The 144,179-nt window shown below is 39.0% G+C and overlaps 1 protein-coding gene across 1 annotated transcript; it reads left to right on the top strand.

Moving 5' to 3' along the window:
• The first annotated feature begins 31,184 nt into the window (after window positions 1-31,184).
• On the top strand, window positions 31,185-101,187 carry LOC150079982 (BTB/POZ domain-containing protein 6-A-like). The gene is made up of 5 exons (XM_090383302.1): window positions 31,185-31,298; window positions 36,724-36,950; window positions 57,847-58,033; window positions 89,950-90,176; window positions 101,106-101,187. Exons 2-5 carry the CDS (start codon window positions 36,730-36,732, stop codon window positions 101,185-101,187), a joined length of 717 nt encoding a protein of 238 aa, XP_090239428.1. The 5' UTR covers window positions 31,185-31,298; window positions 36,724-36,729.
• The last annotated feature ends 42,992 nt before the right edge of the window (window positions 101,188-144,179 follow it).

The raw sequence follows: 144,179 nt of genomic DNA, 5'->3' as shown, positions 1-144,179 counted from the left end.
TGTAGTTCAAACATCAGACAGCAAAAACACTGTCACGACAGTGAAAGTTTTAAACTTTTGGGATGAGCATCCGATGTAGATTCAATCTAGTGAGGTAACAATGGAATGAATCCGAGGAGATAATTCCCGCATCCAGTTTGATGAATTTTTTGATATGGCTTTTTGTCTTAAAACGAAAGCTAATTTCTTCTCTCGTGATAGTAAAAGCTTTTAGATTTTTATGGTTATTGTTATTTTGGTTTTTAGGAGCATTAGCAACTAAGGCCATATTGCTCTGGGGATATGCGGTGGTCATTCCCTGACCTTTCCGCATCCTCCGTATTTGGTTGTGACGGGCTCGAACCCCGGTCTAATCAAGAAGCGTGTGCTACGCACTGCTGCTCCTTTCCACCTGGCTACGGAGGCGCCAGATTTTTATGGAAGATGTCATCAGAATTTATTCTTTACTTAAATCGTTGTCCATATGGAAAATTAGGATTGTAGAATTTAGTTTTTTTGGCAGCCCAGCCTTAGAGAGGGAATTTAAGGAAACAATGGAGTTTAAGTCATCTTTTGAGCTCGTTTCAATGATAACTCCATTGTTTTTAATCATACGAAGTGCTTTTACTTTTACTTCATTTATGTCCTTTTTCAATGTAACTTTGTCTTTCACTTTTCTGCTAGTTGGGCATTGTGTTGCATCAGAAGCTTTAACTACAAGCAAATTTTGTTCCTTTTTCTGGATGTTTTTTTTGGTACGAACATCCGGCTGTTCGACAGGAGCGGTCTGTTCCGACGATGGGGATGGAGAATGGCAGCGTTTCTAGAAGAAAAAAAAAAAAAAAACATTTTATTAGGCCACCCGAATATTTAAATTCATCTGCCGTGCATTACGCATCATTTCTGTAAATTGCGTGTGTTCCATGGTCGATTTGCCTGTTTTGCTAGACGGACGAAAAACCCACCCGAGTTGCCGGGGTTTTATGTGTTGTGTGTGTTGTGTCACACAGAAACGATGCCAGCACCGAGTGGAAAAGACCTGGGTCCGGATCCCGTCGAAGACGCAATGAACTTTAGTTAGCTTTTTTCACTCCGTGGCTGAGTTAGTTGGTCTCAGGCGTAGCAAGGTTTTCCCTCCGGCAACTCGGGTTTTTCGTCCAGCAAAACAGACAAATCGACCATGGAACACACGCAATTTACAGACATGATGCGTAATGCACAGCAGATGAATTTAAATATTCGGGTGGCCTTTTGTTTGTTTTTTCTAGAAACGCTGCCATTACCCATCGTCGGAACAGCTCCTGTCGAACAATCGGATCTTCCTTCCAAAACAACTATCCAAAAAAGGAACTAAAGTTCATCGCGTCTTCGACGAGTTTCGAACCCAGGCCTTTTCCACCTGGTGATGGATGGCAGCGTTTCTGGGAAACTTCGTCAAAAGGTGAAATAAGACGTTTCATTCCAGACATAGGCTTCACCTACCCGGGGTCCCCCTGGTTTCCAGCAATCCTCGAAACAACATTTCTCATTATCGGATATGGACCGTTCAAGCATAAACTGGCCGCAATAGGAATCAAAACTGACCCCTTCTGCCACTGCGGCGAGGAGGAGGAAACATCTCATCACCTTATGTACGAGTGCCCCACCTACGATGACTATAGATTTTGATTTATTACTGAACTACAAGGAAACCCTCGAACTCAAAAAGGCTTCTTGCTTCAAGAGGAAATGACATACAAGGCACTGACAAATATGCACAAGCAGTTTTCACCCGACGAAGATCTAGACTTGCAGAACTCAGGGCGCTCCAAAGAAATGGGGCTCATGCCAACCCCCAGCACGCATGCGCTAACTACCACTGTCCAAATAAATACCATGTAAACAATTTAACGGTAGGATTCTTCTTGCTAGCATCTTTTGCTGAGGGATTTTGCTGCTAACCCACTAAGGATGGGATGTGCTGGGACAGTCTGGTGCAGGATTGCTGGCGCTCCCTGAAGCGTTGGATCATGGAAACTATTGCGGAATGGCGATCACACAGGGGCACCTGGCTCTGTGACTTTTATCCCCTTCTCCCACCCCTTGTTTCGTCTTATCCGGGTGGGTTAACTTCTCTATCATAAAACCCACATCTTTTTCACGCATTCTGACCAATCTTCACTATTTTTCTGTGACTATCTTAAACTTTCCCCTTTTTTTATGGACTCCGGCGACCCTGGCGGAGACCAGCCAGAGTATGATGAGTAGCGTGGCTCACTTCCCAGTGGTGGTGGCTGGTAACGAAGGATCCCTCTAGGGGCCTTGCTTGATTGTTGTATCTCTCATTGGGATGTTGTCCCAGAGTTAATCAACAGTGACCACCGTGCCATAGTTTATGGTCTTCTTCCTGGGCAGCGTGTCGATGACCTTCAACTTACTGATCTTAGGAGATTTTCCATTAAGACTATTAAATGGAACAAATTTAAAGATTTCCTCTCTGCTGTCTTTACAACCGAAATGATCGAATCCCTTAATATGTTAATGGCTGAGGAGATTGTTGATTTTGTTCAAACCCAGCTGTATCTGGCCACGGATTATGCAGCGAAGAAAAAACACAACAAGACAACTCCTGTCCCTTGGTGGAACTCAGATCTTGCAAATTTAAGATCGCAAGTTCAGAACGCAAGGAAGGACTATCAAAATCACAGACATCTGTCTCGACAGGATGTTCAAGCATACAAGGATTCTTATAGAGATCTTCGAAGGAGATACCACAAAGAAATAGCTAATGCTAAAATAGATTGTTGGCAAGGATTTGTCAAACAGGTTGGAAATTCAGAACCGTGGGGATTAGTTTACAAAATCTCCAGAAACAAATTAATCTGTGGAGAAGTGTACAATACAGTAAGAATAAACGGAGCAGAATCTGAGGACTGGAGCTCCACGGTACATGCTATAGTGTCAAGTCTGTTCCCTAAAGATATTCCAGAGTTGGATACATTGGAGCAAGGCAAGATACGTCTTGAAAACAGTATGTACACGGGTTCAACTGATATTGAGTGTTTTAATCTGTTGGAGTTGGGTTCTGCCATAGCTGGACTAAACAGCAAAAAATGCCCCGGAATTGACCTTGTGGAGAATCTTGTTATTGTCAAGTTTTTCAACTTTTACCCACAAGTACTGCTAAATCTCTTGAACAAATGCCTCCTGGAAGGATACTTTCCAAATCAGTGGAAATTGGCATTGTTCAAGATTCTTCACAAGTCAGGGAAAAATATATCCGATCCCCGTGCTTACAGACCAATTTCCTTACTTGCTAATCTGGGAAAGTTATATGAGCGTCTTCTGGCTCCCAGAATACTAAAGAAATTTGAGGAAAACCAACTATGCTCAAACTGTCAGTTTGGCTTCAAAAAAGGGAGGTCCACCGACGATGCTATTCTTACGGTGATGAACTTTATCCAGAATTCATCTTCTAAATATGTTTTGGCAATTTTTGTGGACTTTGAGGGCGCTTTCGACTCCCTCTGGTGGGAGAGTGCCCTCAGGCATTTAAGGCTGGCTAAATGTGATAATTATGTGTACAGGGTGCTGAGATCATACTTTAATGAGAGATACATCATGGTCAAGGCAAAGCATCTGTCTTACAAGGCCCAGGTTTCGAGAGGATGCCCCCAGGGGTCGGTGTTGGGGCCTCTCCTCTGGAATGCCGTACTAGATCCGTGGCTCACGAAATCACATGAGGATTGTCTAAAGGTGGCCTACGCGGATGATCTCGTGATTGCCATAGAAGGAAGGTCACGTAAGGTATTAGAGGACAAAATCAAACCCATCTTAGATGATTTGTTGGCATGGGCTGACATCAACAAGCTCAAGATATCTCCGAGTAAAACAAATTTCATGACATTTAAAAACCACTTTAATTACGGAAGACCACCAAGAATTCAACTGAATGGTTTACAGATACCTTATGTTCCTCAAAACAAATATCTTGGCATAATTCTTGATGATAAATTAACCTTTCTCCCTCATGTCACCAAACTGAAGGAAAAAATTAGAAATTTTACTGCTTCGGTCATAAGGATCTCCAAAAGAGACTGGGGTTTGAATAAAAAGACCTTGAAACTTTATTATAAAGCAATATTTCTGCCTATAGTTTCGTATGGAGCAGGTATTTGGCACCAGAACGTCGTTAAAGTGAAAATTAAAAACAAGCTACTATCAAATTCAAAGGACAATGCTTCTGGCACTAAATAATGCTCCTCGTACAGTATCAAACAATGCCCTCCAAATTCTTGGAGGAGAACTGCCTTTAGATTTATTAATCTTATACCGTGGCATGATTTATAAACATAAGAAAGGACTGCAGGTATCTATTATGGGAATTACAACCGACCCAGTTAGTAACTTAAAGACAGAACGGAAAAGATTATGGAGTGAAATGATTAGTATTTGGCAAAGTAGATGGAATGAGTCTGTGCACGGCGAAGTCACAAAGAAGTATATTGAAAATGTTGAGTTTGCTTCTACTCAACCTTCTGTTTCGTGGTTTGCACCAAGCATGTTTACGACGTATTTATTAACAGGCCATGGATCTCTGAGGGCCAAACTTTTCGACAGAGGTTTGGAGGCGGATCCTTTTTGCACCTGTGGTCAAATGGAGGACTGGATCCATGTTTTACTGTTTTGTCCGCAATATACAGACCATCGAGTATTGCTACTTAATCAGGTTCCAGGTCTAGCTGAGGACAACGTGAAAATACTAGTTGAGAACAAAACAAACTTTGAGACTTTCCAGACATTTGCAGAATCGGTCTTTAAGAAAAGACTTCAACTACGAACTCAAATCCAAAGTCGAGTATAAATCTGACAGCTGAGCAGTTAATATAAATGTTGGTATCCCATTAAATATAAATAGGATGACTTGTCAGATATGTAAATTGAATTGTATTACTAGGATTTAGAGTCAAAATTCTATTATCTTTTGTACATATGTAAATATTTACTTCGTTGTTTTTTTTTTTTTTTTTTTGCTGGTTTCCAGGTTTCGGCAACCTGGGGACGGGATTGCTGGCACCCACCGGTATTGCACTATCTCCGGTGGGTGTGGGATTTGTGCCCATGGCACTAAAGGTAATAGTAGACCCAGGCTTGGCTGCTTGTGCCTGGGGGCAGGCAGCGGCTGCCTGGGTGTTGGCTGCTCCCTGGTGGCAAGGTGGACATCCACAAGCGATAAAAAGCTTGCTGAGTTTCTGCACCACCACAGACGTGCAAGGTGGAGTTGGGCTAAGGCCTAGGAGCCACCCTTGATACAGGTAAAACACACACACATACACACACGTGTTCATATATAATATAGTACATATATAGGTATAATGAGAATGATAATGCTATTGTATATAAAATTGTATATATATCTTCTCTGTAAGTTCTTGTATATAAAATGTAAAGAATTGTGTGTATAAATAAATGGAAAAAAAAATGGAAAAAATGCCAAGCAGCCACAGACATAAAACAGAATATTACATAAACCAGAGATTACACTTTTTTTCTGGATTTCGCAGTAGTTATTTTTATTATTATCATCAGTTTATTCAACAAACACCCCTGTACAGAAATTATCTAGGAAGGTGGCTCATACAATACATCCAACTAAAATTATTAGAATGTAACATATAATGTAAAATATCAGCAAATACATAAAAGAAATAAATAGAGAGGAAAAATTACATAGCTACAGAAATCATATATACATAGAAAAATTACAAAACATAAGTATATAGAAAAATTTAAATTAGAAAATATTATACATATATAGAAAAATTACGTAGTCTTTTACTCTATGAATGATTCTGATAGTCATTCTGTTGAACAAAGAGGAATATCCTCAAATATTCTATGAGTCTTTTTAAGAAATCGTTCATTTCAGATTTTTATGAGTTCAACGGCGCTTGAAGTCTTTCCTGAATTACATTCTTCATCATATTTGTAGTTTCGTATACAAATCCGCTGCAATCAGCTTCCTCTAAGTTTTCTCATGGCAGTACCTGTCCGGGTCTATTTTGAAGTCTCCAAAGAACTCTAGAGTATTGGCAGGAAACATCCGCCTTAATTCGTCCGTGTTATGGAGAGCGCTACGGAGACAATGAGGACAGTGGAGGCAGGATCCAGGGCAGGGCCTGACCACAAGATTTTCAATTTGAGGGGCATCTAAACTCCCAGTCAAAAGTTGTGCCAGCGTGCAGATGTTACGTAATGTGACCATCAGAACCCACGGAGCTGTGTTCAAGTTTGCATACAGTATGGATTTTGAGATTGTGAAGGACTTCACGAAAATTCTATTCAACCACCGGAGCACCCAGTATTCCAGACGGAGAAATTTCCTAATATACGGTAAGTATTTGGATCAGAGGATCAAATTGTCGAAGCATATAAGGATACAGGAATGATACATCTTTGGATATATTGGGTCAGTAGTTGCTGGTTTCGAATCCCAGTTATCTCCTATCTTACAGCCCATATGGCACCAAGGGTTTTTGATCTGGTGTTCTGAATGTGTCTTTGGAAGGTAAGGCCCTCGTCCCACGTCACTCCAAGTCGGTATATGAGCTGACTTTCTTAACCTGTGCTCCATCGCAGAGTACATATGGCGCAGATGTGGGAAACCACAGGTGGCGCCTGACCCCAAATACTATGCGAGTATGACTAACTTAGTCACATTATGAAAAAGCCCCATAAAAATTCCCCACGTCATTGACGGGACTCGAACTCCGATCTTTTTTCATCTTGGTGTGAGGGCGCGATTCTACCAACACACGAAGGCACACATAAGTAGAATGAATAAATAAGGGGAAAAAATTATTTTGTTCCGATGGAGTTACTCGGATTTTTTTTTTTTTTAAAGGCCCTAGCCACTGAAATCTCGAGAAATTAGGCGGCAGGGCCTGACAGAGTAAATAACTAGAATGCTGGTGTACCTGACCTGCCTCCACGGGGCAAGCGTGGGCAACGGGGATCCTACTAGGGGACCAACGGCTAAATGGCCAGAGATACAACATACCACAACAGAACACTATCCATATACGTTTTGTAAATCTCTGGCTTTCAGAGACCTCTGTGCTACACCTACAATGCACCTGGTGCCGTTAGACATCAAATATTTTACACTATTTTAGTTAATGAACGGATGTTATTAGCTTTTTAGACAAGATCGCTGGTAATCGTCTTGATTTCTGACCTTTCTTGGAGCAAAAACATCAGCAATATTTTATTTCTTACGTATATTCTCAGTTTGAAAGAACGGACTCCATAAAATAACTACAGAAATTCGTGCAGCAAAAATTTAACATATTTTCCAGAAGTAATATTATTCGTGTTCCATATTCAAGAAAGGCTAGAAATCCTCAATGACTTTATTTAGAAACCTAAATTCTGCGGAAGATGAGATTCTTTCTTTCCAAAAGTGAAGACAGGACTTAGTTAAAATAAGAGGAATACAGTTCAGGAGATCGACATTTCAAGAATTGTTGGAGATATTTCTGAAGTTGTCGCTGTTAATGCAGAGCGGGATTTTTCAAAGTGGAAGATGAGATTTATCAGTGGAAAAACTGGAGATAGGTTTTCTCGTTAGTAGAAGAAGGTGATTAATATATAACAGGAAAAGAGAGGGAGAACAAAACCTTGTGCGATCCTGCACTAGTCGAGAATTAAGAAGACGGAGAAAATGAGAAAAATCATAAGATGAGGGAGGGCTTGGTTTTCCTGATGACTGATTTCGTTTTCAGCGCAAAATTAATTGGCAGAGGCAAATGAATTACGGATAAGAAGCAGTACATAAGAATTGTAGAAGTTCACCCGTTCGAATTAAAATTGAAGAAATAAAAAATACATGTACCAGAGTATTTAATTAATCAAATAACAATTCTTGTGTATATTTAGAGTCAATTCTTGTGTATATTTAGAGTCAATTCTTGTGTATATTTAGAGTCAATTCTTGTGTATATTTAGAGTCAATTCTTGTGTATATTTAGAGTCAATTCTTCATAAGTATATTCTATTTTCATGTTGCAATTTAAAAATATGTTAGATTATTTATGTAGAGATTTTGTGTATTTCATCTCGAGTTGAAGTGTTGTTTCATTTTCTTGCAGGTTCCTGTACACAGATTTCATTTCTTTTCCCTCGATGGAAGCCGCCATGGATGTGTGCTTCTGTGCAGACAAATATCGAATTCTGACGCTTAAATTGAAGGGTGAAGAATTTCTGATGGATTACGTGACAGTTGACAACGGGCACCTGTGCCAAGTTTTCGAATTTGCAGTACACGTGAAATTAAATGTGCTACAGCGGAAGTGTGCATTGTTCTTTGCTCACGAGGCAGAAGCCATTTTGAAGTGTCCTGATTTCTTGAATTGCCAGAAAAACACAGTACAGATGATAGCAAATAGGGATGATTTGAGAATTTCCTCAGAATATTCCCTGTTTCAGGCTATTCACGAGTGGGGTAAAAATCATCTCATAAAGGAAGGTGTTGTTCCAACTCCAGAAAAATTACGTAATCTTCTGGAAGATGTTTTCGTCCACATCAGGTTTCGTTTAATGTCTGCCCAAGAACTCTCTCTCGTTTCAGAAACAAAATTATTGAAACCTGAAGAACTTGTTTCGCTCTTCTGCCATAATGCAAATCCTGAGACTGAAATTACGAAAGCCCCTTTTATCGTAGGCCGAAACAGTTCTCCAAGGAAAAAGACTTGGAATGCAATTATGTGCTATTTTTTTATAATTGAGGAAAGATTCTTAACTGGTAGCGTTAAGTGCTCAACAAATATGGAAAGTTCTCCGAATTCCTGCAACTCTATTTCAAAACAAGGGAGCGCTGTTTCTGTTACGCTAGAAATAATAGAAGGTGCGTTAGAAGTCTCAAATATTGTGATGGAAGTGCATTTTGAAGCTTTTATACTCGTCTTGAATGAAGTTTCCCTGAAACCACTGTCTCAACATTCAAAAGAAGTGACATTTTATAGATCCAGACGTAATTCGACTGTTTTGTATCGCAAAGGAGAGAAATTTCAAATAATTGGCAATATTAAAGGGCAAAACATCGAGAGAAATTTGAACCCGGCTGCTGCTGCTGCTGCTGCTGTGAAGAAGGTGTACGAAGTGTGTGGTTGCAAATTGAGTGTTGAATTAGAAAATAAATGGAAAGTGGAAGCTATCCATGTTGGCATACATTATGACACCGATAGGCAGAGACAGATTGGAATCAATCGTAAATACTGAGAGGCGATTTATTTTATGGTAATCTCGCTGGGAGATGCCGCTTTCTTTGTCTAAGGATGGTTACTGAATACTGTATTTTCTCGTACATATCGACTCCCACTTTAAGCACTCATATCTGGCGTAGTGGTGTATTATAGCAAAATATGCATTCAAATGATTCTTTTTCTTAATTCTTGCTTTGAAAAGCTTTAATTGAACATTTTATTACGATGCAAGTAAACTGTAAATAAAGCGAGTGGTCTCTCCATTAGCTACACCTACATTTCTCATGAAATGGACGTCTCCTTTGATATCTTCGTCACCAGTTCACTCACAATAAAACACAGTTGGGTGGATATGTAGGGATAACTCAAAAACTATTATATAGGCTCACCTGGAAATTTACTTTCAAATATCCGTGTGTATTATGTCTGTAAATTCCGTGTGTTCTCTGTCGATTTGTCTGTTTTGCTGGACGAAAACCTCATTTTTGAGGGGAAAAACATTGCTATCTTCACCTGAGACTGAACAACTGAGCCACTGGGGAAGCAACCCATACGTTTCTCGCGTCATCAACGGGATATGGATCTGGACCTATTCCAGCCGGAGAGGCCGCTGATGATGTCACTCTACTACCGCACAGACTGGATACGTAGGGATGCTGTGCGTGTGTGTGTGCAGTTGGCGCGGGACTGAGCAAGATGAAACATTTAAGTGACTTTTGAACAGCAGTAGGTGCAAGGCGCACCGGTATGAACATTTCACAAACTGAAATTCTGCTGGGCATTTCTCGTAAGGCTGAGTCTCAGGTGTATTGAGATTGGTCTAAAATCCAAACAACATACAAACAGAAGCAATACTAATAAAGAAGCATTTCAGAACTCAAAACTCGTTGTACATTGTCACCGATAAGATATTACAGCCGATGGCCGAAATGGGTCGCACTCCTATCTGACAAAGACAAAATAAGTTACAGTTACTGTGGACCCAGAATCATCAACTCTGAAAAGAGGAAAAACATTGCCTGGTCTGAAGAACGCGGCTCTTGCTCTTTCGGTCTAAAGGGAGAACCAGAAAATTGGAAAAACAGTATGAGTTCTTGGATATAGTGCGTTTCCGGTGGCACTGTTAGCTTACTACCTTAAACATGAATTATGTTTATAAATAAACATGTCCTTTAAAATGGCATTTCTATCTGAAGTTCCCTGTACTGCAGTCTTGTTAATCATTCCCTCTAAATATTTTCCCTACCAGTGAAGTCTGACTAACTGGTCTGTAGTTACCGATTTCTTTATTGGAACAGCCTTTATATATTGGCGATAGGTACGCACTTCTCTAATCCAAAGGAATCTCTCTGAAGTCCAATGTTGGGCGAAGAAATAACCTCAATGGTTCGAAACACTCTCTAGTCGCCTCCCTCAAAATTACGAGTATATGCTATCAACTGCAGCAGCCTTACTTGTCTTTAGACTCGAAGGTGTTTTAAAAAACAGTAATCTGTTATTTCGAAACCATACATTTCATATGTCTCAGCCTCACTGGCACAACCTCTCCTCAGTGTGAAGGGTCTTTCGTCAGTAGAGACTGTTGCCAAGTACCTATTCAGTTCAGCAGCAACATAAGCTAGGTTTTCTCAGACTTCCCATATTCGTTTTCTTCTTCTTTGTATTCATATACATGAAAAAAGTCCTTGTCCCCAATATTTACTCTCTTATCCAGTGTTTTTCTTAGTGAGCCTTGGCCTCTCTAACCTTGTCTGTGGTACTCTTCATATGATCTTGTACCAGTTGTACCATTTCATCAGCCTATAACTTTCCCATGCTATCGTTTTCTGCTCTATTAGAATGACCAGGTCTATACTGATCCATTTTGTCATCCGCTTACTGGTTTAAGTATATTCCGTGATTTTAAAGAATTCGCCCTCCCTCTGCAATCTTCCCATTTTATGCCGCGGGATGCTTAAAAATGCAATAGTCCTCTATTCTGAAATTAAAATCTGTGCCTCTTCTTTAACTACTGCAACGTATTTCTTCATCTTCTGACTAACGAATGCGTGATCAATCCAATGCTGATAGCGTTGTAATTTAAACCCTGTGATGTCATCTGATTCGTGAGTAATGAAGAGTTAAGACCATTTTCACCCCTAGTACTTTGTCTAACGTACTGATATAAATAATTACCATCCAGTTTGTTTAAACATTTTCTGTTCCATGGTGAGTCCCCCCTCCTACTTATTATTACAAATAATTTAATGCATCTTGAAGTCACCCATTAAATGACATTCGCTCTTGCTGGCCCAATCCATATGCCCGTAGAGACTGTCATGATACTCTTCACAATCTCCTTGTTTGTAGATTACTCCCACTGTCATTTCATTTTATCTTTATACTTCATTATACCTTTGCTTCCAACTAACACACACATTCCAGGCCTGGCAGACATACTTTCAGACACAGCAAAGAGCTCTTTTCGCGCTCAGGCTGCTTTTCCAGAGATGGGATACACTTAAATAAAAGGGACACAAGAATACTTGTTGATGCTATTAAGGCAGTGATCTGTGGGTCTGAAAACTGCTAGCTTGGGGGGGGGGTTACAAAATAATGGATTAAATACAGCAGCAGGCAGTGGTGAAGGTGATTCTAGCACTACTTTTATTGGAAAATGCAACAGCCTGCAAAGCATGGTGTCGGAGATTTAATGTTCTGCTGTGGGTCATCATGGAACAACTGAACACATGGGCTGTGTAAGGGTAATTGATGTTGTTATTGTAGTTGGGTTTCAGGAGCGTCAGCGACTAAGGCAATATTGTACTACGTATATTGCTGTAAATTGTGTTTTCTGTGGCCGATTTTCTGCTTACTGTTCGAAAAACCCGAGTTTCGGCAGAAAAAAATCATGCTACCGTCGCCTGGGACCGACTAACTGAGCCACGTTGTGAAAAAGGTGCATATTCCTCCTGTCATCGACGGGATTCGAACCCAGGTCTAATCCAACTGTGTGCGGACGACGCCGTTCCTACCAATGGTGCTACCCACGAGGGCTTTAGATATAAGTGATGCTGAATTTGAATATGGGGAGAACAACGTATAGAGAAAGGACAGACAATGGCAGGAAAGGTGGCTATTGTACAAATTACAGCAAGGAGAACATTAAATCTAAGGCAGTGAATACAGTCGACATGGGCGACGAGTGCAATGCTGGGTCAGTTTAGTGCGAGATAAGCACTGAGAAAGCAAAAATAGGAGTAGGAGTCTGTTTTAGGCCTAATAACTGTGATGAGTGTACGATAAATCTCTAAAGAGAAACTGAGTGGGCCAGAAAATCAGATTATCTTATAATGGGGGATTTTAACTTTCCAGATGTTGACTGGAATTTGTGGGTTGGTCACGCATACACTTGCAATACTTTTATGGATTTCGTGGATGACTGTTTTCTACAGCAGCATGTTAGAGAGACAACAAGAGAAGGAATACTCTTGATCTGATTATCAGTAGGGATTATTCATGCATTAAGAATCTGCCGGTAAAAGACCTACTGGGTGGAAGCGATAATAGTGTACTAATATGGAATTTCATTAAAGACATAACCACTGTCACAGTTAAAGGGAAAGACGTTTGCTTTCATAAGGGTGATTACAGGGGTCTCAGACAGTTCTTAAATTGTGTGCAGCGGGACCACCTGATGATGTTACCAACACAAAATTCTAAATGGGAAGTACTCAGGGAAGTGATCAAAGAAGCTACTAGGATTTGTATACCAACAAAATATTACTATTCAAAGCTTAGTGGATGTCAGATGAACATCTGACATCTTAGAACTAAATGGATGTCATATGAACTATTCAGACATGTTTCAGAGAAGAAAAGTGCATGAGATGCATATAAATTATCAGGTGATACAGAAACCTATGGTAGATATAAGCTAGTCCGTAATTAAGACCCACAGGAGGTTAGGCCAGCTAAGGCAGATTATGAGAATTCTGTGGCGAAGGATGCTAACAAATTCAGAAAAGACCTCTACGCTTATACTAATAGTAGCAGGAAAGGGTTGAATCACATTCGGCCTCTTGATGCCGGTGGGCTAACTGTTGATTACCCTGCTCGGGTTGCAGACAAATTAAATAGATATTTTGCATCTACATTGACTCATGAGGAATTCTTTATGGGAGCGGATAACAGAAGTTTATCAAATTCGAAAGGGGAGCTAATGACTTTGTCATAACTGTAACTGAAAGAAAAGAGGAGGAGAAATTGTTGATGCTGAAGATAAAAAAGGCACCTGGGGTGGATCTGATCTATTCCATATTAAGAGATGCAGCAAAGGAGGTGAGCAAACCCTTAGCCATAATTATGAGAGCATCCTTGGATTCAGGAGAGTTCCCCATGGACTGGATTTGCGCGAATGTAACCCCAATTCATAAAGGGGATTAAAAGATGACATGAATAATTACAAACCTATTAGCTTAACATCTGTTCCAGAGAAAATAATTGAATAACTGGTTAAAGAAGTAATGCAGGACCATCTAGACAAACATTCAATTATACACAGAAATCACAGAATGGATTTGTTAAGGGGCAGTCTTGTCTAACCAGTCTGATAGGTTACTATGATGCAGTGACCACGGAACTGGATGTAAAAAATTATTTTGATTTCATGTACTTGATTTTTAGGAAGTCTTTGTTACTGTTGCACATAAAAGACTACTGTACAAATTACAGCAATATGGCATTAAGAATAAGTTACTGCTGTGAACAAAAGGATGGTTAAGTGGAAGAAGAGAAAGTGGTAACCAATGAGCACTGCTCTTCATGCACTAATGTATGAGTGGAGTTCCCCAGGGTTCAGTACTGTACCCATTGTTGTTTTCAATATTTATTAGTGACACCGATGAAGGTACATCAGGCTTAATGTACAAGTCTGCAAATAATAGATATGTTAACAGTGTGGTTAATGACAGAAATGACGGTGTGCTCCTGCAATAAGATTTAGAAAAGATAGGCAGATGGGCAGAAAAATGCCAATTGAAGTTCGACATTGACATCAGCAAAGTACTGCATGTGGGTAGCAATAACTCCAGGGTTAAATACCAACTGTGAAGTACTACACTCAGGAAAAATGAAAAAGACTTGGGATGATTGTGCAGTCAGCTATGAAATTTTCTGAGCAGTGCAGATATGCTGCCAAGAGAGCTCAGGGGATTTTGTGAATGATATACAGAAATTTTGCTGGCAGGGATAAGGAGGTGATTATCGCTTTATAATTACAAACCATCTTCAGTATACAATACTGAAGATGGTAGGTCCCATCTTCAGTATTGTATACTGGTGTGGAGGCCTCACTTTTGGAAGGATGTAGATCTGTTGGAACGAGTGTAGATAAGAGTAATCAGATTGGTGAAGGGAACAAAGGGATGATCCTACTTAGAAAGGCTTCAATTGTGCAAGTTGCAAGTTTTGGAAACTAGGCACTTTGGTGGGGGTTGAGGTATTTAAAGCCTTGAGTTTATTGAGTAAGCTGAATGTTAATGGCAGTCTTCCACTTGCTGAGATAATACACACGTGAGCGGGCATAAATTTAAGGTAAGGAAGGATTGGTTGTAGGATAGATCTGCGGAAGTTTGCCTTCAGTCAGCGGGTGGTTGATTGTTGGAACAGGCTTCCATCTGTTGTTGCGGAAAAAAGGGAGGGTATAGTGGGTGAAGTGTGTAGTGGTTTTGCTTTGGGGGGGGGAGTAACTGATGTTATATAAGCTTGCTTTCTTGCATCATTTGCTACTACTACTACTATTAGTACTATTTTTTGATAAGAAGCATTTTGATAAGAAGCATAGCCCTTCGAACTTCCGTGTCTTTTCTACATTATACATTCAGTAGTGAAACTCGTCATCCTCTTTTCTGGTGGCACCACGTTTCTGTTAGCCCTATTATCTCACTGTTAATTATCTTAATCAGGGGTTCGAATTTATCGACAACTCTCCTGACATTACTGTAGACACAGTTAAAAGTAAGCTTTCTTCCATATCTTACTACGCTGACATCCTCTTGAAGTTTGTTAGTTATTTAGGCTTGTATCCTTAGCTTTATCTTCCGGGAATTTGAAACGTTGCCACCGTCAGAACATATTTCCAACATCGGCTGTTGCAGCAACAAACAAGAATTTTTGAGATGTGTGGAAACATTACTTTGATCCATATTATCAGATAAATAGATTCTATACTACCCGTCTCCCTTAACCAGCAGTTTTCCTGAACCATTAAGGTATCTTCAATGATGCTGGAAAAAAAATCTTACATCGCCTTTATTCAAATTAATACAGTCTCTATAAAATATAGATTCCTTCTACATACTAGTGCTGGCACTTGTAGGTAAAATATCACGAGCATGAACTATTCTAATCGCATGAATGATGATTCATTGGTAGACTTACTTTTTAAGACATCTTGAATCTCTTCTTATACACTTATATGAAGGAATAACAATCCTAATAAATATTGTCAAGACTGTACAAGGAATTTCATAATCTTTGAAATGACAACCAGTTCTTAGGAGTTCAGAATACGGAAATTACTTTGTACTTCGGTTAAGATTTTTTGTCTTTATTGTCACGAGAGGTTAATTGTGCTGGTTCGGGGTTACTCCAGTCCCTTTTGCTGGTAGTTCTCTTCTAGGTAGCTCCTTGGCAGTTTGCATTGAGGCATACGCGTTAGAAGATTCTTATAACAGTTTTTAATTAAAGTATTTCCTAGCAATTAATCTCATCTGAAATAATATTATTATCGGAAGGATTACACTGAAAACAAATTGAGTTATAATTTCAATTTTTACAGTTGGTTGCCATTGCGCTGTAGTTTCATCTGGTTTGCCATGACAATCTTAATTGATGATACTGTGGACTTGTGGATTTTGAAATGAGTTAGCAGCAATCTGTAACTTGGTCTTTTCACAGTTTAATCTGTACTTTGGAACTCCCCCCCATTTTAAATAAGAACAAGACTACAAATTTCACTTTCTCAAACCGATGACGTTTTAAATTCTTTGCTGGTAATTAGTTGTACAGTTTATGTATCGGCCGGAATCCAAATTAGTTTCCTGTACACTTTCGATTTTTTGTTTTAATTGAATCCATAGTGCTAATTCTTTTCTCGCAGTTTGCATTTGATGCTTGAAATGTTCCCATAATATTACAGAAAATGGATATGTTACAAAACTCTAAATCTGTAAGTACGAAATTTAGTATCCCTGAAAGTTTTAAATTTAGACTTTTCAGCAATTATACATTTTAATTCCGAATATTCTTCTGATATTTTAGAAATTACATCTCTTTCGTTAGTTGTAATAAATCGTAAATATTTTTTTGCAAGGCGTATCACATTGAATTTCCCCAAGTCAAAATTCTTTTGCTTTCATTTGCGATAGCATTAATATCAAATACTTTCCAATCGTTTAATTCATCATCAGCAAATCTGTTATCAAAGTGATCACATGCACGTTGATAAAGCAAATTACAGCCGCAGTGTCAAGATCGCTTTGAATCTTTGATAATACTTCTTTCACATTTTCACTCCAGAAAATTTTTTTTTTCAAGATTTTGGCTTCTTAATTTGTTTATTTTAGCTTTAACATATTGATGCGCACCAATAATGTTTAAACAACTTTTTTTGTAGATATTTGCAAGCTCTCCTAATTGAGCGCAATTAATGCCACATGATATTGTGAATTTGTCAAAATTTGTAAACAGTATTTACTAACAGGATCATTACATTCGTTAACCCGCTCATTGCAATATTCGATTAATATTTCATAATTTTTTACTGAATCATCAACTGCAAAATGTCTGGATAACCATCTGACTTCATTTAATGGTCTAAAAGATACAACATCGTGTTCTGTAACCTGGACTAGTTCTTCTAATTTCCCTTTTTTTTATGCTAGACCTGCTAAACATTGTGTTCTAAGCAACGTCTCTATATATTGCATAATAGATAAATGTTTTCCCCGCGTCATCCAATCCTAAATCTTCTCGGTGTGCAACACAACTTTGTTCAGATAGATGTAATAGAATCAGATAGACGTAATCCTTCCACTAATACTCCTGTCGCCATCTAGTATACCAGCTGTGTGTGTGTGTGTGTGCACAAAGTAAAACCACCCGTGCAACTTCATCTAAATCAGTACGCGGCCGCGCACGCGCGCAGCTTAGAGGGAACCGTGCTCGTCAGTAGAAGAACGTGATTAACACACAAAAGGAAAACAGTGGGAGGTCAAAGCCTTGCGCGATTCTTGCATTAGTCGAGAAGTAAGAAGATAGAGAAAAGGACTAAAATCAATTAGATGAGTTTTGGATTGATTTTCTTGATGACTGATTTCATTTACGCACAAAATTGACTTGCCATAGCCAAAAGAATTGCAGATAGGAAACAGTACCTAAGATATATACTGACTGATCACTAAATTATGACCACCTACCTAATACTTCGTAGGTCCTCCTTTTGCCCTCAGTACAGCAGCTATCCGACATGCCATTGATTCAACAACATATCGGAAGCGTTCGGGAAGTGTGGCGAACCAAACTGCGTGTAATGCGGTCGGCAATGCAGGTATGGTTCTCCATAGCGTCCCACAAGTGCTCTAAGGGATTGATATCAGGGAAGTTCGGAGGCCAATCGATATGCTGGAAGTCAGAACTGTGTTTCTCAAACAATTCCTGCATAATTTCCAGATGGCTCAGCGCCTTGTCATCTTGGAAGACACCATCGCCATTCGGGAAAAAAGTGTAACATAGCCGGGTGTACACAGTCAGCAAGCAGTTGACGATAGGGGAGACCACTGATACGTTGTTCCACATGCACCAGGGGTACAAGTTCCTGCCAGTGAAACATGTCCCACACCATACAACCGCCTCCACTGGCCTGCACTTTTGATACCATGCATGATGGATCAAAATACTCATGTCATTGATGTCAAATCCGTACACGATCATCCATGGTGTGGAGTGAATAACGTGACTCATCCGACCAGCATACCTTCTTCCAGTCTTCTAACGTGCAACTTGCATGCGCTTTGCACCAGGCGAGTCTTTTACGACGATAATCTTGGTTAGGAGAAGATGCCGTAGGGATGGTCTGCTGGTATAGTCCATATGTGTGAGGCATGGTTATGCCAGATATTGTTCCGGGTTGGCCCATGTTGTATTGGGTAGTCAACTCTTCAACGACTCGTACCGGCTGTTCGCCGGTACGAGTCGTTGGAACGGGCCCTTACCTCTAACATCAACCTTTTGCTGGCCTCTGCAGTTTTTCCGTCGGGTCGTTGTTTGACCATTTGGACGCCCGTCATGCTACACTTTAACTACGGCGGCTCTCGAACACCCCACCAGTTCAGCCGTTTGGGAAATCGAGGCACCAGCTCGTCGAGCACCCACAATCTGTCCTTTATCGAAGTCCGACAAATCCTTCCTTTTACCCATCACGCTCAGATTTTCACTACCTACAGAACCACTGATACCTTATCTATGTAACGTAGGTAGACTAACTGCACACTCTCGTACCTCACGTGGTCAACGTGTCCCATTCAGTTTTCATATTGGCGGTCATGATTCAGTGTTCACTCAATGTACAAGTTCACTTATTTCCATAGAAAACTGAAGAAATAAGAAAAAACTAGGCTGGTGTAATTAATTAAATAAAAATTTTTAAGTGCATATTTATAATTTATAACATTTTTTTTTATAATTTGGAAATATTTATAATTTCTGAATAATTTATATTTGCATATTTATATTTATGTATATTTATAATTTATAGCCCATTCTTCGTAAATATGCTCTATTTTCATGTTGTATTTTAATAAAAATATCAGATTATTTTTTTACGAGAATTTTTTGTATTTTTCCCCGAGTGAGATTGGAGTATTTCTGCTTTCTCTTGCAGGTACCTGTACACAGATTTCATTTCAATTCGCTCGGTGGACACAGCCATGGATGTGTGCTACTGTGCAGACAAATATCAAATTCCTAAGCTTAAATTGAAGAGTGAAGAATTTCTTGTGGACTACGTGACAGTTGACAACGGGCGCGTGTGTCAAGTTTACGAATTTGCAACACTCATGAAGTTAGATGTTCTACTGTGGAAATGTGTTGTACTCTTTGCTGACGAGTCAGAAGCTATTTTGAAGTCTCCCGATTTCTTGAATTGCCAGAAAAGCACAGTAGAAACCATAGCAAGTAGGGATGATTTGAGAATTTCCTCAGAATATTCCCTGTTTAAGGCTGTTCACGAGTGGGGTAAATCTCGCCTCAGAAAGGAAAGTGTTTATCCAACGACAGAAAAATTACGTGATCTTCTGGAAGATGTTTTACTTGACATCCGGTTTGGTTTAATGTCTGCCCAAGAACTCGTTCAAGTTAGGGAAACAAAATTGTTGAAACCTGAAGAACTCGTATCTCTGTTCTGCCATAATGTAAATCCTAAGAGGGAAATTACGAATGTCCCTTTTATCGTAGATCGAAACAGTTCTCCAAGGGAAAAGACTTGGAATGTTATTGTTTCTTATTTTATTGTACACGATGAACGGTTCTTAATTGACAGAGCAAAGTGTTCAAAAAATGAGGAAAGTTCTCCGGATTCCTGCAACTGTATTTCAACACCACGCAGTGCTGTTTATGTTACGTTAGAAATAATAGAAGGTTCGTTAGCAGTTACGTGTATTTGGATGGGTGTGTTTACTAAAATATTTAGGTTCACATTAAATGACGTTTCCCTGAAATCACTTTCTGAACGTTCAGAAGAAGTGAGATATTCCAGAGACACAAAGGTGCAAAATACGACAGTATTATTTTGCAAAGGAGATAAATTTCAAATAATTGGCAATACTGAAGGAAATATGACTGAGTGCAAGGAAGGGATGTTCCAAATAAATGGCGGGATTAATGGGCTAAACGTCGAGACATATATGAACCCGGCTGCTGCTGCTGCTGTGAAGAAGGTGTACGAAGTGTGTGGTTGCAAATTGAGTATCGAATTAGAAAATAAATGTAAAGTGGAAGCTATCCATGTTGATATACATTATGACAGCGCTAGGTAGAGACAGAATTGGGGTCAATCGTGAAATCTGAGAGGCAATTTTGTTATGGTATTCTCTCTGGGAAATGCAACCTTCTTCTTATAAGAATGGTTACTGACTACCGTGTATTCAGTCATGCACGTCGACTCTCCTTTTTCAGAGTCAAATCTGCCGTAGCGACGTATTACAGTAAAATAAGCATTCAAATGACCTTGTGCGTTTTAAACTCGGTTATTTCTTGCTTTGAAAAGTTTAAATTGGACATTTAATATATAAGAAACAACACAAGTCCACATGGATATTTTATTATGATTTCATGGTAAACTGTAAATAAGCGGTAAATATTTACACCGAATAGTTTCCCTATTAGGTTTCCCTACACTTATCATGAAATGGAGTGCTCCTTTATTTTCTTCTTGACGAGTTCGCTCCTGCAATAAAACTCAGTTAGGTAGATCCATAGGATGTCGTATATGTGCCGTTTTGTGAAAGAAGAAAGTTTGAGAGACCTTGAATGTTTCATAGTAGTCGGCACAAGGCTCATCGGGATGAACATCTCAGAAACGGAAATAAATTATGCTGGGCTTTTCTCGTAAGACTGAATCTCGGGTGTACTGAGATTGTTCTAATAACCTGTCAGAAGTTTCCGATGCTGTCCGCAGGGCTCCATGCTTGGTCATTTGTTCCGGTCTATTGTCTTGAACAAGTTCCTGGGCTTGCACCTGGGGGAACTGAGCCGTTGGCCTTCGCGAACGATCTTGTACTGCTGGTGCGAGGGGGACACCAGGGGACACCAGGCGAGGGGACACCAGGCGAGGCCTATTCTACCACCTTAGGAAAGAACACCAGCCGAAATACTAAATCTCCAGCTGGATCTTGCAAATGACCCCAAAACAGAGAAGAAGCGATTTACCCAAAACCTACAAGCAATAGGTCAACAGAGCTGAGAAACCGCGCAGAAAGGAGATAACACGAGGCGATTCCTCTCAAATATAAAAGAACCCTTCCTAGATCTCATCTGATCTGCATGTGATATTTATTATCCCTGGAACATGAGTGCCTTGCCTATGGCAACAGTAGACTCAAATTCTTTACCGCAATTCAAAGGAAGCCACCTAAGCAAGAGTCCCCGCTGCTGCTTGATGTAAACACGTACAAGGCACTAACCGTGTATGCGCAGGAAATTTTCGCACTGAGGTGAGCCAAGATTGCTAAAATCAGAAAAACGTTGGATTCTGTAACCCAAGGCCAAAAAAAAACCCAAAAAATATTATATTACGCCACCCGAATATTTAAATTCATTTGCCATGCGTTATATATTATATTCTTGAATTGCTTGTGCTCTATGGTCAATTTTCCTGTTTTGCTGGACGAAAAACCCGAGTTGCTGGGGGAAAAACTTTGCTATCTATGCCTGAGACCCAAGAATTCAGCCACGGAGTGAAAAAAGCCCACGTCATGGACGGAATTAAAACCTTTTCCACCAGGTGTGAGGAGGACAGTACCCAATGCCAGGATCAGACAGGTGCGGTTTAGCTCCTTGTCTGCTAGAGGACACTATCCTCACAACTTGCTAATCCTTTAAGAGTAGGAAAACCGGACCACCACTGGCATCATTCCGGTGCTGGATTGCTGGCACTCATCGAGTGTGGGATACTTCTGCAAACCCCTTGTAGGGTAGGATCCGCTGGCACCCTTCTGGTGCAGGACTGCTGACACTCTGGAGAACACCTGAGTGTAGGATTTAGACTCCAACCCACAAGGGTTAGATACTGATATCCTTTACAAAACGCTGATGAGGCAGTAGCCTCATCAGCGTTTTGCTGTACTTGGTCGGCCACTGCTCTGGTCTGCTGCTCATTCATTTGGTGCACCACTAGGATTCCGTTATTAAATTTCTTATGGTGTATCCCCATAATTGATTCGTGACTGTATGAGAGAATGATGGGAATGAACAGGGAAATAAGACATCTAAAGAAGAGTCTAGCGAAGGCGAGTAGGGCGATGACGCCTGCAGCGATCGCAAACCAACGGACTTTTCTCCAGGTACCTGCTCGGAGATATCCGAAGAACGAAATAATATCATTAATCACACGATGGCGGAAATCCTCGGATGTGATGCATGTCCAGATGACTGTGAACATCGAAGACTTGATATGGGAACCCAAGACGGTGAGAAAAATTCAGAGAAAGATTCAGAACAGATTAATGTAGAAAGCCCGGAATGCAAGGAAACTTGGAAAAACTAGGAACATTATATGAATAAACATGAGTTCCACTTAACAGAGCTCCTCTCTCTAGGGAACATCCAAGAGGAGAACAATGAATTTAGGGAGAAAAACATTAAAATTATTAGAAGTCAAAACCTATCAGACGCATTAGAAGAAAATTTAAATACAATTTTAGCGCAATTGCAACTAATAGATAGAAGAATTGACAATGCAGTACTAGCTATAAAGGAACAGGAAAATAGTTCAGATCACAAGGATGTTGATATGACGCGGACAGGACGGCATACACAGACATCTACGTTGAAGAGTGATATGAAAAGAAAAATAATGAATGATAGGAATAACCATCAGACATCAGATAACCAGCCGCTCGATGGCAGTTATATGATACCGGCAAATCATCATGTAGAACCATTCATACCCTGCAGGACCAGGTCGCAAACCGATCCAAGAAATCATTCTCTGATCCAAAGGCCTACATATGCACAAATGCTGTTAACGAAATCCAAGGATAACTTAGAATTGGGGTTATATAATGTTTCCCATCTAGCCATTTGAGATACATGATCTGAGATTAGTTGCGATCCGACAGACAATACAGTCCCCATAAGATTACAAATGCGGCGATTCGAGGAGACCTACCAAATTAAAGCAGTGCAGACAAAAGACAAGATATTTGTATCGAGGCTTAGTCCAGCAACTAAGGCAAGTAGTATAAAGATCCTCTTTGCAAATGAGCATAAATTGGCAATTGAAGTAAGAGCGATTAAAACTCAGTATCGCACTTATGCATCTTTTATAATCACGTGTTTGCATGAATCGTCATACACAGTACTTGATCGGAAGTTGTGGCCTTATGGAACACTGGTCAAACCGTACAAATACAGGCATCAAAAGGAAACTACCAGGATCCTACCATACCAACTAACTCATTCAACAAGTGCAGCTCGTAAGAATGGTTGGTCGCCCCTTCACCTACTTCCTTCAAAACATCAGAAGCTTGTCTAATAAATTACACACGCTGCTGACCATGCTCTTCCTAAGAGAATTCGAGTTTATTTGTTTAACTGAATCTTGGCTGTCAGATGATAAAAACCATGATCTCCTTCTCCACACTGCACCCTGTAATGCTCTTAGCAATTGCAGAGCCAACAAAAGGGGTGGAAGAGTGGTTATGTTCTATGTAAACCACTGGAAATCTGCAAAATCTACTGCGAGCAAAACTGAGAATTTTGAGCCCTTATGTACCAGGATTGTACCATTCAGATAAGCCTAGCATATCACCATGAAGCACCAGGATTGTACCATTCAGATAGTCCTGGTTTACCTCCCACCTGACCACATGAATGTATCTAGGCTTGAGCTTCAATCTTGGCTGGTGACTGATCTAAATCTAGCACTCCCTACTATTCTTGGTGGTGATTTCAACATGCCACTTCCAATGCAAGCCACCGCACAACATGACTTAACTTGAACCTTAAACTCTGCAGAACTTATAAGACTTGACATGCCACCTACAAGAGATGGACAAGCTCGCGACCTCATCTTCCACAGCTTACCAGTTGCAGAAATGCAGCCTTCTCAGTTTTCCTTTACATTAGCCCATCAATCCCTCACATGTGCCATTGCTGTCTCAAAGTGGGTGAACACCTCCATAAGCTCCTAAAAAGAAGCAACTACAGAACTCTCACAACAGCTCAAACTTATTGCTACAGATGGAGCGTCAAAAGAACTAAAAATATCAGCCCATACCAAAAATTGGTTCAACAAAGACATAAAGGTGGCTTTCACAAGAAAGCAAAAATCATACAAAAGGTGGCTAAATTCAAGAATCATATAACCAGGAAACATACAAAAGGGACAACGCTCAATTCCTCAGATTAAAGACGTCAGCCCACAACAACCTTATCCTTTCCCGCATAAAACAGTCCAGAAGAATTCTTTTAGGACGAGACCACAAGTTTGTTATGGAATTGCTCACAAAGATCTCTTTACAAAGTGGGCTCAACAGGCCTTCACAGAACAACAACAATTAAAAGTTAAACCTTAAATAAACATGATTTATGTTTATAAATTGTGGGGGGGGGTGGAATTAAATAAAAATGAATATGATATTTTTATTTCTTTAATTTAATTATTTTTTTGTTTTTATTGGTTTTTTATTATTTATTATTTATTTGTTCCCTTATAAGTTGTTGTCCACCTTATTTTAATTTCCCCACTTACACATCTGACTTTACTTTACAGGAGAATTCCAAATTCGAGGGAACTTTTCAATTATTTATAATTCCCCTCGGACAGGCTGAGTGTTCAAGAATGACAAACAACACACACATTAATATATAACATAACATTTTATTTACACTTATATACACAATATAAAAAATTATCAACTGTCAAGCACATATTATTATTTCTCAAATTTGCCTATGTATTATCAGTTATATATGACAATTAAATACAGTGGTTTTACTCTAAACAAGGTTATCCACTTCAATACAACTCACTCGATATCATTACATAAACTTATTTTAGTTTCTTCTTTCTCCACACATGAACAATAATTACTTAAGAGGTTTAGTTCACACTCTTTCTCTTATGTAAATCTTATTCTTTCCTTATAAATTGATTTAGGAATTTCACTCTAAATTTCTAATTTAATTAGTGCCCCATTTTGTCTTGGGGAATATAACTTCACAACTTTCTCTAATCAAGACAGATAGCACATTTGACACCAATTTCTGGACTAATGCTGGTCCCAAGTGTTAGCTACATTCATAAGGCTATTTCTTTCTCTGTATTCTCTACCCATCCCTTCCAAAATATATTATACCTATATGTTAGACAATAACTAATAATAAATATGAAATTTCTCTCCTTTTCCTTTCTACATATGTCTAATTATACATTAATCAAAACTCAAAACTATCATCTGACTTATCTCTATATTTATGTATATATTTATATTTTTGTATATCCTTCCTTTAACATCTTTCTAAACATTATACTAATCTGATATTAGAGTTCCAACAGTCCTTTATTTGTGAGGGAGAATACTATATATATCTAGTCACTTACTTAATTTCACGAATCGGATTTCTCCGTTTTGGGGCCTTCAGCTCCTTGTCTGGGAATGGCATCATCGTTTACCAACTGCATTCATCTCAGAACTTCAAGTTTCTCCATGGCTGTAGTCTACGTCAGGATAGGGCATCATTGTGTCTTTTAGGAAATTATGGGCTCGTCTTCGATACTGCTACTTAACCTTCGGTTCAGATATTCTGGCGGACTCGGGATTACAACTTTACCTTCTCAGCTCACTTATCTGCGCCTTGCCTTTATCACTGCCTTCAGATGATGGACTAGGGTTATTTCTTTCCTTGGCCTTTATCACTGCCTTCTTATGATGGGCTAGGGTTATTTTTCTCCTTACTCTACTTATTCTCACGCTGGCCACTTTCACTACCTTCCTATTACGGACAGGTTTTTTCTTCATACACTTCAGTCGTTTGCATACGGGCTACTACCCTTGCCTTTAGACGACGGACAGGCTTATTCTCCTTACACTTCATTCATCTGCATACGGGCCACTACCCTTGCCTTCCGACGACGGACTGACTTATTTGCATACGGGCCACTACCCTTGCCTTCCGATAACGGACTACTCGACTGTTCTCTTCTATTATGAGACTCCACTGACTTTTCTTAACTTACTGACTGCACTTACTTATCTAACCCTTCACTACTCCATCTTACCTTGTCAGATCTTTCCTAATTGGCTGACAGGACAGGACTTATCTAACCCCACACAACTTATTACTCAGTTTTCCCACTAACACTGTCAAAAAACTCACGTCTGTCTTTTCTAACTCATCTCCACAAACTGCCAACAAAAGCCCAACTCTGTGTTTTTACTAACCCATTTCCACAAACACCAACGAAATCTTCTCAACTGTGTGTGTGTCCCTAACTCATCTTCACAAAAACACAAACGAAATCTCAACTGTCTGTCTCTTGTCTAACTCACATTTTCATAACCACCCACATAACGCTCAACTGAGGGAACTGACTGTTTTTCCCCCCTGCTCACTCACTTTTGTCATCTCAATCACGTACCGCCTCCTTATGTCGGGCCTTCCTTTTTTTCTCAGATTTACCCAATCTTCTCATTTTGTCAAACTTTCATCATTTCCTATTCATCCTTTAAAATTTCTCAAGCTGTATATTCAGAGCTCATTTTAATAAATTTCCAAATTTTTCCCAGGCAATCCGCTGCTTTGAAGTTCGCCGTCACCTTCGCCACCCCTCGTTAAACTTTGCAGATTTATTTTACATTGCTCCAACAACCTTGCCATCGCCGACAGTCAGACGCAAATAGATTGCTAGCCGGAGTAATTTGACCGTATTTACTACCTGGCCGACAAAGGGAGGACCCACAATGTTCAGTCTAGAGCCCTTTTGTTCTTTCTGGGCACCTGCTCGCCAGTAGTCGCTGCCATGGTGGGAACTGAAATGTATCCCTAATTGCTGATAGCTTACCGCTCCCTTCTCTAATTCAACCTTGCCTAATTTATAATCCTTGTGAGTGACCTAGAATAATGTTTGTGACTGAAAATGTTTACTGTCCTGTTTTGCTATTTTCTAAGCTTTATTTTAAATAAATTTCACTCATTTCTAAAATATTAACATGTAAGATTTTTACATCTTACAAAATAAGCATGTCCTTCAGAATGCCATTTCTATTGAATGTCCCTGGATTGTATTCTTGTTTAACATTGGCGTGACCGCGTGACAAGAGGAAAATGGAGGAAATGTTAATAGAAAATTAAATTTTAAGTAAATAATGCTGTTTTGAGAGCACAAGTAAGAATATCCGAAAACAAATAACAACATCAAGGACGTTGGAGAGGTGCAACGTCCTTGATACTCACCGCAAAAGTCCAGTCACAGGGACGCTCAAAAATGGCCAAAGGAGGAAAATAGAGCAGCAGTACAGTACAGTATTACAAATTGTGTGGAGGAACAAGTCGATCATTTCAATTTGCACAACTCAACAATTTCTTACAAGTTCAATTTTTAGGGTTGAGAATTAGTTTTTTGTTGTAATTAAATTTAAATATATTTTTTTATTTTTGTTTCGTATTTTGACAGAATAAATCCTTATTCATAATTAAACTTTCAGTATTTCAACTTTCCTTAAACATTCAACTTATTTTTGCTTAGCGCTGATTGAATTTCGAAATTGCGTGTTTTGCCTTTGCATGTCATCTTTAAGGATGATATACAAGGGCAAAATTAGATTTACAGGAAATTAAATTCTTTATCCATCCGTAAGTACATCTTAAAACGATTTTCATCTTCTTCTAAGTCCTTCAGTAAAAGATGGAATTCTCCTTTTTCTGTTCTCTTCCAATTTATGTCGTGTGTCCATTGAGTACCCTTTTCGTTTTCTCGGCTATAGGATAATTGAAGAAGAGGATGAACTGTGGCAATTCATTTCGCTTCAGCTTTCCTCAAAGAGAATGACACATATACAACGTTACAGTAGGGGTTCCAGACGTAACCCATTACCGGGTATAATACCCCTTTTTTGGAATTATAATAAATTTCTAAGATACCTCTTTTTTAAAAATTGAAAAAAAAAAGCCGAAATCATAAAACAGCCTGTTGAGGAAGAAAGAATTAACTGACGATAAAGTTGTCGTTTAAATGCACCCTTTAAAGACTCAAAGAACGATATTCTGTCCTATTTACAAAGAGGGTTACAGAATAGTTATATTATGCTTACTTTGTAACCTTTTGCATTCTACTTTACTTCTGTTTTATTACATTGTAATGGTTTAAGGCTCAGGCAACAAACTTTTTTTATTATTTAAAATTCCCAATGTTAATATCGATTTGCTGTATGAAGAATATTTTCTGTTGAAATCATTCCGTAGAAATATTGAGACAAAAGACCTCGAAAATACCACAGATGTTTCGATAAAAATTTTAAATGCATGCGAAGTACGAAATACAGAAAAAAGTTTTTTTGATTTTTATGGAAATATCTCACCATGTCTGAAAGTGACGTGGAGAGAAAGGCTTTATCTTTATCAGAGCAATATTCTGCTGACCTTAACAGTGATGATCTTGGAAAAGAAATGCAACATTTACCCTCAGTACATAAACCAAATTTTGTAAATGCACAGTTAAAGTCATTATATCTGTTGAACTTGCTTTAAAGAAATCGAGTACGGTTTTATTTTGAAAATTTACTTTCATTATTGTGAAGTGAAATATCTGGATAAAATTACAGGAAATTTATAGGGTTGGTGGCAGTAAAATCTTAAGAATTTTTCGTTGGAATGAGTTCGACCGCAGTTCAAGCAATTAAAAAGCAATCCAATCGAGATTCTTCAGACATCATTTTTCTCTCGAAAGAATCGGCGAAAGGCACACAAAAATACAGTTTTGAGGAAGGCATGAGACAATCAAATCTGAAGCCATTAAAGTCTACATCGACAAAACAATCAAGATCGGGAAGGCACCGTTTAAGGCAAGACATGATGAATTCCTTCAACAACATAATCCAATCGAATGGTTAGACTACATCACAAGATTTAAGCCAAAACCAGCGTCAGACCTAAAGAGCATTCACAACAGTTGACAACGAGATGTCCTCGCTTCCATCATCATCACAAAATGAGAGCTTATACAGGCCATCAACGATATCCCGCCAACGTCTTGCACTGGATATGATGGAGCCCCACAATTCATTCTTAAGAGCGTTAGAGAGTTTTCATCATTGATGCACTCCTAGGTATCTTTAATGGAATCCTCACAACGCAAAGTTTCCCAACAGCCTGGAATCAATATATTGTCCGACCAATCCCCAAAACACAAGGAGCGACATCAATTTCACAATTCAGGCCAATAATGAAAGCCTCTTGTCTCCTCAAAGGCATGCAGATGGCAGAACCAACCAGGTTCTGCCATCTGAATCACCATATATTCACTATGCCTTGAAACGCAGGTCCACCATTACCAACCTACTGCAAACCACCAACACTATTCTTGGGGGCTCTACAAGATAGGGCTGAGATGGCAATTGTTTATCTGAATATCCAGTCTGCATTCGACAGCATAGATATCCAGCCCCTCCTGCAACTTTGTGAGGATGGATACCAGATAAAAGGCAATATACTGGAATTCTTGGAGCCCCTACTTACGCCCAGGGTCCTTCACTTGACTGTGAATAAAAAAATCTTACACAAGGAAAGTTTGTGTAGGTGTACCCCAGGGTGGAGTTCTCTCAGGGCACCTCTTTACGGCTGCCACCCACCCATTCCTGTGTCAGCAAACAGAATTTATCAGTTATGCAGACGACTTGAAGCTCTATCGGATCAACGGGACCGCCCGATCTGATTCTGTTTCTGAAACCATTATCAACAGCTTCAAGAATCTGATTACATACTTGGCACAGTTTTCTCTTAAGATAAATCCAAAAAAATCTGCACAAATGGTATTTTCCCTCAAATCAAACCAAACGCAACTAAACCTGGAAATCCATGGAACCCCCATCACCCCAGTCATCAAGCACAAAGATCTCGGCGTTATATTCGACCCTAAACTCAGTTTCAAGCACCATGTTGCAGACATTCACAACAAGGTCTGCAGATCAAAATGGCTTACCAAACAACACCTCCTTCATGTCTGCGTGGGTAGCACAGTGATATCGTCACCGTCCTCCCCACACCGGGTGGAAAAGGCCCGGGTTCGAATCCCTTCGATAACGCGAGGAACTTTAGTGGGCTTTTTTCACTCCGTGGCTGAGTTAGTCGGTCTCAGGCGTAGATAGCAAGGTTTTTTTCCCTCAGAAACTGGGGTTTTTTTGTCCAGCAAAACAGGCAAATCGACCAGAGAACACACGCAATTTACAGACACGAATACGGGTTAATGTAATCATTTACGGGTAACCCTAATATAGTAATTTGATTTTTTTTTTTTTTAACACCTCCTTCATGTCACAGAGCCTGAGTACACGGTTTCTGCAGCCAGTCATCACCTACGGTTCAGAAATCTGGGCGTCGACAACGAAAACCACGCTAAAAACCATTGAATCTGATGAGTACTGGCTTCTTCGGTGGGTCCTCTTCAAGCATAAACTGCCACCACTCATACATACTTCAGATATCACCCAACTTCTAAATTACAGAAAAGTCTTCAAACGGATATTCGCCCTCCGCTTGCTTGTGTCAATTAAAACGATATCGGGTGAAGTCAATACGCCAAATTTTTGGCAGATGTGCAATTGGATGATTCCCCCCTCCCCGAAACCCTTAGGAGCCCAACCCTCTCTTCAGCATGGAGGCTCAGGATAGGGGATAGATTCCTGCCCATGGAGATGCTACACAACGTCCAGGAGATAGATGTGGACTACAAAAAGTTCATAGAGAACAAATGTCGTAATATATGTTTTAAGTAATTTTTCTTGTATAAGTTATTTCATGTTAAACCCCTAGCATTGTCGCTGTTGTGGGTATTAATTGCATCAGGCAATCATGTATCCAATCACTGCCTGCAATATAGATATTAATAAGTGGTCGTCATTTACGTAACCATCGACCAATGATTTCGAAGAGGAGGAGTGGCCTAATTCAGAGAAAAGTTTCGCCGTTTGGAGAAAAAAGGCAGCGATTTTCTCTGTTCAGATCGCTTCTTATCTCGCTCTGCTACTACTGGATACTGTTTTAAAATTTTTGGACTAAGAGTGGGAAGATAATAGATAAAGGAGGAGTCATATTGACTGGGTGAGTGCACACGCCAATTTTATTAAAATTTTACTGAACTCTAATCAACAAATTAGAGATTAAAATCCGGACCATCGCTACCCAAGCGTCAAGCACCAGACACGCCCTGCCCCGTTCCCCGCTAAGCCTAACGCTGTCCAAAGGTCTCAGCCGACCTTGAGTGTTATCTGTGCAACAGTTAAGAAATATTTCATCGACTTTCTCCAACCCAAAGCATTAAAATTATGGACGTCAACGTTGTCTACATGGCTCAAATACCGCCATGGAAGATTTGTGAGTACGAACTTAATTCTTGAAAAAGTCGACAACTTCCGTTTTCTTCGTTACTTACGAGGCTCATGACCTTGAAACTTTGGACTTTCGTAACAAACTTTTAAGCTGAAACTGAAAAGTGGAAGTCATATCACATCATAAAGAACCCTTTTCGTGACCTTTTAATTCAATTCTTGTCTTTCGTTATTGAAAATAATTACCAAAATTTAATAGTTTCGTTTTCCATAGAAATTCCCTCGAGAAATGGGGTTATCTCCTAAATTTGAAACTTTTTCTTGATTCTAGCGATCGATTCAAAATTAAGGAAATGGTGCAGATATACGGCTTCTACTCCTAGCCCAAACTGTGTTTGTCTGTGACGTGTAGATCCTAAATTATGCATTATTTTATACCTCTCTTAGTACGAAGTCAAAAATTCCCTCGGTCACATGACACGTGCCACTTTTTCCAGTGGGGAGGTGGCTCCACCTTTCGCTTACTTCTTGAACTGATTTAAAACCTCAAAGACGAATGAATCCTGGTGAATATTTTAGAGGACTTATTGGATACAAATAGAGCGATAGCGCAATATTTTAGTAAAATCAATGGAATTCCGAGAGTGGAACTAAAAATATTAAACATAGAAACAGAAACATTTTTTAAAAGAATCTCCAAGAATTTAAGATTCTTTGAAATATTAAATTCTTTGACATTCTTCGAAAAAGGTGTCAAATGCCTGTAGGACATTTGTAAGAAATTTTCCAATTGGTTTTTTTGGTTCCTCCACTTTTGCTGTTTAGCATGGCCACAATTCCAAATCCTGGGAACAAGAAAATTATCTTGTGGACATTTTGCTGATTGTGCGTTCATTTCACCAGAACCTAAGTGGGCGAAAAAAAAAAAAAAAAAAAAAAACCATTACGTAAACTACTAAAAAAAATTAACAGAGATGCCAAGTAGTAACAGTAATATTATTCGCCGTATATTGAAAGAAATAATAGATAAGAAAATACAAATTATATGCTTCCCTCCTTACAGAGGTAATTATCCAGTTGACCTTTGAATTTATTCAAACTGTCAGTCTCAATTAACAGAAAAGCAACTTGTTCCAGCAATCAACGACTTATTGGCTAACGCAAAACAGCTTATAATCTAATCTAATCTTATAATCTAATATAATCTAAACTTCAACCCTGTAATATGAATTTATGGCCCCTAGTACTGGAATTCTTTATAACAGGGAATTTCACCTTCGTTCATTTTACTAACCCCTCTCAGAACCTTATAAACCTCAATCAAGTCACTTCTGAGGTGCCTGGTTGTCAAGCTCGTAGCCTACATAATCGAAGTCTTTCTTCTTACGGTCGTTCTCCTGCCCATCTCTCCATTCCAGTTTCCAACCTTTAGACCCTTTCAAGAAGCTCAATGTCTTTTTTCATATGAGGTCTTCATACTTCAACATAGCATTCCAAATGTGGTCATACAATTGCCTTATACAGTGGGATTATAGCTTCTTTATTGGTCTTTGTGGGTAGAATCGCCGATAGAATTGCCGTCCTCCTCATACTAGGTGGAAAAGACCTGAATTCGAGTACCGTCAATGACGTGGGAAAATTTTTATGCAGCGTTTCATAGTGTGGCATAGTTAGTCGATCTCAGGCGATAGTAGGGTGGTTTTTTGCTCCTGGAAATTCGGGTTTTTCGTTCAGCTTACTGAAAATTGACCTCAGAGCGCGCGCAAATTACAGACAGTATAGACAGAGCAATATGGCCTTAGTCACTGATGCTCTTAAAACCCCTGCTATAAAAACAACAAAAGCCCCTTTATTTCCACAGGATAACGTTCCATTAACCTTTCATAGAACACCATGGTCTTTCCTGGCTGCCTATTTGCACTGTTCAGAAAACTTCATATCTGTCCATATTGTAACTCGCAGTTCCCTTTCCTCCTCCACTCTTTTTAATTCAACCCCACTAATTTTATAATTTATTTGTGGGTTGCTGTTTTCCTCGGGTGTAAGACCTTGCATTTAGCATAGGTGCTGCTTCTCTGACCATCCCTAAAGTCTGTTCAAATCATCCTGAAGGAGCGGTGCTTCGCACTGACCATTATCGACTCTTGCAGTTCCGAACTCACCAGAGTGTATGCAACAACACGATCGAGAAATATCCCTTTCAGTAATGTGAATTATCCTATTTCAAATATAACCATAACAGAACCACCATTGTTCATTTTTTAAATAATGCAGATTAACCTTCGTTCTCGTGCTCTAAATGAAGATCTTAGTAGTAATTCTGTGGCCCCTTATTTAGTGACTTCAATGGGCTCCAAGAACCATATCAGGATAAACGGAAGATAGGAAGGTACGCCAACCAAGAAGAGATTTTCAAATAAAGTCGTAATTGGCTGAAGTCAACAAACTCGACAAAAAATATAAAACTACTAAAAAGGTTTATGTGAAAGTGCAACTAATACAAAAAACCAAAATGAAGAACTCTCATATACTCCACAAGTAATGTCATTTCCCTCGGGAATTTTTTACAAATTAGCTAAGAAAAAATTAGCCCTTTGCGAACTTTTCAGTCATTTCGTTTGAAAAACTTTCAATCGAACAGAAACTTTAAATTGTCTAAATCTGAAAACGTTATATTGGTCAACATTTTGTCTAACGAAGATGTCGCTTCTGACACTTATTGTGACCGAATTATAAGGCAACTCAACAGTGATTATTCTTCTTCAACTTTCACCCCTTTGTTCATAGTAGAGGAGCTTTCAAATGTCCTGTTAACATACGAACAAATGTCCTGGAAAGATAATTTCTTGTATTTTTGTCTATTAAACTAATATTTTCTATATATAAATTTTATATAAAAATATTTTTATATTAATATTATTAGTGCAGTTCCCCGGGTTTCAGTGCTTGGCCCATTGTTGGTTTCAATATTTATCAACGATATTGATGAAATTATATATCACGGTTAACGTTTAGGTTTGCATGTGATACAAATGTTGGCTTGGTGGTTGAGGACAGGCATCAGGGTGAGCTACCACAACAAGATCTCGAAAAAACATTGGTCGATGGGCTGAGAAATGGCAGTTGAAGTTTAACATTAACAAATGCAAGGTACTCCATATGGGGACCTGTAAGTCCAGAATAACTTACAAACTTATGGTTAGGTTGCATTCTTGAATACTTGATACAGGTTTAGAGTCCTCACTTTATGAAGGATGTCGGTCTGTTGGAATGGGTGCAGAGAAGGGCAACCAAATTAGTGAACCAAACAAAAGGGTGCTCTTACCTAGAAAAGTTTTAGTTCTGAAAACTGCAGCGTCTGGAGACTAGTGAGCTGCCGGAGATCTTATTGAGTTGTTTAAAGCTCTGAATGGTTTGAGTAAGCTAATGGCACAATTTAACTTGCTGAGACTACCAATATATTCAAGCATAAATAAATTCAAGTTGAGGAAGGATGGTTGCAGGATAGATGCACGGAAGTTTCAATCACCTGCTGCCTTCAGTCAGCAGGTGATTGAATGGTGGAACAGGAATTCATTTGTTGTAGTGGATTGGATGAGTTGAATAAATTCAAGGGAGAACTAAATATAAACATTTGGATGGTATGATGGGTGAACTATGTAGTTTTTATTTTATTTTATTATTATTATTTTTTGCCTTATGGTGTATAAGCTTGCTTTCTTGCATCATTTTCCGTTAATACTACTACTGCTACTACCTGAAAAGCCTGCCCAGTGTTCCCAGCGCCAGGTGGATATAAGTTCACAACGCATTTACCGTTGCCTACCTCGAAAATCTCTGTTCTGCAGCTTTTACTGCCATAACAACAAAGCAAAAAACATTCCTTGTCCACTGGAGAAGGTTCTAGACCAGTGAGTACCCAGGAAAAGGTCAAAGTACAAAATTAAGTCACTTCGTTTTTATCCAAGATCAATGGTATCAGGAGATGAGAATGTTAAAACGAACCATAAAATTTAAGATAGAAAGGTGTTGTTTTCACATGACAGAAACAATCTGGACAGCATATGAGCCTATGTGCAAAATATGGTATACCAATAGAAATTATAAGGAGAGCAAAAAGTTGATAAAATTAACAAAATTTTTAACATTTGGAAGGATGTAGAGGAAGTTGGGCGAAAAACCTGACTTCGGAGGTGCACTGAAACGAGGTGTTTAAACCTTTTAGGGGAAATATTTGATGCATTTACGTAAAGAAAATTTATAAAATTATAAACAAGACTGAAGACGGAACTCAAATAGATAACAACAGCTAGCAACCAATTTATAAAAGTAATTTTATTATTCTGATAGTAATTGCCACCTTTTAAGAGAACCAGGAACTAAATAAAACTGAAACGATTGAAAGAACGTGGGAGAAGAAATAAAAACAGTTTCTTGATTCCCATAGAGACGAACCAGTCATCAAGATTCATTGGAAATGAAATTCCTCATACAGGGGACAATAAAATAAAAGATGGCTGGATTCAGAGGACTCAAATCCTATTTTCTTCACTAACTTTTTTTATTCCAATCTTAGGAATCCCTAATATCATAACTGCCAAATATTCTCCTGGAAAAGATCAGCTGCCGTCCTGTTGAAAACATTTCTGAGCTTTTCAAGATTTTGCCAACATTGTCTTAATTTAAAGAAAATCGTTTCTCGCGTATACAACGATTAACTTTTCTTCTAAGCTTTAAGAAACTTATGAAGTCTCACCATAACCTAATGCATGCTCCTGTTACAGCATAGTTACAGATTCACCTGAACCATACAGAGTGGTGAACTTTCTTGCGTTACCTGATTCTCCAACTATCTATTTCCTTATTTTGCTTCTGCTTTGCTGACACCATTTACCGCCATGGCAGAATACGACTTGCAGGAGAAGTATACCGTGAAGCACCTTTCCGGGACACCGCTGTTCCTTGATATCAAAGCGGCTATCAGACAAAAAACTTTAAACATTACAGTATTCACTCCAACGATCGCAAAATTTTACAAATTTCGCACACATACACACTCTAGCCCATTTTCAAGAGTTTGCATCATGATACAGAATGAATGAGGTGAGGAACTAACGTTCAGACGTCGCTATACATCATAATCTCTGTAAGCATGTATATTGACTGTTTGTTCATAAATATTTTTTCGAAATTTTCAGGTAATCATGAGAACAGTGAGAGAGAGGCTTTATTCCTCCCTGAAGGATTCGAAACTATGTGACGTAACTTTCGTTGTTGGAGTAGAAGAAGAACGAGTGAACGCACACAAATTCATACTTGGGATTGGAAGTCCTGTGTTTGAAGGCATGCTCTATGGCCCTTTAAAGGAAGAAGGAGATATTTTGATCCCTGACGTGACTCCCGAGGCATTCAACATTATGCTCACGTGAGTCATTTCGTGTGTTTTTGTTTCTTACTAGAGTAATGTAATCCATATTTTTTGAAATATTAAAAAAGATCCCTGGATTTTTTAAAAAATTGACTCATCAATAGCTGGATTTTTGAATGATATTTTATTTTTAATTGTATTCAGTTTTTTTTTCGGAAAGTTAAAAAGTATGGGTTCGATTACCTTGGAGTGAGGCACATTCAGGGCATTTTTTTTTTCACTCCACAATGAGGTGTGCATGACTAAGTTCCTGAAACTGGAATCAAGAAACCAGACACACACCAACCATTCCTGTGGAACGCATTTAATACCTCACGGAATCCATGTCCCGAATTCCTGAGCCGGAATTTAATGTAAACGAGGTGCTACGTGGGATTAGATTGGGATGCAATTAATAAACCTGGTACCTAATTTGACAAAATTACTTTTTGTCTGGTAATTTAGATCATATTGCCCCATATCTAATATGTCTCTCAAAATTCTTGTGTTCTGTGGGTTCTTCCCCTTGTACCATATTTCAGTAATGTTTGTTGCAATATTAGGATAACAGTTACGTCATATGCATTTGTCAAATCTATAAATAAAATCATGATGAAATTATTGTTATTTAAATAAGGTCTTTGTGCTCTTACCCTTCTGATATGAGAACCGAGACTTGATTAGCAGTCCATATTGATGAAAGTACTAGCTAATATGAGAGATCTAATTTTCTATAATCTTATTTAGTACTGACTGTATTGTTATTGGTCTATAATTGTAATAATCATTTGGTGATCCCTTTTTATATATTGGAATTACCTTAAATAAAAGTAAATTAGTCGGATGTTAGAAACAGCGATGTCTCTAACGTCCATGTTCTAAACTCCATCAAGAGTGCAGAGAACTGTTCATTATTCCTTTTAACTTCGGTTACTGTGATTCAGATTTCTTGTCCATAAGATTTCTTGTTCTTCAACTGTCTATTTTTTTCCTAACATTAGTTAATCTTATTTCTTTACATGAATATTGTTTTGAATATATCTTTCTCACAGACTAGAGAAAATTCAATTTAAATTAAATTCTTATGGTTTCGAAATCACATTGCCTTTCACCGTCGAAATTATGGAGCTCTTTGTGGTCTCTTCGGAATCATTCTTCTTCACTCTAGACGACAATTCCATGGGTCTCTTTTTGTCTACAATATCAAACTCTGTTATTGATTCTCCATCTCTTCTTGAACAAATACCTTTCGCTGTACCTCGTTTGAATTCTCGTTATAAAATTAATTCCTCACTGTCTGTTCCTCGTATTCATCACTTGCTTGGAAGTCCTCTGTTTCGTGTCCTTCAGGTATTCAATAATTACAATATTGATTTTACTCTTAATCCATCTTTATATACGAATTTACTTCTTACTCTGTTTTCTTAATGTAAATTTTGTACAAAGTCTAATTGAGTATTTGATTATTACTGTTTTGTATTTTCTGTACCTCCTAGAGTTCTCACATTTATTTAGGGTCTGTGTGCCCTGTGCGTGAGAAACGTGTATATAAATAAATAAATAAATATCTCCACTATTAGTATACACGTGTCAGCTGCTCACTTAGTCAATGGGCCTGCTGCGTTAATAATCTATCAAAATGGTCAATCGTAAGCGAAAATCATACCTGTGCTAAACTTGCGAAACACCGCCACATAAGAAAGTACTATCGAAAAGAAGAACCAATCAACAGGAAAGATAACTCAACCTAATAAATACTTCTACTATTATAGATAAACCGAAGCCTCTGTCAATAACCAACGATGCGAAGAGTTTCGTTAGTCCTGCTGTCCTATACGGCTCAGCGAGCTCCATAGCTGCCAATAAAAATGAAACTGCATTTGAGGCGCCAACCAGCTTCGAATATTCCACGTATGGTGACGCGCTATTAGGTGGAAAACATGCGTCCTAATGCAGTCGTCCGTAAATGAGAGCTATGATGCTAATGTTAATGTAAATGTTACGGCCTCCATAAAGCCAGTTGCCACCAGAACGCAACTCTATAGAAATCCTGGTAGACAGCGGCATACTAGTGATAGCATACTACATTCCAAACAGCATTATAATGAAATCCTAGCTGATGCCGTTTCTAAAAGTGGAAAGAGTATTGAAAAGGTAAATAAATATAACCAAATGCACAATAACGCGAGTCTAGATGTCCCAAGGGAAATATCCAACTCGTCTATAGAAGCTTGTCTAGGAACAAATGGAAAAGTAAAGTATCCACAAGCCGATGACCAAAAACTTGATGACATCCAAACGCCTGACGTGAGCGAAATGCAGCAAACCGTCCCAATCGACTTCCCTCCCGCATCCACTAAAATAACTGCTTCTCCCCCACACAGGAAATAATCTACCAGAATCCTCCATCTCACAACATTGATATGCTTCCTGAACAGCACAGTCTTGGACAGATGGTGAAACCAATGAAAAAGAATCTGGAAAAACTGCTTAGCGATAACTATCGACTCAAAATTCAAAGCACTGAGATTAGAGATGAACTGTTACTACTAAGAAAACAAATTAAGGACTTAACATTCCTAGTCACCGACTTAGTTAACCTTTCAGAGCTCTCTATCTAAACTTGGTGATGCCTCAGTCATTACCAACATCCTTTCGTCACACGAACTTGTCAAGCTATATAAATCCAAAGCCGATGCTAGGAGAATTCCATAAATGGAACCTCACAACGGCCTACCCTACAACATCAGAGTACAGTATGTCAAAAAAGCCCTGCCAACCAACCTATGGAGTCCAGAAAAAAACCACAGCAGCCAGATATCATACACACGGGCTCCTCCGTTTTCTCGCTCCCTCAACAAGCATTCACAAGGGGACCAATTAGGACCCCTCAGCTCTCCTTTTACAACTATCTTCCACAGTTCTTGGACCATCCTACGACTCTAACCAGAGACACAAACTCAACCACCTCCTTCGCCTCTGAGAGAACTGTACAAGAACCCCAGATTGATCTCAAAGGGCCCACTAGATCGTTTGCAAAAGCCATTCAGAGCAGCTGCCAGCACATATGCAGACCCTTTCCCTAGGAGTAGGTCTATCACAAGCAGCATGTTGAATCGAGATGGATGGAACGCAATGAAATAAATCAATAAGCGCACTCAGGGGATAGAAATTCTCCGGCTCAGGCATGTTTGTGAAACCTACAACATTACAGCTGTGAATACCCGAGTCAAGCTGTTCATCACTAGGCTGAGGACTACTATCAAGGCCACTGCTATTAAAAGCTTCTCTGCATTAAGGTAGATGTTAGAGCCACCGAAACTAAAATCCCATCAGATTCTTCTTTTGTGCTCTCTTGCCCCAGAGTGCATCTCCACGAGGTTCTGTAAGGACCCGTCCTTACATTAATTAATAAAAATTGTTAAATATTATGAGAATTTAACTGTAATACGAATAGTGGTTTTCTGATAAAAACAACATGGGTTAAGAAGCTCTGGAATTCAAAAATACCTTCCAGTCACTCCCTGTTTAGTTGTAGTTTGTTTGTATGGAAATTCTTTGACGAGTCAGTAAAAGTAAATAACCGTGACAAATCCCCATTAAGACAGAGGCAGATGCACCATAGTAAGGGCCAAGAGCACTTAAGTTGGCTCTCTTAGAAATTTCACAGTGGAACGCCATTAGAGGTGGGCGACGTCACCAGGTGTGCGCGCGTGAGGTCACGGGAAGAGCTGTGACGTTTCTCAGTTAACCTGAACTTCCGCCTCTCGTTCTAGATGGTTCTCGTATATTCTAGGCCACGGAAGTTGGGAAGAAGACCCGCCCACGGAAGATGAGAGGAGACAAATGAGAGCACAGGTAAAGGGATGCGCAGATCTCCTATTGGCCAGGAAGAAAGTGGAGGGAATTTTGAGAGGGAGATTAGGAAGAAGTTTTCGTGGCATTCAGGGAGAAGCTTTCGTGGCATTCGGAAGAAGTTTCGGGGCATTCGGAAGAAGTTTTCGGAGGAGTCGGAAGAGGTTCTCGGAGCGGTCTGGAGAATGATTTGAATGAGTTGGAGAACGATACAAAGCAGAGCAGTAGTCTAATTTGGGTGATAGCTGCAGCCCTGAGGTAGATGGAAGCAACGATAGAAATTCTGCGTATCCCGACAGCCCGTAGGAATGTTCACCTGTAAGCATGGAAGCCGTAGCAAGGAAGAATCACATCCTGAAAATTATATAGGCAAAGCCAGTCTAATGAGTGGTCGAACCATTGACCTACTAGACAACTCTATCCACGGAAGACGAAATGCTGACCGGTAAAGAATATACGACCCTGATTGATTCCAGCCACGCAGTATCCGTTAGGGAGACACCATAAATCACCGAGATCCCCAAAAGAGCGCCCCCGCATTCCAGTACCTGAATGACCGATATGAAAGGAAGCCGAGCAGAGAGGAAAGTTCCAGGCCAAACACGTAAGTCCTAGAGAGTTTACCGAAATAGGTGTACTTAATTTATTAAGGAGAGGACTTTAGGAGAAAAATGTGTATATTTAAGTAATGAATATATGAATAAACGGGTAATGTATTTAAGACGGACGCAGCCTATAATTTGAAGTGAAGCTCCTCATATTAATGCTTGCTGGAAGGAGAGATTATAATAGATAAGTGAGAATTGTTTAAAGTTGAGAAAGGTTTTTATAATATATATGAAATTAAAGGTTGAAATTTCAATTTATTATGAGTTGGTTTGTGGAGAGTATTTCTGATTTGAGTAGGGGCTAATTAAAAGTGATATATATAAAGGTATAGAGGATTAACGGTCCTGAAGGGTAATGTTAAATTGAATTGATTAATATTTCCTGTTAACCTGATTGCAGAAAGGGTGTCTAATTGAATAAATGCAATTTTTTTACAAATTGAGACACGAACTCTGAAGGTTTTTGTGAGCCAGTTCATTGGCTGGTAGTTGTTGGTTTATTATACAGACTGTTCATAAGAAGAGTGAGAAGAATCTATGTAAAGTGTATGACACGACCTATTGAAGTCCCTGTAAAGAACATGAAGAGACACCATGACATAATGAATAATAATGTGTATTAGAGTAGAATATCTGATGATGAAACAATTGAGCTTGAACAAGATATTTACACATATAAAGGTTAATGAAATAACAAGTCACCAGCTAAATATAGTTTGAATAACTGCTATTGCTAGTTTTTGTATGATATGTTAATAAACATTGTTTTATTTTATATTCATGTGTGGGAGTCTGTCATTCCGAAACTCAGCCAATCCTGTGGAGAAATACTTAAAATAATTAAGGTCCCCTACGAGTCAGGTAATCTTCTGAGAACAAACAAGTCAGATGCTAAGTGGGAGGATTGGACTACGGGGATATACATATAAAAAAGGGGATATAAGTAATAAAAAATTAAAATATTAATACAAAAGGAAGATATACAAAAAAAATAACCCCATAAGTAATAAACGTTACCCCGCCCCCCACAATTGGCGAGCGAAAGCCAGGATAATTCTGCACAACGGAAGGCTGAGTTCAGAACGACAGGAAAATAGATATACATGTATATATATGTAATCCAGTTGCTGAAACTGATAGAAAAAATTCAGCTGGCGAGCCAGAAAGCGTAAGTTAGAATTATATATGTATTACTGAGTTGATTATTGTTGAATGAATTTTAGATGGAACAGGTAAATAACGGTGGATTTTAGAGACAAGTATTGATTTAGCGTTGAACTGGAAATTATTATTTATGTACAATTGAATTAATTAGTGAGACCGGACAGGGAAACCTCAAGGATAGATAGGTAAAAATTAATAAGTTTTATAATTATTGGGTGTTGAAATTTTACTAATTGATTATTGATCAAGCAGGTAAATGTTAATGGTAAATTGAATTAGATTATCTAATATAGTTAAAGAATTGTAGAAAGATTAATCGGCAGACATATTAATTAGTTAAAGTTGATAGCTAGAGATTAATAGATATAAAATAAAAATGCCAAGAAAGGGTAGGAAACGCGGCGAGGACTGCGAAAATTTTGGGGGCCACAGTGACGAACATGAAGGCCAAGAAAAACCTGAGGTGAGAATGGTAAGCGGAGTAGCAAGGGGGTCAGGACAAATCAAATACAGCAAGTATTTGAAACCATTCAAGGGGGAATCAGGTGAAAGAGTGGAAAAATTTATTAATAAGTTAAAGTTAATTAAGGATAAGGAAGAGCTAAGCGATATGGATGTCATAACTATAGGGGAATTTAAATTAGAAGGACAGGCATTAGAAAAATACAGGCAGGCTACAGTGGCAGAAGAAATAGTAACGCTCCACAGATTCGCTGAGACATTAAGAAAATTATTTGGGAAAAAGAATGACTTGTTAACAAGCGTAGGAAAGTTGGGAGGATACACGCAAACCACTCGCGAAACAGTAAGCGAATTCCACCAGCGCCTCCTAAATTTAAAACTAAACACAGAAACATCGGAATCGGAGAAACAGGCATTCGAAAAAATACTAACTGGGCAGTTCATCACAGGGCTCAGGCACAGTTTTAAAAAAGAAGTACTAAGGAAAAACCCAGAAACATTAACAGAAGCGTACTCACACTCATTAGAGGAAGAAAGACTTGAAAACTTTAGTAGAAATACGGGGGCAAAGGAGATAAACGCGATAACCGACAGAAAGCAGCCTGAAACAGGAAAGGAATCGAGGGAGTGGGGAAGCGAAATCGAAGGGTTAGCTAAACATTTAAATAGCATCGAAAGAAAGATGGAGTGGATGATGGAAAGGCTCTCCTTAAGCAATGATGCTAGAGAAATTCAGCAACAAACGGAAGTGAAACAAAGATTGGGTATAGTTTCACGAACAAACGAGGGGGGAGACAAGGACGGCGGTCGTAAATGGTGTTATAAGTGCCAGAACTCAGACCATTGGACCCGCTACTGCAAAGTGAAACAGGGTGCTAAAGAAAGCTGGGAAAGGGAAGAGTATTGGGAACGAGACAGGTACCCACACGTAAAAAACCCCAGAAACATGGACAAGCACAGGGAGGAAAGGCATTGCGCAAAACAAGGGGGGTATCGGAATGAACGAGAGCGCATTAACAATGCCGTAGTCAAGAGACATGGATCTTTTAGACATGCCCGCTGCGGGAGGCCATCATTACACTTAAACACCGCCAAAGGAAAGGCCATATCTTTAGGTGCGGTAAGTGCTAAGGGCAGTAGAAACGACCTATTATATGTGAGGGGCAGCTTAGGAGGAGTACCAGGTAAGTTTCTGGTGGACACAGGAGCCTCGAGGTCTATTTTAATGTGGGACTACCTCATTAAATACTGCAAAAGGCCGAGTAAGGGAGATATAAGATGTTGCCGCGATTTTCTTGTGGAGGGGGTAGGTGCTGGAGAAATTCACACCGATTACATTGTCAGAGACAAGGTAAGAATACAGGGGTGTGATAACTTGGTGGCCCATTCATATTTTGTGGCAAACAGAATAAACAGTCGTCGACACGACGCAATACTAGGCACGGACCTCCTAAGGAAGTTAAGAGCCAAGATAGATGTGAGAAATGGCCGCATTACCTTCGGCAGTAATACCCAGGCGAGTCCAAAGGTAGACAGGAGGCGAAAGGCAGGCGTCAGAGCCCAGTATGAGCCAGAGAAAGGGGAAACTCCAAAGGAAGCTAGTGGGGAAGAATTAGAAGGGTGTAAGGCAAGCACAGATAATAAAGTTCTGGTTACACAAAACAAATGGAAATTAAATAAGAACACCAAAACAAATAGGAATAATGAGGGAAGGTGCCAAGAGAAGGGGAGGGTGTTACACGTAGGAATTTTGGAAACGAGAGAAAGGGTCGGTTTACATTCAGGAGAGAAAACACATGAAGGGGGAGAAAATGGCTGTGATGAGAAGGATCGCAAATTAAATGGAGCAACAGAAATTAAAGGAATCGAAGGATTGGGAAGTTACAGAACTGAAGCTTCCAGTGAGGAGAAGGCATACAAACTGAAGGAAATAAACAGGATGCAGCAAATGTATCTAGGAGCAGTATTCGACGAAAATATGGGATGGGAGTAAGTAATGAAGCTTAATATAAGTTTAAGTAATGTCTGGTATATGAGTGTAATTAGAAAGTATAGAAAGGCAATTAGAGGAGATTGGCTGTCAATTAAGTGGATCTGGGATAAAGGCATATCCGTCTGAGGAAAGAAAGAAAGAAAAAAATTTACATATGGAATATAAATTTTTTTAGGGGAAGAGGAATGCTATGTAAGGACCCGTCCTTACATTAATTAATAAAAATTGTTAAATATTATGAGAATTTAACTGTAATACGAATAGTGGTTTTCTGATAAAAACAACATGGGTTAAGAAGCTCTGGAATTCAAAAATACCTTCCAGTCACTCCCTGTTTAGTTGTAGTTTGTTTGTATGGAAATTCTTTGACGAGTCAGTAAAAGTAAATAACCGTGACAAATCCCCATTAAGACAGAGGCAGATGCACCATAGTAAGGGCCAAGAGCACTTAAGTTGGCTCTCTTAGAAATTTCACAGTGGAACGCCATTAGAGGTGGGCGACGTCACCAGGTGTGCGCGCGTGAGGTCACGGGAAGAGCTGTGACGTTTCTCAGTTAACCTGAACTTCCGCCTCTCGTTCTAGATGGTTCTCGTATATTCTAGGCCACGGAAGTTGGGAAGAAGACCCGCCCACGGAAGATGAGAGGAGACAAATGAGAGCACAGGTAAAGGGATGCGCAGATCTCCTATTGGCCAGGAAGAAAGTGGAGGGAATTTTGAGAGGGAGATTAGGAAGAAGTTTTCGTGGCATTCAGGGAGAAGCTTTCGTGGCATTCGGAAGAAGTTTCGGGGCATTCGGAAGAAGTTTTCGGAGGAGTCGGAAGAGGTTCTCGGAGCGGTCTGGAGAATGATTTGAATGAGTTGGAGAACGATACAAAGCAGAGCAGTAGTCTAATTTGGGTGATAGCTGCAGCCCTGAGGTAGATGGAAGCAACGATAGAAATTCTGCGTATCCCGACAGCCCGTAGGAATGTTCACCTGTAAGCATGGAAGCCGTAGCAAGGAAGAATCACATCCTGAAAATTATATAGGCAAAGCCAGTCTAATGAGTGGTCGAACCATTGACCTACTAGACAACTCTATCCACGGAAGACGAAATGCTGACCGGTAAAGAATATACGACCCTGATTGATTCCAGCCACGCAGTATCCGTTAGGGAGACACCATAAATCACCGAGATCCCCAAAAGAGCGCCCCCGCATTCCAGTACCTGAATGACCGATATGAAAGGAAGCCGAGCAGAGAGGAAAGTTCCAGGCCAAACACGTAAGTCCTAGAGAGTTTACCGAAATAGGTGTACTTAATTTATTAAGGAGAGGACTTTAGGAGAAAAATGTGTATATTTAAGTAATGAATATATGAATAAACGGGTAATGTATTTAAGACGGACGCAGCCTATAATTTGAAGTGAAGCTCCTCATATTAATGCTTGCTGGAAGGAGAGATTATAATAGATAAGTGAGAATTGTTTAAAGTTGAGAAAGGTTTTTATAATATATATGAAATTAAAGGTTGAAATTTCAATTTATTATGAGTTGGTTTGTGGAGAGTATTTCTGATTTGAGTAGGGGCTAATTAAAAGTGATATATATAAAGGTATAGAGGATTAACGGTCCTGAAGGGTAATGTTAAATTGAATTGATTAATATTTCCTGTTAACCTGATTGCAGAAAGGGTGTCTAATTGAATAAATGCAATTTTTTTACAAATTGAGACACGAACTCTGAAGGTTTTTGTGAGCCAGTTCATTGGCTGGTAGTTGTTGGTTTATTATACAGACTGTTCATAAGAAGAGTGAGAAGAATCTATGTAAAGTGTATGACACGACCTATTGAAGTCCCTGTAAAGAACATGAAGAGACACCATGACATAATGAATAATAATGTGTATTAGAGTAGAATATCTGATGATGAAACAATTGAGCTTGAACAAGATATTTACACATATAAAGGTTAATGAAATAACAAGTCACCAGCTAAATATAGTTTGAATAACTGCTATTGCTAGTTTTTGTATGATATGTTAATAAACATTGTTTTATTTTATATTCATGTGTGGGAGTCTGTCATTCCGAAACTCAGCCAATCCTGTGGAGAAATACTTAAAATAATTAAGGTCCCCTACGAGTCAGGTAATCTTCTGAGAACAAACAAGTCAGATGCTAAGTGGGAGGATTGGACTACGGGGATATACATATAAAAAAGGGGATATAAGTAATAAAAAATTAAAATATTAATACAAAAGGAAGATATACAAAAAAAATAACCCCATAAGTAATAAACGTTACCCCGCCCCCCACAGTTCGTAACCCAGCAGTCTGGCCGACAGATGCCTTAATTAAGCAATTTATTGAAACCAAAAATGACACCAACCACAAGGCCCATGTTATACACCAACGTCAATCAGATTTCAAGAGACAAATGGATGTTTTCCAAATGTCATTAATTTTTTTCTACAAAATATTAGGAGCCTCGCTAACAAGTTCCATACCTTGCAAGGCCTGCTTCTCCAGGAAGACATTGATTTCTTCTGCATCTCGGAAACATGGATTGATGAGGGGAAACACCTTGGTGTGCACTTTTCGTTCACTCGTTATCGCTATCTAGCAAACTCGAGAAAAGATAAGAGAGGAGGCGGTGTTGTCATCCTCTTTCAGGCAGTTACATGTTCACAGTAGTAAAACACCACACTACGAAGCAGCCATTGCAATTTTCAGGAAGAATGGTAAAAGGATCCAAATTGGCCTCATGTATCCCCCCAGAACACACCCCATCAATCAAAGACTTCTTTTCATGGATATCTTTCCATACGTGGAATATCTAACCCCGAAATCCAAACAACCGTTTTAGGGGATTTTAACATGCCTTTGCCAAGGTTCAAGGAGGCAAGGCGAGACATGGAAGATACCATGCTGACCTTGGGGCTTACACTCCTAGATACTCCACCGACCAGGGGTAATTAGCATTAGCATTAGCATTAGTAGAGGCATTTGATGCAAGAAAGCAAGCTTATGCAGCATCAGCCAAAAAAAAAAAAAAAAAAAGTAACATAAATAAATAAAAATAACCACTTCCACTTCACCCCTCTGTTCGTTCGAAATACCTGTCCAGCTGAGCCTTAAACTTATTTAGGCTATCAACTTCCACGACAAGGGATGGAAGTCTGTTCCACCCACCAACAACCCGCTGGCTAAAGGCAAATTTCCGCACATCTATCCTACATCTGTCTTTCCTCAATTTGAATTTATGCCCTCTCAGGTGATTTTTCTGAGCTAGAGGAAGAATCCCATCAGCATTGAGCATGCTCAAACCATTCAAGGCTTTGTACACCTCTATCAGATCACCCCGCTGGTGCCTAGGTCCTTGATAGTGTCTTTCACAATTTAGAGAAAACTAAAATCATCCCCTATAATTCCAAGTTCAAGTCTTTCCAATAGTTTTTGAATCTGCACAGGCATCTGTAACCCTAGTCTCATTGAGCAAATCCGCGGACCCCTGACGCACTGTGGCCATATTTGCCGATGCGCCTAATAAATCCCTAAATCAGCAACAACCGCGGACCCGGTGCGTATTGTAAATACGTTCTCAACCGACCTGACCAAGCCAAATGTTATCCTTGCTGAACTTAAAGCTTTTAGTTGGAACGACCTGTACTCCAAACCTGTGGAGGAAGCAATAAATGCCCTTCCTAATCAATTGAAACACATTGCTCTCATTGGTGCGTCGAAGGCATTTAATATCTCCTCAAAAATCAAGCGGTGGTTCAGCCCTGAAGCAAAACATGCTTTCAACCTAAAACAAAAAGCCTACAGAACATGGAAAAGGTCTGGATCCCTGCAAGACCACATCCATTTCAACAAACAAAGAGCGAATTTCCTGCGCGTAAGAAGGAGGGCCCATCTTCTGTATATCCAAAGAAGGCTCAGGCATTCTAGACGCATTGCTACTACACGTGGACGTCAGGTGATAATGGATGAAGGAAGTTTCAAACAGTGGTCACACTCAACCTTCCACCCTGATCTCGAACATCCTCCCCTCCCCTCCCTGTAGCAGCCATCACAGCAGCCAGATCCTCACTTTCGCATGTTAAGATCTCGAGAGAGATGATAATGAAAGCGATTAACAGCCTACCCAACAAAGCTACAGTTGGTCCCGACGGATTTCTACTCTTTATTCTGAAAATTTGCATTGTCTACGTGATCGTCTTTTCACATAACATCTTCAACCGCATTTTCCAGTCTTGTTTCACACCGACAACGTGGAACATCTATCATTCTCTACCAGTACCATAAACTAACAAACCGAATGTCCTAAAAGACTATAGAGCAATCGCCATGTACCGTGGGCTGTTAAAAGTTTTTTAAAAAACAATCGAACCCATCTTAGTCGAACACTGTTTCAACGGACGACCACAGCATCTTCACACTGTTATTCGTAGAAGGTCCACATTTTTTAATCTCATAATGACCAGCTGGGAAATCGAAAAAGCCCTAAATGCAACGAAACAACTAGAAATCGTATTCCTGGACATACAAGCAGTTTTTGACACACGACAGAGCTGGTAAAAATTTTGAAATATTACTTCAGAATCAAAGGAAACCTACTTGTTATTCTAAATCAACTTCTCAACAACAGGAAAATTCATATCAAATATAACCATAAATTGGAGACACCACTACGACCTCTGTCGGCATCCCACAAGGGGGCGTTCTTTCCTCGTGGTTCTTCTCCACAGCTTTAGAGCCCTTCCTTGCGGAGCACCCAAACTTCCTCTCATATGCTGATGATCTCAAGATGGTCGTCACATCAGATGATCCAGAGCAAAAGCAGATACATTCGCCTTTGAAACACAGAACATCCTGATTTTTCCCCAGGATTATCTACGGTGTCTCTGGCTAAAGTTGAATCCTCAGAAAGCAGCTCAGATGACCTTCACAAAAAGGAACACAAAGAATGAAATAACACTCAAAATCGACTGGACCGTCATTGAAAAAGTTCATTCTCACACCGATTTCGGGTTGAAGTGAGATGACAGACTGACCTTCAAAGGCCACCTTAATATGGCCAGACAGAAAACGCTCATGGCCCTCTGGGCAATCCGACAGGAGCTGATCAGTCTTAGGCTTCGATGGTTTCTCTTGGATTACGTTCAAAGAAATTTTATCCCCGTACCGCTCTATGCATCTGTGCTTTTGTCAAGGGCTGAATGGATTCACCCGACATTTAGGAAATGATGACAAACCTCGGAGTCTCGAACGAATCCGGTGCAGTGCCAATTCTTGTCTTAGATCTTCACTACAAAACCTGCAATACCTAGAATCAGTGCTTCCCCGAATACGTTCGGACCATATCAACTCCCTGGGAATTGATGCCTCAGCTTTCTGCAGCTCGAAGCGCTACGGACAGGACATCCTGAAAGAAGTGTATAAAATAAAACTATTGACTGCACCACTTTCACAGTTTTGAAACTTCAGAGTCTATTTGAGCTTACTTGTAAATACAATATGTTTTCCTTTTTTTTTTTAAATTCAATGTAATCGCCTTGAATATTTATAATATACACCCCTCTAGCCAAACCAGGCTGTTCCATCTTTTTATTTTCACATCAGTGGAAATAAAAAGATGTTAATAATAATAATAATAATAATAATCTGTGATCTGAAAATTGATTTTATAGTATGCAAAAATTAGCATACTTGAACTTTATATTTGTCATAAAGTGATCTAAACAAGAACTTAGTTCTATCACTCTCCATATTTTGCTGCTTAATAATTCCAAATAAGATGTGTTTAAACCAATAATTGTTTAAAATCGCAGAGTATCTGAATATCTGATGAATATCTGCTTACTCACAGAGATATCAAACCATTCTGGAATTTCATGAAGCATAAGAACATAACCAGTAGAAAGTTACAACTCCGTAACGCAGATGGAATTCTCTTATCTGACGAATTCAGTATTGCTCAAGAGTTTGCCAAACACTTTTCTAGAATTCAAACAAATGATACATTGAGACCTGCCTCATTTCCTGACTTCACACCTGTTAAAGATGATATCCTCATTAATCTCTTTATCACTGATGAAGATTTAAATTCGGCATTAAAAAGCATGAGAAATGACTATACTAGAGGCCCAGATGACATTCCAGGCTTATTTTGGAAAAGGACTGTCACGCCACTGCTAGACGTTGCGGAGAACTAAATAATCCACTGCGTTCAGTCCTGAACAATCTTAGTAGCCTGCAAAGATTCTTCCCATCAAATGCAGCGAGAATATTTAACTCACTACAGATAGATGCCGAAAAACTGTGTGAGGATGCAACATACCGGAAAGAGATCTTCCAGGATTCGTACAGGCTTACTGAAATATGAATCGGCTGCAAAGTACTAAAGAATTGTGAATAAAAGTGAAGCTTTCTGCTTTAAGAACAATAATCTGTTGACTGTAAAAATATACCTTCTGTAACAGTTATGTTAATATGTAAGTTATATGTGCTGTATAATGTATGTACAGAATCATTAATGTGTAAATACTGTATATATTAAACATAAAATGTGTATATAATATTTCGGGACGAGACTACGTGTTCAGTATATGTAACCCACTGCACGTAGTATCTCGTACCCTGATATGTACTTAGCACCCTCCTGGCACTTTGCCGTCCCGGGGTGGTTTCCTTATGGAAATAAACAGATAATAATAATAATAATAAAACATTGAAACCCCTCATACTGCGGATCTTCAACCTGTCTCTCAGGCTGGGGAAGTATCCTAAGCACTTTAAGCAGGTCAATATAGTTCCTATTTTCAAAAAAGGTGATAAAAATGACGTATGCGATTACAGACCCATAACCTTGCAAAACAGCCTGGCTAAACTCTTCGACACAGCAGTGCACAAACATCTCTTCGAATTCATCAAGCCTTTTATCGATCAGAATCAACATGGTTTCTGCAGTGGCAAGTCAGTAGTCACAAATTTACTTCCTTTCTGGAAATACACCTCGGAAGCTCTTGATAACCACCTAGAAGTTGATGCAGTCTACACAGACATATCCAAGGCATTTGATAAAGTCCCGCACGAACAACTTCTGGAAAAACTTAAGCTATATGGTATCCGTGACCCTTTGCTCTCATGGCTACGCAGCTATATTACGCATCGTTCCTTGAGCGTTATCATAGATCAAGTGAACTCAGACTGTTTTATACCACTAAGCGGAGTACCACAAGGCTCTCCCTTAGGTCCTCTTCTCTTCATTGTTTTCGTGAATGATCTTCCTTCTTTCATGTACACCTCAATGTTCAAGTTGCTCTCTATGCAGATGATCTTAAGATCTACTCAGCAGTGAAGGAGACTACCGATTCTCAACAGCTTCAATGTGCTCTCAATAAATTCTCTCTGTGGCTATCTCTGAATGGCTTGTCTGCTAACCCCTCGAAGTGCAAAGTAATCTCTTTCTCATCTTGCAGATCTCCACAACTAATGAATACGGAGTATAGTATTAACTCTGTGATCATCGAAAGGTGTGACCAAGTTAACGACTTGGTCGTTAACGAGTGCTAAATTCGATGCCCATGTCCTTAAAATCACCAGCAAAGCATTCAAAACACTGGGATTCATCAAACGGAACACATACAAGTTCAAAAACTACAGGTATGCGGTTATCCTTTATAAAACTATTGTTCTGCCAATCCTTGAATTCAGTTCACCCATCTGGAATCCTCACACAAAGACTTTAACTAACAAAATTGAAGCAGTCCAAAAAAACTGTCCGTTACCTTACGTACCGCAATCCTCTATTCTATCACTCAGTGTATTATGAATCGCTGTGTGATTACTTTCATCTGAGTCCTCTGTGCACTAGAAGAGTTACTGCTGACATCGCCCTTCTAGCCAAAGTAATCACTGGAATTTACGAAGCATCTGATATCCTGTGTAAAATAAACTTGAATGCTCCTTGTAGACAAGTCAGGAACCTTACACCGTTTCGCCTTGACTCTGCCAACACGGACTTAATGAAGTTCAGTCCACTGAACAGAATCAGCAAATCAGCAAATGACTCTCGCATTGACTTCTTTGACAACTCCCAATCACTGATGAACTCCATCCACAAGTTTGCCTCTTCACTTAAACTGCAAAGTGACTAGCTCACATCTAATTATTGTAGCTTTTTATTTGTTATATTATTTTTCTGTTCTCTAACGGATTAATTATTACTTGTTTTACCGGTAACTTAACTTAATACAATCCTCTTTTGTACATATGCTTTATTGTTTGAATCTATATCAATGTTTATCGTCCTGTTGGATTTCATATTATTGTTATTATGTTTATTGATCTGATCTCAGATACACTGTTAATGGTTACCTGTTGTGTATCTTGTTATTAATAAAATAAAATAAAAATAAAATAAAATTTGAGTATCAATCACATTTAATATTAATATTAAAATCTCCTCCAAATATAGTTTTATAAGCCTGTATGTCAACTCATTGCAAAATTGTGTTTTCCAATTCTATTAGGAAATTGTTAATAGATTCTGATGGTGGCCTATAAAAAAAACACAAATCATGAATGAATTATTAGGATCTTCTCCTAATAATTTCAAACAACAGTTTTCACAAGATTCAGTTAACTGGTTAACCTGTACTGCCTTGAAGCATGTTCTATAATAAATTATAATTCTTCCACCTCTCCTAGTCCTAACATATACATGTTGTCATAACCAACAAGATTTACCCCTTCACGGGGGAAGAAACCCACAAAAAAAAAAGAAAACGTTCTTTTTATAATAATAATAATCTTTATTATTACCAGTTTTGTTGAATATTTTTCGTAGATATAACTTGTTCGGCAAGTATGCTTTAATGGCGATTCATTTAAGCCTATGGGCACAATGCCCTTCCTTTGAGAAGGGGATCCTGTCATTAACTTCGATTCTTTCTATATCTTAGAGTAGAAAAAATTTATGTATGGTCAGACGAAGTCACATTCAAATTAAATGGATATTTGAATCGTCACAACAACATTGAGGACTACGCTCCTTTATCGCTTATTAAAATATGGCAATGTGTGGTCTTCATCGGTTGCCTCAATCACTGCCCATCTGAGTTCTCCTAATTATTCGCTTACAATTCCTTTCGATTCAGAAGTGGTGCTTGAGCATATATCCTTCTGATATTCCTTCAGTAATTTGCAATCTCCTCTTTTCAATCTTATCTGACTTAAAATCTCTCTACCCCATTCAGTCAAATTCATCCGTTTGCCCAAACTCCATGGACCACTTAAATCTGTTTGATTTCTTTCCTCTGAAACTAGACTTTTTCTACTTCGACTTTTTTAACAGTGAAGTAATTATCATTGGCGATTTTGTTTTCTAGTCAGATGGACCGAGCTTAGCTAGATGCTCAGGGTTTTTCAATAATTAATAACCTTCCATGGATAATTCATTTGCGTACCAGAATACCAGACAATTTTAACCACCCACCCAATACTCTTTAACTTTTCCCTCACAAGTAACCCTTCCAAGTACATGGTCGGCTTGAACGATCCTCTAAGCACTTCAGCGCACAACTTGGTGATGGTCTTGTCTCCAATGGAGATTTTTCCTCTTATAGCCATTCTCAATCGCGTGTTGTTTGGCATCACAAGAATCTATAATGCGATGATCTTACAAATATGAAGAGTTAGTTTATGGGAAGATTTTATTTTGTGAGTTGGGAATAAATTATTCTTTGACATTATAAATCTTTGATATGAAAAGGGAATTTTTGATATTTAAGAGAGGCATATATGGGAGGAATACTAGATTTAGAAATAAGCGATTATAGATGTGCAAATTGAAAAGCACTCAAATAGAAGAGAAAGCAACATATAAATGCAAATGCATGAGAAAAGAGGTGAACTGTGAGTAAACAAAAAAAGCCGCCCCATACTAGGGAAGTAGTGGTCATTAGTGAACAAGTTGGAAAGAGTTACTGGAAACAGAACAATGGGTTGGTGATCTATGCAGCATCTCGTGAGTCCCCCGATGGGCTAGCGTTTGGGTCGAAAAAGACCAGGTCACTGTGGCAGATTTTTGGTAAGTTACAAACATTTTGTAAATGTGAATAGACGAAAATGGCTATCCTGGGAGACGACGGCAGATATTAAAGGGTTGTGTTGCCCTGAGAACTAGACAATAAAATTAAGGGAACAAGCCTTGGTTTGCACACGGGGCAAAATGGTTGTGGTAAATTTTTAACTAATAGAAAAGGCGGAAAGTTAGGAGAATTCTTGGGATTGGTGGAGAGTCCTATGAGAGGAGATTTGAGCGACAGAGAAAAGTTGGGGGTGGTTAGTGTGAAGAAAGAGAGAAGTGACTAAAAGAGTGATCATGGAGACAGAGTGAAAAAAGGAAGTCGGGCAGTGCAGAAATATAGGGAGTGCAAAAAGGGCCCTAGACAGTAAGAAGGAAAATAGTTAAAAGTAGCACGTAAAGGGAAGTTCAAGTATGATAAGAAAAAAAGTTATGACAGACGGTTAAGTGAACCAGGAAAGGTAACGACCTCTTGGAGAAAGATACGAGTGACCCGGAGAAAACGAGTTGTGTATTCAGAGCAGGAAGTCCAGGAGATCCAGGATGCCAGACCTAAGTAGCCAAGAATTCCGGAAAATTATCCGAAGCAGAGTTGGGAGGAAGCAAATGAAGGAAACCAGGAAGGAAAGCCCTAGACAGCCTGGACAGCCTAAGATGAAAGCCTGTAACCTCCCTGGAGAAGAAGGAAAAAGATAGAAGTATGTGAGCGATATATTAAGTACATTCTACCTTAACAAGGACAGTTAGTAAAATAGTAGAGTAATTAATGAAAGGGGTAGAACTAGAATAAAGAAAGATTCTGAATATGTTTTAAATGATAGATAATTAAGTTATATGAGAAACTCTGAATACAGCGTTTTAATTGATGAAGATTTGTGTACAATTGGTTTATCTGAATGATTACTAACAAGGAGGGAAATTAAGATACTGAAGATTGTCTGCAAGTATATTGCAACAGTGTGGCGAGAACAAAGCTGAATGATAAATGTAGCATATTTGATTATTACTATATGAAACAGTATTGAATGCAGGAGTAAAGAAAATAGATGCAGTTAATGTTCAAGTGTTAGGAGTTAATTAGGGAATAAGGCAAGAATGAATCATGTTTTTTTCTTATATAATTGTAAAATCAGAATAACTAGTGAAGGAAAATGGAATAAGAATAACATATGCAAGGTATCTCTGAGTCAACTTTGTATATACCATGATCATATACTATCTAGTTCAAGTGTATATTATGTTGTATGTAATAAATTTCATGTTTTATTTTCACATTGAGTCCTGTTATTCTAAATAACACACGCCTTGCTTGCCTAGTTAAGTGTCTGCTCTCCCACAAATTGGCGAGAGAATCCCGGACACTGACTAAGGGGAAATAAAGGAAATTACCCTTATGATCCTCAGAATCTTCTGTGAGATATACCGTGTACAGCAGTCAGGCGGCAAAAGGTGGGGCCTTGGTAAGTGTGAGGGCATCTAAGAGAAATCTAAATAAGAGATATACAAGGAAACGTAGCAATCTTCTTTGAATTTCATTAAATAACCTTATATTATCCCCCCCACAATGTATTTTCAACAGGATGGCCCACCTCTGCATATTCATACTGCTGTCCCTGACTATATGGAGATGGAATTTTATGAACAGCAGATAAATCGCAGTGGTAATTCTTTTGATTAGTTTACATGGTCTCCCATGTTTCCCTTGCTTGACAACGACTAACTCAGCCGTGTTATGAAAAAAAAAAACAAACATAAAAATTCCTCACGTAATCGACAGGACTCGAATTCAAGTGTTTTCTATCCTTTCGGGAGGATGGCACATAAAAATAAAAGAATAAATAACGTAAATAACAAGTCTTTTTGCGTGGAGTTATTTAATGAATGGATGTTATCAGATTTCTCTACAAGTTCACTGGAAATCAGCCTGATTCCCAACGTTTCTTGGCACAAATACATTACAAATATTTCTTCTTGCATACATTTTCAGCTTGGTGAAACGGAGTCCATAAAATATCTATAAGAAATGGCGTGCAGCAAAAATTATTTAACATATCTGTGAGAAGCAACATCCTTCACGTTCCATGTTCAATTAAGGTCAAAATCAGGGTAATCCCCAATGACTTTAACTGGAAATCTGAATGCTGCCGATGATGAGATTCTTTCCAAAAATTGAGACAGCGATTAGTTACAACAAGACGGACTTTATTTTAAGAACTGTTGGAGATAGTTTTGAAGTTGAAGCCGTTAGTGCACATCAGGGTTTTTCAAAGTAGAAGGTGCAACTTATCACTGGAAAATCTAAAGAAAGGAGTTCTCGTCTGTAGAAAAAGGTCATTAACATACAACAGGAAAAGAGTGGGAGAACAAAACCATGTGTGACCCTTGCACTAGTCGAGAATTAAGAACACAAAGAAACGAAAATAACTAAAATCAATTAGATTAGGAATGGCTCTGATTTTATTGATTTCCGATTTCATTTTTTACGTAAAACTGACTTGGCAGAGCCCAATGAATTACAGATTGGAAACAGTAACTAAGAAATATACAAGTTCATCCATCTGCATTAAAATTCAAGAAATAAGAAAAAGCATGCAGGTTTAATTAATTAATTAAAAAAATTAAGTGTATATACTTCATAGCCCATTATTCATAAATATATTCCATTTTCATGATGTATTTTAATAACGTGTCAGATTATTTATGTAGATATTTTTGTTTTTCGTCCCGAGTTGAAGTGCTGCCACTTTTCCTTGCAGGTTCCTGTACACGGATTTCTTTTCAGTTCCCTCAATGGATGCAGCCATGGATGTGTGCTACTGTGCAGACAAATATCAAATTCGGATGCTTAAAATGAAGGGTGAAGAATTTCTTGTGCACCACGTGACAGCTGACAACGGGCACGTGTGCCAACTTTACGAATTTGCAACACTCATGAAGTTAGAGGTACTACTCTATAAATGTGTTTTACTGTTTGTTCACGAGGCAGAAGCCATTTTGAAGTGTCCTGATTTCTTGAATTGCCAGAAAAGCACAGTACAGATGATAGCACATAGGGATGATTTGAGAATTGACTCAGAATATTCCCTGTTTAAGGCTATTCACGAGTGGGGTAAAAATCACCTCACAATGGAAGGTATTGTTCCAGCTACAGAAAAATTACGCAATCTTCTGGAAGATGTTTTCGTCCACATCAGGTTTCGTTTATTGTCTGCTCAAGAACTCTCTCGTTTCAGAAACGAAATTATTGAAACCTGAAGAACTTGTTTCAGAGTTCTGCCATATTACAAATCCTGAGAATAAAATTACGAATGTCCCTTTTATCGTAGACCGAAACAGTTCTCCAAGGAAAAAGACTGATAATGTAATTGTTTGCAATTTTATTATATGCGATGAACGGTTCTTAATTGACTGTGTTAAGTGCTCAGAAAATGAGGAAGGGTCTCCGGTTTCATGGAACTATAGTTCAATACCAGAGGGTGTTGTTTCTGTTACGCTAGAAATAATAGAAGGTTTGTTAGCAGTTTCATGTATTAAGATGACAGTGTTTACTAAACATACTATGTTCATATCAGGTTCTGTTTCCCTAAAACCACTGAAAACTTGGTTTCCCTGAAACCACCGAAAACCACTGAAAACCGCGTTTCCCTGAAACTACTTTCTCAGCATTCAGAAGAAGTGAGATATTACAGATACCGAAAGGAGCTGAATATGACTGTATTATGTCGCAAAGGAGAAAAATTTCATATATACGATATTAAAGGAAATCGGGATTTGTACAAGGAATGGAAATTACAAAAAATTGACGGAGTGAATGGGCGTCGAGCCATATATGACCCCCGCTGCTGCTGTGAAGGTGTACGAAGTGTGTGGTTGCAAATTGAGTGTTGAATTGAAAAAGATGTGGACGGTGGAAGCTGTACATGTTGACATAATATATGACATCGATATGCAGAGATTCAGACATTGGTTGAATTCTCAGAGACAATTTTCGTTCACGTAATCTGGTTGGGAGATGCAGCTTTCTTTCTCCAAGAATAATTACTGGGTGTATTCCATCGTACATGTCGACTTCCCTTTTTCACAGTCATGTCTGGAATAGTAATGTATTACTGTAAAATCTGCATTAAAATGACCTTCTAATGTTTTAATTTGAAAAGTCTACAGTGGACATTTTATTACATAAGAAACAACACATGTCAGCACATAAGACACAACACGTCCGCATGGACATTTTATGATACAATGGTAAACTGTAAATAAGCGGTAAATATTTACACCGAATGGCTTCTCTATCAGGTAGCCCTACCCTTATCACGAAATGGACTTTAGTATCTTCATCTCGAGTTCGCTCCTGGAATAAAAACTAAAAACTTAGTGGGTTGATACTTAGGATGCCGTGTGGGTGTGCCATTTCGTACAAGATGAAACATTTAAGTGACTTTGAACGTAGCATAGTATTCGGCGCAATGCGCACCGGTATGAACAACTCAGAAACTGAAATAATTCTGCTGGGGTTTTCTCGTAAGACTCTGTCTCGGGTGTATTGAGATTGGTCTAATAACCTGTCCACAGGGCTCTGTGCTTGGCCCATTCCTCTGATCAATTGTTCTGGAGGAATTTCTGGGCTTGGACATGGGGGAAATGAGCCCTTCGCCTTCGCGGACTTCCTTGCCCTTCTGGCGCAATTATTTCCAGGGTCACTAAGGTGTCCCTTGAAAATATTGTAATTAGAGCGCTTATGAATCTCCAGACCTGGGCAGCATTCCACAATCTTACCATCCCATGAGAGAAAACAAAATCCACTCTTCTCAAAGGCTACAAATTAGAACTACAAAAAATGACTAAAAATTAAGAGGCTACCTACAATGAAATTATACTTGACTCCCATCCAACTGCTCAGGGGTTAAATGCTTACGCATTTACATTAACCCAAGTCTTTCTTTCCATCAAATATTCTAGCCACCAAAATCAGGAAGTACGCTGCCATAGGAGGGTTAGCAATGTTCACTGGGGCCTGAAGCACAAAGCTATGACCCTCATATACAAAGCGGTCTAAGTACCGATTATTTGCTACGGTGCCTCCACTTGGTACAGACAAGCTAGGTTAGCAAGAAATATACGGAAGCTGGATACAATTCAAAGGTTGGTTTATTCTGCTATCAATTCGCAGGAGGTTCCGCACCTTTAGCACCCCTGCCTCAAAAGTTTTAACAGGCTGTCAGTCACTGTACCTAGAAGTAAATCAGGCAAATTCTGTTCTACCACCATAGGAGTCTGCTCGGGTAGCACAATGGTATCGTCACTGTCTTGTCCACACTGGGTGGAAAAGGCCCGGGTTCGAATCCCGTCGATGACGCGAGGAACGTTAATGGGCTTTTTTCACTCCGTGATTGAATTAGTCTGAGACGTAGATAACATGGATTTTACCACAGTAACTGGGTTCTTTTCGTCCAGCAAAACCGGCAAATAGACCTGAGAACACACGCAATTTACAGACACAAATACGAGTTTATGTAATCAATTACGGGTAATTCTAATATAATACAATAATAATTTAATTTAAAAAAAATACCACCCGAGGAAAGGTACACCGTCCGAAATACTAAATCTCCAGCTGAATCTTTCAAATAACCCCAAGACAGAAAAGAAGCGAATCATCATCATCATCAGCCATTTTCAATCCACTGCAGGATGAAGGTCTTTCCAGTTCCTTTTTTTTTGAGCACTGGCCATCCATTTACTACCCAAAAACTCATGAATTTCATCTATCCATCTCCGCCTTTGTCTTCCAGGTTTTCTTCTAGCTCCTCTTGGGTACCATTCTGTTATTTTCTTAGTCCACCTATCATCATGTCTTCGAGCTATGTGTCCTGCCCAAGACCATTTTAGTTCTTTAGTTTGGATAACAATGTCCTTTACTTGAGTTTGCTGCCTAATCCATATGTTTCTCTTCTTATCTAACAGTCTGATTTCCAATATAATTCGTTCCATTCTTCGCTGTGTAGTTCTCAGCTTCTCTTCCATTATTTTGGTGAGTGCCCAAGTTTCACTTCCATAAGTCATGGTGGGGAGTATACATTTCAGACAAACTGGGATATTGCTCTTCAGTATGTGACTATATTTCCTGAATGCTATCCATCCAAAATTTATTCTCCTCTTGACTTCCAGCCGTTTATTATTATTACAGCTAATAACTTGTCCCAGATAAGTATATGACTCCACCTTTTCAATTACTGCTCCTTCAATCATTATTTCCCTTTCTGTGGCATACTTGTTCATCAAGCATTACTTTTGTTTTAGCCATATTCATCTTTAGTCCAAAATCCTTACTAACCGTGCATAACTGATTAAGATTTTCCTCTAATTCTTTGGGATCGTGGCCTAAGACCACAATGTCATCTGCAAATCGTAAATGGTTTAGGTACTCTCCGTTCACATTGTCTCCTTTCTGCGACCAGTCTAATCTTCTGAAAGCTTCCTCAATGGCAGCAGTAAACAGCTTCGGAGATATTGTGTCTCCTTGTCGAACTCCTTTCTCGATTTTAAATTTCCTACTGTTTTTGTCTAGTCTAATAAAGGAGGTAGCACTCTCATATATTTTCTTCAAAATCATAATATATGGGGTTTCTATGCCTTGTCTTTGCAGTGTCCGAAACATTGCCTTATGCTGTATGGAGTCAAATGCCTTTTCATAATCGACAAATGCCAGGCATAATGGTGTTTTATATTCATTTGCTTTCTCCATTAGCTGTGATATTACGTGAAGGTGATCCGTAGTTGAGAATCCTGTCCTAAAGCCAGCTTGCTCTTTCGGTTGATTCTCATCAAGTATTCTTTCTAATCTGTTAGTAATGACCCTTGTGAACAACTTGTAGATGTGGGATAACAAGCTAATTGGTCTATAATTTCCAATTTCTGATTTATCTCCTTTCTTATGCAGCAAAATTATGATTCCGTTATTCCCCTGCTTAGGCGTCACACCTTTTCTAATGCACTTTCTGAAGAGTCTTGCCAGTTTTTGTGTTATGTCTCTTCCTCCCAATTTTAACAACTCTACAGTAACTTCATCTTCTCCCGGGGCTTTCTGATTCTTAATTTTCTTCAATGCATGTTCTACCTCATCAGGAAGAATATCGGGTATGTCGTATGTGTTGCTACTTTGCAATCTATCTTCCCCACTGTTGGCATCATTCCCCTGTCCTTGTATAATTCTCTATAGTAGTCTTCTGCTATTTGAATTATGCTTTCTCTGCTGTTTATAAGTACACCATCGCTATTCTTCAGTTTCAGTATCATTTGTCTTTCTGTATTACTGCTCTTGGCTGCTGATTTAAGTCCTTTGTTTTCCCTTAATGCTTGTTCTACTTTTCTTGTGTTAAATCTTCTTATGTCCTCTCTGAGTCTCTTTCTAATGGCTTTGCATAACTCAGTATACTCAATTTTCTCCCTGTCAGTGTTTTTCTTGCTTTTCATTTGTCGTCTTCGGTTCATCATGACAAGTGTTTCTTGACTAATTTTTTTTCTTTGGATTTCTTTTTCCCTATAGGTTTCTTGGGCTTTATCACTTTCAGAAAGTTGTAATATTCCTCGTCGATATCTTGGTCCTGAGCAGTCTGCAGAAGCTCAAACTTGTTCTTAAGTTCCAGTACATACTGCTTTTTCTCCTCTTCTGTTATCTCAAAGACCTTTGTATTATTTACTCGAGTTAGGTTTTTCCTTTCCTTTCCTACATCTATATCAAGTGTACATCTTACCATTCTGTGATCACTTCCAACATTTACCTTATTCAGGACGGTAACGTCATTCTCGATATATCTTCTGTTAGTGAGGATGAAGTCGATTTCATTAGTTGTTAATCCATTTGGACTTTTCCATGTCCACTTTCTGTTTACCCTTTTCTTGAAAAAAGTGTTCATTACTGACAGTCCTTGAGATTCTACAAATTCCACAAGTCTTTCACCTCTTTTATTTCTTTCACCAATTCCAAAATTTCCTATAGTTCCTCTTTCTGCGCTGTTTTGCCTTTTTCCAACCTTAGCATTGAAGTCCCCCATAATAATAGTGTAGTGGGTTTTCTGCTCATCTAGAAGACTGTCAATTTCGGTGTACATTTCTTCAACCTCTTCATCATCATGGCTCGATGTTGGTGCATAAATCATTATAATCTTTAGCTTGTACCTCTTAGAAATCTTGAGTATTAGTCTTGACACCGTTGGTGATGTGCTTTTGAATTCTAAAATGTTGTTTTTAAAATCTTTATGGGCCAGAAACCCAACTACACCTTCACTCCTTTCTCTGTTTCCATTTGTGTACAGCAGATTTCCACTTGATAAACTTATAAGTGATTCATTTCTTCTTCTTGTTTCAGCCAAACCGATGATATTCCAATTCACATTTTCTAATTCCTTTTCCAGCTCTAATATCCTGTCTTCACCGATGAGTGATCTTACGTTATCAAATTATTATTTTAGGGTTGCCCGTAATTATATACATTAACCCGTATTTGTGTCTGTAAATTGCGTATGTTCTATGGTTGATTTGCCTGTTTTGCTGGACCAAAAAAACCCCAGTTACTGGGGAGAAAAACCTTGCTATCTACGCCTGAGACCAACTAACTCAGCCACGGAGTGAAAAAAGCCCATTAAAGTTTCTCGCGTCATCGACGGGATTCGAACTCAGGCCTTTTCCACCCGGTGTGGGGAGGACGGTGACGATACCACTTGTCTACCCGCGCAGACAAGATCTTACGTTATAACAGGCCAAGTTCAGTTTCCGTGCATGGCAGCCTGGTAGTACCCAGCGATTCTTAGCACCCTCTGCTTCCACTCTGATCCTCTCGCTGCCGTAAGAGGAAGAGTGAAAGCTGCTGGGGACTGAGAGCCATTTGTTTTGTCGTGCTGTCATATGCTGGAAGGTTTGGTCTTTTCCTCTTCACGCTGACCAGGCGTCTTGAAGAGAACCACTCTACACGTTCGTTGCCACCTAAGTGACGTAACAGGGTTTACCATCGAGAAGGTGTGCATGAGTGGATTTTAGGGATGCAGGCCAACCGGACTTCTCCTAAATCTTCTGTAATAGAGAGATATTGGATCCATCAGTGTTTTAGGCTGAGTGTCTGATAATACACAGGATACCTGTTCCTCTCTAAGCCCGGGGAGCGAATCACCCAACACCAACAAGTGATATGGCAACAGAGCTGGGAAACCGCGCAGAAAGGAGACACCACAAGATGATTCCTCCCATCCATGAACGAAACTCACCCAGCGCTCCCTCACTGGGTCTCACCTGATTTTCGCGTGACATTTATCATCACTGGAACACTGTCAGTATCTAATGGCTATATGGATTGAAAGAAACTCGCCGAGCCATTCTGGAGAAGAAGATTTGGGAGCATCTCGTGTATGAGTGCCCTGCCTCTAACAACAGTAGGCTCAAATTCTTTACCGCAATTCACAGAAACTCAAGTAACCAACAGTCCTCGCTGCTGCTGCTTGGTGAAACACGTACAAGGCAATAACCGTGTATGCGTAGGAAATCTTCGCACTGAAGCGAGCCAAGATTGCTGAAATGAGAACAACGTTGGATTATGCTCCCCAAGGCCTGAATCAGACAGGCGTGGGTTAGCTCCTTCTCTGCTAGACGACTCTGCCCTGGCAACTTGCTAACCGTTTAAGGGTAGCAAGTTGCCAGGGCACTGTTCTGATGCAGGATTGCTGGCAATCATATAGTGTGGGATACTTCTGCAAACCCCTTACAGGATAAGATCAGCTGGCTGGCACCATTCTCGTGCGGGATGCTGGCATTCCGGAGAATTCCCGAGTGGGGGATTTAGACTCCAACTCAGAAGGGTTGGATTCTGTTGGCACTGTGCAAGTGCGGGATAGAGTCCTCTGGTTGCAGTCTACTCTTCTTTCCCCCTCTTTCAGTCCCGTCTTTCCTATACCCCTGTTCTATGTTTCCTATTTTTTTTTCCTAACTTGGTCTTTGTCAGGAAGCTCAGGCGACCCTGTCGAAGGCCAGCCAGAGAATGATGTGCAGCTTGGCTCACTTCTCAGTGGTGGTGGCAGGAAAAGTGGGATTCCACTAGCTCCACTACGGCCAAGCAGCCAGAGCAACCACAGAACATAACACTACTCTGACACACAAATCAGACATTACACTTTTCTGGCTTTTACAGAGATTCTGAACTTCTTTACAAAGTACCATGGCACAGATGTGGGAAACCACAGGTGGACCCTTCCACAAAACATTACTACGCCACTACCACCTAATAACCAAATAATCCTCACACCTGCAAAAGGCACCGGTTTGAATCCTGTAGGTGATTCTAGGAACTGATGTACTTTTTTCACCCCGTGGCTGAGATAGTAGGTCTCAGGCATAGATAGCAAGAATTTTCCCCAGAAACTGGGTTTTTTCGTCCAGCAAAGTAGACAAATCGACCAGAGAACATATGCAATTTACAAACACAATACACGTGGGTAGATGTAGACATGTAGACTATCTTATGTGCGACGGCACTTGAACGAAAGTTCAACTCCGCCTTTGTACACTGTGATGATTACAGAAAACACTGTAAAAGGCCAGAAATGTGTGTAATATTATGCAGTGTGTGTGTGTGTTGTTTCTGGCGGTTTTGTCACCAGGCAGGCGATCGCCCGGAAAGACTGCCCAATGTCCGTCTACACCATGGGGACGCGGGCCACAACTACGCATGTATCGCGGCGGCCTTCCGAACCGTTTGGTTTACTAGTTCTTAGAGCAAAAAAAATAAAATAAAATAAAGAGCAAAATAAATAAAATAAAAATAATAATAACAAATAAATATATATATATATATATAGACACGGTGTCTCAAAAATACACGGAATAACTTCTGGAATGAGTTCCTCATATGTAGACAATAAAAATATTTTATATCAACATAGTTCCGGAAATGCTTGGTTTCCGAGTTTTGAAAGTCTCTCTATGACACTTAACTGTTCACATCACCTTATTGTAATTGTTCAAAATGTCCACCTCCTGCCTGAATACAAGTCTCACATCGACGTCTCATGGACTCGCGAAGACGATGCCAAATTCCTGGCATGTTTCCTATTGTCTCACAACCTGCCACAATTCGATTGCGGAGAGTTTCCATATCAGCTACAGGAGTCCAATACACAAATGACTTTAAATGGCCCCACAAGAATAAATATAGTGGGTTTAAATCAGTGAGCGTGGAGGCCAACAGTTGGTCCATCTTTACCTATCCACAGATTGCTCTTGATTTTAATACATGGTCGGAATGGAAAGCCAAAAGATTCTGTCAGTACCTTGTGATGAAGGAAATCACCTGCGGGAGATAAGACATTCTGGTTAATAACTCGGGAACCAAGCATTTCCGGAACTATGTTGATATAAAATACATGTATTTTTATTGTCTACATATGAGAAACTCATTCCTGAAGTTATGCCGTGTATTTTTGAGACACCCTGTATATATATTTTTTTATTATTTTGTTCTTTATTTTTTATTTATCTTTAATTTATCTATATATTTATTTATTTTATTTTTTATTATTTTTTAAAAATTTATTATGTATTTTTTAATTATATATATTGCTCTAATGTTAGGGCAGTAAGAGCTGGTAAACCAGAGGGTTCGGAGGGCGGCCACAATACGTGCGTACCTCTTTATAGTGGACTTTGCTGGGCCTTTTGACTGCCTGTAGTGGCCCAGCGTGCTACGTAGGTTTAGGAGGGAAAATTTCCCCAGCAACCTATATAATTGTCTGGGAACATACCTCAATAATCAAAGATTCCACGTGGTCAACAAATATCGACTGCTACACAGATACGTCCACAGAGGCTGTCCCCAGGGATCGGTCCTGGAGCCCTTTATTTGGTCCATCGTCTTGGATGAGATCCTGGGGATGGATCTGGGTGAGGTTCAGCCTCTGGCCTTTGCTGAAAATTTAGTTCTTATCGCGGGAGCGGACACTAGAGCAGCACTTGAATCATAGTTAATGCGACATTACGCAACCTACAAAACTGGGCAGCCACACACAACCTCAAAACCTCTGGAGAAAAGACAAAAGAAATATTACTGAAAGGAAAACTGCAAATCAGGAGACCACCTACAATGAAACTAAACAATAACCCAATCCGCCTGTTCCTGGAGGTTAAGAATCTGGGAATTCAAATGCACGCTGGTCCAACCTTCCATGCCCATCCAAAATACTTGTCAGGAAAAATCCAAAGATATACAGCCATGATACAACGCATAAGCAGAGCAGATTGGAGCATAAAATCCAAGGCACGCTCTCTCTTTCTCTCTCATCTATAAAGCAGTTCTGTCCCAATTGTAACCTATGGAGCCTCTGTCCGGTGCACCAAAGCGACCATGGAGAGAAATAAACTAAAACTGGATTCCATTTAATGATTCACGCTACTGTTCATCTTCAGGGGGTGCAGAACAGTCAGCATCCCTGCACTCCAAGTTATAACAGGCTCCCTCCTACTGTACCTTGAGGTAGTTAGAAGAGGGCCCTTCACTCGACTCAAGAAAGGGGATCCCAGCGCAAGTTCTTTATCTGTAACCGGACATGGCAAACAAACTGAAACGAGAAAGGAGGAGAATTACTGATCACCTCATGTATCTGTCGCAACGCTCTTGGGAAACCACAACAAAGGTAGAAATCACAAGACGCTTCCTGCCGCGTATCGACCTGACAATCCAAAAGTCCCTTCCTGGTTTACGCCTGGTCTCCATGCAACCTTTATCATTACAGGCCATGGATCATTCAAACAGAAATTAACTGCACTTGGCGTGGAAAGTGATCCCCTCTGCCACTTTGGAGAGGAAGAATCATGAAGTCACCTAGTCTACGATTGCCCTTGCTATAACAATTCCAAGCGAAAATTCCTCAAGAGGATCCAATGCAACCCCCCAGAACCAAGAATTTCTCCTAACCCAAATCGAGGATTCATATCTGACAATATTCTCACAAGAAGACTTTTTCATAAGGAAAGCCAAGATCGCCGAGCACAGAGCAACACAAGGACCGCAGCAGACCAAGACTGATGTGGGACAATACCACCACAAAGAACACGTAAAGACAAGCCTATGCCATCGCAGATAGGTTATGATCGAATTACTGACGCGGAAACGGCTGCCACTGGATTGCGGGATAAATTGCGAACCCATAAGGGTAGGATTGCTAACACCCTCAGGAGTGCGGGATCAACTTATACACCTTCAAGGGTGGGATTCAGCTGGCACCATCTGGGCGGAACTGTCGGTGCTCTCGTATCGCTACAGGCCTCCAGAGTGCCCTTGGCCTCTGACGATCTCGTGGGAACACCTCGCTCAGTGACTTTTATTCCCTTTTCCCTGTCCTTACTTCGCCTTCTCTGGGTAGCTTAACTTCCCTTTCAAGCTACCCAAATTTTCTTTTTCTTTTCTCTCTCTTTTTCTCTTCCGTCTTTTTTTTTTCTCTCTCTCTCTCTTTTTCTCTTCCGTCTTTTTTTCTCTCTCTCTTCTTTTTTTCTTTTGTTTTTTTCCCCTTCTTTCTTTTTTTCCTCTTCTTTCTTTCTTTTCTTTTTTTTCCTCTTCTTTCATTCTTTTTTTTAAATTGGCTTGGGTAACATAGGGTCCCACTAGGGGCCTTGCGGCCAAAAGCGAGAGTCACAACAACAGAACACCACATAAACCGGACATTACACTTTTTTCTGGCTTTTTCAGTTGTTCTGCCTTCCATCACAGAGTACATATCGGTGCAGATGTGGGAAACCACCGGTGGCCCCTGACCATGAATACTATGCCACTACGTAATCCACGCCAGAGACCGACTAACACATCCGTGTTTTGTAAAGTCCCAAAAAAACTCCTCACGTCATCGACTGGATTTGAACTCAGGTCTTTTCCACGCGGTGTGTGGAGGACGGTGTTCCAAACAACTGTATTATCCACCAGGGCACAAACAGGCAGAAGTAATAAATCAGGAAAAAAAATTAGTTTTTTCGCGTTGGAGTTTTTCAAAGTGGAAGGTGGAATTTATCACTCGAAACACTAGGGACTGGATTTCTCGTCAGAAGAAGAAGGTCATTAATATACAACATCAAAACAGAGGGAGAACAAAAGCTTTTGCGACTCGTCCACTAATCGAGAAATAAGATGAGAGATTTTCTGTCTCTCTTCTTAATTTCTCTCTCTCCTGGATGACTGATTTCATTTTCTGCGAAAAATTGATTTAGCAGAGCCAAATGAATTGCAGACAGGAAACTATACATAAGAATTGTATAAGTTCGCCCATTTGCATTAAAATTGAAGAAATAAAAAGTAAACATATACCAGTGTAATTAATTAATGAAAAAAAAATATTTAAGTGTATGTTTATAGTTTATAGCCCATTATTTATAAATATATTCCGTTTTCATGTTGTATTTTAAAAATATGTCAGGTTATTTTGTATCTTTCATCCCGAGTTGAAGTGCTGCCACTTTTTCTTGCAGGTTCTTGTACACAGATTTGATCTCAATTCCCTCAGTGGACTCAGCCATCGATGTGTGCTACTGTGCAGACAAATATCAAATTCCGACGCTTAAACTGAAGGGTGAAGAATTTCTGGTGGACCACGTGACAGTTGACAACGGGCGCGTGTGCCAACTTTACGAATTTGCAACACTCATGAAGTTAGATGTACTAATCTATAAATGTGTTTTACTGTTTGTTCACGAGTCAGAAGCCATTTTCAAGTCCCCCGATTTCTTGAATTGCCAGAAAAGCACAGTAGAGCGCATAGCAAGTAGGATTGATTTGAGAATTTCCTCAGAATATTCCCTGTTTGAGGCTGTTCACGAGTGGGGTAAAAATCACCTCATAAAGGAAGGTGTTGATCCAACGACTAAAAAATTACGTAATCTTCTTGAAAATGTTTTCGTCTACATTGAGTTTCGTTTAATGTCTGCTCAAGAACTCGTTCACATTTCAGAAACAAAATTATTGAAACCTGAAGAACTCGTCTCTCTGTTCTGCCATAATGCAAATCCTAAGAAGGAAATTACGAATGTCCCTTTTATCGTAGGCCGAAAGAGATCTCGAAGAGAAAAGGCTTTGAATGCAATTAATTGCTATTTTGTTATAATTGAGGATCGGTTCTTAATTGACAGTGTTAAGTGCTCAAAAAATGAGGAACAGTCTCCGATTTCGTGGAACTCTAGTTCAATACCAGAGGGCACTGTTTCTGTTACGCTGGAAATAATAGAAGGTTCGATAGCAGTCACATGTATTCGGATGGATGTGATTATTAACGGCGTTAAGCTCAAATTAAATGAAGTTTCCGTGAAATATTCAGAAGTAGTGACATTTTCCAGATTCCGACACGAGCAAAATACGACTGTGTGGTGTTGCAAAGGAGACAGATTGGAAATAATTGGCGATGTGAAAGGGCAAAACGTCGAGAGATATTTGAACCCTGCTGCTGTTGTGAAGAAGGTGTATGAAGTGTGTGGTTGCAAATTGAGTGTTGAATTAGAAAATACATGGAAGGTGGAAGCTATTCGTGTTGACATACAATATGACATCGATTAGCAGAGACAGAACAGGGTTCATTTGTCAATTCTGAAAGGCGAATCTTGTTATCGTCATCTCGGTGGAAATTGCAGCTTTCTTCTTCTAAGAATGGTTACTGAATACGGTGTATTCCATATGTCGCCTCCCCTTTTTCAGAGTCATATCTGGCGTTGTGGTGTATTACAGGAAAATCCACATTCAAGGGATTCTGTTCTTTTTATTTGATTCTTTCTAGCTATGAAAAGCTTATGTTGGACGTTTTATTACAACGCATAGTAAATGTTCCTAGTACCATCTGGCAGGAAGAAGAAGATGCAGATTGAGTGCCGCTGCTGTTTAGCTGGTGATCATAGATTACCAGCAGGCGAGGTAGACAAAAAATGGATTTACCTTGGTATTGAGTTCACTCATTCTGGCGAGGTGTACCCTAATGCTTCCCTAGACGGCATGCTGGTGAGGCTTAGAAAAGCACCACTCAAGAAGAAGAGGTTTACCTTCAGGACTTACCTCGTACCTAAGTTTAACCATCGTTTAGTTCTGGGGAGAATAACAGTAGCCAGGAATAACAGCACGGATAGCCGGTGTAGCTTGTTGTCAAGCAATGGGTGCAAAACTGATGGGAGACTTCATATCCCATCGTTAAGATGGATTATACCCTGATGAAAAATAAGCCCATTGAAGGGCTACGGGATCCATCTTTATCTTTAGTAAGATCTCTTGCAGAAATTCCATCTAGCTAGCAAGAATTACGGGGTGCTAATAAACTATTCATAGATGAAAGAATGTCTGCGCGAGTAGTACAGGGTATCGTCACTGTCCTACCCACACCGCGTGGAAAAGGCTCGGGTTCGAATCCCGCTGATGACGCGAGGAACTTTAATGGGCTTTTCTCACTCAGTAGCTGAGTTAGTCGGTCTTACACGTAGATAGCATGGCTTTTTCTACAGAAACTGGATCTTTTTGTCCATCAAAACAGACAAATCGGCCAGGAACACACGCAATTCACAGACATAATACATATATGAGTATATGTAAGAAATTACGTATGGCCCTAATATAATGGTTTGAAGTTTTGAAGATGAAAGAGAAAAAAAACAAACTTTTATTTTTATTTTTATTTTTTTAGGCCACCCGAATAATTAAATTCATCTGACGTGAGTTGTGTATTATGTCCGTAAATTGCGTGTGTTCTCTGTCGATTTGCCTGTTTTTCTGGACAAAAACCCCAAATTCTGGGGGAAAAATCCTTGCTATCTACGGCTGAGACCGACTAACTCAGCCATGGAGTGAAAAAAGAGCATTAAATTCCTCGTGTCATCGACGAGATTAGAACCGGGGCCTTTTCCAGCGGGTGGAAAAGGCCCCAATTTGAAACAGTGACGATACCACTGTGCCATTCGCGCAGACCAAGAACAGAGTTACACATATATGCTATCTGATGCAGGCCGGCACCTGAACGTCAGTTCAACTCCACCTTAGAACTCTGTAAAAGGCCAGAAATGTGTGTGTGTGTGTGTGTGTGTGTGTGTGTGTGTGTGTGTGTGTGTGTGTGTGTGTGTTGTTTCTAGCCTTTTTGTCAACAGGCAGGCGATGACCTGGAAAGCCTGTCCAATGTCCGACTGCACCACGGGGAGATGGGCTAAAACTACGCATGTACTGTGGTCGTACCTCGAATAGCTCGTAATGAATGCTCAAAACGGGTTTGGGATCATTCAAAATGAAAAAGAAAAGTAATAAATAAAATAAATAAATTATTAAAACTAATTTCTTCTATAAATAAATTATTAAAACTAACTTCTTCTTCTTCTTTGTCTTCGCCTTTTCCCGTTATATGGGGTCGGCATTCAATGTTCTCAATTCACACCTTACATCCTCTTCTCTCCTCTAGTTGGATTAACTTCCTAACCGGAACACATCTATTGATTTTGGCATAGTTTTTACGACCGAATGCCCTTCCTGACGTCAACCCTCACCATTTATCCGGGCTGCTTGGGATTTAAGCTGCCGATCTACTAAACCTGCCGCAGCCATATAAATGGAGTAGCTCTTATTCAGTGATGAAGCTTCCTCGTGATGTCACAGTTTAATAATTTTACGTAATTTATGCCGAATTTCTAGTCACCACTGAACAAGCAGGTGGCACTGCTGTAGTTGTTTTATCTCCTGGAAACATCTAAATGGCTGACTCGGTAGAATTACTGTGACATGGAAAATACCAATAACGTATAACTCAGCAACACGTGAGTATTTTTAAATACAATTTGGTATCCTGAAAATTTCTACATCAAAGCTATCAGGTAGCACAACTATTCTACTAAGAATTCCCAGTGACTGATTATAGTTCCTTAAAAATTTAATGACCTTGAAATTTCCTATATTTTCCTATGTACGAACATAATAATGATAGCAATTTTAAAAAAGTTCACAATCCGAAAAATAAAACCACCTTTAGGTCCCAAATCTTAACCTATCACTCACCCACACTTAATTTATCTAAAATATAACTTCTTTTTGAGCAACACTCCCGAAAACCGTTATTAATTAATTTTAATAGTGCATTAATTTAGCTAGCATACAGCTAGGAGCACCAGCGCCACAAACACGTTGCACGTGAGTTTGTGGCGCTGTCTATCCTAGACAGCGAGATTATTAGTTTTAATAATTTGAAACGTGTTGAATTTGAACTATATTGTTAGTTTTAATAATTTGAAATTCTCGTTTCAAATTATTAAAACTAACAAACAATTAAAATAAATAAATAATTAAAATAACAACATCCAAAGTCCATTGGTCAAGTGCAAGACTAATGGATGCCACGATCCAGTACCTCGGGAGCCCAAACCCAGGCACAAGCAAAATCCCCCCTCGGAAAGAGTTAGGCTTCACATACGTAAAGGAGGATAGGGTCTTCTCTTACACGTGCCCTTTGATGGCTCTGTCCTTTAAATACATTTTAAGGTTGAAAAATTGTGCAAGGTGCAAATAAATCGCCAGATAACGAATTTAAAAGCAATTGCAGTTGACACAAACATAAATATAAATTAGTTACAGAATACAGGATCATAAGATTAAAAGGAACATAGTAAAAATGCGTAAATTACAATAGACAATTAATATTTATTAAAATGCATCTTTCTTTTCCTTTTCGCAATCATTTTAACTCTTCATTTTCCCAATTTTTAATCACAAATTAATAAATTAATGTAAAACTCCTGGCCATGTCGCCATGATGAGAATTATTCTTCCTACTACTTGCATCGGAGTTACCAGCAATAAAGATAATTTTTTTTTATTTAAAATTTACTAAAAAGGTCATTAATTTGGTATAATTTTCAAAGCTATTAAAAAAAATCAATGATATTTTTAATAGCTTTGTATTTCTTGTATTTTATGAACAAGTAGAAGAAATATAGAAAAGAAACCAGCGTCGATTTATGAATGCAATATTTATTTAGTAAAATAGAAAAATGCGAACTTCAAATCTTGACAATGTTGGAAGTAATAAAGCAATTGAATGCGGTTATATTTTTAAATATTGCTTTAATTTTAGTGAAATGAAATGTCTGCGAAAAAATAGGGTTGGAAATTTATAGGGTTGGTGCAACGTCCTTGAGAATTTTTCCTTGGTATCGGTTTGACCGCAGTTCAAGATGATCCAATCGAGATTAATTCATTGAATTGTCTTCAGACACCATTTTGTCCCTTCAAAGAATCGGCGTAAGGCACACAAAAATACACATTTTTGAGGAAGGCATGAAACAAGTGGTCGGCATTTACATAGACAGCGACCTTCTTCATCTGAGAGAGGAAGAGTACTTTCCCCTGTTCACAATGCTTCTTATCTCGCGCTGGTACATCTGAATTTTTAAAATTTTTTCCCGATAAAAGTGGAAAGATAATAGATAAAGGAGGAGTCATATTGACTGGGTGAGTGCAGACCACAATTTTCCTAAAATTTCACTGAACTATAATAGACAAATTGGAGATTAAAATCCGGTCCATCGCTATTCAAGCGTCAAGCATTAGACACATCGTTCTCCGTTTTCTGCTCATCCTAACGCTACCCCAAAAATCTCAGCCCACCTTGAGTCGTATCTGTGTGACAATTAAGAAATATTTCATTCACTTTTTCCAATCCGAAACATTAAAAATTAAGGATGCCAATGTTGTCTACATGGCTCAAATATGGAAGATTTGTGAGTAAGAACTTAATTCTTGGAAAAAGTCGCCAACTTCCGTTCTCTTTGCCTCTTATAACCTTCAAACTTTGGACATTCGTAACAAACTTTTAACCTGAAACTAAAAAGTGGAATTCATATAAAAACATTAACATAAAGAACCCTTTTAGTGACCTTTTATCCACTTTTTGTCTTACTTTATTGAAAATAATTACCATAAGTTAATAGTTTTGGCATGGCCAGATTTAAGGTTGTTGTGACCCTTATGCTATAACATTTAAGAGGCCCCGTCTACTGAGTTAATTTTAGGTTTAACAGCGTTTCATGCTCATCAAAGAGTGCGTATAAAATGCTACATACGTAGTAATGCATACATTTTTATTAACTATTAAAAAAATAACATATATTTTTGATATTGGTAACAATAATATCAATTAAATTAATAATATAATAAAACAAAATACATTTTCATTCATTTTTGTTAAAAAAGTGAAATGAAGCAGAATTTTTTTGCTTGTAATAGATAAATAAGATAATTTTTTATTTAATGATTAATAAATAATTTTATTAACAACAAAAAATCATTGATTCAAATTATTTAAAATATTTGCTTCCTTGATTTCATTATGGCGAAAAGTGAAACGAGGTCTTCAAATTAAAGATTCCAAGGTTGTCACTTTTGATATCTAAGGTGCTCAAGGAAGAGAGTTTGTTTTGAAGCATGGTGGTACGACATTCATTTTTTACCCTCTTAAGACTGCTAAATGATCCTTCTCCAGAGCACTTAGTTATCATCAAGTTAAGAAAAATTCGAACTGTACACCGATGAGGCAAAACATTATGACCAGCGAATCGTTATGCAAATCGAAGCAACTGCAGGTGAACTAGGGCGTGCGCGGGTCAGGACACGGCATAAAAAACACCTCATACTGAGCTCTGTTACCACAAGACACATTTAGAAATCTTGTAGCGTCCATGCCTCGCCGGGTACGAGCTGTTTTGGCTGCACGTGCCGAAACAACATCATATTAGGCAGGTGGTCATAATGTTTTGGCTCATTGGTGTATGTGTCTATGCAGAGATGACGTCAGTGATGAGGTGAAAATACGCTTTTATAATGAAAACAAAAAAAAAAAAAAATGCAATTAACTGAATCTTGAAAATATCCTGTAGAGTTGAAAAGTTCCTTGATAAACAAACACGAATCTTTATTGGATTGATGTCCTACAGGTTTAAGGAATTTCATTTGGTTACGATTTGTCGTAATTGTCAAAGGTACGGGCACACTTCTAAGACATATAGAAGTGATAGCCCGGTTTGCAGTCATCGAGACGGTGTGTCGGGTCAGAAATTAAAATTCTGCAACAATAAAAACAAACCTCAGTGTTTTTCCAGCTGTAGTGCGAAATATAGGACCGCTTCTCATTCGGTTAGAGATAAGAAGGGTCCTGAATACATATTTGCACCCAGAGTTACTAAGGAAAGAACGCATTCTACGCTTTAAGGTAATGAGCAATGCACTCTTACCCATAGAAATAATATGAACAAAGAACTCAAAGTGCTCCAAGTTAATGCTCAGCGTGAAAGATCTCTAACAGATGAACTAAGATTAGTTTGTGAACGTGAAAGGATTGACATTGTTTGTATTCGAGAACCCTATTTTTAAAGGGGGCCAGCTAAGTGAATATCCCAACTCTATTAGAATTGTCTCAAAGAAGTGTGACAAACTAAAGGCTGCTATACTAGTTCTCAGCTCTGATCTGGTTTTGCCCAGAATTGATTCCTTATGTACATCGCATGCAGTCTGCGTCGGTATTGAAGCTAGTTGGGGACAATTTTTCATTACATATGTGTACTGTCAGCCTGATGCTGACTTTCATTGCTCTCTTAGCTCTTTGGAAGAGGTGTTATTCAGGTTGAAAGGCAGAAAAGTGATTATCTGTCTCGATTCAAATGCTAAAAATCTTTTATGGCATTCTGAGATCATTAATAAGCCTGGTAATGAACCTACGTTTTGAACTATTAATGGTGAGTCTAACATAGATGTCACGTTAGCCAATAGTACGGCCTTTAATTTCATATCTAATTGGAAAATTAACCAGACTCGATTAACAGCGATCACAGAGCGATTACTTTCAACTTAGGCTGTGCTAGAAGTAGATTTATAGAGCCTCATTCGTTACAACTTCGAAGACTTGTGATTAAGCAAGCTGACTGGGGTAAGTGTGACAGATTTGTTAGGACAATTTTTGGTGAAATGTCGTTAGCTGATTTGGACAGGATTAATGCATTTGATTTGGTTCAGCTATTACAACAGTAGTTATTTGATGCTTCAAGGGAATCAATGAAATTAAAGCAAAGTAAATGTGCTCGGGTGCAAATGTGGCCCTCCGATCTTACTAATCTCCGGAGGGAGATCAACAGGGCACGTAAGAAGTTTCATCATCAGATATTGTGGAATAACAAAGAATCTCCTGCTAGGTTGAAAACTGAGTATCAGCTGATGACCCGTTTAATAGCTAAAAGGAAATTTTTGATTCATGGAAAGACTTATTGAAAACAGCTGGTAATGAGGCTCCATAGGATACTGTTTATAAGTTGTGTTTCACGAAATAAGGCCATCTGGGGATGTGATAAGTTCTGTGCGCTGTGGGGACTCTGAAACTGTAGAGTGGCTCGGCAGTATTAATGTGTACTTGATCACCTAGTCAACGGATCTCACCATCGTATGGAGGAGGTGGAGCATTCTGACAGTACTGATCGGTTAGATTGTGATTGTGTTAGCGATATTCAAGAGGAACCATTTTCAATGGAAGATCTTAATTAAGCTATTAACAAAATTTTTATTAACAGATATCCTAGTATGGACCTCACTGAAGCGTTTATTAAGCGTTTCTTCAAACTGTTTCTTGGGCATCTTCTGATTTTCAACAAATGCCTGCTTGAACGAATTAATTTTTTCCTCGCCTCGGAAGGATGCTCTTCTTTAGATAATTTTGAAGTCCTCTGAAAAAACAAAAACCGAACCATCTTCTTATCGTCCAATTACGCTTCTTCCAGGTTTGGGCAAGGTCTATGAATGCATGCTTTCACAGCGGATATTGCAATATATGTTAAAAAAATTTGGCGCCTCCGTAGCCAGGTGGGTAGGAGCGGCAGCGCGTAGCACACGCTTCTTGATTAGACCGGGGTTCGAGCACGTGACCACCAAATACAGAGGATGCGGTTAGGTCAAGGAATGACCACCGCATATCCCCGGAGCAATATGGCCTTAGTTGCTAATGCTGCTAAAAACCAAATAACAACGAAAACAGCAAGAAATTTTGGGGTTCTTAAAAAAACAATATGACTTTACTCCTGGTCGTGGTACAGAGGATGCTTCAAAATCATTGGTTGAATTGTTTACAGATTCAAATGCGAAATATGTTCTTGGTATTTTCGTTGATTTTGAAGGGGCGTTTGATAATATCTCTTGGCACAGTGTGTTATTAATGCTTCGCCTCGCAAAGATGATAAAGAGATGCTGTAAAGATGATGCTCCCATAATGTTTATAGCGTCATAGCGAATTATTTTAAGGAAAGATCTTTTACGGTTAAGTCCAGTTAGAAGTCGGTAACTAGATCTGCTATTCGACGATGTCCGCATGGAGCTGTTTTTGGGCCACTAATGTGGAAATTGGCATTAGAGGATTGGTTACGAAAGGAATATAGTCATGTTCATATGACTGAACATGGGATGACGTGTTAATTTAAGTTGAAAGTTTTTCACGGCTACAAATTGCGCAACAAATTGCACAACGAAATAATAAAAGATCTGAATGCTTGGTGTAACTTCCATAAATTAAAAATATCTAGGTTAAAAACAAAAAAATATTATTGCTAAAGGTGAACATATGTTCGTAGAGAACCTTACGTACTGATTGGTTGTGAAAGTTTAAAGTCCGTGAAGAAATAAAATTATTTTGGAGTCTTCATTGACTGAAGTCTTTTAGATTTGACACCCATATCAATTTTCTATCTGAAAAGGTTGTAACATTTGTTAAAACGATACCAAGAATTACTAGGAAGGAATGGGGTATTAGAGGCAGGGTATTATCTCTTCTTTATGATTGTGTTTTCCTTCCTATTGTTTCATACGGTATCTCAGCTTGGATAGACTGTTAATTTAAAAAAATATATATACAAGAAAACTGTATTCCATTCAGAGGATGATGCTCCTGAAGATGGCTTTAGTTTGTAGAACTGTCTCCACTGTTGCGCTACAGATTGTCACAAGGAAAGTGCCAATTGACCTCTTTCTCATTTACAGAGTAATGACTTTCAACATTCGGTGTGAAACTCCTTTTATTATTCGTGGTCTTGAGTTGGATTTGGCTAATGATCCTAAGAATCAGGACGAGCGAATCTTCGATATCTTAATGACCCTTTGGAATCATAGATCGGCTAACACAAAAAAAGGTGAAATAACTCGCAGGTTCTTTCCCTCTGTTGTTGATGTTTTTCCAGAAAAATGATTTGTGCCTAATCTGCAAACTATACATATATAAACTTTATTGTATACAAAAGTGGTATATATGTTATTAATCTGTCATGACTCATTTTAGCAAAGCTGAATCAGCTTGGTGTTTTGGAAAGGTCGTAGTGTCACTGCACGGCTTTGGAGACATGGAGTCATGTTTTATATTATTGCCATGAGTACCTGGATCTCAGAAATGAATTTTTATTTGCTAGTCCCAATCTTGCTCACCTGAAGAAATTATTCCAGAGAAGATTAGTGCTGTTTGAACTTGATTAAAGAACAATAGAAGGCTTATAGACTATTGACATGAATTCTGTGTAACAGTTAAAGAGGCTGAAATAAACAGTGTAATTGGCCTGGTAGTTAATGATCGCATGTCCCTCTGTAAAAAAGGAAAATATTTTTGGAGAATTTATGTAGTTACTCGTGACCATATTGCTATTTGTGTTCACCTCATGTTGACTTAGTAAGATCAGTGGCTCCAGCCACGTTTGGTCATATTGAAGTCGTATAACTCGTTTTGTCCTGTGCTTGTCCTGTGGTTCCTTGTGCCACAATTTATATTTCTGGATTTATTTCTCAAAGGGCATTACAGTGAAGTAACAACACAAAAAATGTGAAATACCGGACATTAAGAATAAGTGAGGGATTGAGTAAACAAAAACACAAAATAAAATAATTTTAAAGGTAAAAATGGTCACCGTGCAAATAAATCGCGTGGGAACGAATTTAAAAGCAATTGCAGTTAACACAAACATAAATATAAATTAGTTAGAGAATACACGGTCATAAAGATTAAAATAAATATATTTAAAATGAGTAAATTACAACAGACAATTCATATTTATTAAAATGCATTTTCTTTTCCTTTTCCCAATTCTTTTTAATTTTTTCCAATTCTTTTTCCCAATTTTTATTCACAAATGAATAAATTAATGTAAAACTCCTGGCCATGTCACCTTGTTGGGTATAATTGTTCCTAGTGCTTGTACCGTAATTTGCAGTAATAAAGTTTATTTATTTATTTAAAATTTCCTAAAAAGGTCATTGATTTGGTATAATTTTCAAAGCTATTAAAAAATAAAGTTGCTAAACAAATAAAAGAAATTTACAAAAGAAAGAAGCTGCAATTTCTTAATTCAATTTTTATTTAGTAAAATAGAAAAATGCGAACTTGAAATCGTGTCAATATTGGAAGTAACAAGCAATCGAATCAGTTATGTTTTGAAAAATTACTTTCATTTTCGTGAAATGAAATGTGTGGATAAAATGACAGGAAATTTATAGGGTTGCTGCATAATCCGTTGGGATCAGTTGGACCGTTGGATCAATTTGAAATTTTTGACGAAAGCATGAGACAAGTGGTCGGGGTTTCCGTTGACATCAACCAATGATCTCAGAGAGGAGGGGTGGCCTAATTCAAATATAACTTTGGCTGGTTGCAGTAATCGGCCGTACTTTACCCTGTTGAGATTTGCTTCTTATCTCGCTCTAGTACGACAATGTTTTTCTTAATTTTTGCACAAAAGTAGAAAGATAATAGAAAACGAGGAATCATATTGACTGGGTGAGTGTAGACGCCAATTTTCTTAATTTTGCTGAACTTTGATGGAGAAATTAGAGATAAAAATCCGCTCCATCACTACTCAGGCGGGAAGCACGAGACACATCGCGCTCCGTTTCCGGTTAAGTCTAACGCAGCCCCAAAGTTTCAGTTGACCTTGAGTTGTATCCGTGTGATAGTTAAGAAATACAGTGGATTCCGGTTATATGGGCCACCGGTTAATCGGGGCAGCCGTTTATTTGGGGCAAATCTTAAAAAACAAAAACCAATTCGCTTAATTGGGACAAAATGCCGTTTAATCCGGGCAGGAGACCTCGGCACTGGAGATTACCCTACGATTGTCTTCGACCGTACCACGTAATTCGGTCGGATTTCTGGAGGTCACAACCATAAAACAATAAAAACAATTAGCAGTCACCTGTTTATTGGGCTTTTCTGTTAGTGCAATCTATCATAAAGGGACAGTAAACTCGATCTTATTGAATTTGCGGTAATACCGACAGCTGGAATTCTGTGGGTTATTATGGTAAAATGTGTTTACACTTCCATGGAATCTTCAATCATATAAAAATAATAATTTTCAGAATCTTCTCTTCATTCCTATTTTTAAAGCTTCCTAATTTGTTACTCCGTTCTCACTTGCGCGTGTTTTGTTACTTGCAATTTGTGTGTGCCGTGTCCTTTGTTATTGATTGCTTATCTTATTACTGTTTTAAATTTTAACCCCCACCCACAAATGTCAGAAAATCGGAAGAATATACGTGATAACCGGAATGTTATTCCGGTTATCACGTATATTCTTCCGATTTTCACGTATCATTAATTTTTTAATTGGTAAGGTAATAAAGAGTAAATCTGTGCTTAATATATCTTTACTTTTATATCCTGTGGATAATATTCCTCCTATTTTCGCTAATTAGAATCGCTGTTTAATAGAATTAAAATTCAATTCACAAACGTGATCACAATGACCGGCGCTTACAACACATCGTATAATGAACGGTACTTTACTGTGGTGAGTTCGTCCTAATGTGATTTGATTGTACAGTGAGATAATTGTAAAGGGGGGGGGGGGTAAATTGCATTTTTAACTATTTACGTGAAACTTCGGATAATTGGGCCAGCCGCTTAATCGGGCCAAAATGCACTAGTCCCGATGTGTCCCAAATAACCGGAATCGACTGTATTTCATTGGCTTTTTCCGATCAGAAACATTTAGATTAAAGCATGAATGTTGTCTACATGGTTCAAATACTGCTATGAAAGATTTGTAAGTAAGAACTTAATTCTTGGAAAAAGTCAGCAACTTCCGTTCTCTTCGCCTCTTACGAGGCTCATAACCTTGAAACTTCAAACATTCGTAGAAAACTTTTAAGCTGAAACTGAAAAGTGAAAATCATATCACATCATAAAGAACCCCTTTCGTGACCTTTTATAAGAGTGTTGTCTTAAGTTATTGAATATAAGTATCATTAAGATAATAGTTTCGGTTTCCATAAGAAATACACGAGAGAAATGGGATCATCTCCTAAATTTGAGTCTAAAACTTTTTCTTGGTTCTAGCGATGGATTGAAAATTATAGAAATGGTGCAAAAATACAGCTTCTACTCCTTCTCCAAATTGTATTTGTTTGTGCCACGTGGATCCTGAGTAATTCATTATTTTATAGCTCACTTAGTACAGATTAAAAAATTCCCTTAGTCACGTGAAAAGTATCCCCGTACTTCTGCAGTAGAGGTGGCTCCACCTGTCGCTTACGTCTTGAACTGATTTAAAACCTCAAAGATCAATCCTGTTATTTCATGTTGAATTGGTAAATATTTTGTTGGACTCACTGGATGCAAATTAGAATGATAAAGCACCATTTTATCGATAATCATTGTATTTAAACATCAACCATTTTTCTACTACATATGAAAATTCTAAAATAATAAAAATTAAACTTGATTCCATCTACTTACTGACCAACCTGTTTTATTCATATCACTACTGTATCCCATTATTAAATTGTATCACCTAATCGGGGATCACTATTTGCTCTGGATTTTAAACTGACGATTTTCCATCGCTTTTCATCTTTCTTCTGCTGAAAATGCTTAGAATCTTCACTCTGAATAAAAGTTTTCCCCTCTAAATCTGAATGGCAACCGTAATTTAATAAAATAAATGCAACTCTGAGAGTCCAACTAACAAGATTAGACGTCGACAGAGAAACAATTTCTCAAGGAATCTGCAAGAATTTAAGATTCTTTGAGATATCAAATTTTCGACATTTTGAAAAAGTCTTAAATGTCTGTAGGACATTTGTAAGGAGATTGCTTTGCCTTGCAAGAAATTTAAAAATTAAGAAATTCCTCCAGTTCGTTTATTTGGTTCCTCCAATTTTGCTGTTTGGCATGGCCACAAATCCAAATCCTGCGAACAAGAAAATTATCTCGTGGACATTGTGCAAATTGTGCGTTCATTTCAACCAAACCAAAGTAGGGAAAAAAAAAAAGAAAAACCTACTAAGCAAACTACAAAAAAAAAAAAAAAAAACAGTGATGCCAAATATTCTGTTAGAGATAGCAATAGTAATATTACTAGATCGGAATATTTCAAAGTGTACACAATAGTACGATCGAGAAATATTCCATCCAGTAATCTGAATTCTTCTATTTTAAATATAACCACAACAGAACCATTTTAAAAATAATACAGATTAACCTTGGTGCTCGTGCTCTCACGAAAGATCGTCGCATTTCCGTCGAAGGATTTAGGGACATCATTGGGTTCTAAGAACCCAATGATGTCCCTAAAAAAATCACCTATTGTCCCTTCATCATGATAAAGGGTAGATCATCATTCTTCTCTTTCTGGGTGATTCCATTCTACCTCTCTCTCTCTCTCTCTCTCTCTCAGGGTAACTCGGGAATTTTTTTTTTTTTTTTTCCGCTGGTGCAGCATAAGCCTTAGGCTTGCTTGCATCATATAGCTGATAATAATAATAAACAATAGCTGATTCATCATCCAAGAAGATATTTTCAAAAAAGAGCCGTAATTGGCCATTTGAAGTCAACAAACTCCACAAAAAATATAAAAATAGTAAAAAGGCATATGCGAAACTTATACAAAAAACCAAAATGAATTCCTGAAGAACTCTCATATACTCCTCAGGTAATGTCATAAATCAGCTAAGAAAAAATGATCCCTTTGAGAATTCTTCTTTCTTTTCAATCGAAAAACTTTCAACGGAACAGAAACTTTAAATGTCCTGATTCTGAAAACGTTATATTATACAAAATTTTGTCTACCAAAGACGTTGCTTCTGACACTTCAGTGCGACCGAATTATAAGACAACTTGTGGGGGGTGGAAATAATTGAAAAGTGATATATATTCATATAAGGCAACTACAAATTAGTATATAATTTATTTTGTTTTTATTTTTGTTTTGTTTTTATTTGTTCCCTTATAATAGTTTATCCACCTTATTTTAATTTTCCCACTTACACATCTGACTTTACAGGAGAATTCCAGATTCAAGGGAACTTTTTTAATTATTTATAACTCCCTTCGGACAGGCTGAGTGTTCAAGAATGACAAACAACACACACATTAATATATAACATAACATTTTATTTACACTTATATACACAATATAAAAATTAACAACTCTCAAGCACATATTATTATTACTCAAATTTGCCTATGTATTATAAGTTATATATGGCAATTAAATACATTGGTTTTACACTAGAAAGGTTATTTCTTTATACACAACAAACTTAATATCTTTACAAAAACTGCTATAGCTCCTTCTTCACACATGGACAATAATTACTTAAGAGGATTAGGTACACCCTTTCTCCTATTTAAATCAAATCCTTACCTTATAAATTGATTTAGGAATTTCACTCTTAACTTCCGTTTTAATTAGTGCCCCATCTTGTCTTGGGGAAAATAATTTCACAACTTTCTTTAGTCAAGACAGATAGTACATTTGACATCAATTTCTGGACTAATGCTGGTCCCAAGTGTTAGCTACATTCATAAGGCTAATTCTTTCTCTGTATTCTCTACCCTTCCCTTCCAAAATATATTATACCTATATGTTAGACAATAACTAATAACAAATATCAAATTTCCCTCCTTTGCCTTTCTACATATGTCTAATTATACATTAATCAAAACCCCTATCTGATTTATCTCTATATTTATGTATATATAATTATATTTTTGTACATCCTTCCCTTAACATCTTTCTAAACATTATACTAATCTGATATTAGAGTTCCAACAGTCCTTTATTTGTGAGGGAGAATACTATATAACTAGTCACTTACTTAATTTTATGAATCGGATTTCTCCGTTTTGGGGCCTTCAGCTCCTTGTCTGGGAATGGCATCATCGTTTTGTGGCCTTCAGCTCCTTGTCTGGGAATGGTACCATCATATGTCACGGGCATTCGTCTCAGGACATCTAGAGGAATTTTCGAGCGGGCCAAAGTTCTCGAACTCAGCTGAAATCGCTGTTCTATCTGGACTGGGCTGGCACTTAGCAGTACGATCATTCTCCGTCGTTATGGGACTGCTATCTTTCCTTTTCTATACAGCAAACAGAATATCTTAAAAAAAAACGCTATAGCTTCTTCTCAATGGGCTACTAATTCTCAGGTTTCGCTCCTGCCGCTCTAGCTAATTATTCTCCGGTTTCTGCTCCTTCTCATCGAGTTACTCATCCACCTACGACTTTGCTCCATCCTTTTTACAAAAACTCCTCTGAAGCTCACAACACTGCTTTTCCATCTTTCTCATCGAGCTACTAATTCCGAGTTTTCGCTCCTTCACGAGCTACTTATTCTGCGGATTTCGCTCCTCCATCGAGCTACTAATTCTGCAGTTTCACTCCTCCATCGAGCTACTAATTCTGCAGTTTTCGCTCTTTTTTTCTCCACCTTATTAAAACCTTTCTCAAGGAGAAAGCTCATAGGGTGCTACCCTCGCTTTTTCCGCTCCACCTATTGAAAATTCTTTCCAGAAGATTACTTCCCAGGGCGCCACCCTTCCCATTTTCCAACACGACCGAACACTCAACTGTTAACTGACACATATTTTCTACTACAACAGAACCCTCAACTGTACATGTTCTTAACACATTTTTACCTATATCGACGAAAAACCCAACTGTCTGTTCCAACTCATTTTACAACTCCGACAAGAATCTTAACTTTGTCGTTCTTAACTCGATTCCCCAAACACCCACAAGAATCTCACTTTGTCCTCCCTTAACTCATTTTAGCAAAAACCCGCATAAAGCTCAACTCGGGGTCAGTGATCCTGTCTCCCCCTGTTCACTCACTTTTTGTTACCCTGAATTTCTGTCCCGCCTACATATGTCAAAATTCCGCCCTAGTTTACAGTTAACCAATAATACTCATTTTATCCACTTTCTTTATCTCCTATTCGTGCATTTTAACTTTTCTTAAGCTGTATCTACAGAGCTCATTTTAATAAATTTCCAAATTTTCCCAGGCTTTCCGCTGCTTTGAAGTTCGCCGTCATCTTTGCCATCCCTCGTTAAACTTAGCAGATTTATTTTTCACGATCTAACAACCTTGCCAGCGCCGACAGTCAGACGCCAATGTGATTGCTAACCCAAGCAATTTGACCCGTATTAACTACCTGACGATGTCCAGGTGTCCGGTCAAAGGGATGTCCGACAATGTTCAGTCTACAGTCCTTTGTTCTGTCCTAGCCTAAATTGTTCGCACCTCCACGTCAGTAGCTATTTGCTACGTTCGGCCCGTAGTCTCCCACGCTACCTTTATTTGTTACCCTGTCTACATTTAATCCCTTCGCCTGTGACCCATTATCTAATTAGTATTTGTGACCAGTACTGTTCCGCTGCCCCATATTGCCATATCCTAATCTTTATTTTACATAAATCTCACTTTTTTTTTTTTTAAATATTAACCATGTAAGATTTTACATCTTACAAACTCAACAGTGATTATTCTTCTTACTGTCACCCCTTTGTTCATAGCAGAGGGGCTTTCAAATGTCCTGTTAACATACGAACAAATGTCCAGGAAAGATATTTTCTTCTATTATTTTTTTTCTATACTAATAGTTTCTGTATAAATACTATATAAAGATTTTTTTATACTAATATTATTAGTGGAGTTTCCCAGGATTCAATTCTGAGCACATTGTTGTTTTCAATATTTATCAACGATATTTATGAAAATATATCAGGCTTAAATTTTAACTTTTCAGATGATACAAATGTTGGCTTGGTGGTTAACCTTCATCAGGGAGTGCTACTACAAGAAGATCTAGGAAAATTTCGTCGATGGGCTGAGAATGGGAGTTGAAGTTTAATATTGAAGTTACTCTGAACTTACTGGGGACACCAGTAAATTCAGAGTAACTTATAAACTGTGTAATACTACAATAATTGTAGTGGAGAATGAAAACGACCTAGAGCAAATTGCATAGTCAGACAAAATTCTCTGAACTATGCATAATGCCATGTCATACTGCTAGGACAGCTCACGGGGTTTTGTCAATGAAATACAGAAACGTTGCTAACAGGGTATGGAGGTGGTTAACCCTTTGTATAAGGCCATAGCTAGGCCCAACTGAGTACTGGATACAGGTCTGCAAGCCTGGGTGCAAATAATTGCAACCAGATTGGAGAAGGAAACAAAAGAGTGCTCTTAATGAGAAAGGTTTTAGTTCTGCAAATTGCAGCGTCTCAAGACTAGGCACCTGCCCGGATATCTGATTGAGTTGTTTAAAGCCCTGAGTGGATTGAGTAAGCTGAATGCTAATGGCACAATTCTACTTGCTGAGAATACCCATGTGAGGGGGGAATGAATTCAAGTTCAGAAAGAATGGTTGCAGGATAGATTTGTGGAAGTTTTCTTTAAGCCAGCAGGTGTTTGATTGTTGGAATAGGCATCCATCTTTTGTAGTGGAAATTGATGGGTTGAATATAGTCAAGGGAGCTCTTGATAAATTTTTGAAGGGGATGAATGGGTGAACATTGTTTTTTTTTTATTCATGCTATATAAGTTTGTTTTCTGGCATCATTTAATGTTAATACTACTACGACTGCTACTACCTGATAAGCCTGCCCAGTGCTCGTCAGCATTAGAAGGAGATGGAGCCACAACGCATTTACCGTGACCTATCTCGAAAACCTCTATTTTGCAGCACTTACTGCCCTAACAGTTAGACAAAAAAAAAAAAAAATCCCCTACCCACTGAAAAGGATTCTGGACCAGTGAGTACCCAGCAAAAGGAACTAGTACAAAACTAAGTCATTTCATTTTTATCCAGGGTCAATAACAGCAGCAGATGAGAACGTTAAAACGAACCACAAAATTTAACCTAGAAAGGTTTTGTTCTCACATGACAGAAACAATCTGGACAGCACATGAGCATATGTACAAGATCACATTATACAAATATACCAAAAGAATTTATAAGAAAAGCAAACAGTTGAGAAAATTAACAAAATCTTTAACATTTGGAAGGGTGTAGATCTGAATGTGCACGAAAAACATGATTTGAAAGGTACACTAAAACGAAGTGTTTAAACCTTTTAGGAGAAAAAATTTGGTATATTTAAGTTACGAAAATTTATAAAATTTTAAACAGGATTGAAGACGGAACTCAAATAGATAACAATAGGTAGCAAACAATACAAAAGACAATTTTATTATGCTGATAGTAATTGCCACCTTTTAAGAGAGACAGAAACGTTGAATAGATTGAAAGAACGTTGGAGTAGAAATAAAAACAGTTTCCTGATTGCCAGAGAAACGTGTTCAGTCACCAAGATTCAGTAGAAATGAAATCCCACATTCAGGGGACAGAAAAATAGAAGATGGAAAGAATCAGAGGACACAAATCACATCCTCTCCACTGACTTTATACCGATCTTTGGAAATCCTAATATCTTAATTGTCAAATTTTCTCCTGGAAAAGATCAGCTGCCCTCCTGTTGAAAAACATTCTGAGCTCTTCAAGATTTCGCCAAGGCTGACTTTACTAAAACAAAACCGTTCCGCGTCTATACAGCTAATAACCTTTGTTCTAATTTTAATAAACTTATAAAGTCACACCATAAACTTATAAAATCACACCAGCACAGTTACAGATTCTCTTGGACCATGCTAAACAGTGACCTTTCTTGCGTTTCCTGTTTCTCCAACTACATGCTTCTGTTTTGCTGGGCAGAATACTACCTGCAAGAGGGGTATTATTATTATTATTATTTTAGGGTTTCCCGTAATTAAATGCATTAACCCGTATTTGTGTCTGTAAATTGCGTATGTTCTATGGTCGATTTGCCTGTTTTGCTGGACGAAAAAACCCCAGTTACTGGGAAGAAAAACCTTGCTATCTACGCCTGAGACCGACTAACTCAGCCACGGAGTGAAAAAAGCCCATTAAAGTTCCTCGCGTCATCGACGGGATTCGAACCCAGGCCTTTTCCACCCGGTGTGGGGAGGACGGTGACGATACCACTGTGCTGCCGCCAGACTGCGAGAGGGGTATACCTGGAGGCAGCTTTCCGGGACACCACTGTTCCTTGATAGCAAAGCAGTTATCAGACAAAACATTTTAAACATTACAGTATTCGCTGCAATATTCGCAAAACTTTACAAATTTGGTACATATACACACTCTGGTCCTTTCTGCAGAGTTTGTATCTTGACAGAGATCAAATGAGGTGAGGAACTAACGTTGAGAATGCCCTAAGCATCATAATCTACTCATGAATAATAACCTTAAGGGGCTCACATCTGGTGAGAATGATCTTGGCAAATCCAGGATTGTGAGCTGAATATCATCATTCTTCTCTTTCTTGGTAATTCCTCTCTTTATCTCTCTCTCTCTCTCTTTCTCTCTCTCTCTCTCAGGGTAATTTTTTATTTTGGCTGGTGCAGCATTAGCCTCAGGTTTTATTATTTACGCTGTTTGGTAAGGTTAGGGTAAGCATCAAATTTAGTAATGTTTATTCAAAGATATTTTTTCCCGAATTGTTTAGGTAATCATGGTGCCAGTGAGAGAGAGACTTCAGTCCTCGCTGAAGGATTCGAAATTTAGCGACGTAACTTTCATTGTTGGAGAGGAACAAGAACGAGTGAAGGCCCACAAATTCATACTTGCCATTGGAAGTCCTGTGTTTGAACGCATGTTCTACGGCCCTTTGAAAGAAGAACGAGACATTGTGATGCCTGACGTGACTCCTGAGGCATTCAACATTATGCTCACGTGAGTCATTACACATGTATTTGCTTCTTATTAGAGTAATGTAATGCGATCTATTTTGAAATACAGTATTATAAACTGTTCAATTTTTTTTAGAAATTGTTGACTCCATCAGCAACTGAATTTTTGAATGTTATTTTCTTTTTAATTATATTTATTTTTTTATGGAAAGTAAAAAAAGCATGGCTTCGGTTCCATAGGAGCGAGGCGGATTCAGGAAATTTTTTTCACACTACAGTGGGCGTTGCATGGCTTTGAATTCCAGAAATTGGAATCAAGAAACTAGAAATACCACCATTCCTATGAAACACATTTAATACCCCACGCACTCCAGGCCCCGATACTGAATGTGAAACAGGTGCTACATGGGATTAGATAGGGATGCAATTAATACACTCGGTACCTAGTTTGTCAAAATCATTTTTTCACAATTCAATGTCCAGCATAAAAGCTCATTTGCTTATCGAAAATTAGCCAATTAAGTGAAACAGAAAATATTTCGGATATTTTGACAAAGGACAGAGAATGCTTCTGAAGATATCGTTAAGAATTGAAATGTTTAGTTTACGGATTATCATAACAGGGTCAATGAGAACAACACATTGCGGAGAATGTGACACGTAATAATTTAAAAATAGCGCAGGCGCATTTAGCAGACTTAAGTTTTATCTAATTAATTGTGATAAAAAAATAATTAATAAAATAAAATATTTCTCGTTTGTAATCGATTTTTCATAACAGTACACTGGTCTGGCACCAAAAGTTATGGAACTTTCCTCGCTCCCTGATTATGAATTTGTACCTGACCTACGACGTATCCTGGCTTATACATCTGATCACATTAATCTAAACTGATTTAAAGTCGAAAATCAGTTCCAATATCCCAGAACTGAAGTCCATTGGAGTTATCTTCCCCTTTTTTATCACCCAGTGTGTGAGGACAGTGAGTATGTTGCTGTGCTACTCCCGATGTCCGAACTGGGGCACAGTACAACAACTTTCTACAAGTAATGATTGAAAATCTTTCAAGTTTCATGGAAGTAATCATTAGACCAAAAATGGTCATCCCGCTAATAATTTCTTTGCAAAAATAGGCGCTTCATCTGTGATTAGAAGGTAATCGCAGTTAGTTGCTGTTGGATTTTAGGTACATCAGCTGGTTACGTCATATTGCGCCATATGTAATATGTCTCTCGAAATTTTTGTGTTCTGTGGGTTGTTCCACTTTTACCACATTTCAGTAATTTTTGTCGCAATATTGGGACATCAATTACATCATATCCTTTGGTCAATTTTATAAATAAAATCCTGATTAAGTTATGTAGGTTTACTGTAGGTTAGAATAAATGTAGATTAAAAGAATCCACTGAATTCTCTAATAAGGTCTGTGTGTGCTTACCCTTCTGATAGGAGTATAGAGTTGTTTAGCAGTCCATACTGATGTAAGTATTTGCTAATATGAGAATGAATATAATTTTCTATAATCTTATTTAGTACGGACTGGGTTGTTATTGGTCTATAATTGTAATTATCCCTTTTTATGTATTGATGATCCCTTTTTATGTATATGTGATCCCTTTTTATATATTGGAATTACTTTAATTGAAAGCAAATTAGTTGGATAGCTCCCTTTCTCTAACTTCCGTTCTATAAGCTCCATTAAAGTGTTGCGAACTGTTCATTATTCCTTTTAACTTCAGTTAGTGTAATACAGTACAGTCCATAAGATTTCTTGTTCTTCTTTTGTTCAATAATATTAAGAATCTCTTGTATTGTGGAGTTGAGGAAGATTATCTTGTTGGTGCCATTGCACAAAACAGAAAGAACTGGAAAGTTACTGGAGTGCCCTTCTCCTTCGGTGGATTGAAAATGGCTGCTGCTGATGATGATCTTCATCACTTGTTGGTTAAAAATAAAAGTTTGGCAATAATGATTATGAAACCTATTCATATCTAAAATAGCCTTGGCAATCTTTGCAACCTCATACCATTTGTTCGTACCAGAAATCTGTTCTAATCGTGTTTTAATTTGATTTCTCTTAGATAAACTCTTCCTTGTACTTATCGGTTCAAAGTGTTTTCGGGGTGGGTCTGTCGACCCACCCCCGAAACACTTTGAACCGATTTTAGTTGCGTCGGTCGCCTCTAGGTGGCACTTCCATAGATACACTTTTAACCTAGCTGACCAAGGGCATTATTCGGCCCCCCCCCACCTCCGCACACAGATGTTGAATCTTTGATTGTGATGACATCACCAATCACGTGAATCCTTCCCATGATAATGTTATTTTTAGGCAATAAATTAATTAGTGCTATTTTGAATTGTTTTTACTTTAAAGTATTCATGAACAAATCAATGGTATTATCTGAACATAGTATTATTCATAACCAATATTTTAAAAACATGTTATTTTTAGGCAATAAATTAATTAGTGCTATTCATGAACAAATCAAAAGGTATTTTGTCAGTCGAAAGTGATTTTAAATATAACTTTTAAGGAAGACAGAATTATAATGAACGAAGTCTTTTATTGAACACTGTTATCAAAATTATTTACAAAGGAATCATTATTCTGATAAAATCTTGACACAGCTCTCTTTTCAAGAACAGTCCACAATTCTCCCATTACAAAAAGTATGAAAAGTACTATAAAAGGTAAGTATCTTCTGTTCCAGGGTTAGTGTTGTTTTACCTGCAATAAAGAGAACATGTTAGAAGATTGTTATAATCCTACTGTGGTGGGGAGCTTTGCTAGTGTTAATGCTTTACAAAAACATACAAAATTACCAAAACATACTGTGAAAGAATGGTTATCGGGACAGCCCACATATGTGGGACACAGACAGCAACGAAGAAATTTTCCTCGTAACCAGATGAAAGTTCCTGGTCTTCCCCACACATTTCAATGTGATTTAGCCAACATTGAATAAATTTGTACCTCAACTTCCTCGTGAATATTGTTGTTTGCCGTACAACGAACAGTCAAACACAATCATGGCAAGATTTCACTGGTTCTCTTTATTTCGAACACAGTTATAATTTGATTAGTGTTATTACTTGAATGCAATTAATGTGTTTTTTCATAATTATAAAGTTCGAAATTAATTTAAATTGGTTAAATTTTAAGGGGAAATTTAAAAAGTTAAAAGAAATTTCCCAAAAGTTGTGTGAAAATTACAAGCTGTATAACATTCTTACTATTCTGGTTAAAATTCGAAAATCTTCATTGCAGACACGGTTTAAACGAGCTTTTTTCGGAATTCTAAAGAGACCGCACAGGTCTTTACTACTAATAAAATCTCAATTCAGATTGCATACTGTTATGAGAACAATCCATTTTTTGTTTTTCCGTATGAAGTTTTCAAGCATAGTTCCAGAAAGTGTTCAGCATTTACAGTATGGAAAAAATTTTCGAGCTCCACAAAAATAGACCGGTGATGCTAAGTTTAAGTACTTAGCAATTAAATTTAACTTATTTACATAGTTTTCCACTCACCTAGTTTTATTAGAGTTCACATTTTGTCTTTCCAGTGAGCGAATTTTTTTTACCCACATACACAGCTGAACGAGAATGGTTTGCATTTGAAATTGTATGTTACCCAGAGCCACAATCCTTGACATGTTGTCTTCCTTTTGCTGCGAATATTTTATCAATTCTGGACATTTCTTCTCCACTTTGATAACTACAACACAAGAATCTGAATGGAAGGTTGAAAAATTCACAAAACCAACACGAGCAGTCCATTTGAAGATACAGAAATTGTAATGACACCAAACCCACGGCTAAAGGCAACTGAAATGCTATAATTATCACGTGGGAGTTTAACCAATCATAAACCAGTTTTGCACGATAACAAGCAAAAATTTAAGTTATATCCACAATATTTTTACAAAAATGTTTCCAACATTTGTGCGAAACGTAATCTGTATACTGATATGTCCATAAGCCTGAAAACGCAAGATAGGTAGAACTCTGAGAAAAAACCCCAAAACAGCAGTGCCATAAACCTCCGTTTACGTCATAATCCTTTGGTTTAATTCCAGGAACACAATTCCCAATAAAACAACATTTTTTACATAATTTACATAATTTACATGTCTCTGTAGCCAATAAAAAATAATTGCGTGTCTATATGAACGCAATAATAATTATTGTGATCCTGCGATTGTGTTTTTCCCAAAACACTAAGACGTTAGTATCTATTATCAATAGTTAAACAATTAAAACTTATTTTCTCTCTCAATAATAGTACTAAGACACATAAAATTCGCAAAAGAATAAAAACTTATTTCTCTATCAATAATAACGTTAAGGAACCACAAAGACACAGATAAAAGTTACAAAAGAATATTCTATTTTATTCTTAAAAAAACTAAAGAAAGATACAAAATACTTACAACTAAAGATTCCCTAACCTAAATAAATTAAGCTACTGTAACCACCATCTGTTGTTAAAGCATCGTTACTCCGATCATGCCAGATGATGGGCACGGTGGAAGCACCAGACGTGGAAAAACCGCTCTCGTCAAAGGCATAGGGATTCCGAGGACCACCAACATTTACATTGTCTTCTTCATACTCCCTGACAATAATGATATTCGGTGAATGAACCTCACGATCAACGTATGCCGATCCTATTGACACTTCCGATGCCGACCGTCAGGAGTTGGATGCGGATATATCACCATCGTATGACAGATGCAAACTTGCAGAGGTTGAAAATTTCGTAGACACTTCCCATGAACAGAGGCTATCATCCAGCGATAGAGATGAATCGGTGTAATCGATACAGGACTGCCCCGTACTAATGGGAGTTGAGCTCCGTGTTTTTGGAAAATATGTCGAGGCATTCCAGTCAAAGACCTCATAACGGTTAGCAACCTCCGAAAGGTCTATGTCGTCGCAGGAATCTAAGGGAGTTGAACCCCGTATTTTCGGAAAATATGTCGAGGCGTTCCAGTCAAAGGTCTCACAACAGTCAGCAACTTCCAAAAGGTCTACGTCGTTGCAGGAAACCCACGGGTCACAACACTCTGAACTTTTATCATAACAGACACCTGACCCTGAACACATGCACAAACTGTACCTACACAACATTGTAAGGACGGAAAAAACGTGAGAGTAGCATGAAGAAATAAACACAAAACTAGCCCCCTTTTAAACTCAAGCAGGTTCAAATGTTAACCCAATACAACCAATCAGATTGGTAGGGAAAGCTGAAAATTTAACCAATGAGATGCGTTCATGAACGTGAGTACGCGCCCGCGTGTACGTACGTACCGGAATAATCGTATATAATACTGTTGCTAAAAACAACTTATTAGTTAACGTGCTCCTTTTTACATAATTTGTTAACACACATTTTGTTGGATCTGTGAACTGCAAAGATTTAGAACGTATTTTTCTGATATAATTTAAAACTTCATAAATGAACGTTCTATTATGGTAATAGAAATGAGAAAATACAGATATATAAAATACAGAAAATACAGACACCTAAAAATTAACAGATTTTCTAATTTTCACAACCTATTTGTAGGTGTCAAATGTATATTTTAGCCGCTAGGGGATAGCACAGCTTGGAACTTCACAAAGTTTACGAAAGATAGCCTTTGTTTGTCCATAAGATCTTCACTGAAAATGGGGAAGTTTGAGAAAATCACATGTCACCTTTAGATATTTTGCGTGTCCAACCGGAAAATTTGTCCCGTTATATTATTTTCAATTGCTAGAATTTGTGCGAAATCGAACTTTTTGTGGCAGTTTCTCTTTCGAGATAGAGAAATTGTCCTTAAACGATTTCGCCCACCTTTCAATTAAACCCTCAGGTTTTTTATGCATTCCAACTCAAAAAATCACGCAAAACGACTGTAAAACGGTTCGCAACCGACTCGGAATTATTGAAATTATTTTTCATAATTTCAATAATTCCGACTCGTCGGAATTATTGAAATTATGAAAAATAAATATCATAAAGCTACATTGACTGGTAGTTTAAAATCAACACTTGTTGACAAGCTGATGGAGGGGAAAAAATAACATTCAATCTCAGCAACTGCGAATGGATCCAAAACAGTTAAAAGCTGAAATTTTTAATAAATTTTCAGTTATCCATCAACACTTTGTAACCTTTCCAAAACAAACGTGAAAAAATCAACTTAAAATTCTTAATTTTAAGCATTTACCGTGTACTATAAGATAAATTTGAACCTGAACAGCTCATTCGAATCATAAAAAACATCCCCAAATAGCGTAAAACTCCAACAAATACAGCCAAACCTCGGAAAATCTAAGAAAAATTATGTAAAAAATCTTAATAACATGTTTTTCAACATTTATTTAAGATTGAGACCCCCCACCCACACAAGAGGATTACGCTGTCACAGCAGATTAAAGCCTCATGATTCAAAAATATATAGAGTGTCATCACCAACTCAAGGGGATTAATAATGATTATAACGTTCTTGGGTTTTTTTTTCTCAGAATTCCAATAAGCTTACACATTAACATGAAAAAACAACGGAAACTGTGTACAAGTAATTAATGGACCCTTTAAAATTAGAGAAAATGATCAGAAAGAGAGAAAATAATCGGCTTTTTCCCATGTACCCAAGGGATGTGTTTGTGAGATTTTTAATTAAAATTTGCTTACAAATCACAACATTTTTGTGCTGTCAAAACATGAAATTCATTCATCACAGTAAAAATCAGGGTGGAAACACGCAAAACACTGTCAAGAGACAGAAATATAAGAAAATTAAGTAAAAATATCTTAAATAATACAGCTTCAACATTTAATCAACCCTCAGACCCCAGCCACAACTTCACAGGTTCTTAACAACCCCCCCCCCTCAAAACGATTATGGTGTTAAGACAAGCCTAAGGTTAAAAAATATTAACCGTTATCATTGAAATAATCACATTTTAGATCTTTTGTGTTTCCAGGAATTCCATCATCCCTCAAAATTTCAGAAATTACTCATTTGGAATCAAGGGAACATATTAGAATTAGTGAAAAATAATAGGGTTTTTTCAAATAAAATAGCTGTTTTATTTATAACAGCTATTTTAATAAAATATTTTATTAAATAAAATAAAATAGCTGTTTTGTGGTCCCACAGTGATCAGGGTTAAATGAAAATTCTTAAGCTCGTAGCAAAGGAGCATTGTTAGTGGGTGTAGTTGTTATTTCCCCGTTTTAAGGTTGTTCCTTATGCACCCCATCTTTTCACTAAATCAAACGTTTTGATTTAGTGAAATCTTTGACTTAGCTTGGTGTAGTTCGGTCTTAGCGTGTGTAAAATAGCCGGTGATATGCAGCTGTTATTTTATTTTTCAGGTTTATTTTGGTTCAATGTGAATGTGAAAATAGCATGCACAGTGTGTGTTAACCTAATTGAGTGTGGTTATTTTCAGTCGAAATAATGAAATTAAAAGTGTGACGCTTCAAATGTATACGCTTCCAGTTAAAATTATCTTAAATTTTCATGTGTTTGCTTCGAATTTTTCCTTTTTCAAATATAAAGTAAGGTGTTACATTGGTAAATGACGAATTATATAATAAACACGGTATCTGCTGATACAGATCCAAAAATTGTTAACATTTCAACTGTTCAGAGTACTTTGAAAAGTTTCTTTATTATTAAAAATATCATCTTTTTACTGTTTTGCTATGTAAAAACCAGCAAAGTTATTTGTCTGTATGTCGCACACATGCAAATTTCAACTTTTGATTGTAAATAAGAAAAAAAAAAACGCTTTTTTATTTGAAAAAACCCTATTATTTTTCACTAATTCTAATATGTTCCCTTGATTCCAAATGTGTAATTTCTGAAATTTTGAGGGATGATGGAATTCCTGGAAACACAAAAGATCTAAAATGTGATTATTTCAATGATAACGGTTAATATTTTTTAACCTTAGGCTTGTCTAAGGATATATAAAGTGCTTTAGCATCATAATACACAGCCATTTCTCAATAAACAGAAAATGTTTAAGGTTGCATCGTTTTAGGTTATATCTCATATTGTGAATACCTTCACAACGAGTTGCCATGATATTGCACTACTTCGAATAAGTAACGCTTCACCTAAGGAGAAGACTAATGTTACTTATTCTCAGATAGGTACCACCACTCAGACGGTGGTACCTATCTGAGGGCTGTTTCAGGGCTGTTTTGTATATGTGTGGGATAATAACTCTATTATCCATTTGTCCCTATTAGACTTAGAAAAGCAAAAAAGTAGAGGGAAAGTAATAGTAGGAGTGGAAGAGGAAAAGAAACGGTGTAGAAGAATGAAAGGGACAATAACTCCTTCAACTCACACCACTCAAAAAACTCCTCGAATAGGCAACGCTTCCCCAATGGAGAAGGCTGTTGTTACCTATTCTTGGAAACTCCGGACATCATCAGGCTCCCCCTGGCGGCACCGTTTTGAAAATAGTATTGGATAAAGATGTCTGTTATCCTCAATATCCCTATTAGACTGAGCAAAGAAAAAAGAGGTAGGAAAGTGACAGTAAGAGAGGGAGAGGAAAAACATGCCGTCGAAGAATGAAAGGGATTTGTAGTTGTGATTCACCTGAACTCAAAACTCCTTGCCCCGAATGGGCAATGCGTCCCCCTGACGGGGATATTTATTACCCAATCGGAGTCCTACGAGTATGGTTAAATTGATCCCCCGGTGCCGTTTCTGGCTATTTGGCCTTCATCAGTGGGTGGGTAGGCTTGTTGGTTAGACCAGACATGCTTTCCAGTCTCCAGACATTCATATGGAATTCACCATCAAGGTAAACTCCACATAAATATCCGGAAACTGGAAAACAGTCCTGCTTTGGGACTACCTGGCTGCCTGTATGGCTGAAAAAAAAAAAAAAAAAAAACTCCCTGTAATGAGCAGACAGGGACAGACACCTTTGTCCGCTCATATCTTTCCACCTCAACCCGATTGGGCTGCTCAATCTCCCACTGACACACTCCGAGGAAGGCCCAGTCCATGTGACCACCTGGTTGGCGGCCTAGAACCCATGTAGGGCAAGCCGCCTGGAGTTGGCTTGCCCTACATGGGTTCTAGGGTCATCCCCCTCTTCCACACTCCTGTTACTTCATGCAGCCTTCAAAGCTCGGCTGCCGTTCATCTGGGAGAGAGACCAAATGCCTGCAGCTGACTTGGTCCCTTTCCTCTAATTACTAAACTAATCTGTTTGGTACATACGCTTCCCTAGCCTAGACTGATCATTACCATCTAAGCTGCACATATATGTTGTCATCTACTAGCCGACATAAAGGTGTGGGGAAACACCATAATTGTAAGAAACTTTGTTTACCAAGTTGTTGTTCTAGTAGCAAAAATCTTCTTATTGCACCATGCATCATTCGAAGGGTGCATTTTGACACCTCCTGTGCAGAGCCGCCTTCCTTCCTTTTCCTGATTTTCCAAGCCTGATATTTACCTTCATTTAAGAGGTATATCAGGATGCGTGTTGCTCTGGAAATCGGGGCCGGGAACTGCAAGAATAGTACTTGTTCCCTGGTCAAGCGTGGTATTCCCATTGTTTTGTGTACACTAAGCCAGATGCGCTGAGTAACCGGACAAGAGAAGAATGCATGTTCCACTTTTTCACACGCCTTACAGAAAAAACACTCAACATTCGTGTGCCCTCGAAATTTGGCTTTGTTCTTCTCCACTGGCAGGTATCCGTGTATTATTCTCCATGCCAGGTCTTTCCGTGACTCAACCTATATGATGGTGTAGGTTGCCCAACATCTGAGTCACATCCAGTCTCAGCCAACTGCGTGGCACCGGTACTGGCAGTGTATTCATGTCGGATAACTTAAGCTTGGTTCTTAATTGGTTCTTGGTTGAAATCTTAAGCTTGGTTCCCATGTGCAAAACCCCTGCAGATAACTCTTGCAAGTGTTTGATTGCCAATTTGTAAAAGGGTGTTATTATTTCTACTGTTGGACCAGAGTACTCCTCACCTAGTAGTTTAGTAAACCTTCCCATATTGTACTTTGCTAAGGCAGCCGCTGCATGGGCTCCCCGTAGGGCAGTCCAAATGTGCTTTAACACATATGCCCACCTTAACCACTTTAGCCGTGGTACTGAATAACCTCCCTCACACTTTCTGCAGTATAGCCTCTGCTGCGTCACTTCTTGCTGTCTGCTGTTCCAGAAGAACTTAGTCTTCGAGTTAGCTTTTTCTGCACGCAGTAATTAAATGGTGTAATTGACACAGTATTCATCAGCATCGGTATCAGAATCGTCCACATGATACACACCCTTCCGGAGAAAGATAGCATCCCCAGATTCCATTCTGACAGAGCGTCCTCCCAAGAATCTAATAATTGCCGGGACGATACTACCGGATATTTCACAAAAGGAACCCCTAGGATGGTTATAGGCGCTGTCGAGAATGTGAGGCCTGCTGGCAATTGTACTGGAGCCTCAGTTCCCCACTGTTGACATTTGGTCTTGCTTTTGTTTAGACATAGGCCGCTGGATAAGCTGAAATGACTGAAGGTTTCCAGCGCTCTTTGTAGAGAACTGCTATCCGCCAAAGTTAGGATCACGTCATCTGCATGTGCTACATATTTGCAATCAGAGTGTGGGCCAGGAAGGTGAATCCCGCTAATGTTTTTAGAAATAGCTAATTGCCTTAATACGGGTTCTAATGCCAACGAGAATAGTGCAGGGCTTAGTGGGCACCCCTGTCTAACTCCCCGTTCCTGTTTTATTTTCTCCGAGCTGTAGCCATTAATCAAAAGAGTGGTTTGTGCCCCTTTGTACAGACTTATAATGGCTGTTCTTAGCAAAGAACCCATTCGGACTGTATGCAGCAGATTTTTAAGGTACTCATGGGAAAGCTTATCAAAGGCCTTTACCAAATCCAGTACAGCCACTACTACACTGTATTGTTTTTGCTTACAGTATACCTGCAAATCTTTTAGAAATGACAGATTTGCCATCACAGATCTTGTTGGAATTGCATATGTTTGATTGGGACCTATGATGTGCCCTAAATGCCTTTTGAGTCGGGCGTTTAATACTTTGGCATACAACTTATAATCTGTATTTAGTAGTGATAAGTAGTGATACTGGCCTCCATTCGCTTACTTCTTTCCCCATTTTACCCTGTTTTTTGAGAAATATGGTTTGGGCTTCTATAAATTCTTCCGGGACAGCCCCTTCCGAGAAGAATTTGGAGAAAATGACGGCCAAGACTGGCCCAATTTCCTCCCAGTACCTCTTATAAAATTCCACTGTTAGCCCATCTGGACCTGGCGGTTTACCTCCTTTCATATCTTTCAATGCTGATGATAGTTCACTCAGGGAGATAGGTTGATCCTGTTCATGTCTGTGAACTGCCAAGAACCCTGGTAATTCCCAGCTCTCTAGTAAAGCTGGTCCTTTAAATGCTGTATACGTTTCCTTGTAAACATGTGCAAAACACTTAACGATGTCACTAGTGTTCTGATATTGGTGTGGGCCTAACTGTATTTGATGGATTAAACTGCTGTCTCTGTGTGACCTGTTGAATTGTTTAAAGAAGAAAGCAGTCGATTTATCAGCTTTCCTGTAACATATTCGCATCTGGATAGCTTCGTTTTCTGCCTGCCTCTCTAATAGCGACAGGATTTCTTTTTGTATTTCCCTTTCTCCCAGATCATCCTGACAAGACTTTAGGAGTCTCCGAACTTCATAGAGGTGCCTTAGCTCTTTCCTGCTTTCCAGGTACTTTTCCCTTGTTAATTTTTGAAAAGCTGTTTTTATTGTATTTTTGTAGTGCACCCAGCTCCCTTCTGTCCAGTGATTAGGATTTCGTAAAAGCTGTGTTAGTCTTTTAATATCCTGCGGGTCACCTTGCAAGAGCACCGGTTTTAACCTCCAGGTACCCTTCCCCTGTTCTACAGTTAGGCTTAATGGAAAGTCCATTATAACTAATTTATGGTCTGTTATTGCGCGGGGTTCCGAAATGTTGATATGTCTTACCCGATTTATTTTGTCTGCTATCTTGCTTGGGACATAGAACCGGTCAATGCGGGTCCCTACTGTTCCCCTAGACTAGGTTGCTCCGTGACTTATGGGATATTTCTTTCTCCATATGTCTATCAGGTCGTGTTTTAAGCTCAAGCTGTTGAGCTCCAAGGAGCCCTCTGTGCCAGTTGTTGGATCCCCCGTACCTGTCTTATCTTTAACTGGGTCTAACACGCAATTCCAGTCTCCTCCTAGTATAATCAATCGGGCCCCCACCAAAAAAAGATGTAAACTACTAAATATCCGCCTCCGCTCTGGAGCGGTGTTTGGTGCATATATATTCATCAGTCTTATTGTGTGCGACCCTATTCTCCAGTCAATGCAGACTATTCTCCCTTCTATGTCCCTTTGAAGATTGCAGAATTTTCCTATGACTGGTGGTAAGACTATGATGCCTACCCCCTTGGAATTCCTTGAGCCAAAACTCCAGAAGCTTAGACATTTGTATCTGTTCTGGTATTTTCGCACTTGGACACTGTTAAAAAAGTGACTTTCTTGGATGAATAAAATTCTTACCCCTAATAACAACATGCTTCTCCATACATGATGCTGAGCATGCCCTTGAGCAAAGACCCTTATGTTCCAAGTACCAATGATTACCATGTAGATACTATTGTGTCAGAGATATGCTTAGAGCATACAGGGTTCTGCCTAACTCTTGCTCATGTCCTAATAACCATGAGATTCGGGAATTATTTAGCTGCTGCACTATTCCCAGTAACGTCTGTCCTGCTAAGTTTCCAAAAAATGTCTCTCCACATGAATTGGATGTTGTTTACTTTGCCTCCTTGAGCATGCTCAAACACTATTCTCGGCTTCCCTAGCCGCTGCTCCCATTCTTCTAATTTAACAGTTAATGTTTCCGATCCTACTGGCACGTATTTTTTTAAATGCTCCACCCCCAGTAATTTGTCACTATCCTCGCCTAATGTCCCTTCTGTTTCGGAGTCATCTGAACTTAGCTCATTCAGATCTTGTATTGTGTCCTTTCCTTTTTCTACAATTTGCCTCTTTCTTTTTCCTTCAACCTCTAGACTTTCTTCGTCTTTGTTGTCTCCCCTCTTCATACCTCTTGCTATTTCCACCGTTTCCATTAAAGTGGGGGTGTCTTGACTAATGTCTATAACCCCTTTTTCTTCCCCTGTTCCTGTAATTAGATTCACTGGTTCAGCTGACAGTATCTTTTTTATGACTCCCTGTGGCCTTAAAATGACCATGTTTCCCTTTTCCGAATTTTCTTCGCCTACTTTTCCTTCCCCTCCTCTGATGGCATTTGCATATGACCTAACTGGGCAGCTTCCCGCTTTGTGGCTTGTCTCCCCACATTTGTTGCATGCTTTGGGACAGTCACTACTGATATGCCCCACTTCTTTGCAATTGAAACAACGCCCTTTCGTACAATTCGCGCCTAAATGATCCAAGCTACCACATTTTAAGCACTTCTTCTCTACCCCTCTGTAATTCAGAAGTAGTCGATTCCCCATTACGTAGATGATGTTTGGAACTGGTTTTCTCATTTCCATTTGCACTGTTACTTTTCCCGTATACAGCTCTGGAAAGCCCTCCCATGTGTGCATTTCTATTCTCGAGACTTTTCCATATGCTTCTAATGAAGTTTTTAGATATGTGTTCGGCATTTCAATTGGGTAACGCTCTATGGTGATATATTTCCTGATACTACCAATCAAATGGGGGTGTATCACTTGGTTTTCAAAAGGGAAGCCCCTCAGCAATGTGTCTCTTGTCACGCAGTCTTTACAAACTACCTGGTATTTCCTCAAGGGTAGGAGGGTGAACCCCTGTAATCTGGATAAATTTACGCTTTTCGCTAAACCCTGAATTACTTGTCTCGGTTCATATTCTGCATCCAGAGTGAATTCCAAGGTTCTCTCACGTATATAAAAACTCATTTTGAAAGAAAGAAAGAAAAAAAAAAAAAAAGTAACAATGGTCGTGCCCGCAGGCACTAATCCCACCCTGGAAACTTTTGCAGGGTCAGCAAAAAAAAACTTAATATTACAACTTACGATCGAGAAGAACCTTGAAGCAGCACAACCTCGTCAGGCGATTGTTCGAAAGAACTTTATCCGGCCCTTCTTCAGTGAGTGGGTAGGTACCCAAGTGATGCAATGATGGCAAAAACGGTTATGAAGTATAACTCCACAATATGAGAGATGCCTGATGGTGTATGATGTATTTAGACTAAGGCGCATTTAGGGCTAGAGCCTCAAGCTGCGAACAAATTTGGACTATGTATATATAAAGTGCTTTAGCATCATAATTTTTGAAGAAGGGCCAAACAGCCCTGAAACGGTGCCCTCTGGGTGGTGGTACCTATCTGAGAATAAGTAACATTAGTCTTCTCCTTAGGTGAAGCGTTACTTATTCGAAGTAGTGCAATATCATGGCAACTCGTTGTGAAGGTATTCACAATATGAGATATAACCTAAAACGATGCCACCTTAAAAATTTTCTGTTTATTCAGAAATGGCTGTGTATTATGATGCTAAAGCACTTTATATATACATAGTCCAAATTTGTTCGCAGCTTGAGGCTCTAGCCCTAAATGCGCCTTAGGCTCGTCTTAACACCATAATCGTTTTGAGGGGGGGGGGGGTTGTTAAGAACCTGAAAGTGATAAAGCCCAAGAAACCTATAGGGAAAAAGAAATCCAAAGAAGAAAAAATTAGTCAAGAAACACTTGTCATGATGAACCGAAGACGACAAATGAAGAGCAAGAAAAACACTGACACGGAGAAAATTGAGTATACTGAGTTATGCAAAGCCATTAGAAAGAGACTCAGAGAGGACATAAGAAGATTTAACACAAGAAAAGTAGAAAAGCATTAAGGGAAAACAAAGGATTTAAATCAGCAGCCATGAGCAGTAATACAGAAAGACAAAGGATACTGAAACTGAAGAATAGCGATGGTGTACTTATAAACAGCAGAGAAAGCATAATTCAAATAGCAGAAGACTACTATAGAGAATTATACAAGGAGCGAGGGAATGATACCAGCAGTGGGGAAGATGGATCGCAAAGTAGCAACACATACGACATACCCGATATTCTTCCTGATGAGGTAGAACATGCGTTGAAGAAAATGAAGAATCGGAAGGCCCCGGGGGAAGATGAAGTTACTGTAGAGTTGTTAAAATTGGGAGGAAGAGACATAACACAAAAACTGGCAAGGCTCTTCACAAAGTGCATTAGAAAAGGTGTGACGCCTAAGCAGTGCAATAATGCAATCATAGTTTTGCTGCATAAGAAAGGAGATAAATCAGAAATTGGAAATTATAGACCAATTAGCTTGTTATCCCACATCTACAAGTTGTTCACAAGGGTCATTACTAACAGATTAGAAAGAATACTTGATGAGAATCAACCGAAAGAGCAAGCTGGCTTTAGGACAGGATTCTCAACTATGGATCACCTTCACGTAATATCACAGCTAATGGAGAAAGCAAATGAATATAAAACACTATTATGCCTGGCACTTGTGGATTATGAAAAGGCATTTGACTCCATACAGCATAAGGCAATGTTTCGGGCACTGGAAAGACAAGGCATAGATACCCCATATATTATGATTTTGAAGAAAATATATGAGAACGCTACCTCCTTTATTAGACTAGACAAAGACAGTAGGAAATTTAAAATCGAGAAAGGAGTTCGACAAGGAGACACAATATCTCCGAAGCTGTTTACTGCTGCCCTTGAGGAAGCTTTCAGAAGATTAGACTGGTCGCAAAAAGGAGTCAATGTGAATAGAGAGTACCTAAACCATTTACGATTTGCAGATGACATTGTGGTCATAAGCCACGATCCCAAAGAATTAGAGGAAAATCTTAATCAGTTATGCACAGTTAGTAAGGATTTTGGACTAAAGATGAATATGGCTAAAACAAAAGTAATGATGAACAAATATGCCACGGAAAGGGAAATAATGATTGAAGGAGCAGTAATTGAATAGGTGGAGTCATATACTTATCTGGGACAAGTTATTAGCTGTAATAATGATAAATGGCTGGAAGTCAAGAGAAGAATAAATTTTGGATGGGTAGCATTCAGGAAATATAGTCACATACTGAAGAGCAATATCCCAGTTTGTCTGAAACGTAAAATAATGAACCAATGTATACTCCCCACCATGACTTATGGAAGTGAAACTTGGGAACTCACCAAAAGAATGGAAAAGAAGCTGAGAACTACACAGCGAAGAATGGAGTGAATTATACTGGGAATCAAACTGTTAGATAAAAAGAGAAACACATGGATTAGGCAGCAAACTCAAGTAAAGGACATTCTTATCAAAACTAAAGAACTAAAATGGTCTTGGGCAGGACACATAGCTCGAAGACATGATGACAGATGGACTAAGAAAATAACAGAATGGTACCCAAGAGGAGCTAGAAGAAAACCTGGAAGACAAAGGCGGAGATGGATAGATGAAATTCATGAGTTTTTGGGTAGTAAATGGATGGCCAGTGCTCAAAATAGAAGGAACTGGAAAGTTGCTGGAGAGGCCTTCATCCTGCAGTGAATTGAAAATGGCTGATGATGATGATGTAAATAATTTTGTTCACAGTGTTCAATAAAAGACTTCGTTCATTATAATTCTGTGTCTTCCTTAAAAGTTAGATTTAAAATCACTTTCGACTGACAAAATACCTTTGATTTCTTCATGAATAGCACTAATTATGTTCAAATAATACCATTGATTTGTTCATGAATAGCACTAATTAATTTATTGCCTAAAAATAACATGTTGTTTAAAATATTGGTTATGAATAATACTTTATGTTCAGATAATACCATTGATTTGCTCAAGAATACTTAAAAAAATACCATCGGTTAAAGATATGGGTCATGAATACTTTATGTTCCAATAATACCATTGATTTGTTCATGAATACTTTAAAGTAAAAACAATTCAAAATAGCACTAATTAATTTATTGCCTAAAAATAACATTATCATGGGAAGGATTCACGTGATTGGTGATGTCATCACAATTAAAGATTCAACATCTGTGTGTGGGGGTGGGGAGGGCCGAATAATGCCCTTGGTCAGCTAGGTTAAAAGTGTTTCTATGGCAGTGCCACCGAGCGGCGACCGTCGCAACTAAAATCGGTTCAAAGTGTTTCGGGGGTGAGTCGACAGACCACCTGCTGTGATATTCTGTTCAAAGTGTTTTGGGGGTAGGGGAGGGGGGAAATCAACAGACCACCTGCTGTGAAATTCTGTTCAAAATGTTTCTATGGCAGCGCCACCTAGCGGTGGGTGGGGAGGGGTGGAAGACCGCTGCGCGGTGAGGGGAGGGTTGGCGAGGTGGGGAGAGGGAGTCTTGACAGACCGCCCCCCCTGATCAGTTTTTTTTTTTTTTTTTTTTTTATGAAAACCCCAAACACGAAAGGTATCAAAACCTATAGTACTTAGTACCGTGCATGGGTTTGAAGGAGAAGTATGGGGGGGGGGGTGCCGGAAACTTTGCTCTAGAGACTAAACATGGGTTTCACCACTTCAAGCCTCCAATAAGCAAAGTGGTGGTATTTCACCGGTTGATGAAAGTCATCTACCACCACCCCACTCCTACTTACTTGCAGTTTATATCTAACTGTTTTATAATTGTGATAATGTTCTACCTTTGATGGACAACTCCTATACTGCCTAAAATATTTATCCATTTGTCCCATTAATTCTTCTGTTTCCTTAGTCATCCGTGGTTTTTTAAATTCTGTCTGATTCTCCTAGAATTTAAGTTGCAAACTGAGTAATTTTCACTTCTCTGTTTATTAAATTTTCACGCTCCATCTCTTGCTACCCAGTAACTCAAAACATGGCGAGTTCAAACCAATAATTCTTTAAAATCACATAGTATTTGAGTATTACATTATCTGATTCATTATTACGTATATTAATATTAAAATCTACAAGTAGCCTTATAAGCCTGGATATCATCACATTGCAAAATTATCTTTCTAATTCTATGAGGAAATTGTTCATAGATTATTATGGAGGTCAATAAAAAGCACAAATCATGAGTGTATTATTAGGATCATATTCTAATAATTTCAAACAACAGTTTTTACAAGACTGAGTTAAGTGGTATACCTGTGCTACCTTGAATTAGAATTCCTCCCCCTCTCCTAGACTCTCACTCTCTCCACATATACACCTTGTCATAACCATATATGTCATAATGAGGAATTTCATCTTTTTTTATTTTAACCTCTCTTAAAACTATACATGAAATATATCTGAGCAGTGTAGACGGTCTGCAAGGGTAGCTCATGGCGTCTTGTCAGTGATATACAGGAATTTTTCTAGCTGGGATAAGGAGGTGATTATTCCCTTGCATAAGGCAATGGTGAGGCCACACCTAGAGTACTGTATACAGGTCTGGAGGCCTCATTTTAAGAAGGATGTCGAGCTGTGAAATTCTCTACATCTGTTGGAATGAGTACAGAGAAGGACAAGATTAGTGAATGGAACAAAGGGTTGTTCTTACGAAGAAAGGCTTACATTTTGCAAATTACAGTGTCTGGAGACTAGGCACCTGCAAGGTGATCTGATTAAGGTGTATAAAGCATTGAATGGTTTGAGCATGCTCAATGCGGATGGAATTCTTCCTCTTGCTCAGAATAATCGCCTGATTCGAAATAAATTGAAATTGAGGAAAGAAAGATGTAGGATAGATGTGCGGAAGTTTGCCTATAAACAGCGGGTGGTTGATTGCTGAAACAAGCCTCCATCTGTGGCACTGGAGGTTGACAACTTAAATAAATTCTAGGCAGAACTAGACAACCATTTGGAGAAAATTCATGGGTGAAATGGGAAGTGTTTTTTTTTTTTTGGCTGTTGCTTATTAGCTTGCTTTCTTGCATCATATGCCTCTACTAATGTTAATTCTAATATTCTTTCATTGTATTTATATATTGCAAGAAGATAAACCAATTTTTTTCTTAATGACGTGATATTTAATGTTATTATAAAGAACTGATTTTTATCAATTATAAGAGCTTTAATACTAGGATTGTTCAAAAAATGTAATGGTGAATTAAAAGAGCTGTGAAATAGCCGGTACCCCCACCAGGCATCAATCCTATGCCTCTTACCGGATTAAGATCAAAGGTCCCAATATAGAAAGATATCTAAACACAACTATCTGGCCCGCAGGTCTCTTGGTAATGCCATCGTTTGATAATCATAATCAACAACCAGCGGTATAACCGATCCCGAGACCGGAAATGGGCAGTGTGCCCCTCTCTGCGTAGCTAGGCAGCGAACCAGACTGTCCCTTCCAACTTACAATCATGCAGATCAATGCACAACACTTTAGACGAGTTGCGGATGAGATCAGGCTCATTGCAACGGAACATTTAGTTGATATTATATATGCATTCAGGAACCTCATGTCCCTAAGCACTTTTATGGGGAATCTTCCAAAGTTATGGGTATCCCATGACTTCAAGAATCGTTTAGTCCTCTGAAACAGATCCTAAATCTGCCATCATCCTATTCAACAACAAGCTGGATATCACTGCTATCTCTGGCTTGTGTAATCAAAATTCCACCTGTGTTTTAGTCTCTACATCAACTTTCTTATTCCGATTACTGTTACTATATTGATCAGCAGATATTAATTTATCACAAAGATATCTAGAACAGGTATTTGCCTTTAAATCCCACATATTTAATAATCACAACTGAGTCTAACTCAAAATCTTTCTTATGGTTTAGCAGTGTCTTGGGCAACAAAGGTAGGATTTTCGAGGAATTTTTATTCACCTACAATTTAAATCTGCACAACTTGCCCAACCAACCTTCTCGAACGTCCACTGATAATCAAACATTGATTTAACCATTTCGACGTCCGCCATTTCCTCAAAGATCTCTGATTGGACCATACGTACTGACTACACAAACAGTGACCACCGAGCAATCACTTTTGAGGTATCTCTCCTTCCAAATACTATAGGTTCCCCTCCTTCTCCTCCTCCAAAAGATCTCAAAAGATTTTCTATCAAAACCATGAAATTGCCTTTATTTATGTCTTCAATTTACCAGGATATTAACCCTCCAAAAAATCTTAGACGATTTTCTATCAAAACCATCAAATGGCCTTTATTTTTTATGTCTTCAATTCATCAGAATTTTAACGTTGCTCGCCGGTCTTTGAACCAGTTCAATGCCTCAGAATATACATTCTATGTACAGGCTTCCTTACTTCCTGCTACAGAACGCTCCGCTAAGAAGAAAATTAGCAAGCATATTACAGTTCAATGACAGATGAACTTTCTACTCTGCGCAAAAAGGCACTCATAGTCTTTCAGCGGATAAGGTCCTGGTCTGAACCAAAAGTCACCAGGATAAAAATATCTATAAAGGCAAGCGGAAAGAATATGCGAATACAATTGCAAAACAAAAACGTATCTCCTGGCAATACTTGGTTCACTCCACAGGAAATTCTGATCTCTGGGGTCTATTATATAAAATTAGCAAAAACAAGTCTCACTCTCATGAAGTGTAGAACACTGTAGTGAACAACGATACAGAAACCACTAACTGGAATGACTCAGTTAATGCCATCCTGGATTATTTTCTTTCCTGGGACGATCTCAACACAGAAACTCCAGAACAAATATCTATTAGGAATAGCAACTCAACCTACCACTCCTCATATGAAATGGATCTCTTCACTCTTCCCGAGCTAAAGCTGACCCTAAGCAAAATAAATATCCATAAATGTCCAGGTTTAGATCTTGTGGAAAATGCTGTAATTATCAAATTTGCCGAAATATTTCTAGAAATACTTCTATGTACAACAAATGTCTTACTGAGGGGATTTTTCCTAATCTCTGGAAGGTAGCTTTGATCTCTGGTAGCTTTGATCAAAATTATTCACAAGCCTGAAAAAAAAAAATAAATCTCATCCCAAAGCATACAGACCCATCTCTCTTTTGGCAAACCTTGGAAAACTATTCGAAAGATTGTTAGCACTCAGAGCAGCAGATTTAATTGAATGTCAAAACTTAATGTGTCCATGCCAATTTGGCTTCAAGAAGGAAGAATCCTGTGTGTTAACTAAAGAGACGCATTCGTCTCTTTAGTTTACCACATATCATCTTCGAGGGCTAAATATAAATGGGCCATATTCATTGACTTCGAGGAAGCTTTTGATTCCTTTGGTGGGATAGCGCTTTCAATTGTCTTACCAAAGCCGAATGCTCTCAGCAACTATTCAAAGCTATTAGAAGCTACTTCCAAAATAGACTCATCGAAGTAACCTCGAAACAGCAGTCTGTCTCAAGGACCATCTCAAGAGGATACCCCCAGGTATCATTCAATCTGGGACCCTTCTTCTGGAACATAGTTTTGGACAGCTGGCTCATGCAAAAACCCGACAATATCTCTGCTTTCACCTGCGCCGGTGATTTGGTTTTTCTAATTCCAGGTCGATCGCGTCTTCAAATAGAACAATCAGCCAATATAACTCTTTCTGAGCAAATCAAGTGATCAAGTATACATAAACTGCGAATATCTGCCACAAAAACAAAACTGATGGATTTTAACGGCAAATTACATTACAGAAGACCTAATATAACGATAGACGGTAAGCAAATCCCTTTTGTACCCGAATTAAAACATCTTGGCCAAATTGTAGATGGCAGGTTAACCTTCTCCTCTCATCAACGAGCGATTTTCTTCCAAAAGAGTGCCGTTGATTGAATTTTTTCTGTTCTTTGCACCATTTTCGATACACCCTTGAAACTGTGGTCCGTGAAATGTTCAGGAGAACTGCCGTTTCAGAGATGCTTTATCCAGCATGTTGTCTTGCACCTACTACCATGCCACGTTCGAAATTCGTTAAATCACTCCTTTTTCCCATTCTTGCTACGGTTTGTACGCTTAACTGATACTAAAAAGGTTGTTCTGCTGCATTTATATCCACCACTGTGGTCATGTGACTTGCAACGTTGTGGGAAAAACCATTTGTGTTAACAGCAGGGGTGTACCTAATAAAGTGGCTGCACAGTATACATTGTTTCTTCAAAATGTTTTGGTTCTAATTTACAAACCAAAATCAATTATTTTTTATAATACTTCATATTTCAAAATACAGTAGTAATAACCTTGCGTATAATTATTTAATTGTAGGCCAAATTGCACTTTGTTTCGAATAACCTGGGTATTTTCATGTATGTTTGATTATCCGAACTATTTGATTAACCGAACCAATCTTGGTCCCAATTAGTTCGGATAATCGAAGTTCTGCTGTATGGTTATTTTTCTTGTATCCAAATCGTATCCAAAAAAAAAAAAAAAGAATGAAATAAAAGGCATCATTTCAAAGTTGTTTTAATAATGGGTGTTAAAATAAAATCCTTCTTAACGAAAACTTAACTTTTGGCTTACAGAACAAATTTAAGATAAAATGATAAACCTGTCTTATATTATAAATATAAAACATCAGTGAGACTTCTGTTGCTGCATCATTGAGGACAAATACTTTACATCAGGCTTGTACTTTGTAACTTTTAGAGCTATTCACGCAGTACTAGATTAATTCGTGACACCACTCCTATGATTAGACTTGACAAAGTTCATCACTGAGAATTCACAAGAATATGTTGATGAGAAAATTGTTAGTAATTATGTTGCCAGATTTTTTAAATGGACAAACGTTTCAGGAATGGAATTGCAAACTTTTAATATCTCATTTTCTGCAGGTTTCTTTGCTAATCCCGTTACTAATCGTTCCCTTTCAATATCTTTTCAAATCAGTTCTGACGTCGATATATTTTTGTCTCCAAACTGAGCTCTGAAAATCAATCAATTGCATCTCAAAATCATCCAGGTCGATCCACTGAAACATTTTCTGGTTCCGTTCGACTAGTTTTACACTGTCTGCAAGCTCAATGAATTTTGCAGATTCTTCCAATTCGCTTAACATGACAAATCATGAAGAAAACTGTCCAATAGTTGACTCAATTTTATTGGGACGCCTTGAATTCCACGTGCACAAAAACATTGCATGCGTGCCGGAAGGTTCGCCACCTCTTCCTTCATGGTCTCCGCACTTCAAACCTTTTTGAATGGGAATACCTGAGAGAGAGAATGTACTCTAAAGCCGAACAGAGCCATTCTTGCATTCTCTAGAATGTTGTGTGTGTGAATAGCGATAGAGTACCAGGAAACATTCAGAAATGTTTTCTGGTACTCTATCATGTCCAGTGGAGGACATTTTCAACAACTCAAAGAGATTTTTCATTTTAAATAGATAAACGTGTAATTCAGGTGTTCAATAAAAAGTGTTTAAATTTGTTCACAAATTCACCAATTATGGATTGTTAAAGTGAATAAACCTAACTGTGACCTTACTTTGTATTTTTTTTTTATATTTTTTATATTTTATATTTTTTATATCTTTATATTTTTTTAAAGTAATGGGACTTTAAAAGTAATGGAAAAGTAATAAGCTTTTCTGAGCTTCTATTTTTTTCACGTTCATGTTCAAGGAAGGTTAGAAATCAGAATAATCCTCAATGACTTTATTTAGCAATCTAAATGCTGCCGAAGATGAGATTCTTTCTTTCCAAAAAGAGAGATAGCACTTAGTTAAAATAAGACGGACTTTATTTTAAGAATTGAAATAACACAGACGCAAGAACCACAATCAGATATATGGAAACCATTGTGTATCCTACCTTTCTGTATGCCTCTGAAATATGGGCATCCGCAGTACCTTCTCTCATGAAGCCCATCTTCGCCAGTGAATACTGGATATTGAAGTGGGCAACCCACAAACATCGACTCCCCCCCTCAGCAGAGGACCACCAGCATGGCCGACCAACTCCAAATCCCGCGGCTGACTGGTCAAAATGCTGGTTGGCAAAATCAACTCCCCTGACTTCTGGGATATATGCCAGTGGCATGTTCCACTTCCTTCCTTACGAGCCACCCCTCTTCTTCAGCTACAACGGAACAGGCTGAAGATCAGTGACAGATTCCTACCTGGACAAGTACTTCCTACAGTACAAGCCCTGCTAATGATCGGAGTTGACCTGCAGAAATTCGCTTCTAATCGCAATTACAGGCGCTCGTTGGCCGAACTTGTTCCCCTTTTGTTTGGCCCCTGATGTCAACTCATACTGATATCTCCATCTGCTATCTCCTATGAGGCGCATAACGGCACGTCGCAGGCAAATCGACGAACTGTCTCACAAGAAAATGCAATACCGAACATCAATTTGGCACTGTGAAATATTCTGACTTGTGTGAATATGCTTAAATATGTGCTTTGTACATATGAACGTGTACATACATTGGTGTACTGTCTGCCTCATAACTATGTACATACTCATATCTATTGAATGGCTAATGCTACGTTTTTAATTGTTATGTAATCTTTTATACTGTACAAATTTTTATATTACCCTATATCATTGTCAAGCCCCTGGCCTCCTGGCTGTGGCGGGCATACTATTGTATCTGTATCTTTACTGTACAATAAAGATTTTCTTCTTCTTCTTCTTCTTCTTCTTAAGTTTTCGTTGCCCTCTTGAAACTGCAGCTGGACATCAGCATTTTAAGAATTGTTGCAGATATTTCTAAAGTTGTTGTTATTGCAGGGTTTTTTAGTGTTCGGTGAAATTTGACACAAGAAAAACTGCAGATAAGATTACTCGTCAGTAGAAGAAGGTCATTAATATACAACAAAAAAAGAGTGGGAGGATAAAGCTTTGTGCGACTCCTGCTCTAGGCGAGAATTAAGAAAACAGCGACAAGGATTAAAATCGATTAGATGAGTTTTGGCTTGATTTTCTTGATAACTGATTTCATCTTGCGCACAAAATTGACTTGGCAGAGCCAAATGAATTGCAGACAGGAAACAGTACTTAAGAAACATACAAATTCGCCTATTACCATAAAAAACTGAAGAAAGAAGAAAAACTAAAATTAAATAAAAATTTTAAGTGCATTTTTATAATTTATAAATATTTGTTTATAATTCGGATATATTTATTCACAATTTATAAATAATTTATATTTGCATATTTACATTTACGTATATTTATTATTTATAGCCCATTCTTCATAAATATGTTCCATTTTCATGTTGTATTTTAAAAATATGTTAGGTTATTTTTGTAAAGTTTTTTTATATATTTCATCCCGGTTGAAGTGTTGCTGCTTTTTCTTGCAGGTTCCTGTACACTGATTTCATTTCAATTCCCTCGGTGGACGCAGCCAAGGATGTGTGCTACTGTGCAGAGAAATATCAAATTCCTATGCTTAAACTGAAGAGTGAAGAATTTCTGGTGGACCACGTGACAGTTGACTACGGGCGCGCGTGCCAACTTTACGAATTTGCAATACTCATGAACTTAGGTGTACTACGGTGGAAGTGTATTTCGCTGTTTGCTGACGAGTCAGAAGCCATTTTGAAGTCTCCCGATTTCTTGAATTGCCAGAGAAGCACAGTACAGAGGATAGCAAGTAGGGATGATTTGAGAATTGACTCAGAATATTCCCTGTTTAAGGCTGTTCACGAGTGGGGTAAAAATCACCTCAGAAAGGAGGGTGTTGAGCCAACGTCAGAAAAATTACGTAATCTTCTTGAAAATGTTTTCGCCTACATTGAGTTTCGTTTAATGTCTGCCCAAGAACTCTCTCTCGTTTCAGAAACAAAATTATTGAAACCTGAAGAACTTGTGTGGCTGTTCTGCCATAATGTAAATCCTGAGACTGAAATTACGAATGTCCCTTTTATCGTAGGCCGAAAGAGTTCTCCAAGGAAAGAGACTTTGAATGTAATTATTTGCTATTTTATTATGCACGAGGAACGGTTCTTAATTGAGAGTGTTAAGTGCTCAAATAATCAGAAAGGTTCTGCGCATTCCTGCAACTCTAGTTCAACCCAAGAGGGCGCTGTTTCTGTTACGCTAGAAATAAGAGAAGGTTCGATAGCAGTTTCGGTTGTTTCGATGGAACTGTTTGCTTATGGCTCTAAGTTCCAGTTAAATTATGTTTCCCTGAAACCACTGAAAACTACTAAAAACCCACTTTTGCAACCTCTACATTCAGAAGAAGTGACATATTCCAGCGACCGAAAGGTGCCATTTACGACTGTATTATGTCGCAAAGGGGAGAAATTTCAAATAATTGGCAATACTGAAGGAAATATGACTGAGTGCAAGGAATCTAAATTACAAAAAAAGGGCGGGATTAATAGGCTAAACATCGAGACATATTTGAACCCGGCTGCTCCTGTGAAGAAGGTGTACGAAGTGTGTGGTTGCAAATTGAGTGTTGAATTAGAAAATAAATGGAAAGTGGAAGCTATCTGCATTGATATACATTATGACAGCGCTAGGCGGTAGAGAGAGAATTGGGGTCAATCGTGAATTCTGACAGGCGAATTTTGTTATGGTAATCTCTCTGGGAGATGCAACCTTCTTCTTATAAGAATGGTTTCTCAATACGCTGTATTCCGTTGTGCATGTTGACTCTCCTTTTTCAGAGTCATGTCTGGCGTAGTGATGTATTACAGTAAAATAAACATTCAAATTACCTTGTGCGTTTTTAATTCGGTTATTTCTTCCTTTGAAAAGTTTAAATTGGACATTTAATAGGTCTGAAGTGCCTAATGGAAAAGGCGACCACGTGTACCTGGGGAGCTTTGACAATCCTCCCCCACACATATTTCAGTCGTTCAAAATGTCCAACTATCGTGCTTAAGTTGGGGAGTTGTCTGGTGAACTGACCTTTTCTGAAGTTCCGGACACAAGTTTCAAGGAACCCCTAGTTAAGTGGGAGAAAAACCTGGAAGACAAATTTTCCCCTATTTCAATGACCTTTAAACTCTACTCATTCTTATAATGACTCCCAAGACTCTGAAAAAATTGGTAGTGCAGCTATTCTTGACTATCTCTTTGGATTAAAAGCAAATAGATGCTTTTATAGAGGGCTCCACCGTGACACCTCTTATGGTAGTTGAGATGTCCAAAAATTAGAACAATATGGAAAGGCTACTGATAGATCTAACTATAGAGAATGAAAAGTTGAGAACAAAATTAAATGATCTTAATGTTGAGAGGAAACAACAAATTGTTTTGCCAACCGTTTCGGCTCCCACCGATATGGGTGTGGCTGCCTTAGGCTCTGCACACCATCTCAGAATTATGTTAATTTACCAGATGTACAAACAAAGTACGTACTTGTAGTTCAAGCAAATGCAGATAGTAAATGTAAACCTAGTGAGGAAGTTAAAGCTGAAATATCTAAAAACATTAAAACTGAATTTAAAAAATTAAGGATTAAATCAATGAGAAAAATAAGAGATAAGGGAATTTTAATTGAAACTGATAACGGTAAGGATCTTAATAAACTTAAATCATGCCCCAAGTTCAAGGAGATAAATGTTTCTATGGATTCCACTAAAAAATTAAAGCCAACAGTCATAATATATGACGTACATAAGATTTCAATGACTCTGATTTTTCTGGAGGACTTATTCAATGAAAACCTTGTGGATCATGGGATTTCCCAGGAAGATTTCGAGTCCGTTAATTTTCGTTTTAAAATCAGATCCCGGAACAAAAACAATCAACATTGGATCCTTGAGATTCCAAACAAAATTAGAAAAGTGTTTTTAGCATCAAATTGCAGAGTTTTTATCGGATGGTCTGTCCATGGTTTGAACAATGTTTACACAGCATCACGCTGTTTTAAATGTCTTAGCTATGGACACTAGGCTAAAAACTGCCACTAGTCCGAATTTACCTGTGGACATTGCGGTGACCTGGGTCACCAAATTCAAAATTGTCCTAAAATGGAGGAACCTGTTGTTTGCCCAAATTGTCGGCTTAAGGAATAAGGTATGCGGATCATTCCTTCAAGCACGTTACGTGTCCTGAATTTGTGAAAGCCCAAGAGCTAACAAAAATTCGGACCGAGTTTACCAAACTCTGAAATGTCTTGTGTTTATACTTTACAGCTAAACTGTCAACGATCTTTATCGGTTCTAAACGACCGTTAGCATTAGCATTAGTAGAGGCATTTGATGCAAGAAAGCAAGCTTATGCAGCATCAGCCAAAAAAAAAAATAAAATAAAAAAAATAATAATAACCACTTCCACTTCACCCCTCTGTTCGTTCTAAATAATTGTCCAGCTGAGCCTTAAAATTATTTAGGCTATCAACTTCCACGACAAGGGATGGAAGTCTGTTCCACCAAGTTAAACCGCTGGCTAAAGGCAAATTTCCGCACGTCTATCCTACATCTGTCTTTCCTCAATTTGAATTTATGCCCTCTCAGGTGATTATTCTGAGCAAGAGGAAGAATCCCATCAGCATTGAGCATGCTCAAACCATTCAAGGCTTTACACACCTCTATCAGATCACCTCGCTGGTGACTAGTCTCCAGACACTGTAATATGCAAAACTTAAGCTTTTCTTCGTAAGAGCACCCTTTGTTTCATTCACTACTCTTGTTGCCCTTCTCTGTACTCGTTCCAGCAGCTCTACATCCTTCTTGAAATGAGGCCTCCAGGTCTGTATACAGGACTCTAGGTGTGGTCTGACCATTGCCTTATACAAGGGAATAATCACCTTATCCCTGCTAGAAAAATTCCTATATATCATTGACAATACACCATGAGCTACACTTGCAGCCCATCTGCACTGCTCAGAGAACTTCATATCTGCCTGGACAACCATCCCCAGATCCTTTTCATTCTCTACCACTGTCAGTGTAGTACCACAGAGTCGATACGTTGCTCTGGGGTTGCTGTTTCCCATTTGATACGTTGCTCTGGGGTTGCTGTTTCCCATATGTAGTACTTTACATTTGTCAAGGTTAAACTTCATTTTCCACCTCTCAGCCCATCTGCTCAACCTTTCCAGATCCTGTTGCAGCAGCATAGTGTCAGTAGTGTCCTTGACAACCCTGCCAACCTTCGTATCATCTGCAAACTTGGACATTAAGCTTGATATACAATCATCAATATCATTTATAAATACAGAAAACATTAATGGACCCAATACTGAACCCTGAGGGACTCCACTAATAACATTAGTCCACGACGAGCAGTGTCCATTGATTACCACTCTCTGTCTTCTCCCCCTCAACCACCCCTTTATCCATAGCAGCAATTTGCCTCCAATGCCACTCTGCACCAATTTGTTCTACCATGTGCAACAGTATCAAAGGCCTTTCTAAGATCCAAATATATAATATCAAAGTTATTCCCTGCATCCAGTTCTTTTGTGACTGTATCATAGTATCCAATAAAATTGGTCAGACAAGACTTCCCCTTAACAAAACCATGCTGTGTCCGAGCTATAACTGAAGTCTTGTCTAGATGATCCTGCAGTGCTTCTTTAACCAGTGCTTCCATTAATTTTCTGGGAACAGAAGTTAAACTCACAGGTCTATAATTACTTGTGTCAGCCTTTGATCCTCCTTTGTGAATTGGGGTCACACTTGCACATCTCCAGTCCATGGGTACCTCCCCTGAGTCCAAGGAAGCTCTCAAAATTATGGCTAAGAGTTTGCTTACTTCCTTTGCTGCCTGCTTTAATATAACTGGATAGATCCCATCCACCGCAGGTGCCTTTCTTCTGTTTATCTTCAACAATTTCTCCTCCACTTTACTCTCAGAAATTACAAGATTCTCTAGCTTACTGCCAGAGTTGAATTCACCTCTGGCATTCCCCTCGCTGAATGACTCCTCATTCAGCGAGGATCATCAACAGTTGACCCATCGATATCAAGTGGACCAATCTGATTCATCCCCTTCCTTCTAGAGTTTACATAAGTAAAGAACCCTTTGCTGTTTTTCTTTGCATCCCTTGCCAAAGATTTCTCGTAATCTGCCTTCGTCTGCCTAACCTTCTTTTGTAACTTGGTTACAGATCAACTTGTATCTATCATAGGCTTCTGTGTCACGTGTTAATTTGTATGTATCCCATGCATTTTTCTTCTCTGCCATATGTCTCATTAGTTCATCTGACATCCACTTAGGCCTAAACCATGAACAATATTTCTTAGTTGGTATGTAAAGCCTAGTAGCTTCCAAGATAAGTTCTTTGAATGCTTCCCATTTTGCATTTGCTGTTCGTAACATCATCAGTTGGTCCCACTGTATAGAATTTAAATACTGTCTCAGTCCATCGTAGTCGCCATTACGAAAGCAATAACCCTTCTCTTTACCCCTGATGGTAGTTACTTCTTTGAGTAAATCCCACTTCAGCACACTGTGATCACTGCCACATTGTGGTTCCTTTATCTTCAGATTCTTAATGCATGAAGAATCACTACTGATAATCACATCAAGAGTATTATTCCTTCTAGTTGCCTCCCGAACATGCTGCTGTAGAAAACAATCATTCAATAAATCCACAAAAGCCTTGCTAGTGTGTGAGTGACCAGCCCCCAAATTCCAGTCAATATCTGGGAAATTAAAATCCCCCATTATAAGACTCTCTGATTTACTGGCCCACTCAATTTCCCTGTACAGTTTCTTGTTATACTCATCAGAGTCATTAGGCCTATAGCACACTCTTACTCTCAATTTTGATCTCCCAATGCTTATGTCACACCAAACTGACTCGGCACTGCACTGTCGAGCAAAGTCGAAGGCTTCACTTCCTTGGATTTTATGTGTTTCTTAACTAATAGCATAACCCCTCCTCCCTTCCTATCCTGTCTATCCTTTCTGTACACATTGGTCTGCGCGCGTAGCACAGTGGTATAGTCACCGTCTTCCCCACACCGGGTGGAAAAGGCCTGGGTTCTAATCCCGTCGATGACGCGAGGAACTTTAATGGGCTTTTTTCACTCCGTGGCTGAGTTAGTTGGTCTCAGGCGTAGATAGCAAGGTTTTTCCCCCCAGTAACTGGGGTTTTTTCGGCCAGCAAAACAGGCAAATCAACCATAGAACATACGCAATTTACAGACACAAAATACGGGTTAATGTATTTAATTACGTGAAACCCTAAAATAATAATTTGATTTTTTTTTCTGTACACATTGTACTCCCCAAATTCCAGTTCTGCATTCCTTATATCTGTGTGACACCACGTCTCTTATATCCCAACAATATCTGCCTTTGATGTTTTGAGCAATACCTCAAATTCATCAAATTTATTTTCTAAACTCCTAGCATTAGTGTACACGCAAGTATACATGCACCTGTTTCTATTCTTAGCTACCCTAACACAACCCATGTGTGTACTTGTACCGCAATGACTCCCAGCAGTCTCTGAAATATCATGCATCTTATTTTAAGGGCTGAGGCTCATTCCAATAGAAGCAGTGCAAGAATCACTTTGACCTCTGCCAGGGGCAACTATTAATCTATTAGTCCTTGTATCTCCCCTAATCTAGCAGTTTTCCGACCCACCTAACACTGCCTCGATAGCATCAGCAAACATTCTTGCACCCTTTCTATTTAAGTGTATCCCATCCCTGTAGAAGCAGTCTCTCCTGTTAAAAATTTATAAATTAACCTTTATAAGCCTTTATAAGTTAATGGTCCAACACAAACTTCAACTTCTAAGGTTAGAAGAATTATATTCCTATAAGGGTGTGGTCAAAGGCGTCCCTCTCAGCTGTCGCATTATTTCCTCAAACCCTGTTATGATCGGTGATCGGGGGAACGCGACTACCAGGATCTGAGCTGCCCTGATGGTTGCTGACCCCCTGATTACGGTAACAAAAATTTCGATTCTTTGCTCCATTCATGCCGCATGTGCATGTTTGGAAGGGTGTTTGGGAAAAATTTAAATGATCTCATTGTATGTTCAATGCAGTCATGCAGTCATTCAAATGCGGACAGGCCATTGAGCCATTTCTAAATTATATGGAACATGTTCTGATCCGTCTGTCTGGCTTTCCCGTCATTTTTATGATGGGTGCTAATGCCAACTCTCGACTTTGGAATAGCCCTGCTACAGATTCCAAGGAGGAGCACTTGGAAGAGCTTATCCAGTCCAATAATCTCACTCAGTGGAATACCCCAGGACATCCGCCAACTTTCGTTTCGTCTCTTGGTCAATCCTATACTGACATAACCCTTTCAAACTCTGCTCTTGGTAATGGCATTTCCAGTAGGCTTAGACATACATCGTCATGCTCGAGTGATCACAGTGTCATCACCTTTACGACCAGTCATAACAACAATCCTAGGGTTATCAGGTGCTGCTTTGACTTCCCGCGATTTAAAACAAAACATATTTGTATTATTATTAATTATTAATTAAAATCAGTTTATTTCCCAAGAAACCTTGGGTCACCCCGGGATGGCTCTGTGCCAGAAGGGTGTGAATATTTACAGACTAAGGTGCGAGGAACACAATGTACAATACAATAAACAAGAGTACATGCGTGCTCGACCCGAAACTTTTACAGGATTAAATATACAATAATATACAAAATATATGATTGCATGATGACAAAAAGTCTTTGTCATATACAAATAGGCAAGTTAAAAAAAAACAAAAAAACAAAAACAATCTGTCATGTCCAGGAGCAGCTGAGTATTATAAGTTCATAATATGGTAGCAGTTCTTGAGGATTTCTTTCCTGTATGGCTGGTCTTCACAGAACCTATCAGGGTGGATCCTAAATTGATTGAAGATCCGAAGACAATTGTCTGGAAACATGTTCCTCAAGGAATCAATGTTTGACAGCGTAAGACGTAGAGGAAGGCAGGAGTCGGGGTGCTCCCCTCTTGCCCTCCTAGGGCCAGAGATTAATGTGGATACCGATGGAGCATCAATTCGCCTCGTTAGAAGCCGTGCGAGCGTGAGGACTTTTTTGTCACGATGATATGTCTCCAGGGAGTGGTGCCAGATTTGCTTGTAGGATAGATCTCGAGATAGTAAAGGGTGGCCTACCACCCTGTTCATCCATCTAAGCAACCAGTACTCTAAACTGAGATATTTCTGAAGGTATGAGGCAGGGGCAGATGACCAAATTTCTGAAGCATAGAAAGGAATCGACGTAAATCACCTCAGGATGTGCCGAACAAGCAGCGCTGGCTGATGCACACCAACGAGCTCTTGACGCACTGCCCAAAGAGCCGCGTACGTCTTCTGCCTCATCCTGGCAAAGAGGCTGAAATGTGAGCCCAACATCCCACGTGAGGCCAATATCAGTATGAGGGGTCACCTTTTGCACCGGTTCCCCACTAACAAAGATTTGGATATCATTTTTGACTTTCTTTTTGGTTATCGTCAGTTGTGCTGATTTGGAAAGGCTCAGATGCAGCCCAATTGTGGCAAGATAACTTTCCAAGCTCAATATCTGCCTAGAAGCTTGTTTGTTGATATCCTGCACCTGATAATTACGATCTGAGCTCCCGTAGAACTTCAGATCGTCAGCATAAGAGACAAAGTTTGTATTCTGAGCAAGGAAAGGCTCCAAAATGCCCATTAATTATATTAAATCTTATGAATGCTTGTCTGTCTTCGGGTTATTCCCGTTGCCTTGAAAACAGGCTAGACTTAAACTTCTGCTTAAGTCATTTGACAAACCTCCAATGATCCGGCCTCTTACAGGTGGTAGATGACTTTCATCAACCGGTGAAATACCACCACTTTGCTTATTGGAGGCTTGAAGTGGTGAAATCCATGTTTAGTCTCTAGAGCAAAGTTTCCGGCATCCCCCTGCCCCCCATACTTCTCCTTCAACCTATGCACGGTACTAAGTACTATAGGTTTTGATACCTTTCGTGTTTGGGGTTTTCATAAAAAAAAAAAAAAGGCACATGCTTGGCAAAGTCCTAGAAAAATTAATTGTCTCTCGTTTTCTAAATTACTATTTAGAGAGAAATCTACGTTCCCCACTTCAATTCGGCTTTACCCGTGGTAGGTCTTCTGTTGATGCTATTTGTCAGGTTCTGAATACTGTTCAAAATTACACTTCTAAATATGTCCTCGGTCTCCTTGTTGACTTCAAAGGGGCATTCGACGCTGTTTGGTGGGCGAGTGTCCTGGCGAGGTCCAGAGAAGCCGGAGTCTCTGCTCCCATTTACCGCCTCCTTTCGAATTATTTTGATCCTCGCAGCATCACAGTCACTTCAGGATTTTGTTCTTTCACATGACCTGTAACCAGAGGTTGCCCTCATGGCTCTGGTCTTGGCCCTGTGTGCTGGAACATGGTCCTTGATGGGTGGCTTTCGGTTGTTCGTGACGACATCCTTTAGCTCGCTTACGCAGACGACTTTGGTATTCTGATTTTGGTAATTCCCGCCGCGAGCTTAAGCACAGAGCAAATGAAGTTCTCGAGGACTTGAATATCTGGTGTCAAACACATAATCTTCGAATCTCGACTAAAAAAAAAAAAACAAATGTTGCTAAAGGGCTTCCTTGACGTGAATAGACCACCTCTTATTAAGCTAAATGGAGAAATGATTAGGAGTACTAGGCAGCATAAATACTTAGGAATTTATTTGGATGACCGAATTAATTTTAATTATCATGCAAAATATGTACTTCAGAAAATAAAAGCTATAATCCATAAAATTATTAAAATTACCAAGAGTACTTTTGGTGTAAAGAAATCATCTATTAAATTATAATACTCTTGTATATTTATACCAACTGTGGGTTATGCGGCTGGGGCCTGGGGATATAGAATTGCTAATTCCCTTGTTCAAAAATACCTTACTCAGGCTCAACGATTTTTTTCTTCTCGCTGTAAGCAGAGCTTGTCGAACTGTCTCTACAGCTGCTCTCCAGGTCCTCAGTCATCGATTGCCAATCCAATACGAAGTAATGTTACACTATCTTTTATATTGTGGAAGAAAAAATGTTCTTGCGGTTGTAAATGGTTTTACTTTTAATACTGACTTACAAGAAAATGTAGACGTTAAAAGAATGAGAAATGTACGTTACAGAGCGTGGCAAAATACTTAATCTACTACTACCTTGGATAGGGAGACCTTTAGGTTTTTTCCCGAGGTTGCTGATTATCATAAGAAAATGGACTAGTTCAAACCTAGCTTATATGTTATGTTTCTTAACTCTAAATTGTTCTCACTAGAATTAAGTAACACTCCTCTCTGCAGTTGTGGTGCTCAAGAAACTGTTGAGCACCTCGTCTTTCATTGTCCTCTGTGTGATGCTTTTTAGACTGGTCTTTCAACTTCTCACAAATGTATTCGATTGCTCTGAACTGCCAAGATTAATTAACTGTCTTGAATATTATACTTCTCCACCTATGTGCAGAAAATGTTTAAACGGAACAAAAGAATTCTTACTCCTAAGGTTCAGTCAAATACTAACTTAACGTTAATTGATAGAAATATACCGCCGTCTGTCGGTTGGTTGGAAAGACTTTACTGGGTTTTGTGAATTTTAGATGGAAGGGTTTACTGCCCTTTCTATTGTTTTGGAAACCAGAAATTGCAACTGTTCTTTTGATGTATACATCTTTGCAATGCTCAGGTGGTTGTTCGGAACTGATCACTTTGGCTTGTTTGTAGATTGTTTCCGTTTTTGGATTCTCTTACCTGATGTATTGATCAGTCTGCTGGACTCCGAAGCCCAGTGTTTATTTTGTATCATTATCATTGTAAATAGCATTTATGTATCATTATCATTGTATATAGTTGCTTTAAATTGTATGCAATGTATACTGTTACATTTTAGCTGCTGATAGAGGAAACCCAGGAGCCCGCAAAAATTTAATAAAATACTTTGAATACTTGAAATACTTTGAAACACTTTGAAACCATAAATAAGCGGTAAATATTTACACCGAATGACTTCTCTATCGGGTACCTCTACCCTTATCATGAAATGGACTGCTCCTTTAGTATCTTCATCAGTTCGCTCCTGCAATAAAAACCAAGTGGGTAGATACGGAGGGTGCCGTATGTGTGCCGTTTCGTGCGGGACTGGGACAGAAGAAACATTTCAGCAACCTTGAACATAGCATAGTAGTCGACGCAAGGCGCACCGGCATGATCATCTCAGAAACTGAAATCAATTCTTCTGGGATTTTCTCGTAAAACCTGAGTCTCGGATGTACTGAGATTGTTCTAATAACATCAGAAGTTTCCGGTGCTGTCCGCAGGACTCTGTACTTGGCCAGTTCCCCTGCTCTATTTTTCCGAATAAGTTGCTGGGCTTGGACTTGGGGGGAACTGAGCCTTTGGCTTTCGCGGACGATCTTGTCCTGCTTGTGTGTGGGAACGCTACGATGTCCCTGGAAACAATTGCAAATTTAGCGCTTGTAAATCTCCAGAACTGGGCAGCCTTGCACAACCTTACCATCTCCATAGAAAATGCAAAATCCATTCTCCTGAAAAGCAGACTACAAATTAGAAGACCACTTACAATGAAATTAAACTTGACTCCCATCCGACTGCTCACAGAGGTTATATACTTAGGTATTTACATTAACTCGGGTCTTACTTTCAATAACCACTTGAAATATCTAGCCACCAAAATTCAAAATATTCTCTAGCAACCTCCGTCAAAATTAGTGCGTATATACCATCAGCTTCAGTAGCCTGAATTGCCTTAAGGTTTGAAAGTTTATAAAAAACAGTGATATGCAATTTCGAAACCATTAATTTCATATGGATCAGCCTCACGGACAGCCATCACTTACAGCTTTTACACAAACAGTAAAGCATTTTTTCTCTCAAATGCACATACCCTGAGAGGCAGATGCGTTTCCAGAAATATTCCATGCATCTCTATTCTATAGAGATTTGCAAGCGCACCATTCAGAAAAATAGTACCATGAAATATCTAGAAAAGGCATGCAGCAGTACGTCCACGAGGGAAAGGGTGGATAGAGTTTGTAAGAGACAACTCATTAATTAACCTGACGTCCTCTTTTGAATGGAGTCTACAAGACTGGAAGACAGATTGGAGTGGAACACTAGATGTTGGAAAAATATTCCATGGTAGGAGGATCGATCTGAGATTTGTACAGTGTGAATAGCTGTTTAGAAGAAAAGTAACGCTGAAATCGAAATCGAAAACCCAGTTTTATTAAATGCAGAGGAAGAAATATTTGTTATTGTGATTATGCCAAGAAAGAGTGGGAGTCAAGGTAACTCCTAATACGAGATATCTGATCTTGTCTAGAAATCTGAGTATCAATTAAAATGAGCAAAGGAGCAGTACCCTCCTCTTTTTACGATAAATAAGGACTGAGTTCTAGTGTGATTAAAGTTAACTAAGTTTTCTTCGTCGTACTGAAGGTTTACTTAGAAAGAGCATTCAAAGAATTATTAGTGGATATTCGAGAACTTCAAGTGTTGTACACAGCAAGGTTTCTAAAGCTAGACAGGGTAATGCAATGTACTACCATCGGCAAAATTATGGATAGAATTTGCAGTCAATAGAAGTAGGTCATCAATATGCAAAAGGTTAAAGTGTTGGAGAAAGAACCAAACCTCAGGAGCAGCAGTATTAATAGAGAAGTTAAAAAACAGACAGTCATAACTCTCATCAACAGTTAAAGAGAAAACTTCACACCCATTTACAAAAGCAGAAAGCAATTTAAAAAAAAAACAACAACCAAACTATTATATTTAGTTCACCGAATAATTAAATTCATCTGCCGTGCAGTGCGTCTTAGGTCTGTTAATTGCGTATCCTATGGTCGATTTCTCTGTTTTGCTGGACGAGAAACCTCGGGTTCTGGGGGAAACACCTTGCTATCTACGCCTGAGACCGACTAACGCAGCCACGGAGTGAAAAAAGCCCACAAACGTTCCTCGCGTCAACAACGGGATTCGAACCCTGGGCTTTTCCAGGCGGTGTAGGGAGGACGGTTACGATACCACTGTGCTACTTACGCAGACAGTTAGCAATCCATCCGATGGAAACCTATTTAGAAGACCTTTACGCCAAACGTTATTGAAAGCCTTTGAAATGTCAAGAGCAATTCTTTGAGTTTCCATCGGATTTTTCCAGAAATGAGTAACATTAGTCGATATAACATCAGTGGATGGATAATGATGAACTTCATATTGCCATTCATTGATTAGATGGAAGGTTTCAAGATAGTTAAGAAGTTGGCGGTTTATGGATTTCTCTATTACTTTGGAAAGATTAGAATTAAGTGAAGTGGAATGATAATTGGATGGAAAGGTTTTGTAACCGTTTTTAGGAACTTCTTGGATATGAGCAAATTTCCAAGCAGAAGGAAAAAACACGTGGAATAAGATAGTTAGAAAATGCTACACAATACGATCTCTTACTTCTGTTAAACCTAAGGGTTACACAGAGGTAAGAGATCATAGAGATGCTTCACTATCATTTGGACAAGAAGCAAATTTTCTATTCTCTAATATGTTCAAATAGTTTTTACAGCTTAAAATCTCTTCTACAGTACCGTTGGCAGAAAACCCGTACATTTCGATGAGAGCTAAATTTGGATGATATTCAAAAATATATCTCTAGTATTTATGTAATCCTTGGAAAATCAAGTCATAATGGACTAGAGATACACTCCACACTTCAGATTTTATGATGGCGCTTGAATAAAGGATTTCTTCCCTACAAGAGTAATTTCACTGCACGATATGAGCACACATTGACATCATCAAATTTAAAACAGTAATAAAACCAAGGAAAAGAAAAATTAAAATCTCGCAGCTGATCGATCCCATTTCGCATTCTTATAATGACAAACAACGTGAGGGTGAGAACAGCCACGAGAGAAAGGCCCCATTGGAGAAGACACCAGCACCAATTTGTTATCTGAGGTGCTTAGAGAATCATTCATTCGACCGTGTACTTTGAAATTTTGTTTTGACAAAAAAAGTCAAAAGTGTTGTGTGTGCTGGTGTGACTGTCTGGTATTCTGGTCGGTAAATACCATCGATGCGATGCCATCAATAAAAGCCTGACTTGAGCAGCTGGTTCCTTGTGACTTGAGCAGCTGGTTCCTTGTGACTTGAAAACTGGCGCCAGTTGGAGTTGTGAACGTTACAGTCCAAGAAGCTTCAGGAAGGGGGCTTCTTGGTCGATCTGGTACATTGTTACCAGATCGATCAAGGAACTTTTGACCATGCAATGTAACAATTTATATTTGCATACCGTACGTTCAATGATCTCCTGTCGTCAACTGTACTAAGCTTTTAATTTTTATGAAAAGCGTGTGATAAAAGATAATGATCAGCAAAGTAATAGTTTTCTTTAATTTTTTAAAACCAAACTTAAAGAGATATCCATGGTCTCTGCAATTCCTACATTTAGCAAGAGTTTCACTTTGTTTCCTTCCCCCTAAGCCTCTATCGCAATCCTTCCAAATGTTAATCTTTTGTTTCCTGCGATATAAGAAGCGAACTTGAGATCAAATAATCCAATTACAATGATTTAGCTTTCGCCGAAGCAACAATTCAATACCTGCGTGCCTACCACATCAAAGGTGAGCAAACGTTTTTCATTATTTCTATTTTAAAATATCTAGCTGAAAGGTTTTATAAAAAAGTAGATTCCTTCTAGTTTGCAGAGATGGAAGTTTTTATCAGCGTGGGCCCACGCTGATGAAAATTTCCATCTCTGCAAAGTAGAAGGAATCTACTTTTTAGAGATGGTATGCATTTGAACAAAGGTGGTGCATGGATTTTTTCCAATATCATTAAGGATACCCTAAGGGTTCAGGGAAACTGCTAGTTAAGGCGGAGAAGGGTAATTTCGATCCTTGTTTATCTGATGACATGGGTCAAAGCAATGTTTGCACTCACCTCATGAATTCTCGTTCGTTAACAGAATAGCCGATGTTCATAAAATGTTCTGAGGGTAGCAATGTTTAAAATTAGAGGAAGATAAAGCTTGGGATACAAGCCTAAATAACTAAAAGGGGTGTGTCAGTTTAGTTAAGTATAGAAGATTACTTAATCTCAACTGTGTCTACAGTAATTTCAGGCGCTTTGTCAATAAAAGGGCTGAATTTGAACTCCTGGTTAGAAAAAATAATGCTGTATAATCGAATTGTGGTGCCACCACTTACTTGGTGATGACGAGTTCAACTAAAGTATGTATAATGTATTTAGGAAAGATAGACAAGATAAAGTGGGGTAGAGGGGTAATACTTCTTATCAAAAGCATCCTGAACGCAAAAAAATCTTTTGCTGGGTCTGAAGTTACTTCTGCCAGCACAGAATCTGTGTGGTGTGAGTTAGTGGAAGCAAAGGAACAATCAAAGTGGGAGTAATCCACAGTTCTGAAGATAGAGAAGAATATGATCAGTCTGTACAAGCAAATGAAATGGGCATGCAAGCGTGAATGTCTTATTATGGATGACTTTAAGCTGGCCATATTTATAGGAATAAGGGGGAAGAAAACTCACGATGGGGAAAAACGTTTTGAAATAAACTAGAAGATTATTATTTGAACCAGCATATCAGAGAAAGTACTGGGAGTAACAATATCCTTGACTTGATCACTACTAACGATTCAGATGACATCACAGGGCTTAAAGTACAGGAACCCTTGAGAGGAAGTGATCATTTAAACGTCAGCTCGGAGATGAAGAAAAGATGCTGCAGTAGTTAGAGATAAAGGCACGAATTTTAACTTCAGGAGAGGGGCTTTGCCAGTTTAAGGCACCATATGGCATATAGTGTATAGTGTATAGTGTGTTTAGGGTCTAACTTCACCATGGGTTTCCCCCATCTCCGCGTAGTATACATTGTGGTGTGATACAGAACACTCTAGAGGCCAGAGGTTTAAAAGTGTGTGGATATCGTGGTGTGTAATGTTTTGTACCGTTGTTCATCTGGTCTTTTAGCCGTTGGGTCTCAAATGAGACCCACCGTTGCCCACACTATACCTCGTGGAGGCAGACCAGGTACACCAGTATTTTAGTAATTTACTATTTACTCTGGCAGGTCTTCCACCTAATTTCCTGAGATTTCAGTGGCTAGGACCTAAAAAAAAAAAAAAAGTGGAGGGGGGGGAGAAACGCTAGAAATTGGGTCAGGCCAAAAGAGATATAAGTTATACGGGTTAGAATTCTTTTTTTTTTTTTTAATTTTTGTGTGGGGTTTGTGTAGTTTTGGCAAGGGTCAAACGCTAGTCGCAAGATAGCTAGAGAGGGAAGGGAGACTGAAGACTGGGGGTGAAAGACAGAAATATGGGGTCAATAGTGAAGATAACCCCAAAATTCGGCGGGTCAGGCCCATGCCTCACCAGGTGAAGATAGGGGATGGCAAGGGGGAGGGTAGAGAGTAACCATCCCCTGCCAAGGGATGGGAAAGAAAGTGAACCGAGTGAGGGTACCCGGTTCAGATCGCCTAATGATGTTTCGGCAGCAAACTGCATAATGTCTTTGTCAGGTCTTCGTATGCCATTCCTGGGACTTGTCCCGTCCATCCGTGTAAATGGTCAAGTCTAGATAATGACTCCAGTTTAAGCAAGTGGTCAGATCCAGGTTAAGTTAATGATTAGTTTTTCAGATTGTAGCTGTTAGGTTTTTGTTTGGTTGACACATCTAAGGCTCGTTATTATGGATGACGAGTGGTTAGTTTGTGGGAAAATTCCTGCTAACGTTGTGGGTATGTTCTTCTTCTAGTAAAAAGATCCTGCGCAAACTGCGTTAAGGCTTTATAGTTGTCCTCGCTCTCCAGCAGATATTGTTCTTGGTTTATTGGCGAGAAATGTATTCTAGTTATTAAGAGGCAGCGGTATAGTTGGCATATAGTTGGCTTCGTATAGTTGGCAGTGGTGCATGAGGTGCTCCCACGTCTCTGGCTGTCCACAGTGGCAGACAGGGGTGTCACTCAATCCGAAACTGGGTCTGCGCGGGTAGCACAGTGGTATCGTCACCGTCCTCCCCACACCGGGTGGAAAAGGCCTGGGTTCGAATCCCGTCGATGACGCGAGGAACTTTAATGGGCTTTTTTCACTCCGTGGCTGAGTTAGTCGGTCTCAGGCGGAGATAGCAAGGTTTTTTTTCCCAGTAACTGGGGTTTTTTCGTCCATCAAAACAGGCAAATCGACCATAGAACATACGCAATTTACAGACACAAATACGGGTTAATGTATTTAATTACGGCAACCCTTAAATAATAATAATAATAATAATCCGAAACTGGAAAGTTTTGCTCGTATTGCGCCATGTCCCGTGAACAGGTAAGATGTCAGCAGTCCCGGTGAAAACCAGTTTGGGCTTTTGGGAAACACTAGTTGATTATCCGGTATGAATCTTCGGGTGACTTCCCCTTTTGTCGAAGTCGTCCAGTGGGTTTGCCAGACCTGCTGTAGGTGGGTGGGAAGGCGTTTTTTCTCGAATTTACGATCGTTCGCCGGATCAGTTGTGTAGTCTAGGCAGGTGATTGCTCTGCTTTTGGATAGTTGATAAAGCAACCCACAGCGGACGAGGTCCAGGTCCAGGGGGACAGCACCCAAGGGGACCTGGAGGGCGTGGGTGCTTACAGTACAGCAGGCTCTCGAGATTGTCAGTAGGACTGAACATTGAATGGTCTCTAGCTGCCTTTTGTTTACTGCTGTCACCGCCTTGCGGAACCAGACTCCTGATGCGCATGTTATTGCTGCTAAGAAGACTGCCTTATAGAAGAGGGCTAGGGTCCTCTTCTTAAGCCCCCAGTCGCGACGAGTGACTCTAGCTATTAGTGCGGAGTATTTTTTGATTTTGGTTCGGAGGTAAGTAAGATGGGGTGTGAATGACAGATTTTTATCCAGCAGAATACCAAGATATTTAAGTTCGGTGGAAAGCTTAATTGTTGTTTCCTGAATCTGTGGAGGCCTTCTGATATTGAGAGAACCTTTAAGTAGGATGGAGCAGGTTTTTGTTGGGGATATCTCTAAGTGGTTTTGGGTGGCCCAGTTTTGTAGGATATTTATAGCACGGTTTGCAGAGATCTCTAGTTGAGTTCTTGTGTCTGCCGCCAGCATCAGGATCAGGTCATCCGCATAGGCCTGTGACATCACATTACCAAGGTCGAGGTTTAGAAAGCTGTCGAGCACCACGTTCCAGAGAAGTGGGTCAAGTACTGAGCCTTGTGGGCATCCTCTATAGACTGGTCGTGTGACAGAACAGTACGGAGCACTGACGGTTACTGTTTTGTTTGCAAGATAGGTTTTTATACAATTGTGCAAATTAGCTGGTAGTTTTGCTTTCCGGAGTCTGCCGTGGACGCTTGGCCACCAGAGGGAGTCAAACGCCCCGGCAAAATCCACTGAAATGACAAGGAAGTATTTATGTCTGGTAGTGGCAGCTGCTTTGACGATATTCTCTAAGGCGTCCACCGTGGAGCATCCCCTTCTAAAGCCGTATTGGTTGTCAGAGTGAAGGCCAGCCTTGGAGTAATGAATTTCTATTCTATTGCTTAGAAGATGTTCTAGGAGTTTGAACTGGGTGTATTGCAGGGGAATGGCACATACTTTTGTGTTATGGAATACTTTTAAACCAAAAATCACCGAATCCATGAACGCATACACACTTTTAAAAAATATTGCATGAGGATGCTGAAATGGATGACTGTGGATTTGGCTGATCAATTAAAGCAGAAAAAAGATAGCACGGGATAGTTACAGAGCAATGAAAAGTACTGAAGCTAACAACAGCAAGTATAAGCTGATCTGTGATAGTACCACAAATAAAATCAAGGAGGCCAAGGCTGCATATGACAATGCATTGGCTAAGAGATTACTAATTCAAATCAAAAGGGTATATAAAGCCCAATAAATCTCTCAACACTCAATCGCGAATGATCGCGATTGAGTGTTGAGAGATTAACAGTCCTACTAAAAAGGTATGAGGTTTTCACCTATAATTTAAGATTGGCTAAGAGAGCAAAGAATGGGGACAAGGAATTTTTCATGTATTGCGCCGATCCCTCTCTATGCATAAGAAATTTGGTCATCTGCCTCATACCCTCATCTCCGCGGGAAGCACAGTGGTATCGTCACCGTCCTCCCCACACAGGGTGTAAAAAGCCCAGATTCGAATCCCATCGATGACGCGGGGATCTTTAGTGGGCTTTTTTCACTCCGTGGCTGAGTTAGTCGGTCTCAGGCGTAGATAGCAAGGTTTTACCCCCAGAAACTGGGGTTTTTTCGTCCAGCAAACAGACAAACAAATCGACCAGAGAACACACGCAATTTACAGACAAAATGAATATACGCGTAGATGTAATCATTTACGGGAGAACCCTAATATAATAATAATAATTTTTTTTGCCTCATACCCTCAAGAGTGCTGGATACAAGACCTACTTCAAATCCAGATCTGTAATGAGTGGAGTAGTAGCCCTGTTTGTACGTGACACAGCATTCAAATCATGTCGGATTCAGAGCTTTGTGAGGCATTACTTGTCACTTTAAAAGTCCACACAGTATTCTTAGATATTGCAGTCGTTTACATTTCACCTGTCCCTGATCTAGAAATGATAAATAAAGTAGTAGACTGGCTTCTCAACAATCAACAAATTACATGTGTCAGCCACCAATTGAGTATGTGGAGATTTCAACTTTCCACCACAGCTCAATAACCTGCTGGACACCATATTAAATAAACTATATCAATGCTCCATCTCCCTTATCAATGACCAACCTACAAGAGGTAAAAATAGACTTGACTTAATTCTATCTTCTGTAAACGTATAATTCATGTACCCCTTGAAATGTTCTTTCCATCCGATCATAGCCCAATTGCAATGCTCATAATGCTACCGCATGTGGACTTTAATGCCAAGGAAAAAATTAAGAGCCAGCCTTTCTGGACCCAAATAAATGCTTATTTGCTGCTAGCTGTATCCCGTGGGAATATCTACTCAAATGTGATGCCTTATTTGCAACAACTCTCTTAACCAGTTGGATCAATTCTATTACAGAATTTACGGATTCCAAAGTAGTAAGGATATCATCAAGATCGAAAACCTGGTGGAATTCTAGCCTAACTGCATTATTTAAATTAAAGCAAACTCTGCACAGAAAATGGAAACTGTCTAATGACACACAAAACAGAATTAACTACTCGAGGGCCAGAGCAATAATTAATAGGAAAAAATCTAGAGCAATCAACCGCTACATGAAAGACACAATTGACAGGGGAAAGCTACCTCATTGCACACATAAAAGTGAAACAAATCAGGGGCTTGGCAAAGAAGCGTGGATGGACCACATCAGCAGATTCTCCAGCATATATATCATGAGTCTCAAGTCAGGGAGTTCGAGTGGGATCAATTAGTTGGCAATGAGATGGAGTCTTTTCACTAAAGAAGCACTAATACAAAGTATTAACTCCCTCAAGACAACTAAGACAGCTGCAGTTGATAGAGTCCCACCCACTTCATGGTAAAGTGTCTCAGCCCTTACCTAATTGAACCTCTCTAAGCAATTTATAGCTCTATCCTTCCTCGACAAGTGTTCTCTGAAAACTGGATCCGTAATTCCAATGCCGAAAATTACAAAGCTTAACCTCGTGGAGCACTATAGGCCTATATCTACTGCATCTACCCTGTTAAAAGTACTGGAGAAAGCTCTACTGCCAAAGTTGTGGAATCAGATACTGGCTGGGCAGCCTCAACAAATTCATTATTCAATAACTACAAGATCAACAATTACTAACCTCCTCACAGTTCAAGCCGCAATACTAAATGCTTTCTATTCCAGAAAAGAAATTTCAATAATTTACGCTAATATAAAAATCAGCCTTTGATAGACTAGATGTACGTGCCTTCTTTAACTGCTCCAACATGCCTTCCAAATAAAAGGAAATTTGCTGAAGTTCATACAGGCCCTACTTACTTGTCGGTCAATTTATTACCGCTCAAATCAGATCCTCCAACGCCAACTTCATCCAGGAGTTCCACAGAGTGGAGTTTTATCTGGACTCCTCTTTACCGCCATGATGAACCCGTTCTGCAAGGGTAGGGATGATGTATGCACTTATGCAGAAGATATTAAGATCCTAACACCCATCCAACCGTCCATGACCAATAGTGCATTGTGTGACTAGATTAATTATAAGCTTCTGAACTTATTCGTGTACTTAGATAAATTTGATTTGGCCCTAAATCCGCAGAAGACTGTAATCATGGTATACTCGATCAAGAAATCGCCTACGCTCGTACAACCGAAACGTAATGGCAAACCTATCGCAGTTGCTGAGACGCATAGAGATCTGGGAGTGGCATTTGAAACTAAACTTAAATTCAAGTCGCATATTGACCTGATTGTAAAGAAAACGAACTAATTCCGTTGGGCAACCAAACAGAGCCTCTTGCACGTGAAACAGACTACAACAATCGCACGATATTTAAGAACCAGTGTATTCGATCATTTTGTACGGCGCCGAATTGTGGGCGTCAGCCACCCCTAACCACATTAGGACAATATATGCGAGTGAATTCTGGCTGACGAAGTGTGCAAACCATAAGCACCATCTCCCTCAACAGTTAAGGACAACGCAGCTTTCTGAACAGGTTAAACTGCAGCGTTAACCAGACATCATTGCCTGGAAACGATTAATAATCACAATCAAAATGATGACTGGAACGATATCATCAACATGCTTCTGACAGATTTGTGAGTGGCACATCGCGCCATCTGCATTAAGAGGCATCAAATCCTTGAGAATGAAGACCAAAGACTGAAGATGGCCGACAGGTTTATAGCGACCAGTGCGTTAGATTCAATTCAGTCCCTAACACATATCGGTATTGACCTACCAAGGCTCATAGAAGATCAGAAATATAGGAAAGAAATCGCAGTGTGGTTCGCTGAGCCTGCTGTTGCTAATAGTTGTGTAAATTTCTGTCAAGAACTGTGTGTACGCAATTGAATAGTGTATATCTCTCAACTGAATAGTGTATATAAGCTCGCAACAATTGTAAAGCAGTCATTAATCAGTCCAAACTAGATTTTGAACAGGCTAAGAGTAGAAAACTTGCATCTTGCCCTAATGGTAGCCGAGCATTCTGGTCTCTTGCCAAAGCGTTTGGCCGCAACTTTTGCCCATTCTATTCCTCCCTCGGCAAAATCAGATGGTTCTATTGTCACTTCAGCCAAGGATAAAGCTGGCCTGCTAGCATCCCATTTTCTTCCAGCTCATGTATCAATGATCTTGGTAAAACACCTCCCACCATTCCCAACACGCTCCATTCAATGCCTCCTGTGGTCTTCAGTCAAAAGGATGTCAGAAGGATTTTGGCGAATCTTGATACTAAGCAAGCTCCAGGTCCCAATGGTATTTCTCCACTTGTTCTCAAAACCTGTGCTCCTGAACTTACTCCTATTCTTTGCCGCCTTTTTTCACTTTCTTATTACAAAGGTGTTTTTCCTTCTGCTTGGAAATTTGCTCATATCGAGCCAGTTCCTAAGAAGGGTGACAAATCCCTCGCATCCAATTATCGTCCCATTGCAATTACTTCTACTCTTTCTAAAGTAATGGAGAAATCAATTAACCGCCAACTCTTAAACTACCTAGAAACCTTCAGTCTGATCAACGATCGCCAGTATGGATTCCGTCAGTGTCGATCCACTGGTGATATTCTGGCTTATGTTACCCATTTATGGACTAATTCAATGGAAAGTTTCCTTGAAACACAAGTAGTTGCTCTTGACATCTCAAAGGCTTTCGATCGTGCTTGGCATAAAGGTCTTCTAAACAAGCTTCCATCTCATGGTTTGCCAACTGTTTTTAGTAATTGGTTATCCAGTTTTCTCTCTGATCGCTCACTGAGGGCGATGGTAGATGGCTCTCTGTCTTCTAACTTTTCCACTAATGCCGGTTGCCCCCAAGGTTCAGTACTTTCCCCCACTCTTTTCCTCTTGTATATTAATGACCTTATTCCATTGACTGGAAATCCTATCCATAGTTTTGGCGATGATAGCACATTGCATTCAACTTTACATTTTGAGAAACCTTGTCTTTCTCAATCAGTTTCAACTTCTTGAAAATCTGCTACAAATTGTTAAAATACCGATGTCCAGGTAATTACTAAATACTATAGGTTCTAAAACCTGTCATGTTTCTGATTTTCATAAAAAAAAATAAAAAAAAAATCTCGCACAAGTTGATTCAGTGGACGTGATGTTAAGATGAACTTTTTTATTACAATTGCCAGGACTGTAGACATAAATGTAGTGAAGAGTAATGCAGTTTATATTTCATCTTGTCGGTGAAACACAAGTAGTGTCGTGTATCTTGTCGTGTATATTTAACCTTTCTTGTATATTTTATTCATTCTTTCATTTTTCATTTTTGCTTAGATGGATGACAGGTTGGTAGACTACCCCTAACTATCTCGAAATCGATCTTACAAACAAATCTGGACACCGCCCCCTGGAGACATATCATGACAAAAAAATATCCTCACGCTTGCACGGCTTATAACGAGGCGAATTGATGCTCCATCAGTATTCACATTAATCTCCGGCCCTAAGAGGGAAAGAGGGGAGCACCCCGACTCCTGCCTCCCTCTGCATCGTACGCTGTCAAGCATTGATTCCCTGAGGAACACGTTACTGGCCAATTGTCTTCGGATCTTCAATAAATTTAGGATCCACCCTGATAGGTTCTGCAAAGAGAAACTGTACAGGAAGGAAATCCACAAGAACTGCTACAGATAATGAATCTATGTCAAATTTACAGGATTCATCCTGTAAATATTTCTGGTCGAGCACGCATGTATTCTTGCTTATTGTACATGTGTTCCTCGCACCTTAATCTGTAAATACATGTATTCACGCCCTTCTGGCGCAGAGCCATCCCGGAGTGACCCAAGGTTTCTTGGGAAATAAACTGAGTTTAATAATAATTATAATAATAATGTACGTGAATATAAAGAAGAGAAAAGCCAACTAGATTGGATCCTTGTTCATTGTGTGTGGGAAAATTTTAGATAACCCAGCTGATGTTGCTGATCAATTCAACAGGTACTTCGCATATGTCTTTGCTGAAGAAAGACCCATCATGCTGAGAAGGAGCTGCGCGAGTGTGGTGAGCCATATGAAATTGTTCATGTCGTAATTACAAATGTTTGTTTAATAAAAAAACCTTTGAGCATTAAAGAAAGTAAAGCTCCCACACTTGATGGCATATGCCCTGAATTTTGAGGGAGCATATTACGGAGTGTATCGAACCATTGAGATTAGTTTTGAGGACATCTTTGTACTCAGGGAAAATTCCTTTGAATTGGCGGAGTGCCAATTTATCGAAAATACATAAATGTGAATATAAGAGCGAAGTTGATAACTACAGACCGGAGAGTATGAGGTCAGTGGTAGGGAAAAACCTTGAAGGCAATCATTAAGAGTGAAATCCAGGGACCTTCAGATAGATATGGTACTCTGAAGGACATGCACACGGCTTTGTTAAGTGTAAATTATGCTTAACTGGCTTAGTAGGCTACTTTGATACAGTTACTCATGAGCTGGATTTAGCAAATAACTTCAACATAATTTGTTTGAATTTTAGCGAAGAATTGGATTCGGTTCCTCATTAGAGGTTGCTGTATAAGCTTGACCAGGTTGAGATTACTAATAAGATTCTAAGTTAGATTGCTGGGTGGCTGCAGAGCACAAGGCAGAGTACTGTGATTAATGGATATTATTCGGATTGGAGTAATAAGGAGAGGGTTCCCTCAAGAATCGGTTCTTGGACCATTGTTGTTTCTCATTTTCACAAATGACATCGATGAACGTACAGAAAGCGTGATGTCAAAATTTGTAGATGACATAAAGATTGGCACAGTGGTTAATTTTTATTTATTTTTTTTTTTTTTATGAAATCCCCAAACACGAAAGGTACCTAAACCTATAGTACTTAGTACCGTCGACGGGGTGAGGGAGAAGTGTGGGGATAGGGATATGCCTGAAACTTTGCTCTAGAGACTAAACATGGGTCTCGCCACTTCAAGCCTCCAATAAGCAAAGTGGTGGTATTGCACCGGTTGATGAGAGTCATCTACCACCTCAGTGACAAGCAGCGCTCTTTCAAGATGACTTGAACAGACTTTAGAGGTGGTCAGAAAAGATTCTGCTAAAACGCAAGGTCTTACACTTGGGGAACAGCAACCCACAAATAAATTAAACACTTGGTGGGGTTGAAATAAATATTAGGAAAGGAATCTGAGAGTTCAATACGGGCAGATATGAAGTTTTCTGAACAGTGTAATCAGGTTGCCAAAGAGCATGGTGTCCTACAAATGATTTATCAAATCCTATCCTCTTGCGACAGGTAAGTCACAATCCCAATGCATTAGGCAATTGTAAGGCCACATTTGGAATACTGTGATCAAATATGGAGACCTTATCTCAAAAAGACATCGAACTTCTTGAAAGGATCGAAAGACAGGCAATTCGAATGGTGAGATTGTCAGAAGGACGACTGTATGACGAAAGACTCCCATTACTCGTATGTGTACTACACAGTTGACAATCAGACATATTATAAGTGACCTGATTTAGTTTTATGCAGCTCAGAGAGGGATCAGTAAAATGAATGAAAGCGGAATTCTCGCTGTTATAGAAAATTGCAGAATTCTAGGGCATAAATTGAAATTAGATGGGTTCGGGCTTACATTAGAAGTTTTCTTTTAGCCAGCAAGTTGTTGATTTCTGGAACAAGTTGCCGTCGTAGACAGTTGGAATAAATTCAAAGGTCTAATTGATACTTACCCGCATGAGGAGGGAAGCAGATAATTTGTGTTTTCTTAACTACTTGTTTTTTTTTTTTTTTTTTTTTTTTTTTGCTATTTCTACAAAAAGCCTGTGTCTTTTGTCGCAATGTTAGCCTACAAACGGCCTGCGAACACCGTTTTAGAGCTGTACCCTCGAAATGTAAGAAATATTGGATCTCACCATGATGTCCATCATAACCTCAAAAGTCATCAATCATACTGCATGATGGAAGATGTGGGGAACGGTTGACTGGAACTTAGCTCTGCGGGCTAAACATTGGCTCCACCACTTGAAGCCTCCAATAAGCAAAGTGGTGGGATTGCACCGGTTGACGAGAGTCATCTACCACCTAGTACTGCCTGGTGACACATAGGGGCGGCATTCCTCTGTGGTATGGATGACACAGGCTTATGTTGGTTCACACCTGGGTGTTTACCCACAGTGGGCTTGCATATTGGGGTTATACTCAGGATTACTAACAGTCCCACCATCGTGAAGGTGCACGATGATCTGGTTGTCGCAGACCGTCCGCATTTCGCGAAATTGGTTCCACATGATTTGAGTGTCACCCGAATATCACTTCCATGAGAGTTTTAGACTCCCAGGTAGCAAGCACAGCTTATCTGAAATGTCTGAGAGAATGTCTACGACAGCCTCAATAATTTAGCTAACTTGATCAGCTACGATCTGCGCAGTTGAAAGAATGGATTTGTTGCAACAGACTCTTATAGACACTTTTATATCGAGCATGGTTCACCGCCGTCAGGCTTGTTCAGCTGTTGGAGGGGCCATATGCCGTGCTGATGTCATATGACTGTATTTTCGATCATCTTGTATGAACTTTAATAATGTGATCTTTTCAGTAATTCTCATACAACCCCTATAAATGTCCCTTATATCTGTCCGAAGAGTCTTGCTGTCTCCTTATTCTATTGTTATTTTATGACACACCACCATATCGAATTTTGTCTCTCTTCATCGCAAGTCGCACGAGTTACACCGCGTTTTTTAAGTATTCTGATAATCTTGTCGAGCGTAATATTCACAAGCACTACTACAGACGTTAAACAAATTCTGATATGGATAGAAACATCTTCTAAAGGATCGTAAATTTTCTTTTTGCAAGAACAATTCCATTTTTTCAATGCTGTTGGTTGTCGTTGGGTTTTAGGAGCATCAGAGACTAAGGTTTTCTGTGTACGAGTGTAACCTGTGCGGACGTACATTTTTGCCGCTCCTGGAACAGAGAAGTTTTTTCTGATTTATTTTCTGTTTTATTAGCTTAAATTGGCATATTAATTTATTTTCTAGAGTAGCTTTATATTCTTATTTACGATACTTAGATTAAAGTAACTTAGATAGAGATTTTGCAGGTATTAATTAGTATCGGTAAGGGTATCAAATCCACGTGTTTACCGTTCGTAAATAGCCGCCATTGCAACGCGATACAAAATATCTCGAAATAGATAGCATAAGCTTAATATAGTATAGTATAGTACATAATATTGTAAATTAATCAGATAATTAATCTTGTTGAACTTCATTGTCAATTCAATTGTTACATATAACGACTTGGGTTATGTAACATAAATAATTAGTAAAAAATAAATAATTAATACTTAACTTGATACGGAAGTTATATAAAGGGGTTTCGTAGATAACACTCGATACTGAAACATAAATATAGCATTATAACTGTGTTGGGATACAAGTTTAGGGTTTTAATTTTGTACTGAAATTGAAATTTTATTGAAATTAAATCGAAATCATGACTCAGACCAGAGCAGCAAAGCAAAAGGCTCAAGCTAATGGGAGTGCTGTGGCTCAGAGGAGGACTGAGGGGGGCAGTTGCCCTCTGAATCACAGCCTATTAAAATGCACTACTTGCTTGATGTTTGTGGATCAATCGGGTACTGGACATGATATTGCCATGGGGGATGTCTTTGTGTGTGCGCGATGCAAAGAGTGTAAGGAAATCAGGCGACAACTCAGCGTTGTTATGGGCCTATATGAGAGCTTGAAGGACAGGGTGGAGGCCCTCGAAGGATTAAAAGTGAGGGGCCCATCAAGCTCTCAGCTGCCCACACGAATGCCAGAGCTTGCACTTGGTCATCACGTAACACAGCGGCAGCCCCCAAGGCAGAATGTGCTGGTCTCAAAGGAACTAGTAGTTGTTGGTGACTCTATTGTCAGGGAAACGGGAAACATGCTTTGTAATAAGGATAGGTGGAACAGGACCAGGGTACGTCTGCCAGGGGCAAAGGTTGATGACGTTGTAGAGCGGATATCATCTATTAAGGGCACAAAAGGTGATATAGTTGTACACGTTGGCACTAATAATATCAAGAGTAGGGGACCGGCAGAATTACTTAACAAGTACAGGTCACTGTTGAAAAAAAGCCGTGAAGTAGGGTTGAATTTGAAAGTGTCTGCAATTCTGCCCAGACACGATAGGAGGGAGTATATGATGAGAGCCCTGTCGATCAATTCGGCCCTGGAAGGATTGTGCAAGGCTCAAGGGATAGAAATTTTTTCAGCCTGGTCTGTATTTGTTAACAGGAGAGACTGCTTCTACAGGGATGGGATACACTTAAATAGAAAGGGTGCAAGAATGTTTGCTGATGCTATAGGCAGTGTTAGGTGGGTCGGAAAACTGCTAGATTGGGGGGATACAAAAACTAATAGATTAACAGTAGCCACTGGCAGAGGTGAAAGTGATTCTTGCACTGCTTCTATTGGAATGAGCCGCAGCCTGGAAAATAAGATGCAGGATATTTCAGAGACTGCTGGGAAACATTGGGGTACAAATAAACACATAGGTTGTGTTAGGTTAGCTAAGAAAAATAACAGGTGCATGTATACTTGCATGTACACCAATGCTAGAAGTTTAGTAAATAAATTTGATGAATTTGAGGTATTGCTCAAAACATCAAAGGCATCAAATTGTGGGGATTTCAGAGACGTGGTGTCACACAGATATAAGGAATGCAGAACTGGAATTTGGGGAGTACAATGTCTACAGAAAGGATAGACAGGGTACGAAGGGAGGAGGGGTTATGCTATTAGTTAAGAAACACATAAAATTCAAGGAAGTGAAGCCAGTCGACATTGCTGGACAGTGCAGTGTCGAGTCAGTTTGGTGTGACATAAGCATTGGGGGATCAAAATTGAGAGTAGGTGTGTGCTATAGGCCTAATGACTCTGATGAGTATAATAAGAAATTACAGGGAAATAGAGTGGGCCAGTACATCAGAGAGTCTTATAATGGGGGATTTTAATTTCCCAGATATTGACTGGAATTTGGGGGCTGGTCACTCACACACTAGCAAGGTT

Source organism: Mastigoproctus giganteus, chromosome 10 (assembly GCF_048544385.1).
Source record: "Mastigoproctus giganteus isolate SK-2022 chromosome 10, ASM4854438v1, whole genome shotgun sequence".
In the NCBI taxonomy this organism is placed as follows: Eukaryota; Metazoa; Arthropoda; class Arachnida; order Uropygi; family Thelyphonidae; genus Mastigoproctus; species Mastigoproctus giganteus.
The sequence above is the reverse complement of the archived record's forward strand: the minus strand, read 5'-3'. Positions and strand labels throughout refer to the sequence as shown.

Bases quoted from the DNA above. Each gene is read 5' to 3' on its own strand.
- LOC150079982 (XM_090383302.1), top strand. From the start codon at position 36,730: ATGAGAACAGTGAGAGAGAGGCTTTATTCCTCCCTGAAGGATTCGAAA. The intron at 36,951-57,846 runs GTGAGTCATTTC...TTTTCCTTGCAG, and splicing joins GCATTCAACATTATGCTCAC to GTTCCTGTACACGGATTTCT. The intron at 58,034-89,949 runs GTACTACTCTAT...CGAATTGTTTAG, and splicing joins CAACACTCATGAAGTTAGAG to GTAATCATGGTGCCAGTGAG.